At 42.1% G+C, this 110323-nt stretch overlaps 3 protein-coding genes across 10 annotated transcripts; all 3 read right to left on the bottom strand.

Moving 5' to 3' along the window:
• Nucleotides 1-4028: 4028 nt before the first annotated feature.
• AWAT1 (acyl-CoA wax alcohol acyltransferase 1) lies at nt 4029-11880 on the bottom strand. Of its 2 annotated transcripts, none has more exons than XM_008507290.2 (7): nt 11584-11880; nt 10550-10657; nt 10209-10279; nt 9116-9320; nt 8237-8408; nt 6470-6669; nt 4029-6261 (listed from the first exon to the last, which is right to left on the bottom strand). In XM_008507290.2, the coding sequence occupies exons 1-7, from the start codon at nt 11753-11755 to the stop codon at nt 6107-6109; spliced, it is 1083 nt and encodes a 360-aa protein (XP_008505512.1). In that variant the 5' UTR covers nt 11756-11880; the 3' UTR covers nt 4029-6106. The 2 variants fall into 2 exon arrangements, with proteins under 2 accessions (XP_008505512.1, XP_070460028.1); XM_070603927.1 differs by having other exon boundaries at nt 4029-4582.
• A 22595-nt stretch (nt 11881-34475) lies between these two features.
• DGAT2L6 (diacylglycerol O-acyltransferase 2 like 6) lies at nt 34476-53430 on the bottom strand. The gene is made up of 7 exons (XM_008507291.2): nt 53211-53430; nt 41279-41389; nt 40684-40754; nt 40114-40318; nt 38518-38692; nt 35632-35843; nt 34476-35190 (listed from the first exon to the last, which is right to left on the bottom strand). Exons 1-7 carry the CDS (start codon nt 53293-53295, stop codon nt 35036-35038), a joined length of 1014 nt encoding a protein of 337 aa, XP_008505513.1. The 5' UTR covers nt 53296-53430; the 3' UTR covers nt 34476-35035.
• On the bottom strand, nt 40662-89617 carry IGBP1 (immunoglobulin binding protein 1). 7 transcript variants are annotated; one of them, XM_070603933.1, is made up of 8 exons: nt 89444-89586; nt 88888-89141; nt 88231-88524; nt 78757-78952; nt 76844-76923; nt 76010-76122; nt 65675-65751; nt 46970-48270 (listed from the first exon to the last, which is right to left on the bottom strand). In XM_070603933.1, the coding sequence occupies exons 2-7, from the start codon at nt 89079-89081 to the stop codon at nt 65678-65680; spliced, it is 951 nt and encodes a 316-aa protein (XP_070460034.1). In that variant the 5' UTR covers nt 89082-89141; nt 89444-89586; the 3' UTR covers nt 46970-48270; nt 65675-65677. The 7 variants fall into 7 exon arrangements, 6 of the variants coding, with proteins under 6 accessions (XP_070460031.1, XP_070460034.1, XP_070460030.1 ...); XM_070603930.1 differs by lacking the exons at nt 46970-48270; nt 89444-89586 and adding an exon at nt 40662-40754 and having other exon boundaries at nt 88888-89359; XM_070603929.1 differs by lacking the exon at nt 89444-89586 and having other exon boundaries at nt 88888-89359.
• Nucleotides 89618-110323: the final 20706 nt, after the last annotated feature.

Genomic DNA, 110323 nt, shown 5'->3' with positions numbered 1-110323 from the left:
ACATTCCGCTTCAGCAGCCCGGGGTTCGCCAGTTTGGATCCTGGGCGCAGACCTACATACCACTTGTCAAGCTATGCTGTGGCAGGCATCCCACATATAAAGTAGAGGAAGATGGGTGTGGATGTTAGTTCAGGGCCAGTCTTCCTCAGCAAAAAGAGGAGGATTTGTGGCAGATGTTAGCTCAGGGCTAATCTTCCTCAAAAAAAAAAAAGGCAATCATGTTCTTATTGAATATCTACAGTAACCCTCAGGTACCCGGCTTCAAAACCATCAACAAAACGAAAAGGCAACCTACTGAATGCGAGAAAATATTTGCAAATTATATATCTGATAAGAGGTTACAAAACATATAAAGAACTCACACACCTCAATAGCAAAAAAAAAAAAACAAAAACCCAAACAATCCAATTAAAAATGGACAATCTGAACAGACATTTTTCCAAAGAAAACATACAGATGGCCAACAGGCACAAGAAAACATGTTCAACATCACTAATTACTAGGGAAATGCAAATCAAAACCACAATGAGATATCACCTCATACCCATCAGAATGACTATTATTAAAAAGACAGGAAATAACAAGCGTTGGCAAGGATATGAGGAAAAGGGAACACTTGTGCACTGTTGATGGGAATGTAAATTGGTGCAGCCACTATGAAAACAGTATGGAAGTCCTTCAAAAACATTAAAAAGAGGGGCCGGCCCGGTGGCACAGCGGTAAGTGCACGCGTTCCGCTTCGGCAGCCCGGGGTTTGCCGGTTCGGTTCCCGCGTGCGGGCATGGCACTGCTTGGCAAGCCATGCTGTGGTAGGCGTCCCACATACAAAGCAGAGGAAGATGGGCATGGATGTTAGCTCAGGGCCAGGCTTCCTCAGCAAAAAGAGGAGGATTGGCAGCAGTTAGCTTAGGGCTAATCTTCCTCAAAAAGAAAAAAAAAATTAAAAAGAGAACTACCATATAACCAGCAATTCCACTTCTGGGTATTTATCCGCAGAAAACCAAAACACTAACTCAAAAGGATACATGCACCCCCATGCTCACTGCAGCATTATTTACAATAGCCAAGATATGTAAACAACCTATGTGTCCATTGATAGATGAATGAAACTGTGGTTCATATATACAATGAAATATTATTCAGCCATAAAAGAAATGAAATCTTGCCATTTGTGACCTTATGCTAAGTGAAATATCAGACAGAGAAAGACAAATACCATATAATCTCTCTTATGTGTGGAATCTAAAAACATATATAAATAAATAAAGCAAGCTCATAGATACAGAGAACAGATTGTTGGTTACCAGAGGCTGGGGGTGGGAGTGGGAGAAATGGATGAACCGTTTTTGTTTTTGTTTAAATAAATTGAATTTAAAAAAGAAGTTTTGAATTCAAATACATGAACAATAGTTGTGAATGATTTATGTGCACTTGAGAAGAAAGTGTAATTCCTTGTCCTGCTTACTAGGTTCTTATCACTTGACAGCCTAGTTTACATTATATATTGTTTTATTCAGCTCCATATTTTTAAAATCAGCTTTTTGTTTACTTGCTTTGCCATATCCTGATAGCAGAGTGTTGACACTCCAATCACATTATACAGCAAACCTTTGATATGTGAGGAATACATCCCAAGCCATGCATCCTGAGACTGTTTGATTTTCATCCGTAAGTGCAGTAAAGGTATAACTGAAAATTTCAAGTTTTCCTTTCACATCCTTAGTAGGGTCAACCACGAGTAGAGAGTGACAAAACTAAGTTTACATTTTGATATGGTTCAGTTCATTCACTAGCTAAATCACTTGTTTTGGCAGAATTAGAAATTGCCCCCATGTCATGGACCTTCAACAATAATTTCTCAAGCACCCACAATGAAGCAGGCGCTGGGCTAAGGGGTGAGGATAGAGAGCTGAGCTACACACTTGTAGCCCCTGTGCTCGTGAAGCTTCAATGCAGTGAAGCACACTTGCAGATTATTGAAGCTATATTAAACCCGTAAATCCCAAAGTTCTACTCTATGTTTAATTTTTTCCTTGAACTTCTTTTTTCAGTTTTTCTGTTATGTGGTTTTATGCTATCTTATTTAGCTTATTATACTTTCATTGTATATCATACTTTGGACCTAAATGCCCTGACTTTATCTATCTCTTTGGTGCCTTTCTTTTATGAAATCACCTATGAAACCCCTTCTTTCCTTCTGGGAAATATATATTCGGTGGCTATCACATGCCAGGCACTGCTTTAGACATTGGGAATGTTGTGACAAGTAAGAAACAGTTTCTGTTCTCAAGAAGCTCTCAAACGAGTAGGAAAGACTCACCTAGAAGCAAATAATTATGCTGGAATATAATGTGTTAAGCACCACAGTAGAGTCATCAAAAGGCTATGGAAGAATGGAGGAAGGGGTTATTAATTCTTCCTGGTGAAGGCTTCACTGAGAACGTGATATTTGATGCGGGCTTAAAAGATGAATAGGCTTTACCATGTAGAGAGAACATGTACAAAGTCAAAGAAATGTGAACATGTTCAGAAAACATGAAGTAGGCCAATGTACTGCTTTATTTAGATCATGATAGGGAGTGACTGGAGGTTAAGAGGGGCCAGACTGCGAACGGCCTTTTTTGGCCTTCATGTTGGACTAATCAACTATTATGTGTATGGAGAGGTGTTAAACTCCCTGACTGATAGCCTGGGTCCAAAAATCTTTGACAGAGTACAGCTCTTCCCTCTGCAGGGCAGCCCTCTGGATATCACTGAAGGACTCTGCTCACTTTTTGTCTCCATGATTACCTCAGACAGATCCCTGGCCATTTGGTCCACTGGGGTCACCATCCTGGCCACTCTTTGGAAATATTCCTTCCTGTTCTCACATTCTGCGATTAAGTCCTACTGATTAGTTCCCTTGATGACCACCACGTACGAAGTCACTGTGACATCCAGAGTGTGGAGCAAAAGCTTAGAGTATTAGAGTGTCTCAAAAATACTTAGAGGGGAGGAGGAGAAAGAGGGAGGGCAAGAGATTGCATTGTGGGGTAGAAAGTGATGGTGAGAAGAAAAGATACAAGGGGAATAAATTTTTGAGGAGGATCAAGTGGCCAATGCTAACGGGAAGGCAAAGGCTGAAACTGCAGTCCACTTCTGCTTTCACTCTTCCAGGTGTAGCCTCATTCCCATGTGTGCCCTTGAGACTCTTCTGGAAAAATGCTGCTCTTGTTGCCCCTTCCTGGACAACCAGGACAGGTGGGCACTATTCAAATCCAATTCCCCTTTTACTCAATTACCTTCTGATCACCCCCTGTGAGGTTTTGACCCACCCAGTGGGCCCCAATGACTCCTACCAAGGCTTCTCCCAATCTGATAGGCCCCCAAATCAAATCAGCCACCTTCATGATATTACCAGCAGCCTTCTCTGCCATGCTAAGGAGTTTAAATTTTGTCCTGTAGACCAGCATTTACAAGACTGTATTTAGAGGCACTCCAGATATTCCATGAGAAAGTAATAGGTGTTATGTAAACAAGGGTTCTGTTGTCAGATAAGTTTGGGAAACACTAAACAGTCCCTCTTAGAGAGTCACCAGTGCTCATCAGTGTAGTAAAGACTTTGAAAATATTTCATTAAATACATCTATCTAACTTTATTCAATTAAGCATCTCCCGTAGTTATTTAACCACAGAACCATTTTTTTCTGTGCAATATTTATCAACATCTGAGGAACATTGGTGGTACTGAGAACATGATTTAGGATATGCTGGTAGAAGCATTATAGGAACGATAAAGGATTTTAAGCAGAGAACTAACTAGGGGGAAGATGATTCACCTGGTATTGGGTATGTTGAGGTTAAAGTACATGTTAGAGATTGGTGAGCTGGATATACCGGTTTTGAGGGAAATTCCTTATGAGGGAAATCTGGTTTAGAAATAGATATTTGAGACCGGAAACAGTGTAAAGTGAGAGAAGAGGGTGGGACCCCACCAAAACCCAACATTTAAGGGCTAAGAAAAGGAAAAAAAGCTAGTCTAAATGGCCTTTTGTTCCCGATTTTTTCCCAGCTTTATTGAGATATCATTGATATATAACATTGTGTAAGTTTAAGGTCTATGACATGATGATTTGATAAACATATATATTGCAAAACGATTACCACAATAAGGTTAGTTAACACATCCCTCATGTCACATAATTACAATTTTTGTTTTTTGTGGTGAGAACATTGAGATCTATCCTCTCAGCCATTTTCAAATATATGATACATTATACTAAACCGTAATAACCATGCTGTACCTTAGATCCCCAGAAGTTATTCATCTTATAACTGGAAGTTTGTACCCTTTGACCAACATCTCCCCATTTCCCCCACTTGCCAGCCCCTGGCAACCACCATTCTATACTCTGTTTTTATGAGTTTGGCCTTTTTCTTAGATTCCACAGATAAGTGAGATCATACAGCTTTTGTCTTTCTTCTGACTTATTTCACTTAGAATAATGCTGTCAAGGTCCATCCATGTTGCTGCAAATGGCAGGGTTTCCTTCTTTTTTATGGCTGAATAATATTCCATTGTATCACATCTTCTTCCATTCACCTGTCAATGGACACATAGGTTGTTTCTATGTCTTGACTATTGTGAATAATGCTGCAATGAACATGGGAGTGCAGATAACTCTTTGAGATACTGATTTCATTTCCTTCACATATGCGCCCAGACATGGGATTGCTGGATCATATGGTAGTTCTATTTTTAATTTTTTGAGGAACCTCCATACTGTTTTCTATTGTGGCTGCACCAACTTACATTCCTATCAGCAGTGCACAAGGGTTCCCTTTCCTCCACATCCTTGCCAACACTTGTTACCTGCTGTCTTTTTGATAACAGCCATTGTAACAGGTGTGAGGTGATATCTCATTGTGATTTTGATTTGCATTTCCCTGATGATTAGTGACGAAGAGGATCTTTTCATGTACCTGTTGGACGTCTGGACGTCTTCTTTGGAAAAATGTCTATTTAGGTCCTCTGCCCATTTTAAAATCAGATTATTTGGTTTTTGCTATTGAGTTGTATGAGTTTCTAAATGGTCTTTTAACTTTTGGTCCCTTGCTATGCTTTTAAGTGTGTCTTTTGTTGGTTTCCTTGTGAAGGAAGAGACACCTGTGTTTTTATTTACTCTTTTAAAATTCTCAGAATACAGCTTTAAGAAAAACTTTAAAACAGAACTTAGTCAGGATTTAAAATATAAAGTACCTTCCCCACAGTAGACTCAGGGTGGTTGCAAATACCTTGGGATTATGGTGTTAGAGGACCATTGTGAGGACAAAGTGACCTATGTGAAAAGCCTCTGCCAACTTAAAAGTAATCCTGAGTAAAATGTCTTTGATCTTTCTGAAAAGCATGCTCGCTAGCTTAGTGGTGTAGACATAAGGTAAGCCTTTATATTTGGAGACAGCAGACTACCACACAAAAACTTGCACATGAATGTTTATAGCAGGATTATTCACAATAGCCAAAAAGTGAAAACCACCCAGAAATCCATCAACTGGTGGATGGATAAAGAATGTGGTGCATACATACAATGAAATATTATTCATCCAGAAAAAGAATGAAGTACTGATACATGCTACAACGTGGAGGGGTTGGGGGAGATGGGGGAATGGGGAGTGACTGCTAACGTGTACTGGGTTTCTTTCGAGGGGTGCTGAAAAATGTTCTAAAGTTAGATAATGGTCGTGGTTGTGCAATATACTAAATACAACTGAATTTTACACTTTAAATGTGCTAAATTTATGGTATGCAAAATATATCTCAATTTAAAAATGCATTAAGACAACAACCAGAGAGGGGGCTGCTCAGGCTGCCTGGCTATCATTGGAGTCTTTCAGGACCTGGGTGGGGCAGGGAGCATGCAATTGGCTGGGCTTGAGAGGACTGAGAATGCCCCATCTGAGGAATGACTGGGTGAAGCTCCTCGGGGCCAGCAACTGCAAGGGCTCTGTAGCAAGGAAGCAATTCCTAATGCCCTCCCCTGACATACCTAGCCCTCCCTCAATCCCCCTTCTCCCCCTTTTTGGTTCGCAGTAAAGGCATGTGCTCTTGGGCATGCAGCCACTTCAGTCACAGGAAAAGCAGCTTTTGGGTCTCTGAGTAGCCGTGCTGAGTTTTATGCTGCTCAAACAGTTTGTGCAGGGCATCCACATAGAGTGCATGGTATTTGTCCACCATCTCCTGGCTTGGATTTTCAATTTTGGGCACTGGCAGAGGCTCCCCAACTGCCAAGAGAGGTGGGAAAAGGGAAAGGCAAGTATTAGACTCTTCTCTTTCTTTAACCTTCTTCTCCTTCCCTGGGCCAAATCCTCTCGCATCCCATGTTAGCAGCTCCCAGCTTTTCCTCCTCTGAGACCCTCTTCTTTGGTGGGGGAGGGGAGGTTGAGGTTGAAAAAGAGCTTAGGTGGCCTTGGGGCTGAGAGCAGCACTCACCTACAGTGATGATAGGCAATGGGTATGGCAGGATCCCAGTGGAGCCTTGGCGGAAGCCTCGACCATAGATCATGCAAAAATAGAAACCAAAGATACGGCGGAAGCAGTTCTGGAACTTATGCATCCTGCTGTCTTTATGGAACAGCACCTGATCAAAGATCTCGGTTTCTCCAAAACTGAAGGTGGGAACCAGATGAGCCCTGTAGGAAAACCCCGATTTATTTCCCAAACACAGGCTAGGGTAAGAAGAACATTTGCTCATGGCCAGGCTCCCATCTATTATAAAATCCCCGTGACATAAAGCATTTTTTCTTGCACTAAATAGGGCTCCCATATTGAGTGTTTTTTGTCCTGAAATTTTCAAGGCTATCTCTAGTCCAGGATCACAAGGGCAAGATATGGGGGTGCAGAAAAGGAAAAGGAGTTTGGGCAGAGATCTCCCGAGACCTACATCATGTAAAGAAAAGCTTCCAGGAGGTGTCAAGGAGGGGAACATCTGACTCTGTTTCTACTAGCAGGAAGCACAGAGACGATGACGATGATTCTGCCCAGATGTGTATATATGACATGTCCCTCACCCACAGGGACTATGTATAAGGTAATTCTGTCCTTGAGTCTTGGAATTAGAGCAGAGAAAGGTTGTTTCCCTCCCACAGGCCGTGGGAATTCACCCTGACAGTGCCCTAGGGAGAGAAACAGGCTCCTTAAGTCTTCCTGTGAGAGAAGAGTAAAGAGAACACAGTCTCTCTCATTCAACTCTTTGTGAGTTACTAATAATGATCTCAGAATTCTGACATATGTTACCTTACTGGTTCCTCACAACAGAGACAGTGGAAGACACAGTAGGGGGTTATTTTCTTTATCTTACAGATCCAGAAGCCCAGGTTCTCAAGGGGGAAGGTCACTCAAGCAGTCAGTGAGTGGCAGGACCTGGACTAGAACCCAGGACTTCTTCCTCACAGCCCGGAACTCTCTCCTACATTATGCTCCAAACTGATGAACAAGCCACTCAGACAAGGTCCTTAGAAGAAATAGTTCCCTCTTCTCTGAGTCTGCAATAGGACAATTGTCCCTGTATCCAGTGAGCTAGCCTACTAACCTGATGGGACACCCCACAGCTCCACCCTTGGGCTCCTGCTCTTTGCCCCCACTGTTTATCCCTAAGTCAGAGTGACTAACATTTATCCATTGCTTACTGTGTGCCAGGCACTTGGTAGGTGTTACATGTGAATGAATTCATTTAAACCCCACAATAATCCTACGAAGTAGGTACCATTATTAGTAGCCACATTATGAAGATGCAAACACCAAGGCTCAGAACGGTTGAGTAACCTGTCCCAGAGTGCACGGTAAGTCATGGGGCCAGGATTTTAAATCAGGCCCCTGACTCCAGAGCCTACGTGCATACTCACCATACTGTACTCCCTCTTGAACTTACCATTAACAGACAGATGTAGATATCAATGTTGATAGAGATAATGTGAGAGTCATCTATATACTAAGGGAGCCCTGGCTGATAATGAATCAGGAACCCCCCCCCCCCCGATAATGAAGAATCTGGGTTTCTGGTTTGGCCTCCTGGGAACTTGTTCAGCTAGCTCAGAAGGAGTGGCTAACCTAAACCTTTTTGGAAATCCTAAGGTCATCTCTGCTACTTACTAGGTAGTTCTATGAGGTCAAGATTCATGTCTGATTCATCTTGGCATCGCCAACCAGGTCATGCTGCTTAAAGAAGGCCACCCCCTCTGCCGTGGGAGGAACACCTACCCATGCTGGAGCGCTGTGCGCACAAACCCCTTGCGCTTCTGGAGGATGAGGGTGGTGGTGTTGGGCACACTTTGCAGGGCCTCTCCCACCCCTCCCACTACAATGCCCACGAGGTTGCCAGTGCCGTGGCTCAGCAGGTGATCGATAGCTGACTGACTCACAGAGCACACACCTGGAGAGAATCAAGGAGCAGAGAGAGGAGCAAAATGATCAGGAGAGGAGAAAATGGCTGAGAGGGAACACCCTCTGCTCTACTCCTCACTGGCTTGTTTGTGTTCCCTCTTTCCCATGGGTCCTAGGAGGAGGGTCAATGAGATGGGGCAAAGGGTATGGAGAAGAGAAGGCTGTGGGCAAACACAACACGTTTCACTTTGAGGCAATATCTCCACTTCTCAGGAGGCACTGGGTTGAAACAACAATAGAAAGGTTTTCAGTGGGATGGGTAACCAGAGGACTTTCTGAATCCCAACAATAATTCTACCCTTTTCTTTTCTTCTATTGCCATTAACAGCAACAGCTTTTATTTATTGAGCACATACTCTGTGGAAGGCACTATATTGAACACTTGTATTACCTCATTTACTCATCACATCACATCTGAGATTGGACTATTATCATCAGCACTACTTTACGGATGAGGAAACTGAGACCAATAGAGGCTCAGTAGTTTGCCCATGACTGCATAGTAAGTGGCAGAGCCAGGACTCAAACCCAGGCAATTTAGCTCCAGAACATATGCTTCTAATCACTATGCTATGATGATGGGGGGTGGGGGAGAAAGGGTGAGATGGGATTGAGAGGTAGGGGATGTGGCTTAAAAGGGTGCATCTCCAAGCAGAGGAATGAGCCAGAAGCTCCAGGAAGTATGGTCAGAAGCACCTTTGGCCATGATGTAGTCTCTAATAAGGGGGATCTTGAAGAACCAGGACAGTGTGGCCAAGTGGGGAGTGATGCCTGGAAAGATCTTCGAGAAGCCTGTGGCCTCAGTGCAGAAGTTGCAGAAGGCGCCAAAGGTCAAGATGCCATGGGGGTGAACACCCATGAGGTAGTTGTGCTTAGGTGACAGGTCTTTAGTCTTCAGCATCTGCAGCCATGGAGAGAAACACCAGAGGTGGTGAAATGAGATCACGTGGGGAGGCAAGGGGGAAGACACTTCAGGGATCAGGACATTCTCTAAAGGGGAGCTTTTCAACAGATAGGCCATAAGTGTGTTTCAGGGGGCTGAGATAGGGTCCTCAACCTCTGGGAAACCAGGCAGGGTTTAGAGCAGCTAGAGCTGCTGGGCCTCTTGCCTGTGGTTGCAAGTAGTCTCAGCCACTCTGTTAGAGCACTTTATGCATGGTATCGTCTTCTACGACTGCAGTTATGTGAGAAAGGTCAGTGAGCTCTGCTCTAAAAATAGGGGCAGTGTTTCTTGTCTACTCCAGAGTGCTCAGAGGATCAACATTGCAGTACATTTCTGAACCTCTTCCTGGTGCTTTCTCCCCCAATGCCCCTCCCAATGTCTGCATAAGTAACTTTTATTGAACTTTGAAAAACCCTGCTTCGATATCACCATGTCTGTGAAGCCTTTCCTTACCCCTCATCTGAACTACTTGTGTACCTTGTACCAAACCACAAATATGTACTCGTCTGTCCTCCCCATTAGATGTGAGCTCCTTGATGGCAGAGGTCACATCCTACTCACTTCTCTGTCCCCCAAACATGGTACAGAGTAGACTTTCAATCAATGTTTTTTAAACTGCGCTGAACTATATTCGTGTTTTTGCCTGCGTCATCTGGTAGGTCAGGCCAAAGGTGTCCAAAGTGTCCTAGCAGAGCAGTGAGTGCCCAGTGGCAATGCTGAGTCCTGAAGTATGTCCAGCCTGCACTAAGACTTCTCCGGGATACTCGTTATGGACAACCCTAGTCCTTTGGCACAAGTGCTCAATATTTTGGGAACTACGAGGGACTCTGGGGAAGAGACACTTACTGTAATGGGGAAATAGTCCCTGAAGTGGGTCCAAATACACCAGTTCCTTACCCAGGCCGAACGCCTGCCACCTGAAACAGAAATATCAGCAGGAGATGGTGTCTGTGTGTGCCAACCCCACCCCTGCCGCTCACCCGGGGCTTCCCTAGCAGCATGGAGGGACCAGGGCTCTACTAGAGAGGTGGAAAAGGAAGAGACCCCAGGACAGTTCCAGTTGGCTCAGCCCCTGTGGCTCTCAGAACCTGATTCAGAGGCCTGTGCCACAGTGAGTGGGACTCCCTGGTTACAGGTTAAGGTGGAACATTCTTAGGCCCTGTTCTTTCTAGGTCCATGAGTCTTACCTCGTTCTGGGGTCTTCCAGTCCAGGAAAAGCCAGGTAAAGTAAAGGGCTGGTAGCAGCCACAGGGATGTAAGCAGCAGGTAAATGAACAATGGCTGCAAGATCCAAACTGATGAGGGAGCAGGTCAGACCAAATTTGTGCTACCAGCAGAACTTGACCGTATCTAGCCCCATTAAGAGCCCTCCAAACCACCCAAGCTTCTGGTCTTGGACTTTTGCGTAATCCAACTCCTGCGCATCCATCACCCATGTCCACTTCTCCTTCAAACATTTCCTCTATCATCTACCATATTTCTCCACTTACCTGTCATCCCCGTCCACCTATCTCCCTGCCTGCTCACCATCCCTCTATGCCTGCTCCTTGCCTGCCAGGAGCTTTTTCCCCCTGCTCCCATTTGTCCACCATCTTTTCCCTCCCTATCCATCATCCCTGAACCCTTGTTAAATCACCAGCCCACCCTCCCTTGCCCATATACTACCCATATTTCCCCACACCCCGCCCACACAGCATCTGCATCCCTCTACTGTTTCCCATCCACCATTCTTGTCCTCTTACCCATTCGCCATTTCTTTCATTATCTCTGTCTCCCCCAAGTCTATCACCACCCTCCTCCCAGAATGGAAAACTCCATGGTTCAAACACAGGCTATACTTCTCTAAGTCTGTAATGCTAATGTTTCTTCTGTCCCACTCCCCATGCTTCCTTATGATCATAGACGTATCATACCTATTCCCTGGGCCTCACTTCCCCTCTCCAGATAGTGGGGATTAGGAAGTGACCAAAATTAGCTAGATCTACTCAAATCTATCATGACTGTTCCATCCCGCTGCCTGTCCTCACTGGCCCCTGGAGCTCTATCTCTTCCTTCCCCAGGGTCCTCCTGAAACTTGAGACTCCTTGGCTTCACTCTGTGCTACTATCTGAGATGATCAAAAGCCAGAGATGAGACTTCCCATAAGCATAAAAACTGCCCCAGGTCTGGCCCTGGCCTCTGACTCTGGCTTCTTGCCATGCACTCTTGGATCGGTACTCACACAAGACAATGTAGCTCAAGGGCCACTGCACAACTGTTAGAGTCTGGAAGTGCTTAGGCTGCTTGAAATAAGGCATGGTGCCCAGGAGCCTGAGGAAGGTGAAGATCTCAGAACAGTGTTCCAACCAAAGATGACACCAGCCTCTGGAAGCTTCGCTCAATCGTGAACGCATATGATTATGAGGCTTTTCACCTGTCCTCTCCCTTCCTTGCCCTGCCCAACACCCACCACCCACCCACTGCAGGGGGCAGGCTCTGGAGTACCAAGGACTGCCCCATAGGTCTGAGTCCTGGGCTCTGCCCATTTGCCCTTTGACTCTCTTTCCTGGAATTATTAGGACATCAGGATGGAGAAAGGTAAGAAGGACTGCCATCCAGTTCTAGAGACCCAGAGATCCAGCCGCTCTGAGACTACAGGGATTGTGACCTCAGGGAGATGGCTGGTGGGAAAGGAGCTCTGGGGGTTTGTGGGATGGAGAGCACCTGGGGTTAGGTGTCTGTTGAGACTGTTGCTTTGAGGCAGCGTGGTTTGGCACTGTCCCCTTCTTTTAACTTTCTATTATAAAAATTTCCAAACACACATAAAACTAGAGAAAGCAACAAAGTTTCATCATTGTGTTCATGTTTTGTGTTCATCCTCAAATTATTAACATTTTGCCATACTTATTTCATCTCTCTCCTCATTCGTTTTTTTGGGGGGTTAGTATTTTAAAGCAATTCTAACTCATCATGTCATTTCACCTCTAAACACTTTACTATATATCTACAGAAATATGGATTTTTCTTCCATAATACTAATGCCACTATGACTCTTAACAAATTCAATAATTCTCTAATAATATCTAAATTCCAGTCCATATTCAAACGTCTTTTTATTGTTGGTTAATTTTGAATCAGGATCCAAACAAGGTCCACTGATTGTAGTTGGATGTTATGTCTCTTAAGTCTATCTCTCTCTCTTTAATTTTTCATTTAAAATAAAACCCAGATACAGAAAACCACCTAAAACAAATGTATGGTTTGAGGGGCCGGCCCCGTGGCCGAGTGTTTAAGTTCGCATGCTCCGCTTCGGCGGCCCAGGGTTTCGCTGGTTTGGGTCCTGAGCGTGGGCATGGCACTGCTCATCAGGCCACGCTGAGGCAGCGTCCCACATGCCACAACTGGAAGGACCCACAACTAAGAATACACAACCATGTACCGGGGGGCTTTGGGGAGAAAAAGGAAAAATAAAATCTTTAAAAAAAAATGTATGGTTTGATGAATTATTATAAGACAAACACCTTGGAACCACCATTAGGTCAAGAAATAGAACTTTTCCATCCACCCGAGAAGCCTCTCCATGTTCCCCATTCCATCCATAACCCGCCTCTTCCTCCCAAAGTAACCATTATCCTGACACTTAGATACATCTTTTCCTTGCATTTCTACGCATTTCTATTCATTCCCAAAGTACTTCTCTAATGACTATGGTTTAGTGTTACCCATTAAAAAATTGATATGTCCCTTAAATTTTCTCTTTTTCAAACTTTTTATTTTGGAACAATTCTAAATGTATAGGAGAGTTGCAAAGATAGCACGGAGAGTTCCCCGTATCCTTCTCCCAGCTTCCTCTCATGCTAACATCTTACAGAACCATGGGACAGTTGTCACAGTAAGAAACCAATACTGGTCCATTACTGTTAACTTAACTCCAGACTTTATTTGAATCTCACCAGTTTTTTCTACTAATGTCCATTTTCTGTTTCAGGATTCCATCAGGTCCCGCATTGTATTTAATCATCATGTCTCCTTAGTCTCCTCCAATCTGTGACAGTTTCTTGGTCTTCCCTTGTCTTTCATGATCTTGGCACTTTTGAAGAGTTTAAGTCTATTTTAATGTACAGGTTGTCCCTCCATCCTTTTCTTTTCCTGATGATTTATCTGTTGAAGAACCCATGGCATTTGACCTGGAGAATTTCCCACAGCCTGGACCGTGCTTACCTTGTGCTTCAGCAGGTTCCTCTGTATTTCCCACAGATTGGCAGCTGGATTCAAAGACCAGATCAAACTCAGGTTTCAGGCCTTTGGTAAGATCTTAATTTCTTTTTAATATCGAGCACTCTCCCTTCCTACCTTCCTTCTTTTCCCCATGCCACTGACCTGTTGAGGACTGTTCTCCCTTGGAGTAATCCAGTCTTCCAGGCCTCAGTACCCGCTCCCAGGAGCAGAGGTGGGGGTGTGGAACCTGGTTCCTCGGCGAGTCCCAAATACAGACCAAAGTGAGAGGGGGAAGCAAGCCCTCATTCCTCTCTCTAATTCCTGCCTCTTACCTTGTTTTAACTTTATGCGCATTGTAAGCAAATTGAGTTGTGGGTTTTTTGGTTGTTTTTTGCACCTGAAGATTGTATCCTTCTAAAGGGGTAGGGACCATATCTTATCTGTCAGTGCCTCTGCTCCTAATGCCTGGAAAGCCCTAGTACTGAATCAATGATCAGTAAGTGAGTGTCTTAGTTTGAGGTCTGTGATCAGGATGGTTCTGGGGACTTGAGTGGGGGACAAGAGACTATACAGAAATAAAGGACAAGGGATACAATACAAAGGGGGAGAAGAAGACTGAGAGAAAGGAAGGCAGATGCTGACCTTTGAGACAGTTTGGCAAAAGACAAAGTTCTTCTATTTTGCCTCCCCTACACTGGGAGGGCCCTCCCTATTCCAGATCCTCCTGCTGATTGGACGCCGGGCTGGCCCTGGAACAAATGTTAGCACTCAGGTATTTCAGCATCTCCACCCTACTCAAGTGTTGACATCCCTCTGGTGAGGGTGGGGACTAGCCCCTGGCAATATGAGGGAGATTAGCATTCCATCTTTCCATAATAGAATTTTCTGGACCTTCCTCAACTCCCTCTCCAATTTCTCTCACCCTTGCAAATTGTCTTCTCCAGGACTTCTCCTGGGTTAACTTTTAATAATGTGTGCATTTGCGGTTGTTCCCCTGTATTTCCTCATGCCTCCCTGAAAAAAGGGAGGAAAGTTGTTGAGAAGACACCCAAGCTACAGAGAGTTGATCTGTACACATGTTTTCCCTTCTAGCAGCAGATCCCATCCCTTGCTTTAGTATTTTAATGTTTAAAATGTCATAGACTTCCACATGATAATAGTTGTATTTTTAATATCTATTGATTGAGAAATATATAATAAACTAAGGCATTATGGGTGTACATCATGAAATTTGAAAAAAACATACGTGGAAGCATATTATTTATTTATTGTAGACAATGCTTGTGCCCTGTAGGAATTTCCAGAACCCTTGTAATAAAGTTACTCCCCCTACTCCCCAGAGGTTTGCTGCCAACAAGGTGGAAACAATGGTTTGTTTACTTTTTTCAAAATGGAATTGATTTATTGTTTTTCCTGATTATAAAAATAATCCATGTGGGGCCAGCAGCGTGGCCAAGTGGTTAAGTTCACAGGCTCTGCTTTGGCAGCCCGGGATTCACTGGTTTGAATCTACAGACCACTCATCAAGCCATGCTGTGGCAATGTCCTACATAGAAGAACTAGAATGACCTACAGCTAGGATATACAACTATGTACTAGGGCTTCAGGGAGGAAACAAAAAATACTCCAAGTAAATCACAAAAATTTCAGACTACTCAGGAAAGCATAAAGGGAACAAAAATCACTCATAATCTCACCACCACTGTTAAGTGATAGCATCCTGGTATTTCTTTTTCTTGTCTTTTTCTATACAAATATGGACATAGATATAGTGTCACTGTGAAGAGTTTGGCTCTTGAGTCCAAGACACCTAAGTCTGTATCTCAGCTCTGCCGCTTAAGTGAACTCTGACAAATTTTGTTTAGTGCCGTTGAGTCGATTCTGACTCCTAGCAACCCTCTGTACAGCAGAGCGGAACCCTGCCTGGTCTTTTTGCGCCATGCTCTCACCTTCAGGTGCTATATCAGACAATGCTCCACTGCTATTCATAGGGTTTTCATAGCCATTTTTTCTGGAAGTGGGTGCTCAGGTGCTTCTTCCTAGTCTGACTTAGTCTGGAAGCTCCAGTGAAACCTGTTCACTATGGATGACCCTGCTGGTATTTGAAATGCTGGTGGCATAGCTTTCAGCATCACGGCAACACGCAGCCACCACGGTATGACAACCAACAGATGGGTGGTGTGGTTCCCTGACTGGGAAATGAACCTGGGCTGCCATGGTGAGAGCACAGAATCTTAATTGCTAGACCACCTGAGCTGGCCGTGGCAAATTATTTAACCTCTTAGTGCCTCAGTTTCCACATCCGTAAAAAGATGAGTATAATATCTACCTACATCATAGGGTTGTCACGAGGATAAAGTAATTAATGTAAAGCACTTCGCTCAATGCCTTGCTCATATTTAAAGCTCAATAAATATTAGTTATTACGTATAACCATTAACCAAAATGGAATTATATTCTATGTGCTGTTTTGTAACCCGCTTTTTCACCTAATGGTATATCATGGACATTTTTCATGTCAATGTTCTTCTGTAACATCATACATAGCATTTCATTGTGTGCATAGGCCATGATTCATTTAACCAATCTCCTGTTATGGAGGAGGCACTAATTTCTAGACATGCCTCTTTCACTAGCTGGTCAGACTTCTAGGTCTTTTAATCGTAGAGGAATGGTCACTGATCAGAAACCCTCACTTACCTGCAGCCCTTTCAGTGACACTGCTCAGTTTCCTCTCTCCTGGCAGTGTTTAGGATTTACTGGGACACTTTCTCAAGCCTCCGTTAACCTGGGTAGGGTCCAGGGACCAGGTAGCCTGGTCAGCAGAATCAACCTCTTTCTCCAAGGACAAGACTGGGTCTGAAGAAAGGGCTTGACCCTCTTCTCGAAACAGCTCGGAAAACAGGTTTCATGAAGGCCCCCCAAATTCTACTAGACCTGGCAGGGCTGCTGCGTAGACTCACCTCAGCTCAAGCTCAGGGAACATTTAAATGCAAGCCAAGTCCAGGACTGAGGTGATGTGTGGAAAAATGGAACTTGTAAGCTGTGGATCACTGACATCAGCCTGTACCCAGGAAAAACTAGGGTAAGAAATCTGTTTTATCAACATGTTGGTTTCTATGCTTTCATACTGTTTTCTTTTCTTTTTGAGAAGAAAATTAATCTAGTCTCACCTGAACTAAGAGAGGCAGAGATTGCAATTTCCTAGGCCAGGGGCTTTCTTGGTATGTAGGTGGTCCTGGCCACCATGAATTGTATCAAAGCAAATGGAGTGAGGGCCGGCCCTGTGGCTGAGTGGTTAAGTTCACGCGTTCCGCTTCGGTGGCCCAGGGTTTCGCTGGTTCGGATCCTGGGCGCCAACACGGCACCGCTCATCAGGCCATGCTGAGGCGGCATCCCACGTGCCACAACTAGAAGGACCCACAACTAAAAATACACAACTATGTACCGGGGGGCTTTGGAGAGAAAAAGGAAAAATAAAACCTTTAAAAAACAAATGGAGGGGCTGGCCTGGTGGCGCAGCGGTTAAGTGTGCACGTTCTGCTTCTCGGTGGCCTGGGGTTCGCTGGTTCGGATCCCAGGTGCGGACATGGCACCGTTTGGCAAAAAGCCATGCAGTGGTAGGCGTCCCACGTATAAAGTGGAGGAGGATGGGCATGGATGTTAGCTCAGGGCCAGTCTTCCTCAGCAAAAAGAGGAGGACTGGCAGTAGCTAGCTCAGGGCTGATCTTCCTCAAAAAAAAAAACCAAAAAACAAAAAACAAAAAAAACCCCCAAAACAAATGGAGCGATGGCCAAAAGAAAGGAAGAAACCTGGGGATGTGGGAACTGGTTGTTAGTAAGTACACTGATCCTTTCTTTTCTCTCTCTCTTTTTTTAATGTGGCCTCACAGAATTGTATTAATCATAATCTTTGGTTGATGACACGCTCTCATCATTGTCTTATAGACGTCCCTCTTCTCTATCTTTATTGATCCATATTTTTCCAGTGGGTGTTTCCTTCTTAAGCACTACACATGGGAAATACTGTCTTGCCCCTGGGTCACAATTTAGCAGCTAATTGTCTGGTCTTGGCCTTCACTTTCTTCTCAGAGACCAGAAGGTATCTTCTTAATGCTACAGCTTTGGTGATAGAGTTCTGTCCCTTATCTTCAGTCCCTGTCCTGGTAAGGATTCATCAGAGCAGCATCAAATCTTCAAGTGAGCTCCCTCACTACAGGATGTAGACAGGAAAGAGCCAAAGCAGGTCAGAGAAGAATGGACAGGTGTCAATGTTCCCCCAAGCCAATTCCATGGTCATATGGAGATCTAGAGATCAGAAACGAGTTGAAGTTCTCAGATCTGGAAAGTCAGCAAGGTGTGGAGGTCAAGTAAGAATATAGCAAAAGGCAAGGCCATTCCAAAGAGTGACACAGCCAGTGGAAACCACCCAGGCCTAGTCCTAGATCAAAGATGAGTGGAAATCAGAAAGGCAGGTGATCTTGATGTCTCTATCCGGGTGATTAGAATAATCAGACTCTTGCCATTTCCACACCTGCTTGGCATGCTGGTCTTGCCTGTCAGGGAAGGTCACTGGCCAACCCCAGCTTATCCCTCAAGTGACCCTGCCTGCCTCTGGTTCTTGGCCTATTCCTTCTATGCCTGCTTTGCATGCTAAACAACTGGATGAATTCGTGCTGTACGATGTGTGCAGAAATAGCCAAGCTGGGGGTGGCAGGTTCAAGGATTTGTTTAGTGCAGTATGATAGCTACAAGAGTGAGAACCAGAGTTTGCAAAGAAAGAATCTGTCATATCACTCAATGTGGCTGGCAAACGCTAACTGGGAAGCTGCTTCAGTTTCCCTGACGTCTTTGGACTCTGAGGGACTTAGAACCAATCAGTCTGAAGAGGAGCAGTTTATTGGCTGCAAACTCTCTGGTGCCTATGCACCCTCAAGCGATTCTTCATAACTCACATGTCCAGGCACAGGTAACAGCCCTCTCCACTGCACGGTAGTGGGGAGTTACATTTGCTTGTATTATCCTTAACCTGTTCCAAAAAATGAAACTTCGTGTATGATGAGAGAAACACCTGTCATATCACCACACCATGACCTGTTTACCTGCAGGAAACAGGGAAATCCAGGAGGGGCCAAGACCTACAAGCTGAGCCACAGGTCGCAAATTTAAATGTCTCTCGGGACCAGAGGTCCCAGAAATGAGGGAACAAGCTGAGAGTTATTTACTAGGGAATGGTGGGGATTGTGGTGACCTTGAGAGGGCACGCTCCTTTTAAAAAGGCCTTTAAAGTTAGTTTTTCCAACTTTTTCTTGTAAAACAATTCAAACATGCAGGAAAGTTGAAAGAATAGTATAATGCACACCTGTGTATCGTCCACCTCTTCAATTCAACAATTGTCAATATTTTGCATATTTATTTTATCTCTATGTGAATGTATGTATGTACATATGTATGTATGTTTTCTTTTTCTGAACCATTTCTAATTTTAAAAACAGCAATAACTGTACTGTCTAAACGTAATACAACTGCAAACAGACTTGGCCCAAGGGCTACTAATTTGTGACCATGGGGAAAGGACTGGTACGGAGGGCACAGACCAAGTGTGAGGTGCCAGGAGGAAGTCCTAGTAATCCAGTCAACATTGAAAGATCTGACATGGAACGAAGGGTGCACTAGCAGAAATAGGCATGGCCTTCCAGCTCCTCCCCAGCCTTCTTGTTTCTGAAAAGAGTATATAATCCTTTTCAGGTCAGCTAAAATTTTTCTTTGTGTTATTGTGAAATATATCATACATATAAAACAGTCGAAAGAATAGTAACCCAGCTAAAGCAATAGTATGCTTCCAGTAGCTTTGAAGGCCTCTGTGTGCCTCTCCCTAATCTCATTCCCCTCGCTCCTCCCCCACCATGAATAACTACTATACCGTTGCATTTGTCTATTATTTCCTTGATTTTATTTGTAGCTTTATCACATATGTATGTGTGTCTCCCTAAACAATAAGACATTGTCTATTTTTGCCTACTTGTGTGTGTATATATATATATATATACACATATATATAATATGATATTCCTCTGTGACTTGATTGTTTTCACTCAACACTAAGATTTTGAGATTCATCTTTGTTAAAATATGTAGCTCTGCTTTTTGTATTCCATTATATAAATATGGATGGAAGTACCATGATTTATTCATCTATGTTCTTATTGATGGACATTTGGGTTGTTTCCAGCTTGTTTTTGCTATTATGAACCATGCTTCTGGGATGGTCTTTTTTTTTTTTTAAGATTGGTACCTGAGCTAACATCTGTTGCCAATCTTCTTTTTCTTCTTCTTCTTCTTCTGCCCAGAGCCCCCCAGTACATAGTTCTATATTCTAGTTGTAGGTCCTTCTGGCTCTGCTGTGTGGGATGCCAGCTCAGCGTGGCTTGATGAGTGGTGCTAGGTCTGTGCCCAGGATCTGAACCAGTGAAACCCTGGGCTTCTGAAGCGGAGTGTGTGAACTTAACTCCTCGGCCTCGGGGCCGGCCCCCAGGACAGTCTTATACATGTCTCCCGGTGCTCTATGTGTAAAAGTTTCTCTAGGATATATGCCAGGAATGGAACTGCTGAGTCATAGGTTCTGCGCATGTTCAGTTTTACTAGGACATGCCAGATTGGTTTCCAAAGTGATCGTATCATATGCTTTCCCCAGATTGTGAGTTCACCTTGCTCCATATCCTAACACTTGGCTTTAACTGACTTTTTAATTTTTGCCGATCAGTTTAGTGCTGAACGCTACCTTATTGTGTATTTAATTTGTGTTTCCCTATTTACTAAAGAGGTTGAGCACCGGTTCGTACGTTTAAGGGCCATATCTCTTTTGAAAAATTTCTGCTTATGTCTTTTACTCATTTTCTATTGGTTGTTTTTCTCTTATTGATTTGCAGGAGCTCTTGATACAGTCCACATACTAATCCTTTGTCAATTAGATGCTGTGAGTGTCACTATACCAATTTGCAATAAGGTCCAGAGGACGTGGTCTCCAGAGCCAGACTTCCCGGGTTCAGATCCCAGCTCCACCCTTTACTAACTGATCTCAGGCAATAACCTCTCCAGGCGTCAGTTTCCTTAACCTCTCTGAGCTTCGTCTTTCTCACCTGTGGAGCACCTAACTCATAGAGTTATTGTGCCAATTATGTCAGTTAATATATATGAAATACTTAGAATGGTGCCTGGCCTATAGTAATCAACACATAGATTTCAATAGGAGGCTCCTCAAGGGCAAGGAGTTTGCCCTGATTTGTTTCCTGATTTATCCTAAGGACCATCCACAGTGCCCGGCCCACAGTAGATGCTCGCTAATATTTGTTTAATAAATGATCTTGCTCCTGGTTTGTGGATTATCTTTTCACTTTCTTTACAGATTTTTTAAAGTTCTCAGTTTTAATGTGGTTGAATTTATCAATCTTTTCCTTTAAATTTTATACTGTTTGTGTGTTGTTTAATAAATTCTTCCCCATTCTAAGGTTATGAAGATACTTTTTCCAAAAGTTTAAAAGTGTATTATTCTCAGAAATTTTTTGTAACTTTGGGGAAAAAAAAAACATGCAAAAATAGCAGGTTTAGTTAGTTACAGAAAACTTAAAAATCTCCACAGAAATTGATCTGAGTGCTTTTCAGTCTGCAAATGGGGCTGGGCTAAGACTCTTAGCTCCTCTTCAAGCTCCTTCCCTCATGTTTTTAGTCTCAGGGTTGACTCTTCCATCCTAGCCCTCCCCTCCCCCTCTGTCGACTCAGTGTGTTCTCTAGCTAAGACTCCTTGAAGTAAAGTACTGGTAGGACTTAAGTGAAATTTGTTTTATATCTCATTCATTCATTCAACAAATATTTATTATGTGCAACTATGCTTTACACAGTGTTCTAAATGCTGAGGTTATAGCAGTGATCTAGTCAAAATCCCTGTCTTCGTGATGCTTATATTCTAGGGAAGGAAGACAATAGCAAACAAATAAATATACAATATAATGCCAAGTGGTAAGACATTCTGTGAAGTAAAATAAGTCAGAGTAAGAGGGATGGGGAGTGGGCTGCCATTTTAGGTAGATTGGTTAGGGAAGGCACGTGGCTATCTACGGGAAGAGCCATTCCAGACAGAGGGACGAGCAAGTACAAAAGCCCTAAGGCAGGGCCATATTTGTTCAAGGAATTTATTCAAGAAACAGCAAGTAGGTCAGCATGGCTGGAGTGGAGTTAGTAACAAGTAGAGAAAATAGTAGGAAGTGGAGTCAGAGAGGTGATAGTAGGGTTAGCCATGGTATGTGTTTGAGGAAATAAGTTATCTTGGGTTATCAATGACTGCCTGATGGGTAGAAGCAAGGCCTAGGTGTGAGTTCCTATTCTGGTCTCCTGGTCTCTGGTTTCTCTTCTTTTCTATACTACTATCTACTTCACCTTTTGAAAATTCCTCTTGTACTTGTCACTTTCAGGAGCTCTCTATTGCTTATGAGATTTGGCCAAATTACACAGCCTCTGAAACCTCGCCCGTGCTGTTCCCTCTACCTGGAATACCCTCTCACCTCTTCTCTGCTCGAGGTCACGTAACCAAGACGGTCAAGACAAGAAGCCAGTTGTCTTGACTCCCAGTCATAATAATCAGAGCATATTAGAACTAGAATGATTTGTATTAGTTAGGATGTGGGTTCAGTGCATGTGACAGAGATCCAAAATAAAATGTAGCTTAAATAAGATGAAGATCTATTTCTCTCTCTTTCAGACACCATGAGGTGTCTGAGCTGTTGTGCAGGTCTACTGAGTGAAGCCACCAGGGGCCAGGCCCCTCCATCCCTGGGATAGTGCCCTCATTTGCATGATCCAAGATGGCGCATCACCGTGTCTCCCTAGACTATTGTAGCAGCCTCTTAATGATCTCCCTGCTTTGGTATTTGCCCTTTTAAATTCTATTTTTTACAAGGCAGCTAGAGGAAGGCTTAAACTATAAGTCAGATTTTGCCATTCCCCTGCTCAAAACTAATGATGAGGGAGATCTGGAGACACAGATATGGGGTGATTTCTAGGATACATTTAAGTGGCAAGAGCAAGATACAGAAAAGCATATACAGTAATGCAATCTTTTTTCAAGAAGGGGTGATACATATATATACGTATACATGCAAATGATTCTAACTGCAAAAAGAACTCTAGGAAAAAAATCCCAAATTAATGAACATACCTACCTGTAGGGAGAGTGAAGGAAAAGGTTAGAGGGGGTGGAGTTGGAAGTGAGATTTATCAATACACTGCATTATGTGAACTAAAAGGTGTGGATGGAATGATAGAAATAGATAAACATTATTGTACAACCTCTGAGGAAATAATTGTGCCATGCAACAATCAGCATTGACTGCTAAAACCATGAGGTGAAAGGTTGACGTGGAATGTTACAGCAAACAGATGAGGCTGTCACCACCCACGCTTCCAGTCAATCTTAGAAGCACTAAAAGGGGGATAACTCCAGTGGGAAATACCTACCTTTAAACTATTCTGACCTCCAAAGTTGAACTTGAATCTAAACAAGCTTCTGGCTAGCTTCTAGTTTATAGGAAATCAGAGGAATAAAGGAACAAGTTAAAAGACACTGTGAGGAGGCCAACAAACAAACCCAGAATATGGGACTTTTCACAGGATAGGATCTAGTTCCTTCAAGAAGTCAGTGGTATGGAAAAAAAGGGAAGGGAGGGGGAGACTGGCTTAGAGTAAAATAATTTGTGGAACATCATAAACCAACTGTAAAAAAAACCTTTTTGAAGGCAATGAGGGAAATTTGACTATGGAATGAGCATTAGATGATACTAAAGAATTATAGCTAATTTTTAAGTGTGATAATGGTTTTACTGTTATGTAAGAAAATGGTCATATTTTTTAGATGTGACATACATAAGGGTGAAATTTGCTTTAAAACACTTCAGCTAAGAAAAAGGAAAAGTTAGAGGGTTGGCCCCGTGGCCAAGTTCGTGCGCTCCACTTCGGCGGCCTGGGGTTTCGCAGGTTTGGATCCTGGGCGCCGACACGGCACCGCTTGTCGGGCCATGCTGAGGTGGCGTCCCACCTGCCATAACCAGAGGCACTCACAACTAGAATACACAACTATGTACTGGGGGCTTTGGGGAGAAGAAGGGAAAAAGAAAAAGATTGGCAACAGTTGTTAGCTCAGGTACCAATCTTTAAAAAAGAAAAAAGGAAAAATTAGAATAGATGAGCAAGCAGTAGTATCTTGATAATTCTTGAATCTGGGTGATAACTTTATGGAGGTTCATTATACTCTTCTCTCTAGTTATGTATATGTTTAAAATTTTTCATAATAAAAAGAATTTAAACCTTCAACAGCTCCTCATCTCGCTTAGTTGAAAATCCAAAGCCATCACATTGGCTTGTGAGGCCCTATTTGATCGAGCCCCTGTCCACCTCTCACTTCCTCTTCCACTCTCCCTCTCCCCCTGTTCATTCCACTCCAACCAGTTTCCAGGCAATCCTGCTGTTTCCTGAACAAGCCAAGTACATTCCCCCTCAGGCTTTTTGTCCTTGCTGGTTCCTCTGCTACTTCTCTTCTTCCCCCAATGTTAACATGACTGGCTGCCTCACTTCATTCAGATTTCTGTTCAAATAACATATTTCTGGGGAAGGCCTCGTTCACTACCCCAGCTGAAATAGGATTCCTCATCATACATTGATCCCTTATTGGCTTTATTTTTCTTCATGGCACTTGTCACTCTCTGATGGTGTTGCTTGCTTGCTTGCTTGCTTGCTTATCTGCCTCCCTCAACTAGAATGTAAGCTCTTTGAGGGCAAGGTCTTTATTTTATTCAGTGCTACAATCCCAGTATCTTCAACATTGCCTGTCTTATAGTAGGACTCCAGAAGCATTTGTGAAAATAGTGAAAGAATGGTGTTGTGATAGTTTGAAAGCACTGAGTGACATGGGGCAGATAGCAATTCAGGCTGATACATCTTCTGAACTGCTAATCCTCTAGGAACAGTGTGTCCTATAATGACCTGTATACGTCATATGGTGTGAGAGATCGTGGGGATAAGAAGTAAGGCATCTCTTAGATTCTGCTTGTCTTCAGGGAGGATTTGTTTGCACAGATGCTCTTGGGCTGGGACGCCTGGTTCACCTCCAGGCAGTTGGGTTTGTCAAGTGGGTGGAGTCCCCCTCAGGCTATCAGTGTGGCCACTCTGTTCTGTTTTCTGACTCACCAGTTCCCTGTCCTAGGCCATCCTTAAGCTCAGTTTTCTTCCAGTTACTGGGGAAAGGAGGAAAACGGGTTATTGAGGAAAAGCTCCACCAGGTCCTGAGGGCCAGAGATTAGGTTCTAAAAACTTAGTTTTTCCTCAGACATTATGCTTTGAGACTGTGATGGTTTCCCTTGTGGAGGCCCCAAAAGGGTGGATTCCCTGTGACAGTGTTGGACCTGGGAGCAGCAGTGAATCTGAAGGTCTCTTCCTTCCCTGCAACAAGGAATCCTCTCCCTCATCTATTTTTCCCTCCAACCTCTTTTCATTTTCCCTCTTGATACTCTCTTGTTATGCAGCCACAGGATGGATGTGAGCTTGGGCCTGTGGCACTTGAGAGAAGCCTATTTGGGGGATGCCTGTGCAGAGACCCCATTCAGTTCTTCAGCTCAACAAATTTCGAGGGACCTTGGCCACTGATTTTGCTGCACACTCCGACAACAGGGTTGTGCCCTTGGGTTGGGGTCTTGCTTTGGCCTAGAAAGCACCAGAGCCAAGGAAAGATCTTTGTAGGCCCTGAGGAGGCCCCCTCCATTTTCTCCTGAGGGAAGAGACTGTAGGGCAGAAAGACATTTCCTCTACCTTTTCTGGGTTCGTCTGGCTGGAGAACGAATTAAATTCACATGAGACAGAATAGCAAGAGAAAATTAAACAAAGCTTTATGAGGACCATGGCCCAGGGCCTTTCTTCCCGAAGGAGGAAAGGGCACCAAAGAAGTGGGGTGCACAGAGTGGTTACATACCCCCAAACAGGACGTTTCACATATGATTGAAATGTCCCTCCCACAATAGTCACAAGATTGCCCTGTCAGCACAGTGCTTGATGGACACAGCAGGTAGTGGGTCTGCTATCTGGGAGGGAGTAGCAGGAGGCAAGTCTATTGTCTCGAGCTGGGTGGTCACAGGTGAGCACAGCAATCAGTTCCTAGCCTAAGGAAAGATGCTTCATCCTTAAAGAAATGCCAATGTTGGGAGGGGGAGGGAAGTCAGTTACAGGAGGTTACCAGACAAGCACAATAAACAAAGGCAGATTTAAGTCCTTGCCTTCTCCGTTGATTAAGAGTTTCTAGAGATAAGATCATCTCCCCTCCTTCCTGGTACAGAGGGAGATATTTCTACAGATGGAGAGTTCCTTTACGATGTAAATGTCTCTTACTAAGGGTAAGTAAGTTCCACCTCTCAGAGCCTCCTTCCCTGGCCCAGTTTATCAAAAGCAATCAGCCTCAAATAATCCTCATGTCAAAGAGACATATCTTGGCGTGGCCAAGACCAGTCCCCCACAAGACCACAAGGGAACTGTAAGCAGAGAGGCTCTAAATCCTGAGCCCATTTTCTGAGGTTCCCTATATTTTCTTCTACTATTTCTTTATGGTTTGAGGCTTTAAGTGAAACTCTTTAATCTAATTAGAATATATTTAGGTGTACAGTATGAGGTGACATTATAGCTCTCCCCCTCAAATGCTTATTTCTGCTATAATACTATTTATTGAACAACCCACCTCTTCTCATTTATTTGTGAGGCTTCCTTTATCCTGTGTTCAGTATATATAGATAGATCTATATAAATATAGAGATAGTAAATCAATCAATCAATCTCTCTCTCTTTCTGTCTATCGATATCTGTTTCTGGGTTCTCTGTTCTGTTCCATTGACCTATGTATATGTTTTCGTATGAGTGCTATTCTAGTGTTTGAATATTTATAATGTGTTTTACCCTCTAGCTGTGCTAGTTCTTCCTCATCACTCTTAGTTTTAAAAAATTGCCTGGTTGCTTTTGACTGTTTATTCTTTCGGATGAATTTTAGAGTAAATTTCTATCTAAAATCCCATTAGGATTTTCTAGGGAAGTGCATTAAACATTCAATTTAAGTTGGGAATAATTAATATCTTCACAATATTGGGTTTTCTCATCCAGAAACATGGTATATCTCTCCATTGATTTACCCATTTCTTTATATATCTTCATAAATTTTTGTAGATTTTTCCCCTATTATATTTTTTAATTGGTTATTACTAGTATACAGGAAAAGTGGATTTTTGCCTATACTATCTTGCATTTAGCCACTTGACTGAACTCACTTATCAATTCTAATAACTTCTCAGTTTATTCTCTTGAGCTTTTAAAGTAAACAATCATATTGTTTGCAAATAACTTGTAGCCTATTGGTCCCTGGACCAAGTTCAGGCAGTAAGCTCTCATAAGGTAAATTCATATACTATTGGTGCAATATAATATGTTTTAATTTTGAAACTGGGGGCCAACTTGCTTGAACTATACTCAGTTAGTTGTCTGTTTGCAAAAGTAGTTAGATAATGCATTACTAAAGCCCACTCTATAAATAACATCTCTGATGCTTGGGTCACCATGGTAATGGGTGGTTAAGTTTTTCAGGAACTGGGAGTGAACTCCTTGTCCAGCTGGTTAAGACCACTGACTCATCAACTGGGCCTCTGTAGATGACCAATAGGTGACTTTTTGACGTCAGGGGGCTGAAAATTCCACCCTCAGATGATGCTAATGCCACCATTCTGTGAACAAGCATCATATGAAGAGCCATAAATCTTGACCACACCTCCATAGATCATCAGTTACCTCACTTTTCCTTACCTCCAATCATCTATTCCCACTTCAGACCACCCTGCCCCCTTTATCCCACAAATATCCCTAATTCCTATTTTCAGGGAGGCAGATTTGACATTTGTTCTCCTGTCTCCTCACTTTGATGCCTTGTGAATAAACCGTTTCTCTGCTGCAAACTCGTCATCTTGGTGATTGGCATGCTGTGTAACAGGCAAAACAAGCCTGGTTCAGTAACAATTTGTTCCTGAAAATTCACCTCACACTGTAAAAATACCAAAATTGATAATGAAAAGAAAAGAAAAGAAAATATATACTTTTGGAAAACCTTTATCAACTATGTAAAACGAAACACTAAATGGAAATGCTGCACCAGAAATGTTTCTTTTGGGTGATTAATTTCCCTCAAGGGCTGGCCTGTCTGAGATGTCCATTGTGAATATATGAAAAACCACTGAATTGTACACTTTATAAGGGTGGATTATATGGTATGTGAATTATCTCTCAATTAAAAACAAGGAAAAAAACACAAATCCTTGAAGTTTGGAATGAAGATGTCATATTTTTCTGCAAAATATTCCTCAAGTAAACATAGGCATTCTTTATTACTCTTAGGACCTTCCAAGTGCATTTTAAAATACGGTCATTTTTCTGGAATGTTTTTGTTGTCGATGAGATGTGTATTGACACATGACAAATATTTGGAGCAGGATAATTTCTTTGGCAGCTCTAACAGTGACCCCTTGCTCTCCTATTTCAATAAAATCTTTGATGGCTGAGTTCTTTTGAGAATTTAACAATTCAACCACCGCTGCCTTATAGCCAGGCCTTGGTTTGTATTTCTTGACATTGTAGATTTCGGACAACATTAGATTGCAAAAATTCCTGTTTCATTGGTATTAGATACCTGTTTGGAATAGTAGCTTTCCTCTTCAATGATTTCGGTTAACTTTGCCAGGAACTTCTTCAAAGCTTCTGTGCTGGTACCTGCAGATACCCTTTCCCCCAATTTTGATGTTACAGCAAATAGTTCTCTTCCTATGGCTGTTAAACCAGAAATGTACTTTGTTCAGGGTGCAATATTTTCCCTTGATATCTCACTCTGCCTATTTTTATGTGTTCTTAAGAGAGACAATGTTTTTGTCAAAATTGTTGCTTGGCTCATTGTGCTTTAATGGAGTCAAACATCAAAATATCATATTTCAATTTTAAGTTATAGCTTTTTAAAAATTGATTTGGCATTCCTTTTCTCATATATTGGGGAGAGTGAAAAAATTTTCAAATTTGAAGAAATCTGCCCAGAAAAAAGTGAAGAGCGTTGTAAGCAGAATCAGATATTGTCACTTCCCCATTCCAAAGTTTTCAGTGGTTTCTCACCTAATTCAGAATAGCGTCCAAAGTACTCACCATGACCTCCAAGACCTTACGTAATTTGTTCCCTGCGTACCCCACCCACCCTGTTCTCATTCTTTTCCTTGTTCACCCACACCTCAGCTTATTATCAATTGATGTTGTATCAGTGTAAATAGGAGTTTGGGTATTACTGTGGGGATTTTAGCTGTGATAAGAAAGGAGTCACCTCTAAACATAATTCTGTTGCCTTCTTTCCTGTATTTATTCCTCTCAATTCCATTTCACTTGTTATTTCTTTGGCCAGGAATTGAAAATAGTAGTAAATAACTGTGTTGACAGAGGACATTCTTAGTTTATTCCTGATTTTAATGGAAATGTCTATAGGGTTTTATCATTGTATGATGTTGGCTATTGATTTGAGATAAATACCATTTACGATATTATGGAAGTATCTTCTACTGCTATATTTTAAAGAGTTTTTAATCAAGAACGGACATTTAATTTTATTTTGTGCTTTTTGCATGTATTAAGATGATTATAGAGTTTTTCTTTGTTGACCTGTTGTTATGTCATAGGAATAGATTTCCTAATATTTAACTATATTTGCATTCCTGGCATAAACTTTCTTGGTTTTGGAGCATTCTGTTAAGGGAATTCTGAATCCAATTTATTCTTACTTTATTTAAGAGGTTTACATCTTTGTTTAGAAGTGATATTGTTCTATAGTTTCCTTTTTTTGGCACGTGTACTGTCTCTGTTTTGGACCAGGCACTATCAATGAAAACACTTGAAAGAGATGAGCCATCTTGGTGGCCTCTCTGAGGTAGGTGCAATGACTTAATTTGCTCTGGATGGCACTTTGTACCTAATCAAAAGTTTATTAATCCCTCATACTTTATCCAAAAATTAATTTAAAATGGATCATGGACTTACATGTAGAACATAAAACTAGAAAAATTTTAGAGAAACACATGGGAGAAAATCTTGGGGACCCAGGGCTTGGTGAATGGTTTTTAGACATGACACCAAAAACAAGATCCATGTAGTAGGCTGAACAATGGTCCCCCTAAAATGTCCATGCCCTACTCCCTGAAACGTGTGATTTTTGTACCTTACGTGGCCAAAGGGACTTTGCAGGTGTGACTAGGTTAAGAGTTGGGGAGATTATCTTAAATAATATCTGCGGGCCAAATGTAACCACGAGAGGCTTTATAAGAGGGAAGCAGGAAGGTGAGAGTCGGAGGTGTGAGACAGAAGCAGAGTCTGTAGTGATGCCTTTGTTGGAAAAGGGTCATGAACCAAGGAATGTGGACAGTCTCTAGAAGCAGGAAAAGGCAAGGAATGGATTCTCTCCTGGAGCCTCCAGAAGGAACACAACCTTGCCAACACCTTGATTTCAGCCCAGTGAGATCCTTTTTCAGGCTTCTGACCTCCAGAATTGTAAGATAATAAATTAGTTGTTTTAAGCCACTATGTTTGTGGCAATTTGTTGCAGCTGCAATAGAAAACTGACACAATTCATAAAAGAAAGTTTTGGTAGATTGGATTTCACCAAAATTAAAAATATTTTCTCTGCAAAAGACCATGTGGGAGGATGAAAAGACAAGCTACATACTGGGAGAAAGCATCTGCAAGCCATATATTTAAGAAAGGACTAGTATCTAGAATATATAAAGAACTCTCAACAGTAAAAATCTAATCAATCCAATTAGAAAATGGGCAAAAGACATGAAAAGGCATTTCGCGAAGAGGATATATAGATGGCAAATAAGCACATGAAGAGATGTTCAACATGATTAGCCATTAGGAAAACTGTAGGTTAGTGCCTGACAATTAGCTTTTTTGATTGTAATGCAAGTGCCTGGCATTAAGCTTTTGATTGCTGAGGCATACATTTTAAAGACATCCATCTTGAATAAACACATTGCCAGCTACACAATGAGATTAAGAGCCAGACTGCCCTACCCATGAAGTTCCGCTTTTAGAAAGCCCTGGGTGGCCTAGATAATGACTGCTTGAGTGACCCTGCTTTTCCTTTCCTGTGCTTTAATTCTCACTCTTATGTTTTAAGTTCACCAACAAAGGGTGAACTCATGAAACCCTAGGCACCCCACCCTCAACCTCAATAAAGTCAGAACCCCAGGTCTGCAAGCTCTCTTTCTCTCTACCCATGACCTTGCTGTGTGGCTCTGGCATGCCATGTACCTTCCAAGACTTGTGAGTAATAAACCTTGTGTTTTCAAATTTCCCTGATGGTTGTTGCTGAGGTGCATCTTGCTATCATAACAAGAACCACAAGAGCCAGTCCAGCCACAGCCTTGCCTCCAGTGGGAGAAATGTCTGTGGGAGCTTGCCCAAGTAGTATGGGCCCAGGTGAGTGCCCTCAGGCATTTCTAGCCATAGCATCGCTATTGATAGGCTGAGACTGACCCAAAACAAAAATGCAAATTAAAACTGTAATGAGATATCACCACACATGTATCAGAACGGCTAAAATAAAAAACAGTGACAATACCAAATACTGGCTAAGAGGCGGAGAAATTTAATCCCTCGTATACTGCTGATGGGAATGTAAAGTGGTACAGCCACTCTAGAAAATAGTGTGACAGCTTCTTATAAAACTGAACATTCAATTACCATATAGCCCAGCAATTGCTCTCTTAAGCATTTATCCCAGAGAACTCAAAACTTATGTTCATGCAAAAACTTGTACATGGATGTTTATAGCAGTTTTGCTTGCAATAGCAAAAAACTGAAGACAATCCTGATGTCCTTCAGTGGGTGAATGCTTAAACGAACTCTGGTGCATCCAGACCATGGAATACTACTCAGCAATAAAAAGGAATGAACTATTGTTATATGACACCTTGGATGGATCTTAAGGGCATTATGCTTAGTGAAAAAAGCATGAGTACATGCTGTATGATTCCATTTATATAATATCCCTGAAATGACAAAGCTATAGAGATGAAGAATAGATCAGTGATTGCCAGGGGACAGGGCTGAAGGTGAAGGTGTGTGATTATACAGGTGTAGTACAAGGGAGTTTTTCTGTGTTGATGAAACAGTTCTATATCATGATTGTCATAGGAGTTACACAAATCTATATATGGGATCAAATTGCATAGACATACATGTACGTACACATACACACTCACACACAAATGAGTATAAAATGCGTATAAAAATGGCAAAAACTGAGTTAAGGTCTATAGTCTACTTAACAGTATTGTACCAGTGTCGATTTCCTGTTTTGGTATTATACTACACTTATGTAAGATGTTACCATTGTAGGAAGCTAGCTAAAGTGTCCAACAGACGCTACTTTTGCAACTTCCTGTGAATCTACAATCATTTCAAAATATTTTAAAAATATTTGCAAAAGCATTTATTGTGATTTTTTTTTTGCTTTGATATAGTTCATACTTTTTTCCTTACACTAAAATTTTTCTCAAACATTACGTTTTCATTGAGATATAATTCATATACCATAAAGTTCACCATTTTAAAGTGGACAATTTAGTGGGTTTCATTATATTCACAAGGTTGTGCAACCATCACCGCTATCTAATTCCACATCTTTATCACCCCAAAAAGAAACCCCATACCCATTAACACTCATTCCTCTTTTCCCTCTTCCTCCAGTCCCTGACAACCACTAATCTACTTTCTATCTCTCTCTGTCTCTGAATCTCTATATTTCCCTATTTTGGACATTTCATAGAAATGGAATCATACAATACATAGCCTGTGTTTCTGGCTTCTTTCACATAGCATAACATTTGCAAGGTTCATCCATGTTGTAGCATGTGTCAGTACTTCATTCCTTTTTATGGCTGAATAATATTCCATTACATATACCACATTAATATACCACATTTTGTTTATCCATCCATCAATCGCTGGACCTTTAGGTTGTTTCCACTTTTTTGCTATTACAGTCATGCATCACTTAATGATGGGGCTACATTCTGAGAAATGTGTCATTAGATGATTTTGTTGTGCGAACATCAGAGAGTGTACAAACCTAGACGGTATAGCCTACTACACACCTGGGCTATATGGTACTAATCTTATGGGACCACCATCATATGTGCAGTCCATTGTTGACAGAAACGTCATTATGTGGTGCATGACTGTATAAATAGTTGTGCTATAATCATCCATGTACGAATTTTTGTGTGACCATGTGTTTTCAATTCTTTGGATATATATGTAGGAGTAGAATTGCTGGGTTATATGTTTAACTTTTTGAGGAACTGCCAAGCTGTTTTCTGAAGGGGCTGCACCATTTTACATTCCTATCAGCAATACCTGGGGGTTCCAGTTTCTCCATATCCTCACCAATACTTGTTATTGTCTGTTTTTTTTTTTTTTTGTTATAGTCATCCTAGTGGGTGTGAAATGGTATCTCATTGTGGTTTTGATTTGCATTTCCCTAATGACTAATGATTTTGAGCACTTTTTCATTTGTAGATCTTCTTTGGAGGAATGTCTATTCAAATCCTTTGCCCATATTTAGTTGGATTGTCTTTTTGTTGTGGAGGTGTAAGTCTTCTTTATATATTCTGGATACTAGACTCTTATCGCATACATGATTTGCAAATTTCTCCTATACTGTGGGTTGATTTTTCACTTTCTTGATAGTGTTCTTTGAAGCACAAAAGTGTTTAATGAAGTCCGAATTATCCATTTTTGTTTGTTTGTTTTTTGTGCTTTTGGTGTCATATCTAAGAAACCATTGCCAAATCCAAGGCTGGCAAACTTTTCTCTAGTTTTCTGCTAAGAGTTTTATAGTTTTAGTTCTCACTTTAGGTCTTTGATCCATTTTTGAGTTAATGTTTGTGTATGGTATGAGGTGGGGTTCCAATTTTGCCCTTTTCCATGTGAATATCCAGTGTCCCTGCATCATTTACTGAAAAGACTATTCTTTCCCCCACTGAATTGTCTTGGCGCCCTTGGCAAAAATCAATTGACCGGATACGTATGGATTTGTTTCTGGACTTTCAATCCATTCAATTGATATGAACAGTTTTTCAAAATTAATAAATTATTTTCCCTGAGGCCTAATCTGGGACCACTCTGAGTAGAATCCAAGTCATTTTTGTCCACACTTAGGAACTAATTTAAGTGGGGGGCCATGGGACCACATTTAGGAAAATGAAGCTGGTTAATAGGTCTCTGGGAAATGAGGAATGGGAAGCGTGGTGGTTGGTGTGTTAGAAAGAGCTCTGGATTGGAATTAGTAAGACCTGGGTTTGAATGCTAGTTCTATCCAAAGCCATGTGGCTTCGGACAAGTCATTTAACCTCTATGAGTTTTAGCTACTGTAAAATGGAAATGATGACAATCTCACCCAGCTGGTATTAGCATTAAGAGACAGACGTTGTGAAAACGATGGCATAGTCCCTGGTACGTGGTAGGTGTAGACTCACAGCTGGTGCACAGTCTCATGGCTCTCTTCCTTCTGACCCATAGTGGTGACGTGAGATCAGGAGAGATGGGCTGCTCAGTGGGTACCTGTGCCACTTCCCATGGTACTGCTCCTGTCTCCTGCTCTGTATGGCAGTTCTGGTTCCACTCCTCCACCTTTTCTGTCAGGGGCAGTATAAAGGGTGGATGAAGAAGAGGAAAATGGCTCTCCACAGACCAGCTTTCTGGCCAGTTTGAGGGAAGCCCAGTAGGGAACCACAGAGTAGTTAGGAAATAGTCATATTTTGTTTTATACATCTGGAGCTTTATTTTTACATAAGAAACAGCATGACTGTGTGCAAAAGTTTTTGCCAGTGTACAGCTGTGTTACAACTGAGGGAATCCTGTCTGCTTGGATCAGAAAACCACAGTTCGGGTGCCTGCTTTATCGTGTGGTGGTGCCCAAATTGTAAGGAAAGGGCCCAGAAGGAAATAAACCATCCCTGTTCGCAAGAAGTCTTGCAAGCCTAAACCTAAATAGTGAGAGTGTCACTAAGGCTTGGGAGGATGGGGCACGGTGTTCTTTGGCTTCTCATTCCTCTGATCAGAGAGTTGACTGGGATCAGGAGGCAAAAAATATCTGTGGACTCACAAGATTCTGCTTGCCGAACTGAGTTGTTGCCCAATCTTCTCGTCCCTCTGGTTCCTTCCCCTAAACCTGATTTGTTAAGTACTTTTTGGCTTGGTTGGCCTTCTCTCTCATCCCTGAGATCTTCTCCTCTCCCCAAATTCTTCCACCCATGTGGCCCTATTTGGATCCCTCAGTGCTTTGGGGGTTTAGTAATGGGGGAATCTAGCTCATGTTATATGATTGTCAGTTCCTGGGTCTCAGGGAGGCCATAGTGAACTTTGTGCTGCTCAAACAGCTTGCGCAGGGCACTGATGTAGAGTGCGTGGTACTTGTCCACTGTCTTCTTGTTTGGCTTCTTAATCCTGGGGATTGACAGGGGCTCCCCAACTATGGGGAAGGAGAAGAGACAAGCATTAGAGCTACCCAACTCAAATGAACCATTCCTCAGAGGGAGCCATGTACTGAAACTTAGTATCTGGGTCCCCTCCCCTTCCTTTGTTCTTTCCCTCTGCTCCAGCCCCATCCAGTCTCGTATTCTCCAAATACCTAATCTCATGCACGCTCAAGAGAATGAAAGCAAGCTCAGGAGAGTGTTGAAGGAATGTATGTGAATAATGATGCTCTCATGGCAGCTGCTGAACTCTGTCCCACCTGTGAATGGCCACAGCTCTTATCTGTTTAGCTGTCCTCCACACCCTGCCCTCAATCACACCCACTGGAATTCCTATCGCCCATCCCAGCTGTGTGTCAGGTCCCCTGGGACTTGATGGATGACCTGGGTATGGGGAATCAAGGACCAGGGTGGTCCAGAGATACTGGAAATCTCACCAACAGTGGTAATGGGCCGATTGAAAGGCAGGAAACCCCAGGATCCTCGAGTGAGGCCCCGGCCATGGAAAGTACAGAAATTTAGTCCCAGGATTTTTTTACACGTGTCCTGGAAGGTTTTTTGGAAGAACCTTATCCACGTGCCCTCAGGGAAGGTCTCTTGATTGTAAACCTCATTCTCTCCAAAGGAATAGGAAGGGACAAGGTATGCTCTGCAAAGAGAGAAGGGGAAGTGTGAGTTCTCCCAGGCAGCTCCACCCAGCGAAACCCTCTCTAAGGTGGGAAACCTCTACAATCTCTCCATTATAGGACAAGAACCCAAGCACCCAAACGTCTCCAGCCTTGGGTTTCATTTTTGCTATGCCCCACCCTCCCAAGTGAACCCTTTGCAGGGAAGCTGCTGCACCTTGTCCTGTGACCTGAAGAAGCTAATCTTAGGCAATCTAACTGCCTTCATTGCACCCAACATCAAGAGTGATCTTCCTAAACTGCATACCTGGGCACATCACTCCTCTCTTTAAAATCCTTCCAGAGTTCCTCACTTTGTGCCACACTGCTTAGGATGGCCTTTGAGCTCTAGCCCTGGCTACCTGGCTAGTTTCCCCTCTCCCCACCCCTTCCTTGCGATCTGCTTAGCCATACTAAGTGTGCCAACTTCTCTCTTGTCTATAGGTCTTTGTACACTCTGCTCCCTCTCCTGAAAATGCCTTCCCTCTGTCTTCACGTGGCTAATTCTATTTTGCCCTTCAATACTCAACTCCAATTTCATCCTCTTGAAGAAACTTTCTTTGATCACCTCCAACTCCCTCCCCTACAATGTGGATTAGGCACCCTTCATCTAGTGCTTATCTTTTTCCTACACTAACACTATCCTAACTCTGTATTACTGTCATCTCCTTATCTGATTGACTCCCTAGTTGTCTGTCAAGCTGATCAAAGGTGGGAACTGTGTCATTCATCTTTGAATCTCTAAGACCTGGCATAGTGCCTGATACGTTGTAGGTCCCCTGAGTTCTTTCTCCCTTTTGGTCTGACTGGCAACTCCTACTAATATTTCAATTTGCAAGTCAGATGTCACCCACCTATGAAACCTCTACTTTAGGTGAAAGTCTTTCTGTCAATTGGTGCTCTCATAGCATTTTGTACATATCTCTATTATAGCATGTCATTCATTCAACAAATATTTATTGAGTTCTTTCTATGTGCCAGTACTGTTTTAAGCCCTGGGAATATATCAATGAACAAATGGATTAAAAAAAATCTCTGTCCTCATGGAGCTTACCTTTTATTGAAGGAAGACAGACAATAAACAATAATAACAAACAAAAAGCCAGATACACAAACAAATAAAATTGATGATATGTAAGAAGGTGATAAATGCAATGGGAAAAAATAGAGCAGGATGATCTGGACAGACTTTGTTGAGAAGAGACATCTGAGCAAAGACCTGGAGGAGGTGGAGGAATGAGCCAAGCAGTTATTTGGAGGAATAGTGTTTCAGGCAGAGGGGACAGGTAGAGCAAAGGCCCTAGGGCAGGAGTGTGTGGCATGTTTGAAGGACAGCAAGCGGGCCAGTGTAGCTCTAATGGGATGAGCAAGGGGGAGAGCAGTGGGTGATGAGGTCCGAGAGGTGGCGAAGGACCAGATTATTAAGGGTCTTGCAGGCTCTTGTACAGACTTTGGCTTTCGCTTGGAGTGAAATGGGAGCCATTAGAGCATTTGGAGTAGTGACAAGACCTGACTCACGTTTAACAGGATCATCCTGGCTACAGTTGAGAATAGACTCATGTCTGTCTTCCTCATTGAACTATGAGTTCTTTTTTTTTTAAAGATTGGCACTTGAGCTAACATCTGTTGCCAGTCCTCTTTTTCTTTTTTTTCTTCTTCTCCCCAAAGCCCCCCAGTACATAGCTGTATATTGTAATTGTAGGTCCTTCTGGTTCTGCTATGTGGGATGCCGCCTCAGCATGGCCTGATGAGCAGTGCTGGGTCTGCGTCCAGGATCTGAACTTGTGAAGCCCCGGGCCGCCGAAGAGGAGCGCACGAACTTCACCACTCGGCCGTGGGGCGGGCCCCTGAACTATGAGTTCTTTAAAGGCAAGGACCTGGTCTTATTTATTTTTGTATCCTCAATGCCTAGTACTATGCCTGATACACAGTAGGTGTTCAGTAACTGCTGAATGAATGCATTCTATTTCTCAAACCAGATTGTATGCTCTTTGGGGGCAGTAACCGTGTCTTATTCATTTTTACAATCCTCACAGCATCAAGCCCAGTGCCTTCCTTGCCCTGGGTAGGTTCTCTGGGCATCTCAGTTAATGGGTTGATATAAAGTGAAGTCCCCTACTTCCCCAGACTCCCAGCCTACTAGGTAATGTGTAGAACGTAAAGGTCTTCTTCTACTGTTCTTTCTTCAATTTCAAGTAAGAAAAAGTGCACATCGAAATGTGTCTGGAGGGGCCAGCCCCATGGCTGAGTGGTGAAGCTCACATGCTCCACTTTGGTGGCCCAGGGTTCACCGGTTCGGATCCTGAGCACGGACCTAGCACTGCTCATCAAGCCATGCTGAGGTGGTGTCCCACATAGAGCAGCTAGAAGAACCTACAACTAGGATATACAACTGTGTACTAGGGGGCTTTCGTGAGAAAAAAAGAGGAAGATTCGCAACAGACGTTGGCTCAGGGCCAATTTTCCAAAAAAAAAAAGAAAGAAATGTGTCTGGAGGTCTAAACACCCTTAAGGCACAGTGTGAGGGAGTAGAGAGAAGCAGTCAGAATGAAGAGGGAGCCCCCCTAACAGGTTTCCAAGGGAGGGCACCATTCTGGAGAGGTGCTACATAGGACCTATGGCACCCTGACAATAGGGCACCAGGAACTAGGGACCCACCCTGTCGTCAGCGCCAACTTCACAAAACCTTTACGCTGTTTAAGGACAAGGGTGGAGACTCCTGGCTGGCACAAGAGGGCTTCAGCAGCTCCACCCACCACAACAACCACGGCGTTGCCTGAGCCTTTCTGGGTCAGCAAATACTTCAAGGCTGACTCACTCACTGGGCACACACCTGTGAAACAAGAGAGTCAAGTGGCATAACAAACTTAGTACCTGAGGATGGAGTAAGGGGTTCTTTTGGGCTCGTCCTTTCTGGACACAGTTCTTCTGTTTCCTGACTATTTTTGTTTCCACCGTTCTGTCTTTGACCTCCACATCCTGGGTTAGCCTCAGCCTGAGGTTGATCCTTAGGGTCAGCTGCTTGCCTTGGGGTCTGTGCTGCTACAGTTGGGGCTACATTGAGTTTCTCTGCCTACTTCTTAGCTCGATAGTATTTAAGCCCATCCCTTCCCTCTCTACCCATGAACCACAGCTGTCTTCCACTCTTCCCAGGCTGACAGCACGGGAGACTCTCCAGAGTTCTCTCCCCCAGGGGTGACCAGGACTAGCCACCACCAACCTGCTTCCTCCCTAGAGCAACCTGCCAAAGGGGAGCCGTTGGCCGGGGTTTCTGGAGAGCAGGCAGGCCCAGGAACATACCCGAGCCAAACTGAAATGGGGATGAACCATGGATTGAGGATGACACCCTGTCGCTCAACAACAGGCACAGTCTTTCCTCAATTCTGCTTCCCATCTTTGCCCTGTGCTTACCTTCTGTTCTCTCCTGGGATGGCAGAAATTGCTTCTAGGCCTCGGTCATTGAGGGAGACTGCTGCTCCAGGTTCATGCCAACCTCAGAGGGGAGCAGAACTGTCCTCTGGGACTCTAGTGGTCCCACCTGGCCCCTCCAGATGAATGTATCTTACCTTTTAATGTTTGGCTTCAGTTGTTTTCTGGTGTCCGGAAGGATGGATATTTATCCAGAGAGAAGGACACTTGTCACAGTACCCTGCCTTGAAGCCTGGCGTGGGGAAGTTGTCCTGGATTCTGATGGATGCTTATCCTTTATCCCTTGATCTCTTATGCAAGTTTGAAGGGGCTCCCAGGAGATAAAGGTCATGGGCCAGGAGGGTACCAACTAGTATGAGAGACTTTAAAATGTCTTTAAGATGCCCCAGGATGAGAACTGCTATATAAATGGCCCAAAGAAGCCAACTGACATCCCAGAAAGAGTGGCAAAGTTCGCCTGAGCTGTTCCATTCATGCCTGATTTTCTGCACATTTGGGTTTGCTATTTGGCTTTTGCCTTCTGCTTTCCACTTTGGCTTTGATTCTGAACTGCAACCTTCTGCTTCCTCCTCTGAAAGGATTCCTGGCAACGCTTATGAATGCACATAACTTATCCTGCTGCCTAACCAAACAAACCCTGCCTTCCAGATCTTGGATGGAACCTGACAGTTGGCCACATACTCCTGTTACTGGACCAATGTGCTCTGGACTCATTTTCTACTAAGTCCTCTTCGAGCAGATAGTGAGAATTGGACCGACTGTCAGGGCTTATTGCGGTTGGAGCCCTGAGGTAAGTCAGAGAATGGAATGATTTCTTATACTCACCCATTGACATCACATATTCTCGCACAATTGGGATCCAGAAGATCCCTTCCAAGGTCCCTACAGAAGGAGTGATGCCTGGGAAAATCCGAGCAAAGCCAGTGGCCTCAGTAGCAAAGTTGATGAAGACACCATAAGAAACAATGCCATGGGGGTGGCTGGCAATGATATAGTTGTGTTTGGGAGAGAGGTCCTGAGTCTTCACCAGCTGTTAGAGGGAGACTGAGTCAGAGCAGTGGATAGGAAGAAGGAAGGAGATGACATGTGGACTAAGATCCCAGCAAGTAGACTGTGTTTCCCATGGGGAGCCTAAATCCCTGTTCATTGGGATGTCATCATTGTCATAGGATTGCCAGGGGTTATGATGCTCAGACCTGGATGTGCCACCATGAGGAAAGGCTGCTATCTATCCATCTTCCCACATGCTCATCCATCTTGGGCCCCTACTCTGCATTATGCCTCTGGGCCTTTACCTTCACTGCTGGCCACCAAAGCCTTTGAAAACATGGAGCTGAGTGGAGAGGGAGAGTCTGAATAACAGGGACCAAGGGTACCCAGAGGAAGAGTAGTCACCTTTATTGGGAAATAATTTCCGAAATACTTCCAGAGGGTCCAGTTTCGTACCCAAGCTGAACGCCTACCACCTGTGGGTACAGAAGGGAAGAGAAGAGCAGGCAAGCTATTGCCAATCCCTCTACCTCTCCCAGACGTAGAGGGTTCTTCCTACAGTCCTCAGGTCGCAGGAGGAGCCTCCTTCTCACACTTCTATATTTTGGGGGCACAGAGCTGTAGACACTGTCCCTGAATCCAACTCCCAAGAAGACATAGGAAGCCCCTGCTCCTCTGGAGCCAGCCAGAAAGGTGAAAGAGAAACAGTGTGAAGCTGGAGGCACCTGCCGAGAAATCTCAACCTCTTCATTCTTCCTGGGCAGCCTGGCAGAGACCTCTGTTCCCTATTGAGCTTTGCTCTCCTCTCTCCTTCCCCTTCCCTCTACCCCCCTTTACTATTCTCCCTCTCTCCACCTCCCCCCTTTCCTTTCTCTTTCCCCTTCTTTCCTCTCCCCACCCCTTCTTCCTCTGTCTCTCCCACTCTTTCCCTCCACCTCCCTCTTCCTGTGGTTCCATCCTTGGCACAGACATGGACCACCACTCTCCCCCTGTCTCTTACCTTGACTGTGGGTGTTCCAATCATAGGCAAGCCAGGCTAAGGCGAGCACAGACAAGGTCCAGAACTTAGTGAACACCAGAAAGTAGGGTATAAGGAGAATAGGAATAGCTCCTGAGGGGACACAAAGGGTTCATGCCCTTCAGTTCCCTTCAAGTTTAATAGACCTCTCGTAACCCCCATCTCTGCTCTATACTAAAGGAAGAGTCAATGCTGGTGAGAGACCCTTCTCTCTCTCTCCCCCAACCCCTCACTTAGTAGCTCTGCTGTGGTCCAGGCTGATCTCTGAGTCCCTGGATCTGGGTCCCTTTGATGGCTGAGATCTTAACTGAGGAAACAGCAGAACCATAACGTTCTCAGAGCAGGCCCCCAGCCAGGGTCAAAGGACGGCACTGCTTGGCAAGTGGAAAAGAACAGCTCCTTGGGCCAGTGGCTGACATCCCCATTCTGGGACCTCAGGAGGTCCTTTGTAAAAGCTTGACCCTCCTTCCTTTGTGGAACTGCTAAGTCAGCACATTCCAGCAGAGAGGGGCTGCCTGCAGTGTGCAGGATGTTTGATGCTGAGAGGAAAGCACATATTAGAAACTGCTTTACTATGTTGGATTTTGTCCCAATCAAAATGTCTCAAAAGTTCAGAAGGGAAAAAAATGATCTCTGTTAGCAAAGGGCCACAGCAAGCGGTGAAATGCAAACATGATACATCTTAGAGCTGTGGGAATCGAATTCCATTTTTAAATCTGCATTCATGAGAAAGAAGGGCTAAGTACACATATTGTCAATAAAAAAAGACCCAGCTAAGGGGATGACTTCTTTGACCAGGTAACCACATCATGGTAGACAAAAGTTTCAGAGGAGGGGAAGAAACTCAAGAGTTACCTACCAACAAGTTTGTCTCTCGCATTTTGGACACAAATGAAAATAACAGGAAGAAGACGGAATGTGCATTTCTTTAAAAAGTCACGCTATGGAGTAGAAGAAACCTTAGCGATAGGCTGAATAAGCATGTTGTAAGCATGCTAATTAAATAAGAAGTAGTGGTGGGAGGAATGCTATGGGAAGCCTGCCATGGATAAAAGTCCTGCTACTTCTGACCCTCATAAAAGATTAAATTTGCTGAGTAAGCTTCAGAAGAAAACTCAGGTAAAGTTAAATAAAAGTCATTATTAATTAAAAATAGTCTGTGTATCATTTCTTTTATATCTTGCTTCAAATACATTTCATTTGTATCCCCAGTATTTAGAATAGTGCTGTGCACAAAGTAGGTGTTTAACAAATATCTGTAGATTGATTGAAAGATACATAAATGTTTTCTCTTTTTAATAATAGTAAACTTAGATGATTAGTGCTTAGTCAGCATTTATGTTATTTCAACGTGACGTTATTTTAAGAGCATGGATGGATTGATTGTGTGCCTCACGTCTGATCTCTTTCAGTTATCCACCTGTCCTAGGGGTACTCTAACCAAGAACCATACCTCCATAAACACCACCTCTCTGGTGGAATCTATTTGAATTGCAGGTGTGGCACCTCAGGAGACCCTAAGTGTCCTTTAAAGGCAAGCCTGCCAGACCCAGCCTGTTTGAATGTCATCAGTGTCACTCACGGTGACAGAAATGGGATTTAAAGAGAGGAGAAACAGATGCCAAACATGGAAGAGCTAAAGATCATGTAATGAGGAATTCTGTGACAGAAAGCAAGGGTATCTGAGGTAAGAATGAAGAACAACCATTTGTGTGGATGCATATATGACGCTCGCATAGATATTATAGGCTTGACACCAGGAGGTGCTCCCAACATCTTGTGAGGAGTCTTGGAGTGGATTATCAAGGAGGAAATTCATGTAAGGTAGCTCCTATTTGTACTGAAGATGGCCAAGCCATTCTCATACATGTGTAGTATGGTACCTCATCATGACTTTAATTTGCATTTCCCTAATACCTAGTGATGCTTAATGGCTTTTCATGAACTTATCTGCCTTCTGTATATCCTCTTTGGTAAAGTGTCTGTTCAAATCTTTGGTCCATTTTTCAATTGGGTTGTTTGTTTTCTTACCGCTGAGTTTTAAGAGTTCTTTATACATTCTGGATACTAGTTCTTGGTCAGACATGTGATTTGCAAACATTTTCTCCCAGTCTCTGTTTATCTTTTCATCCTCCTAACAGGGTCTTTCTCAGAACAAAAGCTTTTAATTTTGATGAAGTCCAACTTGTCAATTTTTTTTCTTTTACAGATTGTGCTTTTGATGTCAAATCAAAGAGATCTTTATTTAACCTCAGGCCATGAAGGTTTTCTTCTAAAATTTTACAGTTTTGTGTTTTACATTTAGATGTGTGATCCATTTTGAGTTATTTTTTAATAAGATGTGAGGTTTTGGTTAAGGTTCATTTACTACGTGTGGATATCCAATTGTTCCAACATGATTTGTTGAAAAGACTATCCTTCCTCCACTGAATTGCTTTTGCATCTTTGTCAAAAATCAATTGGCCATTTTTATGTGGGTCTATTTCTAACTCTCTATTCTGTTCTATTGATCGATGTGTCTGTCCCTTCACCAATGCATCGGTGTCTTGATTACTGTAGATTTATACTGTCTTAAAATTAGATAGTGTATTCCTTCTTTATTCTTTTTCTAAGTTGTTTTAGCTATTATAGTTCCTTTGTTTTTCTATATAAATTTTAGAATCAGCTTGTCTATGCCTATGTCTACAAAGGTTAATAAATTAACCTTTTTATTTTGAAAAAACTTTAGATCAACAGAAAATTTGCAAGAATATTTTAATAAAAACTCATATAACCTTCACCTAGATCTACCCATTGTTAACATTTTACATTTGATTTACCTCTAATTATAAGTATATACCTGTATGTTTGTATCTGAGCCTACTACATTACAGAGATCACAACCCTTTGCCCCTAAATATCTGTGTGTACTTTCTTTATAATATCCACAATGCTATTATCGAATTTGGGAAATTTAATATTTATGCAAAACTATTATCTGATATACCCTGCTGGAATTTTTATTTGAATTGCATTATGTTTATAGATCAATTTGGGGAGAACTGACATATTTACTATTTTGGGTCTTTCAATCCATGAACATAGTATATCTCTGACTATTTAGGTATTTGATTTTATTCATTAGCATTTTATGGTTTTCAGCCTTCAGATGCGGTACAGGTTTAAATCTATTCATAAATATTTCACTTTTTGGAGGTATTTAAATGGTATTGTTTTTTAAATTTTTGTTTTCAATTGTTCTCTGCTAGTATAGAGAAATGTGGTTGATATTTATGTGTAATCTTGTATCATGTGACTTTGCTAACCTCATTTGTTAGTTCTTGGAGGGTTTTTTTAAAAAAAATTCCTTGGGATTTTCTATACAATCATGTCAGCTGTGAATTAGGACAGTTTTATTTCTTATTTTTCAATCTGTATGCATTTCTTTCTTTTTTTCTTCTTGCCTTATTGCACTTGCTAGGGCTTTTAGTATGATGTTGAATACAAATGGTGAGAGTACAATCTTTGTGCTTTGCTTTGCTCCCAATCTTAGGGAGAAAGCTTTCAGTCTTCGCCACAAAGTGTGATGTTAGCTGCAGATTTCTTGCAAATGCTCTTTATCAAGTTGAGCAAGTTTCCTTCTAGCCCTAGTTTTGAGAGGTTTTATCATGACTGAAAATGAAGTTTGCAAATGCTTTTCCTACGTTAATTGATATGATTATGTGTTTTTTCTTCCTTAGTTTACATTGATTGATTTTTCAAATATTTATACTTGCGTTCCTGGGATAAAGCCCACTTGGCAGTGGCATTATTCTTTGTAATATATTGCTGGATTTGGATTTTGCTTACTAGTATTTTGTTGAGGATTTTTGCATTTATATTCATGAAGGATATTTACTGGCCTATAGTTTTATTTTTTGTACTGTCTTTGGTTTTGGTATCAGGGTCTGGCCTCATAAATGAGTTGGCAAGTGTTCTTTCCTCTTCTATTTTCCTGAAAAGATTGTGTAGAATCTGTTATATATCTTGTTTAAAATGTTCGGTAGAATTTGCTGTGGAAACCATCTGGGCCTGCAGATTTTTGTTTTGGAAGGTTTTTTAATATTTTCAATATTTTGGAGCTATCTTTGACTTCTCACCCTTTCCAAAAAAATCTCTCCCATTCATCCTCCTGCCTCTGTCCCCATTGCTACTTCAATGGTTCGGGACTTGATCTCCTCTGGTCAGGACTGCAGTCTTTTGTCACTCTTTGCCTACTGGTCTCTTCCCCTCCAGTCCATTTCCCATGCTACTGCTAGATATTTCTCTTTTTTTGAGGAATATTAGCCCTGAGCTAACATCCTCCACCAATCCTCCTCTTTTTGCTGAGGAAGACTAGCCCTGAGCTAACATCCGTGCCCATCTTCCTCTACTTTATATGTGGGATGCCTGCCACAGCATGGCTTGACAAGTGGTATGTAGGTCTGCACCCAGGATCCGAACTGGCAAACCCTGGGCCGCCAAACCAGGGCGCACAAACTCAACCGCTGCACCACCAGGCCGGCCCCTTGCTAGATATTTTTTTTAAAGTACAATCATAACATTGTTTGCCTCCTCAATATTGCCTCAATATTTTCCCACTGCTTACAGAATAAAGTCTGAACTTGTTAGCCTGGCATTTAAGACCCTCCATGGACTAGCCCCACACATCTTCCCAGCCTCAGCTCTCAGTACCTGCACTCATGCCCCTTATGCTCTAGCCTAGTATTTCTCAGATTGTGGCCTCTATACCACCGTAGGGACACTAGATGATCTGAGGTGGTGTATGTATGGAAAGTTATTTTAATGTGTAGTGAATAAAAGTGAATTCACGGTAGTGATATAAAGCTTCCTGTTAAAATACATTAATTTAGATTATAGAAATGAGTCAATTTGGACAAAATGTTAAGTAATAATAACATAGGTGGTTCTCAGATGTGGAAAGAACCAGAAAGTGGGATGCAAATGGCTGAAGTATGGGTAACAGTGGCCCAACCACCTTAGTCTATTCCCCATTCCCTCAAGCCACCAAGAAATTTCACATGTCTATGCCTTTGGTGATGCTGTTGGCTCATTCTGACTACCCTCTCCCCAACTTTCTGCCTATCAAAATTTTCTTAGCCTTCGAGGCTTAGCTCAAATAATACCTCCTTGATGATATCTTTGCTGATTCTCTGGTCAGAATTAAGCTTCCTTCTTCCAGACACCCACAGCGCATTACTTATGCTTCTATTTGGCCCTGTTTCATTCTGCTGCTTGTGTAGTTAATATGTCACATATCTGGCCCTGTCCCTATTAGGCAGTAAGCTTTTTGAAAACAGCCTTTAGCACAGTGCCAAGCAGAGGGAAATGATTCATGATAAATATTTGTTACCTTAAATTGTAGCACAGGCAGAAGTTCGATTTCAAAATTCTCCAAATGGCAGGTAAAAGCTGATAGGAAGAGCAGCCATCAATGCTCTTATTTCAAAAAAGGAAAAACCTTCTGAGGTTCCAGGGTATGCATGTGCATGTAAGGCTATAGGCAACCAGTTATTTTCAGTGTAAAGCAAAAACCCAGCATCCTAATGAGTTGGCTCAAAGCCTTCAGAAATCCAAGAACATGGCTGGTTTGTCAAAGATGAGTTTCTGTGGCTTTGTGACTGGATCTAAATAAACTATAAATACAAGAGCCTGTGAGAGTAAAAGGTAATTTAATAATTCAACAAACATTGTGCACACTTCATGTGAAGTCTCTGTGCTAGAAGCCATGGGGATAGGATTGAGGACTGAAAGGAGAAGGGTGAAGAGAGTGAATATGGGAATGATGAAAATAATGTAAGTCTGGTCATGGATACCATGTTTCAAGTATTTATTATTAACACTCTGTTCAGCACTCAATGTGCGTTATCTCATTTAATCCTCTCACAAGCCTAAGAAATAACCCCACCATCCCCATTTTACACGTGAAGAAACTGAGGCTCAGAGAGGTCATGTACCTTCACTCCAAACTTTGGGAAAAAAAGTAGTGGCATTTGTTGAAACTTTACTATGTGCCAAGAGCTATTTTAAGCACTTTCCGTGTGTTAAGTCATATTAATACACGTAAAAAATAAAGTTCTTGCTCTCCAGAAACTCATAGTTTAGTGGGGAAGACTGATACCATAAATAATGGAGACATCCCAGAGGGTGAAAACTATATAGTCAGAGTTCAAATGTCATTTTATGGGAACCCAGGAGAAGACCATCCTTACTACTGGGAAAGCTAGAAAAGCTTCTTTCAGAAGGTAAGATTTAAGCTGCATTTTGGAGGAAGAGTAGGATTTCGACAGATGGATAGTGGAGGAAGGGCCTTCCATGCACAAGGAAGAGCTTGAAAAAGGCCTCAAGATGGAAGAGTCCAAGGCCCATGAGTAACATCATAACCTGAAAAAGTACAGGGAGCATGGGGGCCGCAGAAAAGGAGAGGAAGCTGGGAAGGAAGCTGGGGAGATTAGGCCTGACCGTGAATGGAATGGGAAGCCAGTGAAGGTTATTAAGCAGAGGAGTAGCATGATCATATCTGCGTATCAGTAAGCTAACTTGGAATAACTGTGGGAACAGGAGAAACTGTCGGAAAGGAGATCAGCTAAGAGCTGCAGTGATTTAGATGAGAGGCAATGGGAACCTGAAATAGGCTACTATTTCTCAAACCAATTTGCAAGATACTATGGAGGCAGAATTTTCAGGGTTTGGCAGTTGATTGGATATAGGGGCTGAAGGAAAGGAAGTAGTGAATGATGCCTTAAAGCAGCCTATGAGAATGCTGAGACTATGTCAAAGTCTCTATTTGCCTAATTTTCTAGGACCTTGTTGCTCATTATTCTTCCTGAGGGTGCAATGAAATCAGCGTGTAGAGTGCCTGTCTCAGAAGTGGTTGTCAATCCTCTGTTGATCAAATGGCAAGGTTGGCAGTGTCTTATGAGGTGGGGTGGTTGGGCTCCAAGTAATGTCAATTTCTATAAGAGAAAGAAAGAAAAGGAACATCTATTGAAGACTGTTTCATCTCTTTGATCTTTGGAATGGTCTTGAGAAGCAGGTACTATGCTTTATTTCTACAATGAAGGAAGGTGAATGTCTTACTTGCTCAAGATCACATAGAAAATAATAGTGACTTACTTGCACAAAGTCATGTAGCAAGTAAGTGGTGAACCTGGTCTGTCTGACCCCCAAGATTATGTTCTATTTTTTGTAGTATCAGAAACCAGAGAGAGAAGGCAGGCCCACAAGAAAACGATGCCCAGGAGAGAGAGAAAAAGAACAAGAGGTGGACTTAAAGGTCTCTAGTGAGGAAGAAGAAATCTGGAAGAATTTTCAATTAAGTGTCAAGCCTGGTCTTGTGAGAAATATAATAATGACAAGACATGGCTCCTGTTTCTCATGGAGCTTAGTGAGTAGAAGTGACAAAGGATATAAGGACTGCTACCCAACAATTTTTTTTTAAAGATTTTTATTTTTTCCTTTTTCTCCCCAAAGCCCCCCGGTACATAGTTGTATATTCTTCGTTGTGGGTCCTTCTAGTTGTGGCATGTGGGACACTGCCCCAGCATGGTTTGATGAGCAGTGCCACGTTCGTGCCCAGGATTCGAACCAATGAAACACTGGGCTGCCTACAGCAGAGCGCACGAGCTTAACCACTCGGCCACGGGGCCAGCCCCTACCCAACTATTTTTACAAAGTGCTTTGGACTTTCGGAGGTGATGTAGTCTTGAGTTGTCTGGAAAATGTTGCAGAGAAAGTATAACTTGAGCAATATCTCAATGGAGGGGTTGTCTGTGGATAGCCCAGGAAGAGTGATCAGGGCAACTTTCCAGTGGAGGGAATAGTCAGAGCAGAGGTGAAGGAGTGGGAGAGTACCCTTCGTGTTTGTTCTGTGAATAGATTGCCTGGAATACAAGCTTCATATAGGGGAAGAGTAGGAGGATGAGTTGGTAAAGGGTTAGAGCCAGAGAGTGGAGGAGGGCCTTGAATGCCCAGGCTAACATATTTGTACTTCATCGAGTAGGCCATGGGAAACCACCAACTATTTTTGAGCAGAAGGCTGTAATCAAAGGTGCTTTTGAAAGACTCTTCTTGGAGTAGGCAGTGGAACAGATTGGAGAGAGTGGAGAGTAGAAGGCAGAGGGCCAGGAAAGAGGATATTGCAACAGTTTAGGTAGATGGTGATACAAGCCCAGGAAAGAAGAGACAGATGGAGTGCCAGCCTTTAAATGGGAGCTAGCCCTCAGAGAGGCTGTCAAGGCCTTTGCCTAATTCTCAGGGTCATGAATATTTGTATTCCATATCTCCCCCAAACTGTCTTTTCATTCCTCTCTTCTCACTTCTTCCCTCCTTGTCCCTCTGCCTTTTTTCTCCTCCCTTTCCATGTTTCTTCCCCCATCACTTCCAGTAATGCTCAGTAATCAGCCATGATTCTGAACATCATTTGGGAAGGAGGAGAAGCACTGAGGGAGGCTCTGAGCAGGACAGAAGGGATGAAGGAAAAAGGGTGAGAAAGAGAAGAAAGAAGGGAATTAGGAAGGAAGGGAGGGAGGAAGGGAAGGAAAAAAGGAGGAAGGAAGGAAAGACAGTTTTTTGGAGGGAGCATTTACTGTGGACTAGGCTGAGAGGATGAGGATACTGAGGCTTAGAGGGGTTACAGTACTTGTCCAAAGTCACATAGCTTATTGTTAACCAAGTTTGATGAACTCCAGAACCCATGCCCTCTTCACTGACACACTGCTTCCCTTTTCTGCCTTCCCTGATGTCCTCAACTTGATGTAATATTTTCTTTCTCTGAAACCCTAATATCACTTCCTTGTGGCTCTTTCTTCCACTTACCACAGTCTTCCTTACATTGTGGTGACTTGTGTGCATGTCCAGGAGTGACACATGAAATGTGTACAATGGTGGAACAAATGATTGGTTTATCTTTGTTACTAGATAGCAAGGAGCCCATACTTGACACATTGTTGCAGTCTCAGCAGGGACAGCCAAGCTCTTATCATTAGTATTTGCTCTATAACTGTTGAACAGATTTGAATGTCTTACACCTCTGTGGGCATCACACACTGTTAGATGCTATTGCTACCTTGGTAATTCCAAAGACCCAGGATTCACGTTGTAATTTCTAGCATAATCACTAAAAAAATAGAAACAGGATGTATAACACCTAAGCTAGTAGAGGAAGACAAATGGAATGATAAAGATAAGCAATCTAAAAGAAGTCAAGACAAATGGCCAGCAAGGATATGAAAAGATGCTCAATGCCACTAATCATTACGGAAATGCAAATCAAAACCAAAATGAGATATTAGGATGACTACTATAAAAAACCCCAGAAAATAAAGAAGTGTTGGTGAGGATGTGGAGAAATTGGAACTCTTGCATGCTGTTGGTGGGAATGTAAAATGGTGCAGCTGCTATGAAAAACGGTATGGCAGTTCCTCAAAACATTTTAAAATGGAATTACCGTATGATCCAGCAGTCTCACTTCTGGGTATATACCCAAAAGAGCTGAAAGCAGGCTCTCAAAGAGATAATTGAATACTCATGTTCATAGCAGCATATTCACAATAGCCAAGAGGTAGAAGCAACCCGAGTGTCCATCAATGGATGAATGGATAAACAAACTGTGATGTATACATACAGTGGAATGGTATTCAGCCTTTAAAAGGAAGGAAGTCCTGTCACGTGACACAACATGGATGAACTTTGAAGACATTATGCTATGTGAAATAAGCCAGTCACAAAAGGACAGATACTATACAATTGCACTTACATGAAGTACCCAGAGGAGTCAAATTCAGAGACAGAAAGTAGAAGGGTGGTTGCCAGGGGCTGGAGGAGGAGGAACGGGGAGTTAGTGTTTAATGGGTACAGAGTTTCAGTTTTACAAGATGAAAAGAGTTTTAGAGATGGGTGGTGGTGATGGTTGAACAACACTGTGAATGAACTTAATGCCACATAACTGTACACCTAAAAATGGTTAAAACGGTAGATTTTATGTTATGTCTATTTTACCACAATTTTTAAAAACTTTTAAAAATGCAGGTGAAGGAAAACATTGACATTTATTATTAGTGTTTTCACTTAAGATACACAGGTGCCATCGTTTGCCCATCTTCCAGCTTTTCCAGGATGACTGAAAGCTGGTGAGATTGGCAGGGCAGGTGGACGGGGGCGGGCATTACAAGGAGGCTAATGCTCTCACTCTCGGACCCTTACATATTCAGTGTTGGATACTCCCTCTGCCCTATCCCTGTGCAGAGACAGTGTCTTTTGAGAGGGGAAAAGGAAGAGAGGAAAAAATACTAAAGAAAAAATCATTTTCTGGGAGAAAAATAATAACATTTTATTGAGGAGAGCCCCCTAGAAGAGCCAGAACAACCGAGCACTTGCATTCAAATGCCATACAGAGGTTTTCTGGGCTGGGACAGACCCCATGCCTGAAAGGATCAGCTCACACCGCTTGGCCTCTCCTGCCCTCTTTTCTCTGCTCTCTCTGCCCCATCTTTGCCCACTCTTTCTGGGATCCGGACTTGAAATGGTGGCTGCCACCTCGATACCAAGTCTCTTAAGACTTTCCTGTGCCCTTCACTTGCCTAGCTAAGCGCTGGAACTTGTCAGAGGGGTCTTTTTGAGGAAATTAAGATAAATGCAAAGGAAAACAAAAAGAAAATATGAGGGACTAGAAACAAGTTTACAGAAAAATTGCTTCCTTGTGTTAACATAGCTAGAGCCAAGCCATTGATGGACTCAGAGCTTGGCATGATTTGATTTCAATAAGGCTCAATAGTCTTCATCTTTTGGGGACCATGGACCCCTTTGGAAGTCTGGTGAAGCTTATGGACCCCTTCCCTGAATAATATTTTTAAATGCACAAAATAAAATACACAGACTTACAAAGGAAACTCCTTATATTAAAAGTTATAAAAAATTACAAAAAATATGATATAGTAACATGAGCTTCTTGATGTATGCCTTAAATAACCAGACCTAACAATGGCTCCAATAACTATTGGGATTTTGAAGTACTAGTCATGTGCATACATGAAATTTCGAGATGCTTGCAACAGCTGGCATATGAAATGTAAATCTCTGTGATGTCTATTACTGACAAAGACACAGGTACTGCTAACACTTTTGTGGTTTGTTGGCACATTCATCATTTCAATTTGAGGTTAGTGAAAATAGGAGGTAACTTTTTCCATACAAATTCAAAGTTGTCTCTCCCCTCCATGTGTTCTACATCCATAGGCCCCTGGTTAAGAACCTCTGCTCTAAGGAGTCATGTAGCCTCCCAGAGACTGGAATCAGCTGCCTCCCACCTGTCCCATCCTTTAGGATGACATTTCTCCCCGTCCAGTTTGCCCCTGTAATCGCTGCCTACAAAGTCCTGGTTTCTGGCTGGGAAAAGCTTGCAGCCCTCAGCCCATTTGCTCAGCACTGATGATTGCCATGACCTGAGTCCACTGCACAACTGACCTTTTCTCAAAATTCTGTCTAGTGAGTCACTCAGGCAGCCCTCAGATTTTCCAGAATTCTCTCACCATAATCTTATATTGGAAAATCACCCTACGCTTACTTAGTAACACCATTTCTGCAAGTTACCACCACCTCTGCCCCTGTCCCTGAATATGACTCTTTTCGGCTAGTCCAGAGACGGCAGTCTTGAGAAGGCTGGGTGATCTTTAAACCAGAACAACCACAGCCTCACTCCTGGCCTTCAGAGCCCTCAGCTGGGAGGAGAGAGATCCAGTGCACTCAACAGTAGCCATCTCTCTGGGTGGTGAGGCACAATCCTTCCTAGAGGGAGGAGAATAACCAAAGGATCTCTTCGGAGCCCTCCTCATCTGGGGATTCCTGGCCTCTTTTTTGGCCCATTCCCATGTGCTCTTCGGTCCCTGGGTTCACTCACCTAAAAACACGTAGACTGGGATCCACTGTAAAACAGAGAGGGTTCGGAGGGTCTCTTGAAGATCCAGTCGGGAGAGAAAGGCCATGGCTATGGTGCTGTTCTGTTGTGGCAAGTAGCCCAAACAGAAGGCCAACACCTCTAAAGCTGAGCTGATTGCAGGTGCTTTGTTCTAACTGCTTATCATTGAGTCAGTTTAGCTGCTGGAGGTTTTAGGCTTGACCTAACCTTTCTTCCAGTCTTCTCCATTCTCTGCCCCACCCCAACTTCCTACACACACAAGGTTTCAGATCATCTACCTAATCTCCTTAATATGTATCCCTTTTTCACATGTTCAATTGCAATGAGGCAGAAATGGCCTTGGGTTGGTTTTAGCTGTGTGTGTATGTGGAGGAGGGGGTCCCTGATAAATTAATGTAGGAAAAGAGAATGGCTTAGGCCTCAGACAGGACCTCTGAAAAGCAACCTGCTACCTTTCCTTGCTTAAGAAATGGCACCTGCCAACCACACTTGTTTCTGCCCTAGTGGCTGCTCTTTGGCTCTCCCTGTCTTCTGCTGAGAGCCACCTAGTTGACTAAGGCCTTTTTCTGCACTGATATCTAGACTTCTCAGATCCCTCCTCGTACTGCTGTTCCCAGGGGCTCTGTATCAGCAGCCAGATACCTATGGTAGGCTGGGAGAAGCATTCCTTAGACAGCAGACCTGGGTTCTAGTCCTAGCTCCACCATGTCCTTCCCGTGACAGAAATTGCTCTGTCTCTTTAGATTTCAGTCGGAGCATTCGTTGTTGGAAGGCAGTGTAGTGGTTAAGGGCGTGGACTTTAGAGCCAGATAGCCAGAGTTCAGCTCTCAGCTCTGCCACTTACAGGTTGGCGAACATCTGTGCCTCGGTTTCCCATCTGTAAAATTGGGATAATAATAGTACCTACTTCATAGGGTTGTTCTGAGGATTAAATGAGTGCGTGACTGTAAAGTGCTTAGCACAGGGCCTGGCACACAGTAGGCACTGTGTGTTTCCTATTATTATTATTCATTTAGTTCAATTAATATCTACTGAACTTCTACTATGTTTCAGGCTAAAAGGCTTGCTTCTGCACACCAGCCTTTGCAAAGTTAAAAATTGTCCCCGTTGGGGCCGGCCTGGTGGCGCAGTGGTTAAGTGCCCACGTTCTGCTTCTCGGCAGCCTGGGGTTCACTGGTTCGGATCCTGGGTGCAGACAGGGCACCGCTTGGCAAAAGCCATGCTGTGGTGGGCATCCCACGTATAAAGTAGAGGAAGATGGGCATGGATGTTAGCTCAGGGCCAGTCTTCCTCAGCAAAAAGAGGAGGATTGGCAGTGAATGTTAGCTCAGGGCTAATCTTCCTCAAAAAATAAATAAATGAATAAATAATTTTAAAAAAATTTAAAAAAGAAAAGAAAAATTGTCCCCAGGTCCCAGACCTCTGGATTCATTTTTTCTCTATCTATTGAGTGCTGTTGAGTCAGGCACTCTTGTAGGCGCTGAGGTGGGGAAGAAAATGGACATGACTCCTGCCTTCACTGAGCTTCCAGTCTAGTGGAGGAGACAGACGTTAAACAGAAACAAATCACAAAAATGTTTACACTCTTGAATTTGTGATGTGTCCTAAAGGAAAAGACCAGTATTCTCAGCATAAGACCTTAAATATAGAAGGTGCTCAAAAAAATCTTCTGGATGTAACCAAAAGGGTTGCTTGGAAAATCAAATACAAAAATGGTATCAAGTGTCCTGCAAGTGCAAGGAAATATTGATTCCTTAGCCTGAAGCTCCAGTAAGATGTTGGTAAGTGGGGATGTTTTCCTTACAAATCTCTTTATGTCTGGAGGTCAGTGGGTCTATAATCTAGTGAAAGTAGACCCAAGAGTGGTGGTTCAAGGAGGGACCTGTGGAGGCGGAGGGTAGGGCAGAACAGGGTAGGTATTTCAAAATCCCCTGGAAGTCAGTGGATTACTTCTCAGGGCAGGCAGGCCCTGGGGAACAGTGGCATCTAGTGCCTTGGTTCAGGCTAGGGTGACCAACCAGCTCTGTTTGCCAGGGACTGAGGAGTTGCCCAGGATGCTGGGCTTTCAATGCTAAAACCAGGATGGTCTTGGGCAAACCAGGACAGTTGGTCCCCTAGTTCAGGCCCTTGTCACTGTTGCCTGGACTTCAGCAGGCTGCTTCCTGCTGGTCTCCCTTTGGTCTCCATGCTGCTGCTAGAGGATTGCTGTCAAATACAGCTCTTAGCATCTGCCCTGTTTCAAACCCTCCAAAGTCTCCCATTGCATGTGGAATCAAGTTCGAACTCCAGAGCCTGGTATCCAGAGCCATCTTTACACTTGTTTCTGCCCTCCTTGAAAGTCTCATTTCTCATCACTTTCACACCACACCCAACACAGCATCCTTCCCCAACTAGGAAGTACCCCTTCTTACTCTGGACCTTTGCCCATGGTGGTCTTGATGCTGGCCCTGATGTCAGTTCCCCTACATTAAACCCAGCATATATGCAGTTAAAACCAAAGCACTCTTTGCCTGCTTACTCCCTGGCTCCAGAATCCACTATCTGCCATGGACACAAACAGCCAAGGTCGCCCACCTGGGTTCCATATCATCTCCTCTTCCTCCCTACAAACAGTGTCCCAAGGCCGAACACAGGCTGGTGGAAAAGCTCTGACCGGCAAGGCCACTGACTCCCCACAACGTCTCTACAAGCAGCCACATTCCTCCCAAATCTTTAAAAGTCCTCGCCTCCCCTCTTTCCGGGAGACAAGATGAGACAAGACAAATTTGAGGGCTCACTCTCATCTCCCAGCTGATATCACCTGAAATAAAAACCTTTCTATGCCATAAGGCTGGCGTTCCAGTTTTTATTTGGCCCCTCTTGTGTGGTGGGTAAAGAACCTATGTTTGCAGGCGCTAACAATCTGGTAAGCCAGGCAGGAGGCTCTTGCCCATGGCTCCATGGCCCCGGGCCGACTGGGATTTCCTGGGAAGCAGCGCAGCAGCTGTCTAGGTGATTTGCCCTAGGAACCGACCCTAGTACCTTCTGTCTGGCCTGGCACCACTGACCCTAGGCATGTTTTCTTATGTCAAGGAAACAGGTTCTAGGTTTATTTGTTTGTTCTTCGTTCTGGTGAGTCGACGGACTCTGTCTGAAAGGGTAAGTCACCTCGGGACACCTGTGTACTTCCTTTCCCTCCTCTTGGGTTCCTTCCATTCTTGGAGGGGCCATCTGGGGCCCTTTCTGTTCGCAGAGGGGCCATCTAGGCATGCATTCAGAGTGGGAACAGTTGTAGGACTTTCTACCCTCAATCTGGGAAGCAGTTCACTCGTGTCTGGTTTTTCTTTGTCTGGGTCTGTGTGTCTGTCTGTCTCTGTGTATTGGAATGGGAAACATGCTGTCTGTCCCCAAGCAGAGCCCACTGGGGTTAATTCTGAGTAGATGGTCTAATTATAGTTATAAGCCAACATCTAAAAGGGATGATTTTCTTTTGTAACACTGCATGGCCACAATATTCTTTAAACTCCGGAGAGAAAATGGCCAAACAATGGATCCTTAAGTTGAAAAAACTATTAGAGAGCTCTCATCATAAACAGCTGTTTTATCGGTACCTATGAAAAGACCAAATTAAAAGGAAAATACAATGATTAGTCTTAAAAACTTAATCAAACTTGGGGCCTCAGCTTCTTCTTGTGGTTTTACAGATTCTAATGAAAACATTAACAAAGAAAAATCAAAAAAGAAAGAGTCACAGAACTCATCCCAACAGGATGAAAATATTTAGCTGGTTATTAGAAAGGAAAATGGGATAAATAAAACAGACATAAATAAAGTTAAAGCAAAGGTTTTATTAAAACACTGCCTAAGGTTGAATGGGCTAAAGGGACCCCCACTATTGGCCCCCCAACATTAAAGGACATCAGACAAACCTGTTCTATTCACCCCAGTGTGAAAAAATTTAAAAGGTCAGGAGGTGAAAATCACAGTGAGAAACCTGACCAGCAATTGTTTGGGGCAAGAGTTGAGCTGCTCAGGTTGATAAAACTGTAAAGATTAAAGTGTTTAAGCTAATATGATATGAAGAGGTTATGTCAACTTTGACTGAATGTTTTGGGGAATAGATGTTATGTCTAACTGGAAATGCTTTCCCTACATAATACTGTAATATTGAAACTTGTTAATGGAGTTCTAATATAAGTTATAATTAAAAGTATAAGAGTTGGTAAAATTAAGATAAAGTTTTGTAAAATTGGTATATTTAAATGGGGCAATTTCAGTTTGCCCAAACTGACGTATGTAATTGAAAAAAGCCAGCTACAAGAATAGGAAGCCTGTTTTAATCTTTTGAGCCTTCTAAATAAAATAAAAAATACTTTACTGCCTCTTTAAGAGAAATTAATTAAATAATTAAACATGACAGTGGCCTAGGCCAAATCTGCTGCTTCTCTCTCTTCTCTCGCTGAGATGTGCCACTTCAACTGCCCTGAAATTCCTGATTTAAAATTAAACAAGTAAAAATAAGTAAACTTTTGAGACAATTTGGAATAGTAATGGCCATTCTGGAGAATCTCTGTTTCAGATGAGCCTACCTTAGAGGTCACTCTTAAAAAAGAGGATTCAAAGTCTCTCGTAATGAAATACAGTCTTTGATTACTATACAGAAACTTTTAAAAGACGAAGTTATTAACATGACATAAAATGATCCTTGGTAAATAAGATCCTGTTCGAGTTTGCTGCTTTGATTTAAAATAGACATATCCTTAGAGTTATTGACATCGGCTACAATGCAGACGTACAGCCTGGGTTGACTGGTCAAATGAGCTCATGTTATCTCTGTTACAAAATTTATCAGCAAAACCAATAACTCAGTATAATAGCTGATTTTGTTTAATGTCTCATGAGATTTTTACAGACGATCTAAATGTAATTGTTGAGAACAGGTAAACTAGGAGTAAAAAGATAAAGGTTTTGGAGAAACTTTTTAACAATAATTATGTATTATGATGTACGTACTTAACTTCAGATGATGGTTAACTGCTTTGATGTCACATGAAGTTTTTAAGAGTAATTAAAATGTAATTGTTAAAACTGGGTAAGAGTTTTTAAGTACAATAATTATGTTTTATGGTATATATACTTAAAAAACAGCTTCCAAAATCTTTTTGGAAACAAACTTTATAGCTTTACTAAGTTAAGTTAAATGACAAAACCTATTGAATATCTGGGTCACTTTTGGATAGGATGGAACATTGAAACATTATTGCTGAACATGTCTAAGTTTATCTACTTTGGGCTTCCTTTTACAGAAAAACTGAAAGGTGTTTGGGCCTATTAATAAACACACCTTGTGTTTTATTACTATAAAGTAACATGGTTCTAAAAATTATAAAAAGTATTTGTAAATTTGCCAAGCCACAGAATGCTAATGTAAAGAAAAGTTTATAACTGCTTACTTGGTTTTTACTTGTAAATTAAGGTTTCTAATGGTTAAGGATTCTAATTATTATATTAATTAAAGTTACTAAAAATTAATAAGGAAAAAATCTTTATATTCAAGGAAAGTAAAATGCATGTTTTCAGTAAAAAGGTATAAAAGGTAAAAGTATTTTTGCTTGTTGGGTTAAGAAAAGATAAATTTGTCCTAAAGTACTGGGACAAATTCTGAATGTAAAAAAAGTAAGTGACAAAAGATTTATAAAAGTAAAACCCTGAAGAGTTTTATGTATGACCAAGTTGGTTGAGATTAAAAAAAAATTTAATTAGGTAAATAAATTTAAATGCCAAAAGTAAACTGGTACAAAATTAAATCTGTTTCTTACAAAAAAGATAATTTTCTTAAACTTTTAGTCTGCTCTTGGTAAAAAAAAAAAAAGATTATAAAAGGTTTTTTCTTTGAGTAGTCTACCAGAAGGATAAGGATTTTACGTTTTATCAAAATAAATTTCCTATATATTTTTTTAAAGATTTTATTCTTTTCCTTTTTCTCCCCAAGGCCCCCCAGTACATAGTTGTATATTCTTTGTTGTGGGTCCTTCTAGTTGTGGCATGTGGGACGCTGCCTCAGCGTGGTTTGATGAGCGGTGCCATGTCCGCGCCCAGGATTCAAACCAACAAAACACTGAGCCACCTGCAGCGGAGCGTGCGAACTTAACCACTTGGCCACGGGGCCAGCCTTCCTATAGTGTTTTTATCAGGTCTTTAATCACAGATGCTAAGGTTCTTCTTACAGCTATTTAATTCTCTACATTTGCCTAAAATTCTTTAACTGTCACCATGGTTAAAGGGATGATTAAACATTGCTTCATGGGGACCTATGATATTATATGGGTAAATGTTATCGATATAAATGTTTGAAAAATTATATAACATTACTAAAATTCTGATCCATCCTGATTGTCAGCCATAATTCTGGTTATTATATCAAAATGTTGTATATCATAGAAATAGTCAAATGTCTTTGTCAATTGCCATTTTTAAGTCTTTGTTATTTATGGATAGTTGTTGTTTTACTCTGATGTTTTTACTAATATGTTTTATGTTCAAAAGAATTCGTGAAAAGGACTCTGGTGCTTACTCTAGAATACAGGTTTCTAATAAACGTTCAGATTGTAAAACTAAACTGGGTAAGAAATTACAGAACTCTAACAGAAAACCTGATGACTTCATGAAATTGCTAACAAGATTAAGGTCAAGAATCGATTACACAGGACTGAATGAATTGATGAGGATGATTATAATTTTTATAACTTTTGTTTAAAATATTGCTGATTTTTTTTGTTTTGTGTTTTATTTTCTCAGATTTAAGGAAATCTTTTTCTTTTTTCTCTCATGCTAACTATGGCTTATAGTAACTTGATAAAATTATACATTTGTAAACAAAATTGAAACATTTATCTTTTTCTCCCTAGCTGATCCCTCCAGAATTTGGAAACTCTTGATGAGCATGTATTCTTATTTCCATGGCTATATGGCTATTTGCATAAATTCAATAAGAATCTGTTCTTCTTATAACAGGAAACAATTGGAAACACTGGTTATATTACCAAGGCTTTGACTGGAATGTCATGTTTGAGAAAAACATACACACTTGGATATGACAAGACAGCTTTTGAGGAATGAAGGTGGACTTTCTGGAATAAAGCCACTTGGCAATATTGGCCTGGTACCTTGCTTATGGGTTCCCAGAAACCTGGTAAGGTTGAGTAAAGAATGTCACTCCCTCTTACAGGTGCAAGGAACCCCAGGATATTTTGGGGACTTCAGAAGAGAGGAATTCACCCAAATCTGCAGGTATTGCAAGCATAATCTGATGGCAAGTTCTTGGTCTGGCTTTCCTGGCCTTGAGAGGACTTTAAAGTTCAACCTGAGATTCCTTAGAAGGTTCCAGCAAAGAAGATTTAAAAGAACCTATATGATCAGTTGCTATTCTTGCTGTACTTATGTAAATAATTGGGCCAAATCTATTAAAACTAAACATATTTTACAACCAGTTAGTCTTAATTTGGTTATGCTTGGTAAAATTGAGGGTGATTTTAGAGAGAAAAATTATGTTTCAATAAAAACTATAATATACATTCATGGATATTAGATTCTGGTTCCATTAATTGTCTTTGAAATTTTTATTTCATGTCTATAAACTGGACTGAATCCTAAATTCTTCTGGTCTCCTAAAAATATCTGAAATATGTGAAACAAATATTTGAAATAAATCTCCAAACTAACTTTTTCCATTTTTTCCCATCATTTTCATTTAAAATCATTGAAAACTGAACCTGCTCTTTTTCCTAAAAACTGAAGCTGGAGGACTTGATGTAAACTTAAGAGAGATTCATGCCTGCTCCTGCGTAAGCCACTCAGAAAGCTACCTGAGTGCCCAATGACACCATCAGAGACATTTTAAACCGCAAAAGATGCTTTGACCCTGACTTCTATGAATCTTGATTGGCTGTCCCCTGGGCTCAGAAACTGATTTATAATTTGCTCCAAACATTAACCTTGTTTTTTCTTTTTGTTTCTCTAGAAATACTTCTTATTAAATACCTGGTTACTTACTTACATGATACAGGGCTAACTTTGGGAACATATCTGCATCACCACCTTATTAAAAGACTGGTTCAACTAGATAAAACAACCTACTCCCCAATTCAGCAGGAAGTAGCTGGAACATAAAGTAGGGGGGAATTGAAGCCAGCCCTGATATCAGTTCCCCTACATTAAACCCAGCATATATGCAGTTAAAACCAAAAGCACTCTTTTCCTGCTTACTCCCTGGCTCCCTGGCTCCAAAATCCACTATTTGCCATGGACGCAAACAGCCAAGGTTGCCCACCTGGGTTCCATATCACCTCCTCTTCCTCCCTACAAACATTGTCCCAAGGCCAAACACAGGCTGGTGGAAAAGCTCTGATCAGCAAGGCCACTGACTCCCCCCTCTTTCGGGGAGACGAGATGAAACAAGACAAATTTGCAGGATCACTCTCATCTCCCAGCTGATGTCATCTGAAATAAAAATGCTTTCCATGCCATAAGCCGGGTGTTCCAGTTTTTATTTGGCCCCTCTTGTGTGGCAGGTAAAGAACCTATGTTTGGTGGTGGTAACAGTCTCTTACGAACCTAACTCCTACCTATGCTTCAAGGTTCAGTGAAAATATCATTCCCTAACACTCTTTACCCTGCATTATCCTCTGCGTTCCCAAGGTACATTACACATACTTTTGGGAGAGCACCTATCAGGGAGTTAGTTTGTGAGTGTGGACCCCATCTCTACACTCAGCTTCTAGTGCAATGCTTGGTGTACAGTAAGCTTTTGGTATATATATTTGGAATAGTCAGCATACTCACATGATTCAAAGTTCAAAAGGGATTATGGGGAATTCAGTGAAAAGTCTCCTTCCCTCTCCCGGCCTCCAACAACTCAACACCCCTCCCCCTCCAGGGATATTTTATGTGCACACAAGCAACTAAGGTAATTTACTTTGTTAAATGGATACAGGAACAAACAGTAAAAACCTGGAAAGATTCCAAATGTTCAAAATCTGGGACTGGCTAAGTAAGCTATTATATAACAACATTATAGACTAATGTGCAGTCATTAAAAGTCATTACAATTATTGTAAGGCAGACTCTGCCGTATATGGTATGTTAAGCTTTAAAAGCAAAGAATAAAGCAGACCTCTCCATTGAATACACTTTGTAAAAATGTGGTCTCTTCAGTGCTAGGGTGAGAGGAGGTCTGAGAGAGAAATGATTGTTGCTTTAAGGTGAAGGGATTTTGGGTTTTCTTTTACGTAAAGCTGTTTGAATATGAAAAGAAAGAGGCTGGCTGATCGTGAATCTGCCTGATGAACAAGCGTGATTCACGATGGGACTCATTCACTCAGCCAATTCATTCTGCAAACATTGAATGCTTGCTTTGTCAGGAGGAAAAATCCAGAAACAATGCTGAGCTTCTCAGGATGAGCACTATGTAGGTGATGGGAATCTGAAAAGCTCTGATGGAGCCAGAGGGGTGGGGACTGTGATGAGTTCCTTTCAAGACTGTTGAATTTGAGTTTTATTTGTTTACCAAGAGAGGCTGTGTGGTAGAGGGGAGGCTACAGGTCTGGGAGCTCAGCGAGAAGGTCAGGGCTAGCGCTGGCCCGCAGGGCAGTTGGCCAGGGCAGCCGGAGATGGGCTGGGCTGGAGTTCACCCAGGGAGAAGGTGGACAAGGAAAGAGAAGACGGATTACATGAGGCTGGTGAGAAGGCTTTCTGCCAATCTCTCAATGCCTGAACCAGGGCCCAGGGCAGCATGGTAGCAGAGGCGGTGTCTGTTGCTGAGTGTTGAAGGGCCTCAGAGTTCAGGCAGAAAACTTTCCTCCCAGCCTCCGGCCTCCAAGGCTCATGCACCCATCGCCTGGGTCTGGTCTTACTTGTCCAGAAAGGCCTGATGGACCAACGGAGTCTTTGTCTGGCTTAGAAAATATGTAGGAACCCGAGTGAGAGACTGGAGTAGAGGGTTTAAAGGGTCTACTTGAATGAAGATCGACTAGGGATGAAAGGGGAGAGCAAGTGGGCCTGGCATTAGGAGCAGGGATGCTCCCCTGCAGTTTGAGGGATGTAGGGCCCCAGGAAGGGGATGTTTCCGAGTGAGTGTTTTCCCCTAGTGAGCAGGGCTCAGACATGCCCCCAAAGGGCCCGGCAGGCAAAGCTGGTGGAATTGTTACTCAAAACTTGGACAGAGAAAGAGGCGTGGCTATCCCCAGAGCAGCATGCCACCAGGGTGTATTGCCCAGTTGGTATGTCCTCTGTGCTTTGTACTTCCTAGAGAGGCAGTGGACTGGAAGGGCGTGGCTGTAGAGTCAGGCCGACCTGGAATCCAGGCTCAGCTCCACCACTTAGGGCTGAGTAACCTTTGAGCAATCACTTCTTTGAGCCTGAGTTTCCTCATTTACAAATTGAGGCTATAATAATATCTAACTTGGGCTGTGTTGTGAGGATTAGAAATGATGTAAAGCTCCTAGTATATAGTAGGTGCTCAATACATGGCAGCTATTATTTTTATTTGTGCAACCACACAGCAATAGGCTGCCCTAAGTTATTGCTGAGTTGTATTCTCTTTGAGGGATTTATTGCCAGTTGGGACAAGAAGCTGAAATCTAAGACTTTGTTCACCATCCTTTCACATACATTTGTCAAAGGTGGCCTGGCAGGTCACCTGGGTCACTTGTAAACATGTAAAAACCAGTTCTCAGTTTCCACTGCATGTAACAATTCTCTCCTTTGCTGTTCATCTCAGCACACAAACAAAAAGCGTTTCGCAAACCTTTTTGCTGATGGTGATATACAGAAGATAGATTGAGAAAGTATTAGAGGGGCAGGGGTTAAACAAACTTGTGAAACACTGACTAAAAGCAAATGCATCCCCTTCTCTGTCTCCCTAGCTTACCAACAGCCTACTACTCTTACTCCCCACTCTTGTGCTGTGTTTTATAACTGTTCAAAGTGCTTCCACATATTTGATTTCATTTGCTCCTCACTCTGGCCTGTGAGGTTAGTAGGGCAGATGTTGTGTCTGCTTCTGGGAGGGGCTAAGATGACGACAGAGCTGGGATTAGAACCCACGTCTTTTTGTTACGGAACATGAGTAAACTGTGTCAGGTTAAGCTGTACCTTGGACAAATGGGTTAAAAGTATTCTGTGAGGCAATGATGTGCAGGTGTTGGAGAGCTGTTTTGCAAGGAGACAATGGTACCAATACCATGGTGCTGTAGGATGTCCAACAGAGATGGGTGCACTGTGTCTGTTATGCTGATGAGCAAACTGGAGGCCCAGAGTCCGCAGAGGAGGACTTGGAGTTTGAATGACAGAGAGAGAGAGATTTAGTTTCAAAAGTTTCTCCCTTTTCAAGTTGTTTTAAATGCCAGCAGTGACACGGGTGACCTGGCCCAGGGTCACCCAGCTAGGGAGTGGCAGAGCCTCTTGAATTGAGAATCTAACTCAGGACTCTTAACTCCAACTTCTTGGGCTTGAAATCAGCTCATTCAATCCCCTGCCCTTTGTTGAGAGGGACAAGAGTGGGAAGGGCAAATTATCGCATAAAGGCGGTATAAGAAATAGTGCTCGGTATTCACCTTTTCCAAATCTAATTGGCCTCCACGTAAGAGCTATTGAAGGCAAATATTTTGACTACAATGATATGTTTGCACGTTCTGCTTATTAGCTGTGACTGAAGTCACTCATTTCATTTCCCCAAGCCAGTTTCCTTCTCTGTAAAACGAAGACATCATCTCCTGCCTGACAGGTGGTGAGGATGAAATAAGCAGCATTACGTGAAGGAATTTTGTAAACTATGAAGCTGTATTATTATGTGTTGAAAGCTTTGAGTCCTCACTTACTGGAGTCCACCAAACCCAGCTCACTCTAGGACCCTGAGAGGCCTGGACCTGGTGGGGGTAGAAAAGCTGGTTTTCTTTTGGTTTCTCTGGCAGTCAGGCCAGGAGTCAGGAGAGGAAAATGGAGGAAGATGGGTTTGCTCACCATCTGTCTTCTCATTGCCCAGCTGAGGAGGAAATGGTGGGGGAGCTGGCATAACCTTTTCTTTGGTGAGTCAGCTAAGAAGGAATTTCTAGAGCTCCAATGATGTGTAAGCAGTGGTTTGGGTTTGGATTTTTGAAGCTGCTTCCTTTTTTTCAGCAGCTTTAAGATACATAACTAAAAGCACAAGCAATTGGGAAGCACATGGAAAATGACAGAAGCACAGCGTCTCACTAGTGTGAACTTGAGGAAATCAGCTTGTCTGGGCCTGTTTTCCCATCTGTGAAATGGGGACAATGCTGCCTATGTTGCAGAGTCATTATATTAATAGAACGTGCAAGTGCTGGGTCCAGCACCTGGCACGGAACAGAGACCCAATACGTGTCCATTTCCTTTCCCTTCCTAGTGGACAGTCTGCAGTCATTGAGTTCAGATGAAAAGAAATCACTTACTCTTCAGTTGCTTGAGTCTATCATAACGGCTGCCACTATTCGTTTAATTGTCACACCACCACCACGAGCCAGCACACCTACAGACATTGAGGAAACAGAAAAGCAATTCAGAGTTCTACTGCCCAAGGTCACAGAGCTTGCGATTTTTAAAGCCAGAATTCAAACCCACATTGTCTGGTTTGCCTCCTAGATATCAGAATGTGTGAGGAGGCTTAATCAGGCTGGATCTTCTGGAAGGCCCATCTTTAAATAGACTCAGACCAAGGGGTTAGCTCCATCCTGGCCCATTTTGATAATGAACTCAGGGTGGAGTTTTAAGGGCAGAAAATAGGCCACTGCTAGAGGCAGTCTGGCAATAATTAGAAGAGAGCTAAAAATGAATGGGTGCTTCCCAAATCCTCGGGGAATTTAATCTGTGCTTTACCAGTTTCAGGGGCTTCTGTTGTGGAGGTGAGATGAGTCCTTTATTAAGCATTACACAAATATATTATTGGTAGTCTTCTGTCATCTCCCACTAAACACAACCTCTTAATCATCACCCGACAGCCCTCCACTTACCATCCTATAAACAAGAGGGAACCGAGTCTCCTTTTCAAACCCCTCCACTAAACTAGACTACAGAAGCTAGAATAGGAAGGCTGCGTCATCTTCCTGTTAAAAGAAAACCTAAGTGTACCAAAGCCATATAGAACAAAAGTATGTTTTCTATACAGACCATTTGTTTCAACACATGGCTGCTTTTTCAGAGTATCAACCCAAGAGCTGAGGACATGTCTTCTCTCTACTGCAGAAAGTAGGTAACTTCCAGTGCCATCTGTGCCCTCCTCCTCCTCCTCCACACTCAGTTCTCAGCATGACTGCAGGCACCTTACTAACCAGCAAAGTGACCTCATGGCACATTTACCACATCGGACTGTGCCAGGTATGACACAGCACAGGCATGGAGGGCCAAAATGCTCTTAGGGCGAGCCATTTAAGAGCTAGGCTACAGCCTGAGCTGCTCTTGCCCCTAAGGGTTATGGCAAATAATTCCATGAGTAGAGGCCGTGGCCTCAGACTCATACACAGGATGGCTCTCATAGCGCTGTGGGGGATCAGAATTTGCACCCCAAAATGTGTCTCTTTGGCTTGGTTGTTTTTAAGAACAAAAGACTCTGCAGGAAACTTTGACCTTCCCTCTAACTGCCTAAAAGAATTTAAGATAAAGGGCCTGTTCCAGGAAGGAGCTAATAGCATAAGATAACTATAGTATAATGTAAACTAGGTGTGGTAGACAGGAAGGCAGTAGCAAGCCTATTTATAGCAAAGTTCTCTCTCTCTCTCTCTCTCTCTCTCTCTCTCTCTCTCTCTCTCTCTCGGGTCCAATTGCCCACAGATGGCTCAGCAAACATTTGTTTACCAAACATTTGCTTTTCCATCTCTGTGTGAATTGTCTTCCTCCCTTTTGAAGTCCCAAACCACCCATCCCCAACATCCTCCTTTGTCTTTAGCTGAAGATGGTATCTAAGGTGGTGGCTTTGGCCATTCTGGCAAGTTACTCAGTTTTCCTGAGTTTCTCCCATGTAGACGTGTTATTAAACTTCATTGTCTCCTGTTATTCTGTCTCATAACAATTTAATTCTGAGGCCAGCCAGAAGGACCTAGAGGGGAGAGGAATAGTTCTTCCTCCCCCACAGCACCTTACCTGCTTCTCTCATTTCTCCTGGCCAAGGCATTAAGTCTAGGTAGACAGGGTTGTTATGGTCCATTCATGTACAGCTATAATTCCTAAAAATAGTGCTGTGTGGCAGGGAAAGTCCTGGCTTTTGTGCTCACCCCCGTAAAGCAGAGTGTTGAATTATTTCACAGTGCTGGGGTAGGAAGGAGAAAGCTCCAGCTGGTCTGGGCAGCTGTAATGTTGGGAAATTCACTGCCCAGACCAAAGGGAGATGACCAAGATCTCTCCATAAACCCAGGGACACACGGCTGACTTCCCCCCCACAAAAAAAGAAGCTCATAGCCATATTTCTGCACAGGCTCATGTAATAGAATGGACGTTTATTATTTTTTAATGAGAATTCATACAGTCATTGATTATACAAAGCCATTTCTCAGTACTTTTCTTTCCACTTAAGAAAATGGAATACACCATGATGAGGATGATAATGCCAAAACAAGACTGCTGGCTCATCATCTAGGATACAAATACACATTTAATTCTCTGACACTTTATTGAATGAAAAGCATGATTAAGCATCTAGGTTTTTGTTGCACACAGCTGAAGCAGGAGCCCAGGGAGGGGAAGACCACAGAGCCTTCCTTGGCAGGGAAGCTGGTGTGCCACTATCATCGCATCTTGTTGTGGGACAACTAACCCATGTTCTGTCGGTTGCCATAGCCCCTAGGGTGGGTGTCCTTCCAGTCATCCCACTCCCGAGCTCTGTAGAGGGTTCCGTCATCATCCTCTTCCTCCTTTTGTTCCTGATCTTTCTGGTGCTGAGCTGCTCTTTTGAACGCTGACAAAGTGGAAAAGTGAGAAAGCCGGGGTGAGAAACTGAGGGAATGTCTGGGGCCTCAGCTCCACTCTGAGCACAACCACATAAAATGGGGACAAGGAATCTAGCTGCCCACCCTGGGGCCAGCAGAAGTGGGGACAGTACTTATATTCCTTAACAGATGACATGTCAAATAACAGGAAGAAAGGATGCTGAGTGGTTTTCACAAGAAGACAAAAACATGAAAGTTGTCCCTCAGAATGAATTCTATTTTGAGAAAGAATTCTTGCTAAAATGGCCAACATCCCCACCCCAAACAAAAAACAAAAACAACCAACCAACCAACCAACCCACCCCGAGCAAAGCAAAAACACTAATGTAAAAAATATTTAGGATTCTATGATTTGTGATATGCCAGGGAGGTGGGACTACAGGTGACTTTTTCTCCTCCATCCCTTTCCTTCATTATAGTTATACAATTTTCTGTGTGTGTAAAATTGGAAAACACGGGGCAGTGGAACTTACTGGAAAAGAATATCTGTGTTATTTTGTATGTGTTTGGAACAGGGTCTGAGGTCCAAATGGCATTTGTCATGCAGTGTACACCCAGAAGAAATTAAACCAACTGCTCTCTCTCTTTTGCATTAACTTTTTTCCTTTGCAAGGTAAAGGAGCGTTTCCTGGCTACCCTGAGTTTGCCCGTGAGAAGTATTCTCATTACTATGATGAAGAATGAAATACGTGGGGATCTGATCTAACAACTTGGGAGTCTTGTGTTCTCCTGTTTTTTTAACCCTGTATTGTAAAATACAAGACACTAGAAATCACACAAAAATATATGTAACAAGTTTTTATAAGAAGGCTATACCTTCATAGCCTCCACTTGGGTCAAGAAATACATCTTGTACCCATCTCAAAAGCCTCTCCAGGAGCATCTTCCAAATCATGACTCCCCCCTGCCCCCAAAGGTAACCACTATACCACCTTTCATCGTAATAATTTCCTGGAGTTTATCATAGCTTTATTACCCAAGTGTGCACCCCTAGACACTAGGGCTGTCCATCTGTATGTTCATTTGTTGCTCAATGATTTTTAGTACAGAGTTCTGCAACCATCACCACAATCCAATTAAAAAAACTTCTATCACCCCAAGAAGGTCCCTCGTGCCCATTTATAGTTAACCCCCATTCCTTCTCTGCCTCCAGCCCTGGCAACCACGAATCCACCTTCTGTCTCTACAGATTTGCCTCTTCTGGACATTTCCTATAAACCGAACCAAGCAGTATGTGGTCTTTGGTGTCTGACTTCTTTCATTTAGCACAATGTTTTTAAGGTTAGTTTTGCCCATTTAAAAATATTTTGATATCTTTTGAATCTACATGTTCCTCTTCCCTCTCTCTCTTTCCTTACAAGTTATCTACTGAAGTAGCTGGGGCATTTGACCTGAGAGCTTCCCCAAATCTGGATTTTGCTGATTGCATAGTCATGATGTAGTCCAACTGTTCTTCCGTATTTCCGCAGACTGGCAAGCGGACACAGAGGCTGCATCTGACTCAGAGGTCATCTCTTCGGCATGATTCTAGGTGGTGCTGTGTTCTCTCGTCAGGTGACACATAACATCTGTGTCTCATGTGTGGTGATGCTAGCCGCTGTTGATGCTGAATGCCTAGATTCAATAATTTTCTAGGGCTTCCAGGAAGGTCATACCCTTAATTTTAACATTCTTTTTTATTAACTAGAATGCTTTTATAAAGAGAGGCTTCCCTTCATCTACTACTATTTAGTTACCCGGGAAAAAAACAAGATAAATACTCGATTCTTTTACTTTATGTACTACTTAAGATAATAAATTGGTTTGTTATCATCCTCTGAAATGGAACAATTCTTGTTTTTAAATATAATTATGTACTCATGGATTTAAACATATTTGATGGGCTTCAACCAACTGCAATGATTTCTAAAAATATATTCAAATGAACTTTTAAATTTTAGAATAGTTTTAGGTTTACAGAGAAATTGAGAAGATAGTATAGAGAGTTCCTATACATCCGTACCCAATTTCCCTGATTTTTAATATCTTACATTACTATGGGTTATGTGTCACAAGAAACGAGAAACGAACCAATACTGCTGTGTTACTAACAACTAAAGTACATACTTCATTTAGCCTAGGTTTGACCTAATGTCCTTTTTCGGTTCCAGGATCCCATCCAGAAGACCACATTACATTTAGTCCTGTCTCCTTAGTCCCCTCTTGGCTGTAACAATTTCTCAGACTTTCCTTGTTTTTATGACCTGAACAGTTTTGAGGAGTACTCCTCAGGTATTTTGCAAAATGTCCCTCAATTTGGGGTTGCCTGATGCTTTTCTCATAGTTTGACTGGGGTTATGGGTCTTGGAGGAGAATACTGCAGAGGCGAAGGGCCCTTCTCTCCACATCAAATCAAGGCTACACAGCATCACCATGACTTACCGCTGCTGCTGTTTTACCCAGAATCACCCGACTAAGGCAGAGGTTTTGCCAGGTTCCCAGCTGCCAAGGCCCGCCTCCTGCACCCTCCACACCACAGTCTCTGGCGGAAAGTCACTAGACACAGCCCGCACCTCAGGGGGGAGGAGCTATGCTCCCGCTCCTTGAGACAGGAGTACATACACAAATTATTTGGAATTTTTCTGTAGGGGAGATTTGTCTCTCCTCCCCCATTCATTTATTTAATCATTTCTTTCTATCACTAGAGACTCATGGGTATTTATCTTATTCTTGGTGTTATATTCAATACTGTTATTTTCCTGCTCAAATTCTTCCAGTTTTGGCCAGTGAGAGTTCTTTCAGCTGGACTTTGTGTCCAATTAACATAGCTCAATTGTTTTTTCTTGAGTGCTTCTTTATTTTCTAGTACTACAAGACACTTCAGGCACATCTTATATATTCCCTGCCCCAGCTCTAGAATCAGCCATTTCTCTAAGGAGCCCTGGTTCCTTTAAGTGGAGAATGGTATTAGAAACCAAGATTTGGGCACTGGATGTGCTCACTGCTATTGGCAATTATCCTTTTTGAAGCCAAACTGTCTCTGACCAGTGGAAACATCTTCGAAGTGGCTTCTGAGTCTTTTTGATATGACCTTAGTAGTCTTTGAAGGCTTCTTCCCTACTTCTTATGACAAAATGTTCCAAGCTCACCTGGTACATTTCCTGCCCCACACTTAGAATTAGCTGTTTCTCTAAGACATCCTAATTTCCTTTAATGGGAACGGTATTTCAAGACCACAATCTGGATTACTAGGCGTGTTCACTACTACTGGGCTAGTCATTATTTCTAAGCCCTTTCACCCCTAAAGCAAAGGGGGTGTGTGCGTGTGTTTACTTTTAAATAAAATTTCTCATTGAGTTCATATTCAGGACTACAGGGTCGTTTTACTTCTAACTTAAACTCTTTTGAATTACACCTGTATTCTTCCACACTAAAAGTCTTAGTTCTCAAAGACAGAGGATGACAGGATTCAAATGTCTTATAATTACTCACTTACACTATCTCACATTACACACAGTCTTGGAATAACACTAATAGCGCCAGCAATATGATTATTGGTAGCAGTTCCTTTCTTGCATATGCTTTTCCCATTTCTCCATTTTGGAAAACAGTGGTGCTATATCGACGTTATCTGAACACCGAGCATATAGGCATTACATACTCTGCTCTCTCCCTTTTAACCCTCGTTTAGTCTTAGGTCTAAATAACTATATATTTAAGGCTTGCTACCAGTCCTTCTGTCAATGTCTCTCATCATTTTGGTTGTCTGAAGCTCGTTCTCTAGCAAATTCCTTAGGAAAGCATCATGGGAACAATATTTCCTGAGTTCCTGCATGTTGATAAATGGCTATATCCTTCATACTTAAAAGTCAGTTTTACCAGATATAATGTCCTTGGCTCATATTTTTTCCCCTTGAGAATCTTAAATACATGTTACTCCATTTTCTTCTGGCATAAAGTGTTGATGTCAAAAAGTTTGAGGGTGATCCAATTTTCTTTCCTTTATAAATCACCTGTGTTTGTCCAAATGTCCAAAGCATTTTTTTCCTTTTCTTTAAAGTATAGTAATTTTATTAGAATGTGTCTTGTTGTTGGTCATTATTAGTCAAAATTCTCAGGTCCACAGTGTGCCTTCTCAAATCAAATCTTTTTTTTTGTTCCAGGAAAGTTTCCCTAACATTAATTTTTAGCTTTTATTCTTTTTCCTTGCTTTGGTTTTCTTCTTCAGATAATCCTATTATCCATATGCCAGGTCTTCTTTGCTATCTTTTATATTTGACACTTTTTTTTTTAAAGACTGGCACCTGAGCTAACATCTGTTGCCAATCTTTTTTCTTCTTCTTCTTCTTCTCCTTCTCCCTAAAGCCCCCCAGTACATAATTGTATGTTCTAATTTGTAGGTCCTTCTGGTTGTGCCATGTGGGATGCGGCCTCAGCATGGCCTGATGAACAGTGCCACGTCCATGCCCAGGATCCAAACTTGGGAAACCCCGGGTCGCCGAGGTGGAGTGCGCGAAGTTAACCACTTGGCCATGTGGCCAGCCCCCATTTGTCACTGTTTCTTGAATCCTGTTTAAATTTCTTTTCGATTTAAAACATGTTCCTTTGTTACCTTATTAAAACGTTTTCTGTTGCGTTCACTCATCCTTTTCTTCCAGCTTAGCCTTCATTTCTGAAATGATTCTTTATTTTCCCCAAGTTGTCACACATTTCTGAGTTTTTCTAATCCTGCTTTATATCGTTCTTCCATGTCTTATATAATTTTCTTAATGTCTTCCAATTCATTTTTAAACAGTACATTTTAGATTTGTGTTTTCTGAGTGTCTCTGGAATGCTTTTGATTCTTTCTTTCCCTGTATAATCACTTTGTGTGGGATTTGACCTTGATAATTTTCTGTTCATTTTGTTCGCAGCTTTATTGAGATATACTTCACACGCCATAAAATGTATGCATCGAAAGCGTACAGTTCAGTGAGTTTTCGTATATTCAGAGCTGTGCAAACATCACCACTAGCTGTTGTTCATTCTTACGTGTACTAAGTTTTCCTGAACTTTTAGAAAGTAGTATGGTTCAGAGTGGCTTTTCTAACTTCACAGAGGCTCCCTCTCTGCCGTTTTTATGTATGTGAAAGAAATAGAATGACTTGCTTGATTAGAGTCCTTGGTTCTGGCTCTCTCCCACTTTTATCTGGACCTTCTCTTTCCTTCATCTTTATTGTCCCTGTTCTGCTCAATTTCATATGCAGTTTCCTTTGTATGTAACTTGTTGTTTTTCTCTTGAGCTTTTAGGATTCCCTCATTCTCTTTAATTCTTGACATTTTAATTATAATACATCTGGGTGTGGGCGTCTTTGGGTTTATCTTGTTTGGTGCTCTCTGTGCTCCCTGTACCTGGATGTCTGTTCCGTTCCTTAGGTTAGGAAAGTTTTCAGCTGTTATTTCTTCAATTAGATTTTACACCTCTTTTCCTCTCTTTTCTCCTTCTGGGACACCTATAAAATGGATGTTGGTGTGCTTGATGTTGTCCCAGAGGTCCCTTAGAGTGTCCTGGTTCTTTTTCAGTCTTTTCTTTTCTGTTCAGTTTGGGTGGTTTCCTCTACTCTTTTGTCTAGCTCATTGATTCATTCTTCTGCATCCTCTACTCCGCCACTGAGTCCCTCTAGTAAATTTTTCATTTTATTACTGTATTCTTCAGTTCTGACTCATTCCTTTTTATATTTTCCAATTCTTTGTTGAAGTTCTCGGTGAATTCATCCATTCTTCTCCCAAGATCAGTGAGCATCCTTATGACTATTAGTTTGTACTCTTTATATAAGGTAGATTGTTTATCTGTTCCATTTGGTTCTTTTTCTGAGGATTTGTCCTGTTCCTTTATTTGGAACATATTCCTTTGTCTCTTCATTTTGCCTCTTTCTCTGTGCTTATATCTGTGTATTAGGTAGATAAGTTACATCTCCCGATCTTGGAGAGGTCGCCTTATGTAAGAGATGCCTTATGAGGCCCTGTCGTGTGCCTCCCTCTTGTCACTGGTTCCAAATGTTCCAGAAGTGTTCCCTGTGTGGGCTACGTGTGTCCTTCTGTTGTGGCAGGGTTGCTCCTGCTGCGGGTGCATGGGGAGGCTAAGGTGTCCCCCTGGCTGGCTGGTTGTAATGCTCAGCTGCATGTGGCTGCCATGATCCCTTCAGTCACTTTATCAGGTGTGGGGAGCCCCAGCACAGTTGGCTGCAAGGTCTAATAGCACATTCTTGCTGTAGTTTTCCTGTTAAGTGAGTAGGCCCCAATATGGCTGGTTGCTAGGCTCAGGGGCTTATAATTGCTGTAGGCCTCCAGCCTGTAAGGCTGTTGTCAGCTCTCTCAGGAGTGCAGTTGGGTGGGGACGGCCCCAAGCATATAAGCACCCAATTGTTTGACGTCCTATGGGTGTTTGAGAAGCCCAAGCATGCTGCAGCTGACAAGCCCCATCGCCCATAGGGCCACACACCCCATCAACACAGTCCTGCCCTGTGCACATGCCCCAACCCACTGGAGTGGACCTTCTTGCCCTGCTGCAGAGGCCCCACACACTCTGCCACCATAGGAGCGTTGTTCCTTTGTGCACGCCCCAACACCATTTATTAAAGAGACTTTCCTTGCTCCATTGAGTTCTTTGAGCTCTAGCTAGGGTGCTTGGAGTCTATCCTGTGCATGCATAGCTTAGGAGTGAGGTGGAGATTTGGGCAGGGTTTATATGGAGAATTAGGGCTCCTTCTCTGTGGTTCTCTCCTTTCTGGGATATCTTCTCTCACTTTTCACTTGCTATGGTCACCCTGAGCTCAGTTCTCTCATTCTTCAACAAATAAGACTGCAAGTTTCTATCCAAGTTTTACGTACCCTCACATCACAGCAACTGCAGCCTGCCTATAGGTGAAAAGCTATAAAAAACAGGAAACTCTTTCAAGTGACCACTCTTCTCTTTTCTGTGCTATAGTGGAAACAGCACTGGAACTAGGAATTTGAAGGCCTAAATTAAAATCTCAGCCTGGCCACTTTCTAGCTATGTTAACTTTGGGTAAGTCAATTCTCAGACACCATCCTCATCTTAAAATAAGGATAAGAATGTCTGCTTCATGGGGTTGTTAAAGAGGATCAAATGAGATAATATACGAGATAAAGAATTGAGGCTCAGAGGGGCTAGATGCTGTCCTATCTATTAAGTGGCAGGAGTAATTGGTTACCCCAGGTCTGTCCATCTTTTTCCGCTATACCGTATTGCTTCCATCTTTCTAACATCAACTCTTTCGACCTTTCCCTTCAGAAGATACCTCCAAGTACTTACTATGATCTAATTACCAAGTTGGGCACCAAGAATACAGGTCGTCAAAAGTCCCCGCCCTCAAGAAATTCCAAGTACCATTTCCTTTTAAATGTTGAATTCTCTCCAGTCTATGTCTGATTTTTTTGGTTCCTCTCTAGTGCCTTCTGGTAGTTGTTTTGTTATACTTTGTAAATTGTTATCTGTAGGAAGGGTTGGCCTGATACAACCTACTCTGCTATTATCATAAGCAGAACTGCTATCCATGGATTTTTGGTTTTACCATCTAGCTGCTCAGGCTGTTTTTATGCCATGATATTTGGAGAGATTCAGAAACTATGCTGATGCTGCCCCCATCCTCCCAGTATCATCTGCTATTTATTTTAATAATAAATAAAATACTGCCTAGAATCTTTCTATTACTCAAAATCTTTGTCCAGATTACTTCTGCTCCTAAAGGGCAACGATACTTGGTCTGAATTTAATTGCTGGGAGTAAGGAACCAGTAGTCTAAGTACTTTCCCCGTCCCCCTTCATACCTGGTGTTGTCTGGGCTATTCCCCGATCTGGTAATGCTCCGTATCTCCGATGCTGCTCATACCAGTCATTTACTGTCATAGTTGCCAGACTTGGATAACCAGCTCCAAATACTCTGCAAGAATCACACTGCATTTAGAAAACTAAACATAAGTAGCACTATTAAAAAGCCTCTTCTGTTTAGTGACAAAGCCTGTGTCTGTTTCATCCTTGCTCCCCTACCCAGCTATGTTCCACGGAGTTGGGCAAATTCCTGTGAGGACATGTAAAAAGAAGCATCCAGGAAGGGGCATTAAAGTCAAGAGCTTTCATGAGAAGATAAACAGCCCAGGATCATCTCCCAAGAAGCAAACCCAGAGGCCAATGCCCCACAGAGCAGTGATGATCCTGTGGAAGGGGTATTTACAATCGGTAGGTCTAAAAGGTACACAGAGGGAGGAGACTCTCCCGTGACCCTATGGAAAAGCATCACAAGAACTCAGAATTAAATCCTAGAAGAAGCAAACATGTCCTTTTGAGAACTGTAGTCAAAGGCAATAACAGGAAACAATTTTAAAGGATACAATTCTTCATTAGATTCCTTTTTTCTTTCTCTTTATTTTTGTTGGTTTTCTTTGGAGCCTATTTTTAAGCTCAAGTTTGTGAGGGAAATCTCTGACGAAGACAGACATAGAGGAAGTATTACAAGAGATTAATATCCCTTTGATGAAAGAACAGCTCCCTCGAGTGAAGCCGTGGCCTTTTAACAACGCCCATTCCGTCCCTTCCTCATCCACTACTACGGAACCATAAAACCAGAGGGCCTGCAAGGCAACCCACTTTTTAGAATTACCTACTTGGCTTGGGTTACGTTCCGAGTGAGAATGAAGGGTTTCCTTGGAGGCCTGTCCTGAAGAGATGAATGGGAAGTTGATGCCTAAAAAGGAAATTAATCATCAGAAGTGCATTTGCCATTTTGCCCACCCCATATGTGGGCAGGCTTTTAAGTCTTCAGGTGCTTGAAAAGTCCTGGATTCAAAATTCACTCACTTCCTATTTATCAATCTCTAAGATAGAGCAGCAGAATACTAATGGTGGAGGCTGCTTAGCTCTTCCTGAGGAGGCCCAAGTACCTTACTGAAAAAGGAGGAAGAGAAGCTCTCCCAGGAATCATCTCACTACAAGTAAAACATTACATGGCTTTAAAATGCCCCCCTCCAGAGAAGGAGATTCCAAGGCCTTCTTCTATGTTCCATCTAAATCCCCTGAGCTGAATTTGAAGCCCCTTTCCTCAGCCTGGCCTTCAGGGCTAAAGTTGAATTACTATTACTTTTTTTTTTTTTTTTAAGATTTTATTTTTCCTTTTTCTCCCAAAGCCCCTCGGTACATACTTGTGTATTTCCAGTTGTGGGTCCTTCTAGTTGTGGCATGTGGGACGCCGCCCCAGCATGACCCGATCAGCGGTGCCATGTCTGTACCCAGGATTCGAACCAGTGAAACCCTGGGCCACTGAAGCAGAGCACGCGAACTTAACCACTTGGCCATGGGGCCGGCCCCAAAAGTTGAATGATTAAGACACCTCTTCTGGGGCTGGCCCGGTGGCACAGTGCTTAAGTTCACACATTCCGCTTCGGCAGCCCCAGGTTCGCTGGTTCAGATCCCGGGTGTGGACATGGCACCGCTTGGCAAGCCATGCTGTGGCAGGCGTCCCACATATAAAGTGGAGGACGACGGGCACAGATGTTAGCTCAAGGCCAGGCTTCTTCAGCAAAAAGAGGTGGATTGGTGGCAGATGTTAGGTCAGGGCTAATCTTCCTCAAAAAAAAGGGATAGGGGAGGACTCAGAAGAGTCTCAAAATGCTTGAAAACCCCTCATCTAGATATGCTCAAGGGGCCTTCTGACCTTAGACTACTAACCAATCATTCATTCTTTGATCCTTTAACATGAAGAACTAAGCTGATGTTACCCAGAGGCAAAAGCTCCTGGGCTAATTAGTACCAATCAAATTGGGAAGAGGTTTCTCTGAGGTCTTAAATAAATGTCTGTGACCAGCTGATAAATTCAACTCAATTCACATTGTATCCTGAACCCAAAGGTAAGGAGCAGCAGAGCCTAATCTTCTGAAGCAGCAGCTCCAAAACAGGGTGATGATCTTCAAAGACAGCCAAAGCTGTGTCAGACCAGGTTTTCTTTATCAGTATACGCAACATTTTGTGCACGGAGATGTCCTTGCTGTGTCTCATACGTGAGTGATCTAAAGGTGTGAGTGCAACACTGTGTAAGGTTAAATTCGGATTCCTACCCCAGCCTAAACATGGTCCATTTTTTGTTTTATCTTCTTTCTACCTTTTCTCTCTCTCCTCTAGTTCCACTTTTCTTCTCTGCTCCCATCCCGTTCCTCTTCCCCTTTATTACAGTCAAGCACAGATTTTAAAGGCATACCTCCCTATGCATTCCTCAAGCAGTCAGGACCTCCCACAGCCAAAACCAATTTTTACTTCAGAGAAGTCGCCCTCCCCTGTGGCATGTCACAAAATTACAAATGACTAGAAGTGCGTTACAGGTTCGGAAGCACTGGGGAACATCACTATAGGCTGGAGAGAAAGCTACCCTAGTGCACCTTCAGCCTTCCTCCACTAATCTTAATAAGAACAACGATTTTATGGAGACTTAAAAGGATTTTAATTTGATTTTAATTTTAACTCTCCTGCAGAACATCCAAATCTCTGACAGTAGCTTTTTGAACTATCTAGGCAGTGATGGGCTTACCTCTTTTGAAGAGTCTTTTTCTTTCAGGATCTTTATCTCCTGATCAATGCTCTCAATCTCTTCTAAACTGATACCAATCCACCTTCGAAGGTGAAGGAGGTAATATTCACGAACACGTTCATCATCTGCTTGACCACTTTCCACAGCAGATTTCAGCGTAGACAACCTATGCTCCACCTCCTTCTTCTGCTTGTATCTGTTCCACAGAAAAGCATTACCCATGAACTTAAAGATAAAGAGGCATTCCTTCAAAAGAGGGCCACAGTAAGATCTTACCTTTGCAAATGACCAGGCAGTAAGTACGCTGATTTCCACTTTGGCAAAAATACAGATTCTACACCCTAGAACTTGCCACCAAGGCAGTTCTCTCAAGACTACAAAGCAAGGGGTCAGCAGGGGCTAAGAAACACATTCTGAAGCCAGAAAAACATAAAAGGAAGCTGATCTGAGCACCTCGCCCCATTATCTTTAGAGATGGGAGTGCCTTAGTCATGTTATCACTTCAACCCTTATAGGTTGGGTGCTCAGTATCACATACTATCCATTTAGGAATTACAGCTTCAAAGAAAGAGAGAATCTTAGGGGTCATTCACTTGCCATTGATGCAGGAATTCCTTGTGAAACAGCCTAAAAAATGGTCATCTCTTCTTTTCTTCTGGACAAAATGTTCCCAGCTCTTCTGACTCATCCTAATATAATTTAAAGAGTTATAACCATCCTGCCTGCCTTTTTCAGGATGCATTCTATGTCATCCATCATTCATTTGAAAGATATTTACTGAGTACCTATTGCATGACAGGCACTGTTCTCAGTGCTGGAGACACGGCAGTGTATACAAGAAAGCCCTTGCTCTCCTGAAGCTTTCATTCTAGTGGGAGAAGCAAAAGAAATAGATGATGAGTCAGGTGGTGATAAGTGCTAAGAAGCAGCAAAAGGCAAGGTAAGTGGATAGAGTGATGGCGCAAAAGTAAGGGTGCTATGAGATACAAGTGATCAGCAAGAGGTGACATTTGGGCAAAGACTTCAAGGAAATAAGGAAGCAAGTCATGCCAATATCTGGAACAGTGTTCTGAGGGGGGAAAGCAAATACGAAGGTCCTGGGGTGAGAGAGTGCCTGGCTTGACATGTTTGAGAAATAGCAAGGAGGTCAGTGTGACTGACATGGAGTAAAGAAGAATGATAGGAAATGAGGTCCAGGAGATAGCCAGAGCCATAATTTATAGAACCCTGGAGGCCATAAGACCCAAAATATCAAATGCCATATTTTGAGTGAGACAGGAAAGCCACTGGAGGCTTTTGAATAGAATACATGACGTGAATAGGCTGACATGAAAACTTGTTTTCATATGGGCCACTCTGGCTGCTGTGTGGACCGTAGACTGTGAGGGCTGGGAGGCAAGGTGGAAGCTGGGAAACCAATCAAAAGGATATTACCACAAGCCAGGTGAGAGATGGTGACTTGAAATAGGGAGATGGTGAGATGTGGATGTACTTAAAATATAAAAGACAGAAGCTGCTAATTTATTGGATGTAAGAGCTTGAGGGAAAGAGAGGAGCCAAGAAAAAATGCCACGATTCCCAAGAGAAGTGTCTTGAAATATCTGCATCTGGAACTCCACTCTGGACGTCCAGAATCAGATGTCCCTCTGCAGGTGTTCGCCCAAACCTGAAGTTCTTAACCTGAGGTCCATGGGCAGAGTTTGGAGCCAGGTGTGTGTGAGGGGGTGGTCGTTGAAATCCCTGAAATTTTATACAGAATTCCACATGGATGCTTTTTTTTTTTTTTCTTCGCTGGGAAGAGGTTTCATAGTTTTTATCAAATTATCAACAAGGTCCGTGACCTGCAAAAAGTCAAGAACCACTGCTCTGGAAACATTCTTTATTACAAAAACTTTTAGGCTCCTCTGCTCCTTTTACACAACAAGCGGGTACTTTATATAATGTTACAAACAGCTGTCACAGTATCATCATAGGTAGCATTCTGAGTAAAACACTACAAAGGCTAATTCCCAGTTCATGGAGGCTACTCCAGATATCACTTGGCAACATTTAATTCTAGTCCCACTCCTATCCCCACCCTCTTTCCTGGATGTACCTAAGTCAGGAAAAAAACTTACTAGGGTCTCAGAATGCATATAATCCAGGGTAAATTCTGGGTTAGTCTACTGGTCCTTTGACTGAGGTTCTTGCACTTCCTTTCCCGTTCCCTGCAAGGGTCTGGTCTCACTGCACTCTCTGGTCTTCCCGTCTTCTCTACTTCTTTACTCCTATGACTTTGCTCCTTGTCATCTTTAGGACTTTTAGCTCCTCAACTCCTGTTTTAAAACCTTTTGGTTGGGGCCGGCCCCATGGCCGGGTGGTTAAGTTCACGTGCTCCACTTCAGCAGCCCAGGGTTTGGCCAGTTCAAATCCCGGGTGCGGACATGGCACCGCTCATCAGGCCATGCTGAGGTGGCGTCCCACATGCCACAACTAGAAGGACCCACAACTAAAATATACAACTAGGTACTGGGGGGCATTGGGGAGAAAAAGGAAAAAAATAAAATCTCAAAAAAAGATTAATAAAATCTTTTTGTCTTAGCAGAAGAAACTTTTCTTCTTCTGAGAGCTTACTTGGACTCCAATAAGTAATAAACAGATAAAATCTGCTTCGGTTAAGTCAAAGGAGGGCTCCCAACATCTCCCTTAGGCACTGCGGTAGAATCTTAGGGCTCCAATGAACAGATTAAAACCCACTGTCCTAGACTTTCATCACTGTTCTCGATTTCCAGTGGTGAGCCACTATGTGGAAACACTCCCTATCACCCTATGATCCCCAATGCCTGTCACCCTGCTGACTCTGGGCAACTCCCACCATTCCCTTTTTCTGTTCCCAAAGTGCTGAAGAGAACTAACAAATTACAAATCTGTGTCAAATGAGTCAACTACAAATTCATACTAGCAAACTTGGCCTGAGTGATCACTCTTGCTCAGTTATCCTTTTGTCCATCTTTTGTGGATTCCAGGCCACAATCACACTCACCAGATGACCAGCCAATGAAGAATTCAATTTTCTTCTTTACCTTAAAATCTCGGGGCTGGCCCCGTGGCCGAGTGGTTAAGTTCGCGCGCTTCGCTGCAGGCGGCCCAGTGTTTCGTTAGTTCGAATCCTGGGCGCGGACATGGCACTGCTCATCAGACCACGCTGAGGCAGCGTCCCACATGCCACAACTAGAAGAACCCACAACGAAGAATACACAACTATGTACCGGGGGGCCTTGGGGAGAAAATGGAAAAAATAAAATCTTTAAAAAAAAAAAAAAAAAAAAAAAGGAAAAAAAAATCTCTGTAGCTTCACCTTTCCCCCTTTCCTCTTGTCTTGAAGGAGCTAGTGCTGTCTTCAGCAAGGCAATGTCTTTACCATTCCACTTTTGCTATCGATCCTGCCCCCACCCACAATCTTCCAGGCCTCGCTCTCCCAATCGTCTTCCCTGTCATTAGCAGTTACAATTTTTCAGTCTACTGGTGCCTTTCCCCTATCCTGGAAACACCTTCCCTCAATCTATGTTCTATCTTTTCAAATAACCACTATTTTCTCTTCTGTGCTCTAGTGGAAACAGCACTAGAACTGGGAATTTGAAGACCTTCATTAAATCCTAGCCCGGTCACTTACTAGCTATGTAACTTTGGACAAGTCAATTCTCAGGGCTCATTTCCTTATCTCTAAAATGGGGATAATGATATCTGCTCTATGGGGTTAAGAGGATCAAATGGAGGGGCTGGCCTGGTGGTACAGCGGTTAAGTGCGCACGTTCCGCTTCTCTGTGGCCCGGGTTTGCCGGTTCGGATCCCGGGTGCGGACATGGCACCGCTTGGCAAGCCATGCTGTGGTAGGTGTCCCACATGTAAAGTAGAGGAAGATGGGCATGGATGTTAGCTCAGGGCCAGTCTTCCTCAGCAAAAAGAGGAGGATTGGCAGCAGTTAGCTCAGGGCTAATCTTCCTCAAAAAAAAAAAAAAAAAACCAGGAAAAAAAAAACAAGAAAAAGAAAAAAAAAAGAGGATCAAATGGAACAATACACATGAAAGTGCTCTGTAAGCAGCAACATGATACAAATATTGTTAGGTGATGAGAAAATCGAGGCTAGGAGGGGTTAGATGATGCCCTATCTATTGAGTAGTAGTAATCGGATTGGTCATCCCAGGTCTGTCTGACTCCCAAGTCCAGGCTTTTTCTGCTACATTATATGGCTTCCGTCTTTCTGACGTCCACTCTATCTGCCCCTCCCAAAGACACTGCAAGCACATACTATGATTCAGTTACCAGGTTGGGCACCAAAGATACAATGATACAATTAGGATACTAAGTACACAATTAGTCAGGGTCTCTAACCTTTAGGAGTTCCAAGTCTAGAGAATGACAGAGAGCTATGCTGTGAAAAGTAACATAATCTAAGTGCTACAGTATCTGGGAGGGAATATAGGTAGGAGGAGCTTCGAAGAGGACATGACATTTGCTCTCTTACTTCCCCAGGCTTCTGTAAGTACTTCTACCTGTATCTTGTTGAGTCTCTTACCTAGAATTGCTCTTTCCTTCCTCCTCCTTGTCCCTTAACTTGCCCCAATGGTTTTTCCTTGGCTTTTTCCTCTCTACATGTGTTTTCTTGGCAAACTATCCACACCAAGGCTCCTAAATTTTAGGAGCTAGCCACAAAACAGCCTCACAAGTTTTAGTTACACATTTCCATGGATCTACGGACATGGCTGTCCAGTTGTCACCTTAGGACTTTAATTCAGTAAATCTAAAACTAGACTCACCACTTATCCAGCTTCTACTTTTCTATTTCTGTCGAAAGAATGCAGATGTAGGGGGCTGGCTCCGCGGCCGAGCGGTTAAGTTCGCGTGCTTTGCTGCGGTGGCCCAGGGTTCGGATCCTGGGTGCGGACATGGCACTGCTCGTCAGGCCACTTTGAGGTGGCGTCCCACAGCCCACAACTAGAAGGACGTGCAACTAAGATATACAACTGTGTACAGGGGGGGTTTGGGGAGATAAAAGCAGGAAAAAAAAAGATTAGCAACAGTTGTTAGCCCAGGTGCCAATCTTTGGGGGGGGGGGGAAAGGAAGATTGGCAACAGTTGTTAGCCCAGGTGCCAATCTTAAAAAAAAAAAAGAAAGAATGCAGATACAGTTAATCAACCAGACTTACAGTCACTCCTCAAAGATGGGAATTAAGAGTAGAGAAGATATGTGAAGAAACAGGTTTTGAGAAAGAGAGGACATAACATTTAGGTGTTTTATGCAGGATGGCCTCGGTATGTAAAATCGTGGGAGGGAGAACTTACAGAAAGTAAATAAGGATTTGAACAATTTATTTTCTAATCATATAAGTGCTTCTTGCAAAAGTAATACCTCTGACAGTTGTAACTTCATTTTTCTCACTCCTTCCTAGTTGAAGTAGTATTATAACACGTTAGCTTGTCTTTCTGCCTCTCTCTTCCCCATCAATATTCTATACACATCACTTCCTTCTGCAGACCTCTGACCATACTGCTCGTAGCGTCTGCCAAACCAGACTATGCCCCATTCCCTGTGCATACCTCACACTACCCTGCCTTGGGCTTCTGCTCACGTTGTTTCTCCTGCTGGTCAACAATATTTCTTGAGCACCTTCTGTATGTCAGGCCTGTGCTAGGCATACCACAGTGGTCAAGAAAGAAATGACTCCTGCCCTCATGGAGTACACATTCTAGCAGGCAAGAAAGACAAAGCCCAGAAAGACAGATAAATGAACAGTATTCCAAGCAAAGAGAAAATGTACAAAGACTCTGTAGAAGGAAGGAGCTGGCTCTGTTCAAAGAACTGAAAGGCGGCCATTCTGGCTGGAGTCTAGTGAGAAAGGGGAGTATGATACATGATGAGATTGAAGAGAGGCATGAGCCAGAGATCCCACAGGGCCTTATAGTTAGTGGTTTGGCTATTTCAGGTGAGAGATGCTAGTGGCCTAGACTAAAGTATGACAGTAAAGAAAGAGAGAAACAGAATGACATAAAATACATTGTGTAGCCCGAATTGACAGGCCTTGCTGATGGACTGGCTGTGGAGATCCCGCAGGCAGGAAGTGAAGTGAACTCCTGGGTTTCTGGCTGAAACACCTGGGTGAATGGTGGTGCACTTACTGAGACGGTGAAGACTTGGATTTAGGGGTGCAACTAGGGAGCCAAAAAGCCAAGGGTTCAATTAGGGCATGTTAAGGTTGAGATGTCTGTGAAATATCCATGTAGGGTTTTGAAAGTATGAGTCTGAAGGTCAGGAGAGGTCCGGGTTAGTGATATAAACGTGGGAGCCATTAGCAAAAAGACAATTTTGATACCTCATCTGCCAGGCATTTAAAAAAAAAGCTCAAAGATCAAGCTTTCTAGCCAAAGAAATAAGATCAAAACAATAAGATAACTTTTTCTGTTTGCTCAATTGGATTTTCTAAGTGTTACCTTCCAAGACCAGCGCAGCAGGACATACTCTGAAACTTTGTTATTGTGGAAAGCAATATTGTTACCATCAAGAATCCAAAAATATTCAAACCCTTTGATCTAGTCACTGGTCTTTCTAGAATCCATCCTAGGGAAAGAGTTACAGATTCCATTAAAGGTGTCTGCTCGGATTATTACTTAGCATGGCAAAAACAAAGAAACAAAAATAACCCAGAATTAGTTTAAGTACCCGACAATAAAAGATTAATTTAAATAAGTATGGTACAAATATAGGATGGAATATTATGTAACCCTTAAATATCATGGTTTCAAAACACATGGGGAAATGCTCACATAGAATATTAGGCTAAAAAAAAAAGATAAAAACTAAATTTCAGTGTTACTCCAAATTTATTAACTAAAATAACTATGTATCTGGAAGGAAATACGTCAGGAAGTTAACACAGATCATCTCTGAGTGCTAGGATTAAGGCTTATTGTTAATTTAAAAAATATTCTGTTCTTCCAACTTTCTACAATGAGTATTATTACCTTTACATTGGAAGATGTGTAATTTCTATTTTCAGAATAGAAATTTACATCCTTCAAGGCTCATCTCAAATGTCATTACGTTCTGAAACCGTTTCCTCACCCCTCCAACCAGATGTGATCACTGCCTGGTCTTTCTCCACAACACTGTTTGTATCTCTATGGCATTTACAGTTTCCCTTCTTTTTTTTTTTTTGGTATATTATAATTATTTGGAAACCAAACTCACTGTTTAAACTACCTGTTATATGCCAGTGGGTTGCCCTCACCTTCTTACAAAGGACATGATGCTGAACTCCACTTCATATCAGTCTACCCCCATTTCCTCAAAAATCATTCACTGTCACTCACTAGCCCCTAACCACACTTATTAATTCTTTACAGCCCTCACCACCTGAAATTACATTACTATTTACTAGCTTATTGTTGGTCTCCTCCACCAAAATAAAAGCTCCATGAGGGCATGGGCTTGGCCGGTTCTCCATTACCTAGAACAGTTCCTGGCACACAAGAAAGGCTCAATAAACATTTGTTAAATGAATGAATCAATATTCAGCTCTCCAGACCAGGCCTCTCTTCTGAGCTTCACACTGACACCTCTACCTGGATGTCTCCTAAGCACCTTAAACGCAACATGTCTCAATAAGGAATTCATACTCTTCCCTGATTTGTTGTTCTTCCTCTAGTCCCCATCTTAATGAGTTCCACAGCCATCCACCTAAGTCAGAAACATGACATCTTCCTTGCTGCTTCCTTCTACCCCACCTCCCACCACCAGTTGATCGCCAGGTTTTCTGCAGGTTCAACCCTCCTAAATAAATATATGCCTCCTATCCCTTCTGCCACTGCCTTAGTGAGGCCTCACCACCTCTATGACCTAACTGGATCTAATCTTCCCCCTCTCATTGCTTCCTAACTGCAGCCAGAGTATGCTGGTTAAAACGCAAATACGACCATCTACTCTTTAAAGGAAAAAACTCCAGTGGATCCCAATCACCAAGCAAAGCTTAAGCTCTTTAGCATGGCCTAATAGCAGGCAACACTTATAGAATATTTACTATGTGCCAGATACTGTGCTAGCTGTTTTATGTGCTTTATCTTATTTGCTTCTTAACCCTATGAGACAGGTACCATTATTAGATTTCACATATGAGGAAACCTGAGGTTCAGATAGGTTAAATAAGTTACCCAAAGTCCAATGGTTTAAAAGAAAGCTGGATCTCAAACCCCGGTCTGACTCCACAACCTGTACTCAGCTACAGAGATATAACAATAGCTGACTTCGAGTGCTTACTGCATCAGACACTGTGCTAAGTGCTTTTTATGTATTTCTCTTTTAATCTTCAAAACTACTTTAAGAGGAAGGGCCTATTACTATACAATTTTAAAGCTGGGGAAATTAAGGCACTGAGAGATTAAGCAACTGATCCAAAGTCAGAGTGTTAAATGGTGGAACTGGGATTGAAACCCCTTCCCAAGTTCTTAGCAACAAGGTTGTTCCTTCACATTCCTCACACCACAGGCTCTCCTCGGTCTGGCCCCTACGACACTCCTCAGCATCATTCCTTCCCCCTGTCCACCACCTCCTTTGTGTTCTAGCATCACCTAATTGCTTACAGTTGCTCCCCACCCACACATCCCCACTCCAGCACTGTGTTCTTTAACGCCCCTGTAGCTTTACTAACGCTATTATCTCTGCTGGCTACTGCCCTCCTTTTCTCTTCCTCTAGATAATCTTCCTATTTATCCTTAAACAACTCATCACAGTAGTCACGTCTTCCAGGCAGCCTCTGCTCTCTCCTGCTCCCTCTTTGGTCAGGCGCCCCTCCTGTCTGCTCTCACAGGAGAGCCCTCTGTAACACATCACTTTATATCGATACTGTTTCTATGCCTCTTTTCCTCACCAGACAGAGACCACCCATACTCATACAAACACCCATACTCAGTTTGTATCCCCAGTGCCTAGCACGGTTCCTACTGTGAGCACTCATTAAATGTTTTTTTTTTTTTTAAACTAAGAGGGTAAGCAACTTGTTCAAGGTCACACAATGAAGCTGTGCCAGGACCAAGATTAGTTGAGGATGTTACAACCTGATCCAGAACCGTTAGAACAAAGCTTCTCAATCAATGGACCACAAATGGACTAGACCTACAAGATATTATGCCCTTCAGAGATATTCACCCCACGGTACCATATGAATATTGCTATGCTGTAAGGTGGGGAAGACTGGGAAACACTATGCTAAACTACATTGCTGCTGTTGGCAACCATAAGGTAGTAGGGGTCTGACCGTTAGGTGACCATCTCGACAAAGGCAGAGGCTTCTTGAAAAACTCAGGAGAGTCTGCTGTCACCAGGGCCTATGCTCAATAAGAACCAAAAGAGTGACATACACCATTGTTTCCCCCAGTAAAAAAACCATGCCCCCCCAATACACTGCCATTGGGCAGTCCTCAAATTATCAGCTATTGACCCACCTCTCTATTTTAGCCTGTCTTTGAGACGCCATAGCAACGAGGTTAGGATAGGCCATGGAGCAATTAGCAGTATTATTTTCAGCTGAGTTGTTCTTGTTTCTGGGCAGCTCAAACTGTGCCACGTGATAGTACTGGCACTGAGTTAAGTAGTTTAAAAAGTGTTCTCGAGCCCACTGCAAATGTTCTAGACGCTTGCTGGGGTTGACTTGTTTCATGCCGAGTGCTCCTTGAAATGCTGGCACCATCAGGTACTTCAGGTCGGTGGAAGCAATCTCTTCCAAATCGTCATTTCGGCTGGAAAGAGCAAACAGGAGGCTGTGAAGCCCGGCTGGGCATTCAAACTGCGCCCCTTGCTTCCTGGGGGAGGGAAGGGCTAGGGTGGGAGTGGAGCAAACGGGGCCAGGGGAACAGCGGCCGGTTTTCTTCAATGAAAGTGGCTGAGCGCTCACACCCAGCGCCTATGCACACAGCTGACACTAGGGAGCAGAGTCGTGGCATATCAATTACCGCGGAATATAAACAATGTACACAAGATCGCAAGGGGAGGTGGGAATGGAAAATTCCTAGTCCTAGTTTCCTCCACCCAGGCTCAAGGGCTCCACCCTTGGTAACCGTTATTAGCTTCGTTCTCAGCTCTTATTACCCTCTCCCCCATACCTGAACAAGTCAAGCTGCGACAACATTTCGGCAGCCTTCTCAAGCAGATCCAGTCCCTTGAACACCTTATCTTGGATTAGCCGGGAACCGGTGGGTTCAGTAGCTACTTCCACTTCCTCCAGAAGCTGCTTGCTGCTTTCAAACAGCTCGGGGAGCCGTGGCAGCAATAACTCGTCTTCTGCTGCAGCCATCATGGGGGAGGGAAGAAACCGGAAGACCTCACTTCCGGGGACAACGGCAACTTTGGTAAAGAACTGGGATAGAACAAACGAAACCGGAAAGGGCGCCGCATTGGTCCAGTTGCTCCATTTTACCAAAACGTCAAAGAACTTCCGGAAGCGGCTGTGTGCCGCCCCGGCGACCGTTTCCATAGGTGCATTTTACCAGGCTGCCTATTGCAAGCAGTAGGCATCTGTGAAAGGCAACCAACCAACCAAAACCTGAGGCGCTATTTTACGGTTTGCTCCTCGTCGCCGACACGGACTGGGAAGTTCCCTGGGCTCGGAGGCCCGGGGGCCGAGGCTGCATTCAGAGCGAGGGCGGGCGCGCAACTTACCTCGGGAGGAGCGCCCTAGAGCCGCCGGGGGCTCCGGCCGCCGCGCCGCTCCCTCGCTCCGTACGTCTGGGCGCGCGAGCGCCAGGAGCGACCCCTCCGCCTTCCGTCCCCCCACCAGCTAGAGCTCCGCGCTCCTCCCAGCCAATCCTCGCCCGCCCTCTTCCCCCCGACGTCACCCCTCCCACTCCCGGCCCCACGCCCTGTCCTCTCGGCCTGGGGCTCTCTGGAGCCCCTCACTTGGTAACCTGCAACTCCAGTGAGTCCACCCCACAGCCAGCATGCTTTCTAAAGTGACTTCTTCTGTGAAACCTTCCTTGACGCCCCCCTCTCTCCCCGCCATGTCGCAGAAAATTTTCATTTTCTGTGTATTTCCAGCAGAGCACCGACCACACTGTATTACAGCTAGTGATTTACAAATCTAACTCCCTTAAGCAGAATGAGTCTGAGTAATCTTTGCACCCCTCTGGCTAGCCCAGTGCCTGGTACTTATTAAGTGCTCTGTGTCATTATATGAACAGGAAAATAAGCGATCGGTTTGGAAAGCGGTCCAATTATGCAGAACTGCGCTGTTCAATATGGTAGCCACTAGCCGCATGGGGCTACTGAACACATGAGTGTGGCTATTTTGAACTGAGATGTGCTATAAATGTAAAATACACATCAGATTTTGAAAACTTATTACGAAAAAAGAATATAAAATATCTCAATTTTTACACAGATTTCATGTGGAAATGTTAATATTTTGTATATATTGGGTTAAATATTAAAATTAATATCATATGTCTTTTTACTTTTTTAATGTGCCTACTAGAAAACTTAAAATTACATACTGGGCTCACATTTGTGGTTCACATTTTACTTCTACTGGACAACACTGATGTAAAAATATAATTCCAGGACTTTGAAAGAAGGGACATCACTGTTTTGAACAAATCAATATAAATATATACTGATACCTTAAGACGCAACCCAAGTAGTCCTAGGGGATTTAAGTAAATGCTGCCCGCCCTGGAAAATAAGCTTTTAAACTAACTATAGTGGAGAAGAAAAATTTTCATGTAAAAACAACTAGAGGGCAATATAGGACAGTATAAAATCAGGGGATATGTTGTATTGTACAAGCTGTTGGAAAACCAAGAAATGACAAGTCATTCTATGCTAAGAGTAGTTCAGAAAGCTTCTTAGACATGATATGCAGTCATAGAATTTCAAAGCTGGAAGGGGACCTCAAAAAGCAGAGGAAAAAACTGAGAGTAGAAAGGTTAAGTGACTTACCCAACCAGTTGTGACAAAGCCAGCGTCTTCTAAGTTCAATTGTTTTTACTCCATCAATCTTAAATTGTGGGATTTAAAAAGGTGGGGAGGACCTTTTATGTAGGACAGAAGGAAGCCCCGAGCTAAAACAGTGCTTTGCAGGATGGAGAGGAGAGTGGGGACTGAGTGTAGGTTGAAAAAGCTTCCCAGGTGATTCTAATAAACCTCCCCTTGCAACCCGCCCCCCACCCCCCCGCCGCTCCCCCCACCCCCACCCCCACCCCCGGGAAGCTGCGGAGGAAGGGAGGCTCTGGCGAATTACCTATTTGGTTTGGCTGGCATCTGTAATAACTCCAGTAAACTGAGCTTTCAGGGGCAGCCTGGGCCAGGAATCCCAAAAGAAAGATAGTACCTGCAGGGGAGACTTGGAAACTCAGTAATTGTGAGACTAAGGATAATTTGTTTCTGCACATTGCCTTGAACTAAGACCTAGATTTACTGTTGCCTGGGAGAAAAAAAATGCAGAATTTGAATTTGGTCCTGACCTTTGTAAACCATTTTTCTATGGCTTTCAAAATGACAATCTTTATGGGAGTTGCCAGTTATTTTCAGAGTGCATATTCTATATTTGAATTGTCCTTTTAAGTATTGCACTGCATCTTATTTTGAGACGATGCCAGGATTAAAAAGTGGTTAGGAAAAAAACAATAATAAAAATGAATTGTTTATTGTGTTTCTGGGCGTCAACACATTATCACATTGAATCCCTGTTGTCTATGGGCAATTTTTAAGAATTCCTAGTTAGAGGAACTAGAAGAGCCCTTAGAAATCATGTAAGTATAATGATACTTCAACTTTTTGTAGTAGCAGAACTCTTTTTCCAAACCAAATTTTAGACAGGCCTATAATTTCTAAGAGGGCTGCTGTGTTTGCAGTGGATACACAAAAGTCTTCCAACTCAGCCTCTGGCCCATCTTTCTCCCAACCTGCTCAGTGGCACCCAAGGGCCCAAGGCACTGTTGAGGGACTCCAGGGCTCTAAGTAACACGGTATCAAAAGCACTAATCTAGCACCCCTCATTTAGCAGATGAGGAAACTGAGACCCTAAGTTAGGTGACTTGCCCAAGGTCCACAGCTAAGATGAACAGGGCAACAGTATATACAGTGTGTTGGGAAGGGGGAAAACTAGAGTCCAGGAGGATGGTAGTACAGGGGAGCATAATTTGCCACCTCTTTGGCATGAGGATTATTTGGGGCCGGTTATTTTTTAAAAACTGCAGACATAGGAAAAGCTCTGAAAACCAAGTAGAAGTTACCCTTTGTAAGAAACATTTACATATGTAAGGAAAATGTCCATTTGTAAAGGTGTCTCCCTCTCTGTACCAGGAAGAGGGGGATGACGTTATCTCTAGAAACTCTTATCCATGTGCAAGCACAGACTTAAATCTGCACAATAGCCTCACTTTTGTTTACCGTGTTTTTCTGGTACTCTCCCATGGCTGACTCCCCCCACCTCCAACAGTCTCCTTTGTCTTTAGCTGAAGATGGTATTTAAGGTGGCGACCTTGGCCATTTTGGAAAGTTACTCAGCTTTCCCAGGGTTTCTCCCATGTATACGTGTTACAAAGTTGTGTTTGATTTTCTCCTGTTATTCTGTCTCGTGTCAATTTAATTCTTAGACCAGCCAGAAGGGCCTAGAGGGGAGAGGAATTGTCTTCTGCCCCTACAGTAGAAGACATTTGAAGTAATCTATGCCTGGCTGTCGAAATGAGATGACCTTTCAAGTATTTCCTGATGTGACTCCCTGAGAGAGATGATAGATGTTCATTTGTCATGTTTGGATTTTAACACAGATTTGTTACCTTGGATAACAAATTGTGTGATTCAGGCGAGAAATGTTACAGTAGACCTTTTCTTGCCTATCTGAATTGATGTGCTTGGAAGTTTAGACTTTCTTTGATCTGCTTTAGAGGGGCAATGCTGTTTTGTCTTGAGTGAGTAATATTCTACTGATATTTGTACCTGTAATGCCAGCCATAGCACTTGAAGAGACCAACCTGTGTGCAAAGTCAAGAGCAGACTATAGCTTGCCAGAAATTATCTATGGAATAATTACTTAATCCTGAGTGTTCAAACTGTCTTCACCCAGTATTTTTGAGATCTGAATTTGCCTGACTGGCAGCAAGAAGTTCATTAAGCCATGAAAGGAAAAACTCCAATACAATGAAGTTTGCATTAAATGAAAGATTTCAATTCCCACTTCTATATCCAAGTCTGAGGAATGTGTTACAGAACTTAAAAATACTCTGGAGATCTGGATTTGAGTCCTACCTCTGCTACCGAGTAGCTGTGTGACGTGCAGAAGTCCCTTCCTTCCCTCTTTCCACATTCACTGTGTGCTACCTGAATGCTAGGCTCTGGGAGTTCAAAGAAGAACAAGATACAGGGTTTGAGCCCTTAAGGCGTTCATAGTTCAATGGAAGAGACATGTAAACAAATAATCAAATAGTAATTTGGTAAGAATGGAGGCAATAACTTTGGCCCTGAGGGTGGCATTCTGTTAAAGGTCAAACTCCATGCCTGACTTATAAGATCCTTTCCTATCTGATGCTGACATCCTTTTCATTCTGTTCCTCCCTGTATCCTAAGCTCCACCTTTAGCAAACTCTCCTAATTCTCCAAATCTATCCTGTTCTCTTAGGCCTTCTTCATGTATTTACATGGGTTGGGCCTTCTGCCTGGAATGTCTTTTCTCCCTTGTCTGCCTGGCAAATTTCTATTCATTACTTATGACTTAGCTGAAGGATCACTTTCTCCAGGAAGCATTTCCTGCTATTTCCCCTGCAGTTGAAGCACCCTCCTCTTAACTCTTACGGCACTTTATTCATTTCCCTATGATAGTACTGAAATATGATTTTCCTTATCCTCTGCTATCTCTCACTAGACTGAGAGCTCCTTGAGGTAAGAGAGTGTCTTACTCATCTTTGTTTACCTCAACACTGCACCTGACACCTGTTAGGTAGGGATTCAATGTTAAGTGAATAATGCTACATAATAATAATACACCTAACCTTCTCTGAGTGCTCACTTCCTGCAGGTGACTATGCTAAATACTTTTTATGCATTTTCTCAAGTAGTCCTCATGACTGCCATAAGAAACGAGTGTTGTTATACCCTCTTTTTACAGATAAGGAAATTGCAGCTCAGAGAGGTTAAAATAATTGGCCTAATGGTATTGCCCTATACTGGGATTTGAACCCAATACCGTTGAATACAGATCTGATTCCAGAGCCCTTGCTCTTAACCACTATACTATACTACAAAAGAAGAGGAAATTACAGACCTGGTGAAATACAAAAGAGGAAATGAACATGTAACGGATTTGTGCTAAAAAGTAAAAGGAAGTAAGATTGAACCAGTAGGCTGCCCCACATTATGGAGGATGTACAGTCAGTCAGAAGAGTGTAGACTTGATGTGCTGTAAGCAATAGGGAGGTATTTGGGTCAATTAAATATTTATTGAGGACCTATTATGTGCCAGCCATTGTGCTAGCTGCTGGGATATAAACAGGCAGAGTCTTTGCTCCCGAGGCTATACCAGCTAGGTGAGGGAGACACAACAAGTGATTTCAATGTAATGTGATAAATGCTGTTATAGTGATACACAGGAAGGTATGATGGAAACACTCAAGAGGGGAGCCTAAGCAGGGTGTTCGTAGAAGGCTTCTCAAAGGAGATGATGCTGACACTGAGTCTTAATTTATTTTATTATATTTTGAGGAAGATTAGCCCTGAGCTAACAGCCACTGCCAATCCTCCTTTTGCTGGGGAAGATTGGCCCTGAGCTAACATCTATGCCCATATTTCTCTATTTTATATGTGAAACATCTGCTACAGCATGGCTTGATAAGCAGTGCATAGGTCCACACCTGGGATCTAAACCAGTGAGCACTGGCTGCTGAAGCAGAGTGCACTAACTTAACCACTACACCAGTGGGCCAGCCCCTGAAACTGAGTCTTGAATGGTGATAGCATGTATAGGAAACTTGAAGCATTTTGATGTTATTGGAACTTAGAATTTGAGGCAACAAGATGCGAGGGATCAGAATTAGCCACCCCAAATGTGTCTCTTTGGCTTGACTATTTTTAAGAACAAAAGACGCTGAAAGAAACTTTGACCTCCCCCCAACTGCCAAAAAGAATTTAAGATAGAAGGCCTGTTCCAAGAAGGAACTAATAGCATAAATGTAGTGTAATGTAAAATGGGTCCCATTGTCTACAGAGGAACCAGCAAACACTTGTTTAACAAACATTTACATTTCCATCTCCATGTAAATTGCCTTCCTTCCCTCCGAAGCCCTAAACCATTAACCCCAACATCCTCCTTTGTCTTTAGCTGAAGATAGTATTCAAGGTGGTAGCTTTGGCCATTCTAGTGAGTCACTCAGTTTTCCTGGGTTTTTCCCATGTAGACATGTTACAAAGCTTTGTTTGATTTCCTCCTGTTATTCTGTCTCATGTCAATTTAATTCTTAGACCAGCCAGAAGGACCTAGAGGGTAGAGGAATTGTCTTCCTCCCCTACAGTTTGGTAACTTGGATGGGATAAAACTTAACTGGCTGGATGCTGCTCACTCTTGGACTACTGCAGCCAAGAGATCCTGGACCCCTGACAAGAGTTGGCAGGAGGTAAGAGTTCTTAGCAGGTCAGACTCCTGGGTCTCTGCCTGGAGGGTCCTGTGGAAGTGAGAGTGGTGAGTTTTTTTCCCTTTTCTAAATTTAGATTAGGAGGAGAAAATATTGGTGAAGCTAGCTTCTTGGACTCAGCAACTCTAGGAAATTTGGTTTGAGTATTCATTGGTTAAGATCCTTCTCCCAGAGATGGTCGCTGCTTTTCCTTGTCTCTGTATTTTTTTTCACTTGTCATAAAAAGGAAAAACAATAGGGCGACACGCAGGCATCTCTATAAGCCTGTTGTTTGAGAATATGTGCATGAGGTGAAAGCTATTGCTAAGGGCATCTTGGAAGCCAAAAAAGGTGGAAAATTTAGTAGATGTGGGTCGAGCAACTAAGAGTCATTAGGACACACACCACCTCAAGAAGACTCTCATAATAGGATAAGTTGGTCACAGAATGGCATAGATGACACAGGTCCCCCGCCAATGTCAACAGAATGTCTGTGCAATGAGGTACTCTGTAAAAGCATACACAATCCCCAACCTCATGCTGGGAATTAATCCCTCCTAGGTATTAGTCTGGCTCTGAGAGATCCAAGGCTTATCTAAAGCTGTTATTGTGCATATAGGATGAAGTTGTTTTCTTCTGTCTTGTTCTATTTCTTAAGATCGTGGCTTTGTGACCTTTCTGGTCTCTGCCATCCAGGGGATGCACATACCAGCATATATCTCGGCAGCCAGTTGACTAGACTAGGGTTCCAAGATGCACTCTCTTTGTCTGGCTGTGTCAGCTCTCAGGGGAGTTTGTCATAAGAGGTCTCAATTGCTTTCATAAGGGCCTTTGTCATTTCAACCTTCGTTGCTTGTTTACTCTGGCTGTGCAATGAAGGCCTTTGTTTTCTTAGACTGTTCTTGGGGGTGACCTTTCTGGATCTTATGAAGGCTGCTTCTTTTACACTCTCTTTTAGGGACACCTCTTGCGTCTGTGGTTAAGTTGTAAAAGGCTTATTGGTTTGAGTTGCTATTAAGATCCTACTGGTCAATGTGGCCAGATAATGGATCATTTAAATTGGAAAAACTTCAAAATCCAAAAAAATTATTGAATTTTGAGTGATGTCAGCATCATGGCAGAGTTAGCTCTCCCCTTAGACTCTCCCCTCTAAGATACGATGAAAAGGACATTCATATACCAATAGAGGACATTCACACAACACAAAACATCTGAGAGACCCGCACAGCCATATGTCTGAAAGTGGAGGTGCTGGACCCCCTGGGGGAAGTGGACGGAGGTAAGGGGAATCTCCTCTGCCTCCCAAATGACAGTGACCCTGGGACTGTGCACAGCTGTGAGAGGAAAGGGAGGAGGGGTGGTCTGCCATGGGAACACCATCGCTGTGCAAGTTCCCTCACAGCCCATGGGAAAACCCAACACAGAGACATAAGTAAGTTATCATGAGGGTATCTTCATCAAGCTAGCACCTAAGAAGAATAGATAGCAAAGGCTGAATGAGAAAAGCCCTGGGATCATGCAGGTGAAAGAAAGCTCCCCACCCACTGCCTGGCACTCTAGTTCAACCAGTCAGCCAGAGTGCCACACAGATAGAAAACCAGCCAGCAGCTGGAGTGAGCAAGCCATGGATTGTAGCAGACTCAGAATACACAGTTCCTTACATGAACCCAGTGGTGAGAGGTGGAAGCTGTGGACAGATACTATCACTATGCAGAGGCACACATCCACGCCATTAAGCAGTATGAAAAAATATATTAAATGTCCAGGCCAGAAGGAAAATGACAAGTACCCAGAAATCAATCCTGAAGGCACAGGAATTTATAATGTAAATGACAGAGAATTCAAAATAGCTACCATTAACTCAACAAGTTACAAGGAAATACAGACAGACAGTTCCATGAAATCAGGAACTTCCTCACAAAAGAGACTGAAACTATAAAGAACCAATCAGAAACGTTGGAGATGAAAAACACAGTGGAAGAGATAAAGAAAAGCCTGGACTCCCTAAACAATAGAGCTGATATTATGGAGGAACGAATTAGCAGTCTTGAGAAGAGAAATGTAGAAATGCTTCAGATGGAGAAGAGAGAACTAAGACTAAAAAGAAATGAAGAAATTCTTCGAGAAATATCTGACTCAATTAGGAAATAGAACGTAAAGATTATAGGTAGTCCAGAGAGAGAAGACAAGGAGAAGGGAGCAGAAAGCTTGTTCAAAGAAATAATAGCTGAGAACTTCCAAAACCTGGGGAAGGAGCCAGAAATACATGTGAAAAAAGCCAATATATCTCCTAACTATACCTTCTCCAAGGTATACAGTAGTAAAGCTGGCAAAAGTCAATGACAAAGAAAAAATATTAAGGGCAGCAAGGCAGAAGAAAATAACTTACAAAGGAATCCTTATCAGGCTTTTAGTGGATTTCTCATCAGAAACCCTACAGGCTAGGAGAGAGTTGAATGATATATTCAAAATTCTAAAAGACAAAAACTTTCATCCAAGAATACTCTTTTCAGCGAAAATATCCTTCAGATATGATAGAGAAATAAAACTTTCCCAGATAAAGAAAAGCTAAGGGAGTTCATTGCCACAAGACCCCCCACCCCACCCCGCAACTATAAGAAATCCTGAAGAAGGCCCTCATGCCTGAAAATAAAGGAAAGGGGCTACAAAGCCTTGAGCAAGGAGATAAATAGTCAAGCAAAATCAGAAAATTGCAGCTCTCTCTCTATCAGAACAGTTTAGCACACAATTATAACATTAAAGAGAAAGGGGAGGAAAAGACCAAAACCAAATATAATCTTGTCATTTTAACCACAAACACACAACACAAGATGGAATAAGATGTGACAATAATAGCTTAGAAGGGGAAGAAGAGAGGGATGGGAATTGCCTTAGTCTAAGGAAATAAGAGGCTATCAGAAAATGGACTATCTCATCTATGAGATTTTTTATAGAAACCTAGTGGTGACCACTAAACAAATAATTAAAACAGAGACACAAATGATAAATAAGGAGAAAACTAAGAAGACCATCATAGAAAACTACCTAACCAAATTGGTAGTCTAAGGTACACGAGATGAAAAAAAAAAGGAAATGCAGAAGAACCGGAAAATGAACAATAAAATGGCAGCATTAAGCCCTCATATATCAATAATCACTCTAAATGTAAGTGGATTGAATTCTCCAATCAAAAGACACAGAGTAGTGAGATGGGTTAAAAAACAAGACCCAACAATATGCTTCCTCCAAGAAACACAGCTCAGCTCCAAAGACAGAGGCTCAGAGTGAAGGGATGGAAGATGATGCTCTAAGCTAATGGCAAACATAAGAAAGCAGGTGTTGCCATACTTATATCACACAAAGTAGATTTCAAGATAAACCAGGTAAAGAGAGACAAAGATTGGCAGTATATAGTGATCAAAGTGACACTCCACCAAGAAGACCTAACACTTATAAATATTTATGCACCCAACACAGAAGCACCAAAATAAATAAAGCAACTATTAACAGACCTAAAAGGATATATTAACAACAACACAATAAAAGTAAGAGATCTCAACACCCCACTTACATCAATGGATAGATCATCCAGACAGAAAGTCAACAAGGAAATAGTGGAATTAAATGAAAATCTAAACCAGATGGACTTTATAGATATATATAGAACACTCCATCCAAAAATGACAGAATACACATTCTTCTCAAGTGCCCATGGAACATTCTCAAGGATAGACCATATGTTGGGAAATAAGACAAGCCTGAATAAATTTAAGAAGATTGAAATCATATCAAGCATCTTTTCTGACCATAATGCTATGAACCTAGAAATCAGCTACAAGAAAAAACCTGGGAAAGGGACAAAGATGTGGAGACTAAACAACATGCTATTGAACAACCAATGAATCATTGAAGAAATTAAAGGAGAAATAAAAAAAATATCTGGAGACAAATGAAAATGAAAACATACCATACCAACTCATATGAGATGCAGCAAAAGCAGTCCTAAGAGGGAAATTCATAGTAATACAGGTGCATCTTAAGACACAAGAAAAATCTCAAATAAGCAATCTTTGTTTCTTATTTCTATGGGTTTTTTCTTGTTGAGATCACAATGGTTTATAATATTGTACAGTTTCAGGTATACATTATTACTTATAAATTCCAGAATACACTTCATTGTGCACACCCCCATTAGTCTAATTTTTGTCCATCACTATACATATGCACCCATTTATCCCTTTTGCACATGCCCAAACTCCCTCCCCCTTGGGTAACTACTAATCTGTTCTCTTTATTCATGCAATTGTTATCTTACACATATGAGTGAAATCATGCAGTGTTTGTCTTTCTCTGCCTGGCTTATTTCACTTAACATCATACCCTCAAGGTCCATCTATGTTTTTCTGAAAGGGATGATTTTGTCTTTTTTTTACGCCTCAGTAGTATTCCATTGGATATATATACACCACATTTTCTTTATCCATTCATCCATAGAAGGATAGTTAGGTTGCTTCCATGTCTTGGCTATTGTGAATAATGCTGCAATGAACATAGGAGCGCATAAATTTCTCTGATCATTGATTTCAAGTTCTTTGGACAAATACCAGTAGTGGGATAGCTGCATCGTATGGTATTTCTATTTTTAATTTTTTGAGAAATCTCCATACTGTTTTCCATAGTGGCTGCACCAGTTTGCATTCCCATCAGCAGTGTATAAGGGTTCCCTTTTCTCTACATCCTCTCCAACATTTGTTGTTTTTTGTCTTGGTAATTATAGCCATTCTGACTGGTATAAAATGATATCTCATTGTAGTTTTGATTTGCCTAACGATTAGTGATGTTGAACATCTTTTCATGTGTATGTTGGCCATCTGTATATCTACTTTGGAAACATGTCTGTTCATATCCTCTGCCCATTTTTTGATTGGGTTGTTTGTTTTTTTGCTATTCAGCTGTATGAGTTTTTTTTAATATATTTTGGAGATCAACCCCTTGTCAGATAAATGATTTGCAAATATTTTCTGCCAGTGGGTGGGTTGTCTTTTTTTTTTTGTTCATGGTTTCCTTTGCCTTGCAGAAACTTTTTAGTCTGATGTAGTTCCATTTGTCAGCTTTTTCTTTTATTTCCCTTGCCCAAGTAGACATAGTATTTGAAAAGATGCTGCTAAGACCAATGCCAAAGAGTGTACTGCCTATATTTTCTTCTGGGAGCTTTATGGTTTCAGGTCTTACATTCAAGTCTTTAATGCATTTTGAGTCAATTTTTGCATATGGTGCACAATAACGATCTACTTTCATTCTTCTGCATGTGGCAGTCCATTTTTCCCAACACCATTTACTGAAGAGACTTTCCTTTTTCTATTGTATGTTCTTGGCTCCTTTGTTGACGATTAACTGTCCGTAGATGAGTAGGTTGGCACAGGAGCAGACACAGAGATCAATGGAACAGAATTGAAACCCCAGAATTGAAATAAGCAATTGTAAACTGCACCTCACAGAATTAGAAAAAGAAGAACAAAGGCCAAAGTCTGCAGAAGGAAGGAAATAATAAAAATTAAAGCATAAATAAATGAAATTGAGATAAAAAGACAGTAGAAAGGATCATGAAACAAAGAGCTGGTTCTTTGAGAAGATAAACAAACTTGTCAAACCCTTAGCCAGACTCACTAAGAAAAAAGGACTCAAATAAATGAAATTAGAAATGAAAGAGAAGAAATTACAATGGATACCACAGAAATACAAAAGATTATATAAAATACTATGAAAAATTATGTGCCAACATATTGGACAATCTAGAAGAAATGGATAAATTCTTAAGATTCTTACAACCTCCCAAATCTGAATCAAGAAGAAATAGAGAATCTGAATAGACCAATAACCGGTAAAGAGATTGAAACAGTAATCAAAAATTTCCCAAAAAAATAAGAGTACAGGACTGGACCGCTTCTCAGGATAATTGACCAAACATTCAAAGAAGAATTATTATCTATGCTTCTCAAATGACTCCAAAAAAATCAGGAAGATGCAACACTTCCTAACACATTCTATGCGGCCAATATCACCCTGATAGCAAAGCCAGACAAGGACAACACAAAGAAGGAAAATTACAGGCCAATATCACTGATGAACATAGATGAAAAAATCCTCAACAAAATATTGGCAACCCGAATACAGCCATACATTAAAAAGATCATACACCATGGTCGAGTGGGATTTACACCAGGGACACAGGGATGGTTCATCATCCGCAAATCAATCAACATGATATACCACATTAACAAAATGAGGAATAAACACCACATGATCATCTCAATAGATGCAGAGAAAGCATTTGACAAGATCCAACCTCCATTTATGATAAAAACTCTGAATAAAATGGGTATAGAAGGAAATTATCTCAACATAATAAAGGTCATATGTGACAAACCCACAGCCAACATCATATTCAATGGGGAAAAACTGAAAGCCGTCCCTCTGAGAACAGGAACAAGACATGGGTGCCCACTCTCACCACTCGTATTCAACATAGTATTGGAGGTTTTGGCTGGAGCAATTAGTCAAGAAAAAGAAATAAGAGGAGTCCAAATAGGCAATGAAGAAGTGAAACTCTTGCTGTTTTGACATGACATAATTTTATATATAGAAAACCCTAAAGAATCCATTGGAAAACTATTAGAAATAATCAACAACTACAGCAAAGTTGCAGGGTTCAAAATCAACTTACAAAAATCAGTTGCACTTCTATACTATAATAACAAGTGAACAGAAAGAGAACTCAAGAATACAATCCTATTTACAAGTGCAACAAAAAGAATAAAATATCTAGGAATAAATCTGACCAAGGAGGTGAAAGACCTATACAAGGAAAACTATAAGATGCTACGGAAAGAAATTGATGATGACATAAAGTAGTGGCAAGATATTCCATGCACATGGATTGGAAGATTAAACATGGTTAGAGTGTCCTTACTATGTAAAGGAATCTACAGGATCAATGAAATCCCAATCAAAATCACAAGTACATTCTTCACAAAAATAGAACAAAGAATCCTAAAATCCATATGGGGCAACAAAAGACCGCAATAGCTAAAACAATCCTGAGAAAAATTTAAAAATGTGGAGGCATCACAATTGCTAACTTCAAAATATACTACAAAGCTATAGTAATCAAAACAGCATGATACTGGTATAAAAACAGGCACACAGATCAAAGGAACAGAATTGAAAGCCCAGAAATAAAACCACACATCTACAGACAGCTAATATTTGACCAAGGAGCTAAGAACATACAACAGAGAAAGGAACATCTCTTCAATAAATGGTGTTGAGAAAACTGGACAGCCACATGAAAAACAGTGACAGTAGACCATCCATTCTCTTTCACTATACACAAAATTTAACTCAAAATGGATCAAAGACTTGAAAGTGAGACCTGAAACCATAAAACTCCTAGAAGAAAATATAGGCAGTACACTCTTTGACGTTGATCTTAGAAGGATCTTTTTGAATACCATGTCTACTCGGACAAGGGAAACAAGAGAAAACATAAACAGGTGAGACTTCACCAGACTAAGGAGCTTCTTCAAGGCAAAGGAAACCAAGATCAAAATGAAAAGACAACCCACCAAGTGGGAGAAAATATTTGCAAATAATATATCTGAAAAGGGGTTAATCTCCATGATATATATAGAAATCACACAACCGAACAACAAAAAAACAAGCAGTCTGATCAAAAAATGGGCAGAGGATATAAAAAGACATTTTCTTTCTTTTTCTTTTATTTCTTTCTTTTTATTTCTTTTATTTATTTCTAAAGAAAGACAAATCTTTCTTTCTTTCTTTCTTTTTATTTCAGTAACATTGGTTTATAACATTGTATAAATTTCAGGTGTACATCATTATATTACTATTCCTGTGTAGATTACATCATGCTCACCACCCAAAGACTAGTTACAATCCATCACCACACACATGTGCCTAATCAACCAATTGTTAGGTTGTCTTTTCATTTTGTTGATCTTTTTTTTTTTGAGGAAGATCAGCACTGAGCTAACATCTGTTGCCAATCCTCCTCTTTTTTTTTTTTTGCTGAGGAAGACTGGCCCTGAGCTAACATCAATGCCCATCTTCCTCTACTTTTTATGTGGGATGCCTACCACAGTATGGCTTGCCAAGCGGTGCCATGTCCACCCCCAGGATCTGAACTGGCAAACCCGAGGCCGCTGAAGCAGAACGTGCGTGCTTAACTGCTCTGCCACTGGGCTGGCCCCTTGTTGATTGTTTCCTTTGTGGTGCAAAAGCTTTTTAGTTTGATGTAGTCCCATTTGTTTATTTTTTCTTTTGTTTCCCTTGCCAATTCAGACATGGTACTTGAAAATATGCTGCTAAGACAGATGTAGAAGAGCATACTGCCTAGGTTTTCTTCTAGCAGTTTCATGGTTTCAGGTCTTAAAGTCTTTAATCAATTTTGAGTTGATTTTTGTGCGTGGTGTAAGGGAATGGTCTATTTTCATTCTTTTGCATGTGGCTGTCCAGTTTTCCCAACACCATTTGTTGAAGAGACTTTCCTTTCTCCAGCGTATGTGCTTGGCTCCCTTGTCGAAAATTAGCTGTCCATAGATTTGTGGATTTATTTCTGGGCTCTCAATTCTGTTCCATTGATCTGTGTGTCTGTTTTTGTTCCAGTACCATGATGTTTTGGTTACTATAGCTTTTTAGAGTATTTTGAAATCAGGAAGTGTGACACCTCCAGCTTTTTTCTTTTCTCAGGATTCCTTTGGATATTTGGGATCGTTTGTTGTTCCATGTAAGTTTCAGGATTCTCTGTTCTATTTCCATGGAAAATGTCATTGGGATTTTCATAGAGATTACATTGAATCTGTAGATTGCTGTAGCTAATATGGGCATTTTAACTATTTTAATTCTTTCAGTCCATGAACACAGAATATCTTTCCATTTCTTTGTGTCTTCAATTTCTTTCAACAATGTCTTACAGTGTTCAGAATACAGGTCTTTTACCTCCTTGGTTAAATTTATTCCTAGATATTTTATTCTTTTTTGTTGCAATTGTACGTGTGATTGTATGCTTAATTTATGTTCCTGCTACTTTATTGTTAGTGTATAGAAAAGCAACTGATTTTTGTATGTTGATTTTGTATCTGCAAATTTGCCATATTCATTTATTATTTCTACAAGTTTTTTGGTGAATTCCTTAGGGTTTTCTATACATGAAATCATGTCATCTGCAAATAGTGACTGGTTCACTTCTTCTTTTCCAATTTGGATCCCTTTAATTTCTTTTTCTTGCCTGACTGCTCTGTCTAGGACTTCCAATACTATGTAAAATAAGAGTGGTGAATGTAGGCAACCTTATCTGGTTCCTGTTCTTAGAGGGATAGCTTTCAGATTTTTTTTTCCATTGAGAATGATATTAGCTGTGGTTCTGTCTTATATGGCCTTTATTATGTTGAGGAACTTTCCTTCTATCCCCATTTTATTCAGAGTTTTTATCATAAATGGATGCCGTATCTTGTCAAATGCTTTCTAAGCATCTATTGAGATGGTAATGTGATTTTTATTCTTCATTTTGTTAATGTGGTGTATAATGTTGATTGATTTGTGGATGTTGCACCATCCCTGCATCCCTGGAATGAAACCCACTTGATCATGGTGTACGATCTTTTTAATGTGTTGTTGTATTTGATTGCTAGTATTTTGTTGAGGATTTTTGCATCGATGTCCATCAGTGATATAGGCCTGTGATTTTCTTTTTTTGTGTTATCCTTATCTGGTTTTGGTATCAGGGTAATGTTGGCTTTGTAGAATGACTTAGCAAGCTTCCTCTTCTCTTCAATTTTTTTGCAAGAGTTTGAGAAGGATAGGTATTAAGTCTTCTTTGAATCTTTTGTAGAATTCCCCAGGGAAGCTGTCTGGTCCTGGACTCTTCTTTTTTGGGAGGTTCTTGATTACTGTTTCAATTTCTTTACTGGTGATTGGTGTATTCAAATTCTCTATTTCTTCTCAATTCAGTTTTGGAAGGTTGTATGATTCTAAGAAGTTAAAGATTTAATTTTTTTCCTTTTTCTCCCCAAGGCTCCCTGGTACACAGTTGTATATTCTTTGTTGTGGGTCCTTCTAGTTGTGGCAAGTGGGATGCCGCCTCAGCGTGGTTTTGATGAGCAGTGCCATGTCCGCACCCAGGATTTGAACCAATGAAACACTGGGCCGCCTGCAGCGGAGCACGCAAACTTAACCACTCGGCCACGGGGCCAGCCCATGATTCTAAGAATTTATCCATTTCTTCTAGATTATCCAATTTGTTGGTGTATAGCTTTTCATAGTATTCTCTTATAATCTTTGGTATTTCTGAGTTATCTGTTGTAATCTCTCCTCTTTCGTTTCTGATTTTATTTATTTGAGCCTTCTCTCTTTTTTGCTTGGTGCGTCTAGCTAAAAGTTTGTCAATTTTGTTTATGTTTTCAAAGAGCCAGCTCTTGGCTTCATTGATTTTTTCTATCATTTTTTAAGTCTCTGTTTCATTCACTTCTGCTCTGATTTTTACTATTTCCTTCCTTCTACTGATTTTGGGCTTTGTTTGTTCTTCTTCCAGTTCCTTTGGGTGCACTGTTAGATTGTTTATTTGAGATTTTTCTTATTTGTTGAGGTAAGCCTGTATTGCTATAATCTTCCTTGTTAGAACCTTTTTTGCTGTACCCCATAAGTTTTTGCACGTCGTATTTTCATTCTCATTTGTCTCCAGGTATTTGTTAATTTCTCCTTTGATTTCTTTTTTTTTTTCTTTTTTTTTTTTAGATTGGCACCTGGGCTAACAACTGTTGCCAATCTTTTTTTTTTTTTTAAGGATTGGCACCTGGGCTAACAACTGATGCCAATCTTTTTTTTTTTCTGCTTTTTCTCCCCAAACCCCCCCACCCCCACCCCGTACGCAGTTGTATATCCTAGTTGCAGGTCCTTCTAGTTGTGGGTCTCCTTCGATTTCTTAATTGACCCAATAATTGTTCAGTAGCATTCTGTTTAATCTCCATGTATTTGTGGCTTTTCTGATTTTCTTCCTGTAGTTGATTTTTAGTTTCATACCTTTGTGCTCAGAAAAGATGCATGCTATTATTTCAGTCTTCTTAAATGTATTGAGACCTGTTCTGTGGCCTAATATGTGATCAATCCTGGAGAATGTTCCCTGTGCATTTGAAAAGAATGTGTCTTCTGTGGTTTTTGGATGGAATGTTCTGTATATATCTACTAAGTCCATCTGGTCTAATGTATCATTGATTTTCTGTTTGCATCTTCTATCCATTGGTGTAAGTGGAGTGTTAAATTTCCCTACTGTTATTGTGTTACTGTCTGTTTGTCCTTTTATGTCTGTTAATAATTGCTTTGTATATTTAGATGCTCCTATGTTGGGTGCATAGATATTTACAAGTGTTATATCCTCTTGTTGGATTGTTCCCTTTATCATTATGTAGTGTCCTTCTTTGTCTCTTGTTACAGTGTCTGTTTTAAAGTGTATTTTGTCTGATACAAATGTTGCTACCCCAGGTTTCTTTTCTTTTCCTTTTGCATGGAGTATCTTTTCCCACCCCTTCATTTTCAGTTTGTGAGTGTCTTTAGGTCTGAAGTGTGTCTCTTGTATGCAGCATATATGTAGGTCTTGTTTTTTTATCCACTTGGCCACCCTATGCTTTTTTATTGGAGCATTTAGTTCATTGACATTTAAAATAGCTATTGATAAGTATGTACTTATTGCTCTTTGGTTACTTTTTTTCTGAAGTTTCAGTAGTTCTTCTATCTTCCTTTCTGCTTCTCTTGCTCTCTTCCCTTGTGTGTGTTTTTTTTAAGATTGGCACCTGAGCTAACCCCTGCTGGAAATCTTCCTTTTCTTTTTTTTCTTCTTCTCCCTGCAGCCCCCCAGTACATAGTTGTATATTCTATTTGTAGGTCCTTATGTCTCTGCTATGTTGGATGCCACCTCAGCATGGCCTGACAAGTGGCTCTAGGGCCACACCCAGGATCCTAACTGGTGAAACCCCAGCCTGCCAGAGCAGAGTGTGTGAAGTTAATCACTCGGCCATGGGGCCGGCCCCTTCCTTTGTGGTTTGATGGCTTTCTTTAGTATTATGTTTGGGTTCATTTCTCAATTTTTTGTGTATTTATTATAGATTTTTGATTTGCAATTACCATGAGGTTCATATGTAATAACCTATGTATATAGCAATCTATATTAAGTTGATGGTCTCTTTATTTTGACCTCTTGCTAAAAGCTCTACTCTTCTACTCCCTTCCTCCCACATTTTATGATTTTGATAATCATAACCTCTTTTTGTGTGTGTGTGTGTGTGTGTGTGTGTGTATCCCTTGCCCTCTTATCATTGAAATAGTTGATTTTAGTACTTTTGTCTTTTGACCTTCATGCTATCTTCATAGGTGCTTGATCTTCTACCTTTACTGTTTTTTTTTTTGCCTTTACCAGTGATTTTATTACTTTTTTTAAAAATAATTTTCCTATTTGTATTTGTGGTCTTCTCCTTCTCACTTAAATAAGTCCCTTTAGCATTTCTTGTAAAACTGGTTTCTTGGTGACAAACTCCTTTAATTTTTGCTTGTCTGGGAAACTCTATCTCTCCTTCCATTCTGCATAATAACATTGCCAGATAGAGTATTCTCAGCTGTAGGTTTTTTCCTTTCATCACTTTAAATATATTGTGCCACTCCCTTCTAGCCTGTAAGGTTTCTGCTCAGATGTCAGCTTACAGCCTTATGGGGTTTCCTTTGAATGTTACCTGTTGCCTTTCTCTTGCAGCTTTTAGGATTCTCTCTTTAATTTTTGACATTTTAATTGTAATGTGTCTTAGTGTGGGCCTCTTTGGGTTTATCTTGTTTGCTGCTCTCTGTGCTTCTTGCACCTGGATGTCTGTTTCCTTCCTTAGGTTAGGAATGTTTTCAGGTATTATTTCTTCAGATATATTGTCTGCCCCTTTGTCTCTTTCTTCTCTTTCTGGGACACCAGAAAGAATGTTAGCATGCCTGATGTTGTCCCAAAAGTCCCTTAGACTGTTCTCATTCTTTTGAATTCTTTTTTCTTTTATCTGCTCAACTTGGGTGATCTCCTCTGGTCTTTCATCAGGCTCGCTCATCTGTTCTTCTATATCATCTACTCTGCTATTGAGTCCCTCTAGTGAATTTTTCATTTCCAGTATTGTATTCTTCATTTCTGATTGGTTCTTTTTTATATTTTCCAATTATTTGTTGACTTTCTCACTAAGTTCATTCATTCTTCTCCCAAGATCAGTGAGCATCCTTATGACTTTTTGTTTGAACTCTTTGTCAGGTAGATTGTTCATTTCTGTTTCATTTACTTCTTTTTCTGGGGTTTTCTCCTGTTCCCTTCCTTGGAACATATTCCTTTGCCTTCTAATTTTGTTTCTCTCTCTATGCTTATATCTATGTATTACACGATTCAGCTAAATCTTCTGGTCTGGGGGAGGTGGCCTTATGTAGAAGACACCTTATGAGGCCCAGCACTGTGCTTCCCTCTCGCCAGCAGTTCCAAATGTTCCAGGAGCAAGCCCTGTGTGTGCTATGTGTCTCCTGTTGTGGCAGGGTTGCTCTTGCTGCAGGTGGGTGGGGAGGCTAGGCTGTCCCCCTGGCAAGCTGGTTTTAATTCTCAGCTGCATGTGTCTGCTATGGACCTTATAGTCACTTTATCAGATGTGGGGAGCCCCAGCACAGTTGGCAGCAAGGTCTAATAGCACATTGCTGCTGCAGTTTTTCTGTTGAGTAGAACCCCAGTATGGATGGTTGCTAGAGTCAGGGGCTTACAATTGCTGTAGGCCTCCAGCCTGCATTGCTGTTGTCAGCTCTCTCAGGATTGCAGCTGAGTGGGACTGGGCCCAGTTATGTGAGCACCCAATTGTTTCAGGCTTTGGAAGTTGGGATTGATCCCCTATGTGGCTGTTTGTGAAGCACAAATATTCTGCAATTGACAAGTCCCACCGCCCACAGGGAGACACACACCAACACAGTCCTTCCCTGTGCACACTGACCCCCTGAAGTGGACCCAATCACCCCCCTGCAGAGGTCCCAGACACTCCACCAACATCCCACACACTCCACCCACTCCTCACACACACCCTGTCCCACCAAAGTGGACCCACTTGGCTGCAGAGAATGCAGGCACCCAGCCTTTGCTGGCCTACAAGTTGCTCAAAGTCTTGCTGTTGGGTGGGCCCAGTCCCTAGGGCAGTCTGTGTGCCATGACTGAGCTGGATTAAATTGGTGCTCTAGTGAGTGGGGAAGACCCCTGGGCTAACAGGCCAGGGAAAGAACTCCAACGGAATCTGCCAGTGTCTGTGTCAGCACGCCTGTACTAGGTTGCAATAATGACTGCCACCAATGTCTCAGTTCCTGGAGTGGTCTCACCTCTCAGCAAGATGCACCCAGAGCCTATCAGGTGAGTCCCATTTCACCAAAGGACTGTGCACCTTTCTTTCTGGTGATTTTAGGTTGCTTTCTGAAATGGGTGAATTTGTGTGTGGGCCCTTTAAGTGCTGGCTTTATTTTCCCTTATATCTGATAGCTTTTCTAAGGATATTCCCTGTTGTAGTTAATAGCCAGCAAAGCCAGATATTATGACACTCATCTTGGTTGTAGTGAGTTCAAAGGATGCTTATAGTGGTAATGCTCCTCCACTCAGCTCCCATGTTCCTCCAGGGAAGGCTGTGTACCTTAGGATTGCCCCAGGCCAGCTGTGAAGTGCTGTGGCTTGCAAAGCTGTTTTTTTTCTCTCCAGAAAGGAATTTCTGCCTCTTCCACCTCAGTCAGGAGTGTCCCTTGTTGCTGAGGTTCTTTTTATCTAGTTTTCAGTTCTCTCTCGGGAGTAATTGTTCTAAGAGTAGTTGTGAATTGGTTGTGTGCATGGGAGGAG

This window comes from Equus przewalskii, chromosome X, assembly GCF_037783145.1.
Source record: "Equus przewalskii isolate Varuska chromosome X, EquPr2, whole genome shotgun sequence".
NCBI classification, from domain to species: domain Eukaryota; kingdom Metazoa; phylum Chordata; class Mammalia; order Perissodactyla; family Equidae; genus Equus; species Equus przewalskii.
This window is presented reverse-complemented; position numbering and strand designations above follow the sequence as displayed.

Bases quoted from the DNA above. Each gene is read 5' to 3' on its own strand.
- DGAT2L6 (XM_008507291.2), bottom strand. From the start codon at position 53,295: ATGGCCTTTCTCTCCCGACTGGATCTTCAAGAGACCCTCCGAACCCTC. The intron at 40,755-41,278 runs GTAAGAGACAGG...CTGTACCCACAG, and splicing joins TTGGAACACCCACAGTCAAG to GTGGTAGGCGTTCAGCTTGG. The intron at 35,844-38,517 runs GTGGGTCCCTAG...CTCTCTTTGCAG, and splicing joins AAGTTGGCGCTGACGACAGG to AGCATACCTTGTCCCTTCCT.
- AWAT1 (XM_008507290.2), bottom strand. From the start codon at position 11,755: ATGCGTTCACGATTGAGCGAAGCTTCCAGAGGCTGGTGTCATCTTTGG. The intron at 10,280-10,549 runs GTAAGACTCATG...TTTCTGTTTCAG, and splicing joins CTGGAAGACCCCAGAACGAG to GTGGCAGGCGTTCGGCCTGG. The intron at 6,670-8,236 runs GTAGGTGTTCCT...GTTTTCCTACAG, and splicing joins CGCACAGCGCTCCAGCATGG to GGCTCATCTGGTTCCCACCT.
- IGBP1 (XM_070603928.1), bottom strand. From the start codon at position 89,258: ATGGAAACGGTCGCCGGGGCGGCACACAGCCGCTTCCGGAAGTTCTTT. The intron at 78,953-88,230 runs GTGGGTCAATAG...TCTGTGGAACAG, and splicing joins AGACAGGCTAAAATAGAGAG to ATACAAGCAGAAGAAGGAGG. The intron at 76,123-76,843 runs GTAGGTAATTCT...TGATTCTTGCAG, and splicing joins CGGAACGTAACCCAAGCCAA to AGTATTTGGAGCTGGTTATC.